The sequence below is a fragment of the Crotalus tigris genome, unplaced genomic scaffold (genome assembly GCF_016545835.1).
Source record: "Crotalus tigris isolate CLP2741 ecotype Arizona unplaced genomic scaffold, ASM1654583v1 scf7180000017944.260387, whole genome shotgun sequence".
Classification (NCBI taxonomy): Eukaryota; Metazoa; Chordata; class Lepidosauria; order Squamata; family Viperidae; genus Crotalus; species Crotalus tigris.
Window position 1 is genome coordinate 1 of NW_024096736.1, and position 144,179 is coordinate 144,179.

The 144,179-nt window shown below is 38.1% G+C and overlaps 1 protein-coding gene across 3 annotated transcripts; it reads left to right on the forward strand.

Annotated features, from left to right (window-relative positions):
• Window positions 1–60: 60 nt before the first annotated feature.
• LOC120308728 (fibrocystin-like) lies at window positions 61–93,796 on the forward strand. 3 transcript variants are annotated; one of them, XM_039345187.1, is made up of 13 exons: window positions 61–264; window positions 373–527; window positions 1,583–1,729; window positions 2,422–3,300; window positions 5,699–5,867; window positions 6,842–6,996; window positions 53,432–54,440; window positions 61,888–62,023; window positions 63,457–63,544; window positions 69,702–69,809; window positions 84,848–84,949; window positions 86,182–86,307; window positions 91,297–93,796. In XM_039345187.1, coding segments are annotated over exons 1-12 (3,036 nt in total). In that variant the 5' UTR covers window positions 61–262; the 3' UTR covers window positions 86,268–86,307; window positions 91,297–93,796. The 3 variants fall into 3 exon arrangements, with proteins under 3 accessions (XP_039201121.1, XP_039201119.1, XP_039201120.1); XM_039345185.1 differs by having other exon boundaries at window positions 62–264; window positions 84,791–84,949; XM_039345186.1 differs by lacking the exon at window positions 61–264 and having other exon boundaries at window positions 308–527; window positions 84,791–84,949.
• The last annotated feature ends 50,383 nt before the right edge of the window (window positions 93,797–144,179 follow it).

The window sequence follows — 144,179 nt, forward strand, 5'->3', positions numbered from 1 at the left end:
ACCAGATGAAGCCAGAACTCTCTGATCACATTTCTACTTGCTGATCCATCAGGAAATAGAAGGACACCCATGTCAGAGAAATGCTCCCTGATGGGTACTGTTTACCCATACATGAGTAACTCTTGGTGGTGACAGAAGACCTTGGTGCATTTGTAGAAATGTCAGCTTTTCAGGATTCTATTTCAATATCTTTTCTCCTATCCAAAGTGACAGGATCCAGGCACATTCTTCCTACCACTTACAAACTTGTCTTCATCAGTGAATGTAAGCATTTTAGTAAGCATTTTCTATTTTTCTTCATAGTATATTTGTATGCTTTAAAGGAAGTAATGTTTCATGGAAACTTCACAATATTTTTTTTGAGATTTACAGGATTATGGTGCAAGATCATTTGGACTGGCATCAGGGTGACAGTATTGTTATCAGTTCCTCTTCATATGAAGCCCATCAAGCTGAAATAATCACTTTAGAAAAAGTTAACAATCGTAGCATTAGGATCCGTGAACGTCTTCTCCATAGACATATTGGTATGCAATTTGTCTCCTTTGCTTAGATTGTATCATGAATTTTGTTTTGTACATTAAAGGCTACCCCAACATTCATTATTTCTCCTCAATAAACTTGCCATTATTCAATAGCGTTTTCTTTCTAGGGTGCCTTAACATTTTCATTGCTTTAATTAAGTAACAAAATGGGAATTACAAGTTATCCGTAAAGTAGTTAACCTTATGAAGACAATCAGCTGAAATAGAGATTTATGTCTGGAAGGGCAAGAGTTGGACTCCTGACCCAGCTACTACAAATTGACTTTAAGTTCACATGCAGAGGCTATGAATGTACAGTCTTCTACCCAACATTTTGCAGGGAAGATGCATCTGGGGTCTAAATATAGCTAATCCTCAGTGAATTATAGTAGCGCCTAGTTTAACCCAGCCATCACTGAAGTGATATAAAATCTGTTCCCATTATGTTCTTCTGGCACAATAGTTGGATAATTTTGGAAGATATTATAAGTCATGGGGAGAGATATACTATAATCAACATATATTGGACCAGCAAGTATGATCTCATCCCCATTTTGTATCTTTACCTCTCAGCTTAGTTTAAGGGCTGGTATTGCTTCTTAAGACATTTAAATGGGCAATCGGCACTTATACAATGAATGAATTGTCTCAATTATTTCTGTATTTAACTGCTGTCTCATACTACTAGAATTACAAATACTTGCAAAATTTTAGGTAGGTGCAATAAACTCTGACCTTATATTTAACATCTTTTTCTGAGATGCCATGGAACTATTTTAGGCTTGATCACAGAACAGCTAAGGTACTATGCTCCTCACTTTTGAGATATGTTTTTCTCTATATCAATGATTATTATATGAAATAAGGGGAAAATAATGTTAAAAGTGATAATAAGGTAAATGACTTTTTCCAAATGTCTGAATCTGCAATAAATTATGAAGTCCTACTGTACATAGCTTGGATATATGAACTGTTTTCAGAAGGGAAGAATTAGTAGAGATCCCATGTTTGGTTTATTATTCCACTTCTATTGTTTTCCATCATTTTGATCTCTGTAGGATATTCCCATAGATTAGAAGATGGTCAATGGATTCTCCTGGCTGCAGAGGTTGGGCTTCTGACAAGAAACATTCAGATTAAATCTGACATGGATTGCATAGGAAGACTTCTGGTGAGACCTTGGGACTATGCAAATCAAGATGCAGGTACTTGAGTATTTATAATTATTTTACACATGGTTCTCAATCCATATAGCTTAGAAAAACATAATTTAATTTTCTAGATTTCTCATGTATTTTTAAAGAAGAACATGAATTCATTTGATAGTTATCACACCAAACCTACTATTGTGGGTGAGGGTTTTTTTTTTTCTTTTCTGTTCAATAATTCCAATTCTCAGAGACTGCCTGGACAAGTCCTTGTGGTTTTCTTTACAAGGTTTTTCAGAAATAGGTTGGCATTGCCTCCTTTCATCAATTGACCCCCAAACCCCTTATGAATGTGGGAATTATAAATGATTTTTTATTTTATTAATAGTGTGATAACATAGTAATAATTACTGAGGAAAGTAAATGCAACTGAGTTTAAAACATGCTATTCGAAGTAAAAAAAAAACTATTATCCTCTATAGCAAATGTTATGTAGGCATCAATGAAAATAAAACCTGGATCATTAAGTAACCCCTTAGTTACTGTATTTGCTTTCTCTTTTTTTAAAAAAATGGAATAGTACTAGCTTAAGGATTTAGGAATTAAGAATGTCTAAAGTGGCATCAATAGAATATCTTTTACCATTGTTTTTATTTTTTAAGGCATGGAAGGTTATCTTGTTCCCCCTCCCCCCTTACCCCCCCCACTAAAGTTCTGATTCTTAAACATGTCCTTCTCCCATTTTGCAGGTGTGCTTCAACTTTCAAATGTTGAAATTTTGAACTTTGGATCTTCACAGTCTCCATCAGTTGACATTACAAATTCATCCAAATCTTTCATAATTTCCTCTAGCATTCACCACAGCTGTGGAGTTGGTATTCAAGCCATTACAAGTAATGGGCTCTTCCTACGTGATAATGTGATATTCAGTACAATTGGGCATGGTATACATTTAGAAGGCCAAAATCACACACTCATCAGAAATCTGGTTGTCTTAAGCAAACAACCAGGGACCTCAAGGTTCTGGGTGGCTGGCATCAAAACAAATACAGTAGAAGGTGCTATGCTACATAATAATAGCGTGGCTGGTACAGAACGGATAGCCTTTCATATCAAGGGTCAAGAATGTTTCTTAGCAAAAGACCTTTACAGTGGCAATGTAGCTCATTCAAGCCTTCATGGGGTTCATTTATATAAAGGAGATGGCTTTCCAAACTGCACTAAAATTACAGGCTTTTTGTCTTACAAAAACTATGACTATGGGATAATGTTTCATCTTGTAGGAAGTGTAGTAGTTGAGAAGGTGATATTGGTAGACAATGTCGTGGGACTCTTGCCAGTACTTTATGGACCATCTGCTAAGCTGTACTGTCACCAGAAAAAGCAGCACCTGAAACTAAGAAATTCTGTCTTTATGGCAACCAGCACTTCCTTTGACTGCATCAAGGACAGAATCCAGCCTCTTTCAGCCAATGAGACAAATACAGATCGAGCTCCACGTAATCCCTGGAGGGGTCGAATTGGCATGTTATGGCCATCTTTTACCTCGGACTGTAACTGGTGGCCTGATGCTCCATGGCATAAAATAAGAAACTATTCAATAGTTCTGGGAGTCACAACTCTACAAGGTTAGTACTTTAAGAGCATCTGTGGTCTAATAAATACTGAAATAATAAATACACTAATAAATCCTGGAACTACAAATGGTGCTTGGTGATTAAAATGTCATTTAAAGTATTCTTAGGAACCTCAAATATTTTATTAAAAAACTTTAGACAAGCAGATCTATTGTGGTGCTACAGTTTGTAGCTGACCAAAGCCCCAGCCTATGAATATTTTCCTAGGAATGGACTGATTTCAATGCAGCTGATCCTGATTTTGTATGCTTAATCAAAATTTAATACAGTCTTAGGTCAAAATACACGTCTTTATGTCAATTTTATTCTGTTTCAAGATACATATGTATACTTTTTCTAAAATAATCAGCACATTATTAAGACTTTTTCAATGACACCAACAAAAAAAAGAAAGAGTAGTTGTACTTGGGAGAGCAAAAACTTGTCACATAAAATATACAATTATGTAATAACAATGTTCCTCACTGTAAAATGGTTATAGAAGAAAAGACTCATTTAAATGGAAAAAAGACCCAAATAAATCTATCTATATGCTTCTGATGAAAGCGTGTGTGTGCCTCTGTGTAATTGTGTTTGTGTGTGTGTCTATCCAATCTCACAGAAAGCATGAGAATCCATGGTCATATTGTATATTCACTATATTCACTGAGTTTGTACATGTTAATCTTATCTAACATGAATAAATGGGGATGTGGTTTTGCATACTCTTCCCAAGACATATTAATATGATTATTAAGAGCCGTGATGGCACAGTGGTTAGTATGCAGTATTGCAGGCTAATTCTGCCATCTGCCAGTAGATCAATTCTGAACAGCTCAAGGAGGATTCAGCCTTCCATCCTTCCGAGGTCGGTAAAATGACCCAGATTGTTGGAGGCAATATGGTGACTATGTAAACCTCTTAAAGAGCACTGTAAAATATTGTAAAGCGGTATATAAGTCTAAGTGCTGTTGCTATTAATATGAAATATTGTTAAGAGAGCCAATTTTGCCTAGTTAAGACACCAGGCTAGAAATGAGGAGACTATGAAAGCTGGCTGGGTGACTCTGGGCCAGTCACTCTTCCCATCCTATGACATCAGACTTGGGTGTCAAGATCAGTCAATACCTGCCCCAATCAATGGATCAACACTTGACTGAACCAAAAAAATGGACCCTGCATTTGAGGAAAAACATTACGAAGAAAAAAAGTAAAAGAAAAAAATGTTAATTTTCAATCATTCACTTTAAAGTTACCTGCTTGTTTAATCATGGCAAATTGACTTATTTGGCTTGCTTAAATTATCCATAATTGTAACTAAATATAATTAAAAGTTGACATTGCTTGCTGTAGTTAACCATAATTCCTCTCTTGGCTATATAGGAAAGATAGGAAGGAAAGGAAAAATTCATGGCCTGATGCCATTCATTTTTCCTTGTTTATATCTTGTCAAAGTAGGGATAGAAATGGACTCCCTTTAGACCTTTGGAATTACAAGTCTTCAAATTATTTGACATTTGCCATGATGATATCTGGTGTTTAGAACAAAAGGAGGACACTAGGTTGGTTATTCTTGAACTAAACTATGCTTAGCATGATATCTACATGCAGCTGTGATTTTCTCCTGTCCTACTGAGAAATAGAAGAGAAATGGACACAGCTGTTTATTTTGCTGAAGATTTCCTCCTGAAAACAAAAATGAAGACATTTCGAATAATTTTAGACAGAACATTGAAGCATCGATTCAGTAAGCCCAGAGACAAAGATTTCTCCCTGGAATCAATGAGATCTTTAACTGAATCCTAAAATATTAATCCTTTATTTAAAAGGGGGAAAAAAGGTTTGCAAACCTATGTGAACAGACAACTTTTACCTCTAATTTCTACTTCTAGATAATGTTTTTTAAAAAAGTGTCAAAAAGCACTATCAACAATTAAAGCAGCTACATTATACCACAGACCATACACACTGATGCAGCTACTTCATAATTTAGAGATATTTATTTGTATCCCATCTTTATCAATTTTACAAATAACTCAAGCAAGATAAATATATCCAACATACCTTCCTCCTCCTATTTTCCCCAGAACAACAACACTGAAAGGTGGGCTGGGCTGAGAGAGAGAGAGAGGGAGAGAGGGAAAGAGGGAGAGGAGAGAGGGAGAGGGAGAGGGAGGGAGAGAGGGAGAGGGAGAGAGAGAGAGAGAGAGAGAGAGAGGGAGGGAGGGGGAGAGAGAGAGGGGGGGAGAGAGAGACTAGCCCAGATGGTTTTCATTGCTAAGGCAGGACTAGAACTCCCAGTTTCCTTCTTTCTAGACTGGTGCCTTAAACACTAGAGCAAACTGGCTCTCTGTATAAATTAGTCGAGTGCTGCCATTTTCCTACAGAGTTTTTACTTTCCCTTTATCAGATATAACCTTTGATGGTTTTAGAAAGAGTTGCTATACTGGGGACCAAGACACCTGCATCATGACAAATCCAGGACATGGAGGCATCTTGCATCTGATCACATCTGAGCAGACCAGAATGCTCCATATCAGTGAACAAAATATGTTCTACTTTCATCCGCTGCAAACGAGGTATATTTATAATCACTTATAAGTAATCCATTTTGGATCATTCTTGCTGAGATTTCCATAATAATTATGTTTGATATATTTATAATCTGTGGTACTATCACTGATCTGTTCTTCTTAGAGTTGCTTTCTCCTATTTCTTGTTTCATCTTATTTTAGCTCCAGTTAATCAGTTAAAAATGTCTAATATGGTATTCCAACACTAGAATAGAATAGAATAGAATAGAATAGAATAGAATTAGTCAAGTGTGATTAGACACAAGGAATTTGTCTCTGATGCATAAGGTCTCAGTGTATATATAAATAGCAAGTAATGGATTAAACAGTTTTCCAACAAAATATATCATTGCATTATGTCTGCCACTTGAACAAAAAATGAACGCTGAAGAATGTGTATATCTGGATACATATACTGATTCAGGAAGAAGTTTGGTGCACTGGAGATGTTCCCCATTCTAGCTCCCATCAATACTAGATAGAATCATTGCTTTATGTTCAGGCAAAGCATCTGCAATATCACCTGTAAAACATTAAAAGAGCATACATGCATCACCATCTTTTTTTAGAGAGTTTATCTTTTATTATCACTATTACAAGACACTGAGCTTGTCAGCTGGAAAGCTGACAGTTCGGGTTCAAGACCTGAGTGTCGCACAACAGGGTGAACTCCCATTACTTGTCCCAGCTTCTGCCCACCTAGGAGGTCGAAAACATGCAAATGCAAGTAGATAAATAGGTACCACAGTGTTCTGTGTGCCACTGTGTATAGTCATGCTATCCACGTAACCATGGAAGTGTCTTTGGACAACGCTGGCTCCCTGGGCTAAGAAATGGAGATGAGCACTGCCCCCTAGAGTTGGACATCTGGACAGAGGAAACCTTTACTTTTACCACTATTATGCTGTCTCCTATTTAACTGACATGTGTATCAGAAATTGGTCTGTTCCCAAGTCTCATATTTTTTTCTTTCTCGTCAGAGTAAATGAACCTAGCTCATCTGGTAATGCAATATGTGGGAACTCAAGGAAAGCTCTTTTCAAAGATTTGGATGGAAGTGCCCTAGGATTGGATTCCCCTGTATCAGTTTTCCAAAAATCAGAGTTGGATTGGGAACAAGCATGCCAGGATGCTGGTAAGTTGCCAGTCATGGGTAGACAGCAATACCAAAGGATGTTATATGCAAGAGAGAGCAACTTAGAAGGAATCGAGTGCTACTGTGGCCATTTGAAGACAATTATTCCAGAAAGATGGCAGTATGACAATAAAGAATTTAGAGTCATTGTCTCAGGGGTACAGTTTCCAATTGTATATGTCTCTCCTAGTTCCAGGGCAAGTAACTTAATTCAACATAACCTTTATATGTATTAACGGCAGCCTGGTCCACATTTATTCTTCAATAGAGCAAGGTAATTTTATTCACTTTTCACAAGCGTTTTGAAATCCCTTAATGAGAGATGCTTTCTAAACAATTGACCTAATAAGATTTTGTGTGAATCCCATAGAGAATGGTAGGCCCGCCGGCATCAAGTCCTGCTCAGACTTTTTAGAGTAAACTGCCTTTTCAAAAGAGCTATTTTGTTATACAGCCATGTGCTGAAAGTGCATGCAGTGAGACTCGGTTCCCATCCTGATTAAGACTGTGCTGCGACTCCAGATAAACTCTTTAATTACAATTAGTATCTCTGGAGCCTGCTGTTCATGATGGTGGCCATTTTGCAGAAAAGTTACTTCAGCTGGATAGGAGCTTAATGCAGGGGACTGTAATTAATCTCATTTTCCATCTTGCCCTGGAAAGCGATTAAGCACAAAGAGAACTTTAATCTTTAAACCAAATGTTTAATCTTTAAATAAAACATCTAATGTCTTCCAGGGTAAAAGGCATTTCTCTAAGGATCTGTCTTAGAGGCTGCTTAGAGGGCTGATTAATTCACTGTCTTGCACAGACGTGATCTTCCCCCCTGCTTTAGTTGACCTGATTATGAATCACAAGTCAAAAAGTCAAACACCAGGTTCCATCATCTTTAAAGGCAGGTTTATTGATCTTTATGTTCATGCACGTATCAGGTCATAAGCTTCTAGATTTGTCATTAGAAAACAACCATCTTTGCCATTTTAAGAATTTCCAGAAGAGTTTTCTAGAAAAGGACATTTATGGAATTCATTGAGAAAAGGCCCTTAGAAGGATTTGACATTGAGCTAATAATCAGTGTCATAAAACTTTTTTTTAAAAGAAGAAATTGATCATCCACCTCTGTCTTAAATATACATTTTGGGATTCTCTTTTTTTTTAATCCGCTTCTCATTTTCAAGTCCAAACCATGGACAAGAATCATATCTCCCTAATTTTAATGACCCATCATTTATAGAAGTCCTTTATAATATATCCTTTATCTGCTGCACTACTTTGTGGTGAATCCCAAAGCATTCATTCATGGAAGTTCTATTCTGAAAACAAATGAGATGCTTTATCACCATATTTTTCTTTTCTGGTATATAAGTTAACTTTTTATATTATGGTTTATTTTTATGTATCAAGCTTTAATTGGGGACATTGATTTTTATGATGTATATTATAGGATAACTCTTTGGTGAAATATTGAGATAGTGGAAAATAATACCATGCGAGGAAATTTCTGTTCCTGATAACTATTAAGCTATATTCCCTGAGTATACGTAGATACAGAAAGCATATTCTGTATCTACATAAAACAATTGCAGAGCATAAACAAGATGACACTGATGGAGATACTGAGGATAAGTACAGTTACCAGAACAATGAGGGGAAAGGCAAATCTTAAATCCGAAACAGGCAGAAAGTATGGCAAAGAGGCTCAGACAGAAATCTTCATAATCACATGAATATAAGAAGGGGAGGAGGTATAGCAGACCTATAACATTTATTTCATTATAGCCCTTCTCAATAACAATATTCTTAGTTTCCCTGTGAAGTTGATTTCTAGTGTGGTTTCCATAGTGAGGCTAAGACAGTGGTGGGATTCAAATACTTGAACAACCAGTTCTCTGCGTGGATACAGGCCTGGGCATTAAAGGCCTAGAACGGACTTCCAGAAGTGGCATCCATGCACTTCTGAAGGGCCATTCTAGGCCTGGGAGGCATCCTCTAGGCCTCTGAGGCCTAGAATGGACTTCTGGAAGCAGTCTTCATTCAGCCAGTTCTCCGAACTCAACAAAATTTAGCTACCAGTTCTACTGAACTGGTGTAAACTGGCTGAATCCCACTGGGCTAAGAGTAACTGAAGTTTTTACTGTTTTCTTGCTATCATGACTGTTTTTATGCACCTTGAGAAGTGTTAGAACAGGAAAGAGATATTAACTAGATTTACTCCCCCTACTATCATAATCAACCAACTAACCAACCAACCAATTAAATCAACATAATATAATGTAAAAAAATCAGAATAATGTTGAGGAGCAACATCCTCTAATACACAAAGGAGAAGTGAATTTATAAACAAAGGGGCCTACTGGAAAGTTAAAAACATTTTCCAGAATGCTACTGTGTTATCACGGAAAAGGCTGTTAAACACCTCTCTACACACATATAAGTAGCCCTTGAGCTATGACCACAACTGAGTCCCAAATTTGCATTGCCAAGCAAGACAATTGTTCAGTGAGTTTTGCTCCATTTTACGACCTTATTTGCCACAGTTGTTGAGTGAATCACTGCAGTTGTTAAGTTAGAAGAACAGTTGTTAAATGAATCTGGCTTCCCCACTGACTTTGCTTGTCAGAAGGTTGCAAAAGGTGATCACATGAGCCCCCCGGGACACTGCAATTTCATCAATACTTGGCAGTTGCCGAGCACCCGAATTTTGATCATGTGACCATGGGGATGCTGCAACACCCACAAGTATGAAAAATGCTCATAAGTCACTTTTTTCAGGGCCGTTGTAACTTCAAATGGTTACTAAACGGATGGTGATAAGCCAAGGAAGGGCCTTTTTATGCACTGCACAGATATTAAAAACTATATCTGTCCACTCCGAACGGACCTGAAAGAACAGGCTAGGGAAAGATTGTCATGGAGAAAATCTATCTATGTGGTTGCTATGAGTTGAAAAATCACTTAATGGCACATAATAAATTCAAAATAAGAATTTTAAAACATTGGAAGAAAAAGCAACATAAAAAGCATGCCCTTAATTTGTCACAAGGTTCACTAATTTTCAGCCACCTTCTGATTCCTTGGACTGTGAGATAATTGAGAGGTGAGAGGCATGTTTGAACAATGAAGGGAATGGATTTAGCAGAAAGAATTCCTCCCTGAAAAGTTATAACACGTGAATGGAAATAATACTTACATTCTTGACATCTGTTCTGAGAGAAACTGAATTTATAAGGTTGCATCAGAAATGAATTTTAAATATGGTGAAAAATAGAATTCAGAGGACTTTATGATTAATATATTTGACTGATGTTGTTCAAAGAACAGTACAGTAATTGTTTATACATTGAGAGATGGATGACAAGACAGCTAGACTTTATAGTTCCCAGATGAAAATTAAGTAAGTAACAAGGTCGGCCTTCTCAAGAGTGAATAAGCCTCACACTTTACAGGATTTGCATGTGAACTTGAAGAATGGCATTGCCCTAAATTTCCCTGGCATATCCATAACGAAGACAAACTGCTGAGTGTCAGTGTGCAGTACTTGACACAGAAGAAGTGCTGTGTTTTGCAACAATTAATTTTGCAGAGGAAGCAGCCTGTTTAAAGATGCCTGCAGCACTCACTAAAAGTTGTGTTGTTTTTCAAGGCCACCAGATACACAGTTGGCTAGGCTGCCTAATAAACAAAACAACAATGCAAAACCCGTTGCCTGGTGGGGCTTGCTAGAGAAGGTAAAATGAATAATGCTTACCTGCCAGGGGTGGGTGAAGATAATAATTGTTTAGCCTGCAGCAGATCTCTGTAAGGGTTAAAAATGATAGAGATATTAGGTGAAAACTGTAAAATTGTTTGGTTTGAAGCTTTCAGCAATACCCAGACTGTTATTTACCGGACTTGGTCGATTTACTTCTTAATGCAATAATGACCTGTGAAATGAAACGTGAGCTAGACAATTGTTCCTCATTGTTTCCAGTAAAACATTCTTTCATACCCCATTAAACCACCATTAATTCCCTATGAAAGAGAAGCCAGCACAAATACACTGAACCTGGTTTTCCTTTTTCTCTGTCATGAGAGTCCCTCTTTTTGCTTTGTTCCTCTAACCCTGTCATGTTTGCTGTAGGACAAATGGTGTGCTTATAGATTAAGTTTTAAACAATATACAATAAAGCCATATAAATATTGATTTAAGGCTGCTGTTGTTCAGTCAAGTTCTGCCGTATTCATCCTATGTGCTGTGTCTGAAGTCAGGGGAGTGCAGTTACTAGGAATGGAGGGGATAGATGCAAGACAGGGACTCGCAACGGGAACAGCTCATTTCATGCCTTTATTGCTTTTGAAAGACTTAAGGATAGGCAGAAAGGCTTGCTGTTAATTTAATATGAACCTCCCTATTGCACATAATTCTTTTGCCTGCTGTGCTGCAGTGTCCACATCTATTGCAATTTGAGGTGAATTCTTGAATTGGTTACCCAGAGAGAGGGAAACTCAGTCTTCAAGTTGTGCTTGTATGTTGTAAACCTCCCAAAAAGGAGAAAGGGAAAAGGAGAAATGAAGTGGATTATTATTATTTAATGATGAGAACAGGACAGAAGAGAAGTCTGTTATGTAATTATAAGTAAAACTTCTATGAGGGTATCACAGTGGCTTCATAACTGGATATCCAATTCAGCTATCCAGGTGATCACTTCTGGCGTTGCTTCGTGCAGATCTTCTAGGGAACCAAAGAATGCATGTCATGGACAATCTTGCACAAAATGTTTAATAATAATAATAATTAAATGTAAGGAACCATAGGAAGGAGAACAAGGAATCCATAGGAATGGGACACAGTAAAAAGAATGGATGAAACCATGGGGACAGAAAACATAGTTGCCTATAATGAAAAACCCGAATCCTGGGAGAAGAGAGAAATTTCTGTGTAGTGGGGTATTTAGAGGTTGGGAGTGGGTGATGGACAGAGAGAAGGAGAGAGGTTTACAAATGTTTCTGTCTAATATAACAGAGAAATCTGACAGAATGCAAGCCTTGCTTTCTGTGAAATGGGTCTTGTAGATGAAGTAGCTAGCTGTGAGAAATGGGAAAGTGAAAACAAGGTTAGTTTGGGGAGCACAGTTGCTTCAGCAGTTTCCCTACTGGTCCTCTATGTCCTGAGCAAATTATTAAAACACTTAGTTTCCCTCTTACTTGCTGTGATCTTCATGGCTTTTGGGGTACGACACTATGTATTGGTGCCTGTTTTTCTTTCTTCCTTTATTTATTATGGTCTTAGACTGGCATATGCACATAAAATCCATCACAATTCATAAATACAAAAATAACAAAGGATCCAAGAGGCAGCAAAAATGATCGGTTGCTTGATTAAATAAACAATCAAATAAACATTTGAATGCTTTTGTGAAGTTTCATGCAGAAAGCTTAAATGGATAAAGGATGTAACAAGCTTTGCCTGTGTTTTAATTGTCTTATCTTTTAGGTTTTTATGTTGTAGCTTCTTAATTTGTGAATTGCCAAGAATACTGTGATTGCAGCGGAGCACAAGTTAGGTAAATAAATGCTGTCCTGTTCATTAAAGCAATCCTTTCGGTAAAGAGAATGCAATTTTGTCACACTATCATTTTCATATATGGATTTTTTTTTCCTGCTTGGAGTCTGCCTGTACAAGCCCCTGCAGGGTTTTTTTGGCAAGGTTTTTTCAGAAGTAGCTTGCCATTGACTCCTTACTAGAGCTGAGAGAAAGTGACTGGCCCAAGGTCACCTAGTTGGCTTTGTGCCTAAAATGGGATTAAAACTCACAGTTTCCAGCTTTCTAGCCTGATGCCTTAATCTGTTCACCCAAAAATTCACCATAAATATAGATTTATGAGAGAAATAACTGGTAGCATTATATAATAATTCAAGAAAATTAGGCATGACATTTGCTAATGAACTGAGACAATTTCATAAAGGATGGAGAGGACCATCTTCCTCTCCCCTCCAGGCAGTCTTGTCCCCCTCCTTTGGGCTATTTTCTTTAATTAGGAGCAGTCTTCAGTCAGATGTTCTGCTGGTGCTTTTCCTAGTCAAGCCCTCCTTTCCTTCTCCAATTTTCCCCCTCTGGCTCAGAAGAGTCAGTCAGAATGACAAAAATAGGGACCAGAAAGAGCCTTCTAAAGGGGCTTTGCCTCAGTTTAACTGTGTAGCAATCCAGAGCATCCCATCTTTGGAGCACAAGCCAGAACTACAAATTACCAGAAGCAGACAAAGAAAATACTGGCATGAAAATAGTTGTAGAACAAAGGTGTCAAACTGGCAGCCCGCAGGCCGGATGCGTCATGCACAGGACGTGCCCATGCTCCACAAAGACAAAAAACGTCATGATACACCATGATACGTCACATTACACAATTGAGTTTGACACCCGTGTCGTAGAAGGTACATTTAGAATGCTCTGGGAGATGCACACATTTTATGGCTTTTTAATTTTTTTCCCATTTTCATTAACATTAATCTGATGTGACTGGAATAGCAGAGCAACCATGAAATATATTAGCATTTCCAGGGATCGCTTTCAAAGTCTAATCTTTTTTTATTTTTACATTTCCCCTTTCTATTTTTTGTGTATTTTCGCATATCTGTTTTACTACTAATCACAGGATCTTTCTGAGTGGTATGAACCTCTGTATGGAGCACCGAAAACTTACAATTTATTTGATAAAATTTTAAGTTAAATTTTAAAAATGTATAACAAAAAACATAAAATAGCTTCTCACCTTGCTAAGATAGTTCTTTTTACAGCATGAAAAACTACAGGTACTCCTCAACTTATAACTGGTCCCCAGGACTACTTATAACCTGAATATGAAGTTCCAATGGTCACCCCCACATGGTCATGTGATTCTATGGGATCTTGGCAATCAGCCCACATTTATAACCATTTGCAGTGTCCCCACGGTCACATGACTGGGATTTATAATATGCTTTTTTTCTTGAAAATCAGTATTTACTTCCAGGTTTGGCAAAAACACCTATCACAGTCATTGATTTCCTTAACTATCTCTTTGTTCACTTAACAATCATAGTGATTTACTGCAAAAAGGGTCATAAAATTGGGCATAGTCAACCAATTTTAACAAGCAACTTGACTTACACCCATAATTCCAGACTCAATTACTATCAAAAGTCAAGGACTACCTGTATATTCAAAGAAGCATCTGTGCTGCATGAGAATACAGTGGACAGAATAAATTTTGATTTCAGCAAAACATTAATGATATACTCTATGACATTCTGATTAGCCTGCTAATTAAATATGGGCTGGTTACTATAATAAGTGAGATTTGTTCATCAATATTTATTTGTTAAAGTAGAATGTGAGTATTGCATAAGGTGGTGCTCTGTTTTCTTCAACATTTATATTAATGATTGGATGAAAAGAAAGAGACAATGTTTATTAGATTTGCATATGACTCAAGATTGAGCACAATAGCTAATACCTAGAAGCAGCTGGCCTCCATATTGTTTGTATTATGCTAGCAAAAGAAGTTACTGCTTCAAACAGCAGTAGACAAGTGCTACATCCCCAGGTGCTAAAAAAAAAAAACAACCCACCTTTTTGAAACTTACTCTAAACATTGCCAGATTGAAAATTGATTTGATTAGACTCCTCAAATAGTTGAAAAGTGTTATATTGGTCTGTGTTCTATCTTTCCCAAGGATAGAACACAGAATCATTAACATAAATTTACAGGATGGCAAAAAAAAAAAAAAAATCTCCAACAACTTGTTAGTGAAAATGAATTACCAAAGTGAGCTCCATTTCACTAGATGTGTTTAAGGAGATCTCATGGATGCATTGATTTAAATCTCCACAATAAGTTACATTTGATGGCCTCAGCAGTTTCCTTCCAATTCTTTATTTTTATTATTCTATCTCCTTTCAGCCTTCTACCTGCCACATTCACACAAGCTCTGATATTATACTAATCTATTTCCTTTTCTTAACTGCAGAAAGTTAACTCTCTCCATTTATAAAATGATACATTAGATAGGATTACCATGTCTATCATGCTGGTTATGACCACAAGGGTTGTTCTCTTAAGTCTCTCCACAAGAGAGATTGGTTGCACCAGTAACCAAGTCATTCCTAAGTCTTATGCTACGACATTACAAACATTCACTGCATATTTGGGATACTGTGTGATATAAGTTGGGATTTTGTAGAATTTCCAGCAGACGGGTAGGAAAATGAAGTAAATGAAACTCTTTGGAAGGTTACATTAGTCTTTCCAAAAGGAATATGGAGACATTGGCTAAAGCCTGAAAAAATATACTCAAAATAGAACCAACAGTTTGCATCTGTGAATGGGATCTCATTTTCTGTTTCTGTTAATCACTACTGACCACAGTGAGCTGGAGGCTAGAAAATAAAGTGCAAGGATAAAGAAAGGGGAACTGATTTTATTGTTCTTGTCATGAGATTTTAAAGAAACATGGCATGGAAAAAATGTCAGCAAAAATCATGACCCAAATCTCTTTATAAAAGAAATGAGTTCATAAAAGGTACAAAGAACTTGGAATTGCCTGCAGGCTGTTACATATAGAGGGTGAGTTTCCTAGTAATTAAAATTCACATAAGACAGAAGTAAGCAAGTATACTGTATATTTGAAGCTTGGGAAAAGAAGCACTCAGGGAGTAGTTTCCTTTGAAGAGCATTTCTTAACAGCTTCTCCTTTCTATGAAGGTATGAAATTTGCATAGAAATGGTTTTTATATATGTTTTAATAATGAATCAATCCAATTTGGGGCCTATGTAATTTCTTAATTGTGTTTCTATCAGCCCTCTGTTCCTGAATTGTGCATTAAATTTATTTTGCTTTATGGTTAATTGGACAAAGTGTACCTTCAGCTGCTATTATGGTGCAAATCTTCCATCTTCTTCCATTTTTAGAATCAAGTCTCTTGCTTACATATAGGTAGGAACATGTTTTCAGTGATATGCACAACACTTAAATATATATTTAAAATGATGTTTGTTGTTGCTAGTTGTGAAGTCATGTCCGACCCATCATGACCCCATGGACAATGTTCCTTCAGGCCTTCCTGTCTTCTACCATCTTCTGGAGTCCATTTAAGCTCACACCTACTGCTTCAGTGATTCCATCCAGCCACCTCATTCTCTGTCGTCCCCTTCTTCTATTGCTTCTCAATCTTTCCCAGCATTAGGCTCTTCTCCAGTGTGTCCTTCCTTCTCATTAGGTGACCAAAGTACTTGAGTTTCAACTTCAGGATCTGGCCTTCTAAAGAGCAGTCAGAGTTGATTTCCTCTAGGACTGACCGGTTTGATCACCTTGCAGTCCAGGGGACTCGCAGGAGTCTTCTCCAGCACCATAGTTTGAAGGCCTCAATTCTTTTGTGCTCAGCCTTTCTTATGGTCCAACTTTCACAGCCATACATTGCAACTGGGAAAACCATGGCCTTGACTATATGTACTTTTGTTGGCAGGGTAATGTCTCTGCTTTTTAGTATGAAAATGATGTTACAAAAATGTAAGTTATTTTTCCTTTTTACTGCCCTAACAAAATCACATTGGGATCAAGTTGTTGAAAAATCTGAAAACATGAAGCAGTGTAGAAAAGGTCTGCAGTGATGGGAGGAACTATCCATCACTTTCCCTCAACCTTTAAAGGAAGCGGTGGTGAGGCCCCTCCTCAAGAAGCCTCCCCTGGACCCAGCTGATTTGAAGAACTTTCGTCCTGTCTCCAACCTCCCCTGTGTGGGGAAGGTTGTAGAGAAGGTGGTGGCGTCCCAACTCTTGCGATCCTTGGATGAAACTAATTATCTGGACCCTTTTCAATCTGGTTTCAGGCCCGGCTACAGCACTGAGACTGCTTTGGTCGCACTGACCAATGACCTCTGGCGAGCCCGGGATAGGGGTCATTCCTCTATCCTGGTGCTTCTTGACCTCTCAGCAGCTTTCGATACCATCGACCATGGTATCCTTCTGCGTCGTCTCGGAGAGGGGGTGGGTGGCACCGTATTGCGGTGGTTCTCCTCCTACCTCTCTGACAGGTCGCAGTCGGTGTTGGCGGGCGGACAGAGGTCGACCCCTAGGCGCCTCGATCATGGGGTGCCTCAGGGCTCGGTCCTGTCCCCCCTCCTTTTTAACATCTACATGAAACCGCTGGATGAGATCATTCGGCGACACGGGGTGAGGTATCATCAGTACGCGGATGATACCCAATTATATATCTCCACCCCATGTCCTTTCAGTGAAGCAGTCGACGTGATGTGCCGGTGCCTGGAAGATGTGAGGGTATGGATGGGGGTGAACAGGCTTAGACTCAACCCTGACAAGACCGAGTGGCTCTGGGTCTTGCCTCCCAAAGGTCAACTGGATGGTCCATCATTAGTCCTGGGGGGGCAAATTTACCTCCCTCAGTGCAGGCACCGCAATTTGGGTGTCCTCCTGGACTCACAGCTAAATTTGGAACAACATCTATCGGCTGTGGCCAGGGGGACCTTTGCCCAGGTTCGCCTGGTGCACCAGTTGCGGCCTTATTTGGACCAGGAGGCTTTACTCACGGTCACTCATGCCCTTGTCACCTCAAGACTGGATTACTGTAATGCGCTCTTCATGGGGCTACCCTTGAAGAGCATTTGGAGGCTGCAGTTGGTTCAGAATGCAGCCGCGAGAGCGATTGTGGGCGCGCCAAGGTACACCCACGTGTCACCTATCCTCCGCGAGCTGCCCTGGCTTCCTGTGGGTCTCCGGATGCAATTCAAGGTGTTGGTTATCACCTTTAAAGCCCTTCATGGCATAGGGCCAGGTTACTTACAGGACCACATACTGCCACACAGTTCCCAGAGACCGGTGAGGTCCCATAGATTGGGCCTCCTTCAGGTCCCGTCGGCCAGACAATGTCGGCTGGCGGGCCCTCAGGGAAGGGCCTTTTCCCCCCGAGGTTCGAACTACTCCCACCCTGCCGGCCTTTAAGAAAGCCGTTAAAACTCTCCTGTTCCGGCAGGCCTGGGGCTGATGTCCCCGGGGGGGGGCGGGATATGATCAGACTCGTGGTATGATTGTATTATTTTATTGTTTTATTGTTGATGATTGTTTTAATTTTGTACGCCGCCCTGAGTCCTTTGGGATTGGGCGGCATATAAATAAAATTAAATAAATAAATAAATAAATAAATGTATTTCATATTTCTCACAGAAACATACAGATTGAGAATTTGTGAAGATCTAAATTAGCTGGGAGAACCTAGGAAGCTTGGAATCTTTGCTGTGGAAAGATTCACTGAAAAGTAAACTAATTCTACCATATTTTGGAAAATGCCAAATATACCCAATGAAGTACATTCTAGTCTATTGTACAAACTTATGCCATGATTCATTTGGCTTGGGGAGACCTGACAATTTTTTCAAAGCACCCATCTGATTAAGCATCAATTGGTTAGCAGGAAATAATCCACATCTAAGTGCTCCTGTTGGTTTTAATTTTTGCCAATCCTCTAGCCATCCACACAGCAAAATATAGTCAGGACTGAAGGAGCGAGGCACAGTCAGGCAATTCCATCCTGACCTTACTATTGTAACCCTTAGCTTAAAAAACTACAATTTGGTATGGCAGAAGACCCCTGCTGATGAAAGTCATGCCCTTGACTATAATCAAGATAACCTATGAAAACTGAAATTTCCCTGATAGTTGTTGGTATTAACAAAGATTAAAATATCTGAAATAAAGTTTTCCATCAAATAAAGTGTGCATGTGCAGTCATCTATGTATCTATGTGCCACTTAGTGCCAGATCCAACCTTAATGGAAAACATTTTTTCCATCTTTGCTATATAAAAACTTTTGCCTTATGGTATACATTGTTTTAATTAAAATCCCATTATATTATTAATATAATATATCAATAGTTTCAATTACTGCACCCAGGAGAGCATTTTTTAATTGTCAGAGGTGAAGGAAGAGAAACTAAATTGAAATAATATATTGACCTATTTTTTTGTATAAGAAAAAAAATAAGGAGCATATATTTTAATTATTTATTTATGAAAAATTAACTAAAAAAGAAGGGATTTTGATAATTTACTCAGAATAAATTCTTTTCTTTTAGTATCCTACAATCGAACTTCAAGTGATAAAACTGATTAGTGGTAGGAACAGGACAAATGAAAGGATTTTTTTCCCAGGCAGTGAATAATGAATTTATGCAATATAGACTGCATGGTTTGATTCCTGAAAAACACTACTATTATCCAGGAAAAAACACTGTTATCCAAAGAAGGTAAATTGTTGTTGAAAGGCAATATAATGTAATTGCTAAATATTAGGAGCAAATCAGGTCTTCCTTCCTTCCTTCCTTCCTTCCTTCCTTCCTTCCTTCCTTCCTTCCTTCCTATTGGACTAACATGATTTACATTCAGGCCTAATATAACCGGACTGTTTTCATGAGTTTCAGCTTTTCTATGCCTTTTAGCAACTGTCTAGTAGACAGAGATCAATGGGTGAATCTTTGGCAAGTATTTCCCAAGGAGTCTGACATTCTGGTAGGATCATCAACCTTTGTGAAAAATGCAGTTCCATAAATCCTAGGATGTTGCTGTACATGATTTTGACATTATTCAGGTGAAAAGATCCATCATGGGAACTACAAATTCCAAGTAGCCTGATGGTCTGGTCAGAGGCTAGCATCTATATAAACTATAGGGTTATTGTTGTTTCCCCAAGACATTGTTGTGATGCTGCTAGGTAGAGACTATGAACTTGTAATGGGTTCAGTGTTTCTCAAAAGAGATAACACCCCCTTCTGAACTTTGACAGATAGACAACAACTATGACAAATGTGCCATGTTTAGAGATAGAAGGACTGCAAACACTATGTTCTATTGCTTTAATATAAAAGAAAGGGAGGGAGGTAAAAAGAAGACAATTTTAAAAGAACACATACAGAAAAATAAGGATTCTTATTTCTAGTTGAGAGTTGTATTTTGAGAAGCTTATAGAAACTTTTACAAGATTTTGATCTTAATTATAAAGAACAAATACTTTTACGTGGGAAAAAGTTTTTTGCAAGACATAACAGATAAATAAGTTTATGATTTTAACAACTGGACATTAGAAGAGGCAAAAGATTCTAGAGGGAAAAAATGGAGAAGCCTACATGTGTTAATTAACTGGGACCTACAAAACGAAGCAAAACATTATAGCTCTGAAAATATAAGGGAGACTTTTGAAAAATGGAGTCAGAAATTAGTATCCCCAATATCAACAGTATCAGTCATGATGTCTGCCTCTGAGGATACATTATGTCCAAAATACGTTATTGAAGAAATGACAGATGTGCAATGAAGGTATTAAAAGTGGATTTACAAATTACAGGCTAAAAGAATGACTTGAAAAAGGATGTCTCACTAGATATATAAAATAAACTGGCTGATGTTTTAAAAATCAAAAGAGAAATACAAATGATAAACCAAAAAAAGCAATCTGAATACTTTTTACTTACTGGATTTGCAAAATAAATGAATTCTAGCAGATGACATTTGGACTTCATATCCCTATGTTTTGGTAGCCACTTTCTCCACTTCCTTCTCTGTTATATCCTTCTGCGTATAACAGTAAGTATTGTGGCACAGAATACAGTGATAGAAGCGTCAAAGACAATGAAGTATGGCATATATGAAAAAACAATCAGAACTGTGAAACACCCAGCTATTTTTAAAATACAAGCTATAAGTGAATAAAACTAATAGCTTAAAAAGTAGCTTCTTTTTCAAAAACGTCTCAGACATATAACACCAAGATTCTGAGAGAAGGAAGGAAGCTTTGCATGCAGAGTTCCCTTCTATATCTTTATTTGGAAACTTATTTTCTCTGTTGACTTCCAAATATTACCATTTAATGAGATACACATTTCCTTCATGTATTTTGAACATATTCCAATACCAGCAAATACCAGAATTTCAAATGTTATGATAGGATAGGTTCTTTATTAGTTTGTTTTCTTTTCATTCTCTCTGTTTTGACTATGTCCTTTTTTTATTATAAATCCTTGTATTTCCAATCAAGGAGTCTGACTAATCTGAAATGCTTCCAACTGAGGTAGATAGCTATTCTTTACAAATTGTCCCCAAACTAACCCAGTGAAGCCAGCTGTTCTGAAAACAGGAAATTGAGCAAGCCAGGTTGATCAAGAATATGGGATATTTCAGATAAAATATGTTTTTAAAAAGCTTATTATACTGCAGGTTCTTATTGTACATAAAGTAGAAAAATATATCCAAAAGAAAAAAAATGATGTATACGAGAAAGGTAGTGATAATCTAAATATGGTAGAATCAAAGTCAGCTGGTTCTCTAGAGTGAAAAACATTATCTTTATTTGAATTGTTATTTTGTTGAGGAATGGACAATTAGAATAATTTTTACCTTAATTTTAAAGAATTGAGGTGTATTGAATCGAACACAAAGATGGGAAGTTTAAATGACTTTTATAGGAGTGTACCAATACCAAGACTTGAGAACATATTCTATCAACAAACAATTTTTTTGGGAAACCTGAGATACTAAGGGAGAGACAAAGTTATACATAGAGTGGAGTAAATAAAATGTTAAAAATGTCATCAAGAGATCAACGTCATATCTGGGGGAAAAGGATCAAGTACAGCTTGAGTGTATGTTTTCAGTGGGAATTAGCATTTGGGTGGACATCTTTTTCCAACTATTATCTCTGCTTATATTCTTAACTAAATTCTCTTCCTATTTTGGATATTTTATTTTTTTGTTTTATCTTCTTTGGAGATAAGTTCTACATCTGACAGGTTAATTGGTCAACATTGACTAAAACCATCAATTAAGCAATAAAACTGTGAAAATAATTAAGGTGATCTAATTTATTTTAAAGTCTGTTCTGTTCTTGCATTGTCTTTGTCTTAAATAACTTTTGTTATGATAACTTTATTTAAAATTAATCCCCACTGACAAAAGAGGGCAAACTTTATATATTAATTTGAGCAGTAATTATAGCTTATGATGATATAATAATCAATGTGATGACAGTGGAGTTTGATATTATAAACTGATTTTTCAGGATTTTTCTTGTCAGGACCATTTCATAGGTAGAAAAAGAGAGCTGGGGAAAATCAACACAGTGGACTGTTTCAAATATTCATTGGTTCCCTACATATATAGTTCCTTACAAATATGTGCTACATATTTTTTAAAAAGCAGGACTTTAAAAAAAAGTTTAATAATCCTTGTAAATTGTCATTCGAGTGAATGAGATCAATTCTAAATCTTAAGAACAACTGTACAAATGCCAGGTAAATAGAAAGGTTCATCTTTTTAGATAAGCCTCATGGTATGATGATAGTTAAAGAGAAAGAAAAGAACATTGCAAGAACTAAGTCCAAAAATGCAGTTGCAGTTGTGTCAATTGGGTAATGCTAATGACACTTTGAACTTCAGTCTGTGTTTGCTATCAAGATCAATTACTTGATGTTGTTGGTTTTAATGCTGCTGTCATTTATGATTTCTCAGGACATATGTTCAACATTGCACCTTCCTGGCCTTGGCAGTGTGCCTTTTCTGTTGCAACCCCTGCCTTATGCAACACCGTCTCCTCTGAGACCTGACAGACCCCCCCCCATCCTTTTAACCTTTTGGGGAGCACTCAAGACATGACTTTTCCCCCAAACATTGGGCTAGGGTAAAATGAAAATATTGTCTGTTGCATCAGGAAAGTGTGTTTGTGATGCAAGGTTCTTCTGTCTTTGGTTTTATTTTCTATATTTGATTTTTTTTTATGGCTGTATATACTGTTCTTATTTGCTGTAAGTCACCACTGTGATGTGTCTATGCCTAAAAAGTTCAGACTCATCTAAGCTCTGGTATTCCCTATGACACTTTATGGAGGTGAAAGTTGAATTTTTAAAAAAGCAGGATAGGAAGAATGTTGATGGTATCTGAGGAGACTCCTAAGAATACTGTGGACAGCCAAGAAAACAAACTGATGGATCATCAAACAAATCAACCCAGAAGTCTCATTTGAGGCACACATGATCAGTCTCAAATGATCCTATTTGGATACATTATGCTCTCTGGAAAAGGCTCTAATGCTGGGAAAGAAGAAAGAAAAGAAAAGAGGATGACTAGCAGCAAGGTGGATTACAGAGGAAATGAGTGCATGGTTGGGGAACTCGGAGGGCTATCTTAAGGATACATTGTCATGGAGAATATCCAGGGCTTTTTTTCTCATAGAATGCCCAGAACGGAGTTCCAGCACCTTTTTGGGATGGAACCTTGTAGGGTAGGCAAGGCGGGTTGTATGACGTGTGTGAGTTCCGACACCTTTTTTTTTTTTTTTTAGAAAAAAAGCACTGAGAATATCTATCTATGTAGTCACTAGGAGTAAAAATGACTTTATGGCACATAATCAGTGACTAATTGGCCCATCTGGCAATAGCCCTGGCATATGGGAAAAAAATCGCAGTTTGAATGTATGAAGAGTGAATAGTAAAGATTAATGACTGAAATGAAAGATAGTAAAACATGATAGAAAAAGGAAAAACAATTACAAGAGAAACTCTGAGTACTAGATGAAAAGTATTTGTAGATATATTAATCTTGCCATTGAGTAAATTAATATATATATATATATATATATATGTCTTTGGTTGTTCGGGTTTTCTCCCGCGTAAAATTGGAAGTGTCTTGGCAACGTTTCGACGAAGTCACATTCGTCATCTTCAGGCTGGTGTTTTTAGCTTCTTGCTTTGAGCAGCAATGTGTGGGTTTAGCTGTTTCTTCCTTTTAACTGCCAGTGAGGGTATGAACTGATTGGATGGGAGCTTGGCTGTGTTCTGATTGGGTGGAGGTGTGTGCTGAATGGTTAGGGGCTTGGCTGTGCTCTGATTGGCTGGGGGAGTGTTCTGTTTGGTTGTGCTCAGGTTAGTCTGAGTTGCAGAGGGGTTTAAGATTTTGGGGTTAGGGAGTCGTTTGTCAATAAGGGCAGGTTTCCAAAGGGCTGGTAGGCGGGAGGTATCATCTCGCTTGTTCATGCTGTGTGGGCGTTTTTCTATCTCGATGGCTTCTCTGATTATTCTGTTATTAAAATGTTCACTTTTGGCAATGGTTCTGGTATTTTTAAAGTCAATTTCATGTCCTGTGGCTTTAAGGTGTTGGACCAGGGAAGATGTTGGTTCCTCTTTTTTGACTGAGTTCTTATGTTCTTCAATGCGTGCACTTATTCTTCTGTTGGTTTGTCCGATGTATATGGTGGGACAAGTGGTGCATGGGATTTCGTATACTCTTGATTTTCTAATTCAATTTTATCTTTGGGGTTTCTAAGGATGGTGGATATTTTTCTGTTTGTGCAGAATGCTGTTTTGATGTTGTGTTTATGAAGGATCTTACTGATTCTGTCTGTGGTGCCTTTTATGTATGGGAGGAAGGCTTTGCCGTTTTCTTGTTCTTTGTCTTGGATTTTGGTGGGGGTTTCTTTTTTGATTAGGTTTGTAATCTTATTTCTATGGAATCCATTGGATGTTAGTACATTGGTGAGAGTGTGTAGTTCGGGTTTTAGGTGTTGTTCGTCAGCTAAGCATTTTGTTCTGGAGATGAGTGTCTTGGCTACAGAGTTGATCTGTGCTGGTTGGTGGTGTGAGAGAGCGTGCAGATAGCGGTTTGTGTTTGTTTTCTTCTGGTAGATGGTGTGTCCTAGGGAGCCATTGGATTTCTTGTAGACTAAGACATCCAGGAAGGGAAGTTGGTTGTTAGCTTCTGTTTCCATGGTGAACTGTATTTTGGGGTGTAGGCTGTTGAGTGTGTGAGGAAGTTGTCCAGTTTTTCTTTCCCATGTGGCCAGATTATGAAGGTGTCGTCTACGTATCTGAGCCAGAGTTTGGGTTTGTGATCCGATTTTTCTAGAGCTTGGGTTTCAAAGTGTTCCATGTAGAGGTTGGCAATGACAGGTGAGAGGGGTGATCCCATGGGTGCTCCTTCTGTTTGTTTGTATTTTTGTCCGTTATAGATGAAGTATGTGTTGGATAGGCAGTGGTTGGTCAGATCTAAGATGTGTTTGGGGGGGTTATATTTGTTTTGAATAGCTGTCAAGGCTTCTTTGATAGGCACTTGGGTGAAGAGGGATATGACATCGAAGCTCACTAGTAGGTCGCTGGGCTGTAAGCTTTGTTTCTTTATGATCTCTATAAACTGGAATGAGTTTTTTTACGTGTGAGGTGATGGATTCTGCATAGGGCTGTAGTTGTTTGGCGAGAAATTTGGCTAGGTTTTGTAGAGGTGAGCCTATGGAGCTGACTATAGGTCTGAGTGGGGTTCCTTCTTTGTGTATCTTGGGGAGACCATAGAGTTTAGGGCATCTGGATGATTTCTCTCTGGGAATGATTCTTTGCTGGATCTCTTCGCTAATGGGGGAGGCTTTTATTTTGGTTCTGGTGGTTTTTTCCAGGTAGGTGGTGGGATCTGTATTTAGGGGTTTGTATGTGGAGTCTTGGAGTAGGTTGGTTAATTTGGTTTGGTAGTCAGATGTGTTCATAACCACCGTGGCGTTGCCCTTGTCTGCTGGTAGGATTATTATGCTGGTGTCTTCTTTCAGGTTACGTAGTGCTGTCTGTTCCTCTTTGGGTAAGTTGCTTTTGGGTGGCTTGCTGGTGCAGAGGATGTTGGTGATTTTGAGTCTGATTTTGTTAGCGTCATCGGGGTTGATTTTGGTCAGGCTGGTTTCAACTCCACATATAATGGTTTCAGTGGGGATGTGTTTGGGAGCGACTGCAAAGTTGAATCCTTTGGAAAGGACATTGGTTTCGGCTTTGGTGAGGATCCTATCTGAGATGTTATGCACTGTTTGTTTCATGTGTGGCTGTGAGGGAGGAGGGGTTTGTTTCTGGCGTTCTTGTAGTCTTCGGAGTTTGTTGGTGTGTGTATCTGTCTTGAGGGTGGTCTGTGTTTCGGCTCTCCAGACGGCGAGTTGTTTGGATTTGTCCCAAAGTGCGGGGTGGATCTTGTTGCTGAGTTTGAGGTGGAGTGTGAGGAGATCTTTGTTAATTCGGTCTAGGAGGAATCTTTTTGTGTGAAGTTCATTTCTGATTAGTTCATACCCTCACTGGCAGTTAAAAGGAAGAAACAGCTAAAACCACACATTGCTGCTCAAAGCAAGAAGCTAAAAACACCAGCCTGAAGATGACGAATGTGACTTCGTCGAAACGTTGCCAAGACACTTCCAATTTTACGCGGGAGAAAACCCGAACAACCAAAGACCTATATACAAATACCCGCGAAAACCTCAGAAAACATATATATATGTATATATATATATATATATATATATATATATATATATATATATACGTATATATATGTATATTAATTGCATTAATATATAAATAATTATATATAATTAATTATATTATATTAATTAATAATATATTTAATATATTATCAATATATTTAATATAATATATTTAATTAATATATATTACATTATTTGTTGTTGTTGTTGTTAATTGCGAAGTCATTTCCGACCCATCGCACCCCATGGACAACGTTTCTCCAGGTCTTCCTGTCCTCTACCATTTTCTGGAGTCCATTTAAGTTCACACCTACTGCTTCATTACATTATTAACTATATATAATATAGTTAATATGTAGAAGTGGCTTGGAACAGAGTGAAAACAATTATGTTACAAAGTGCCACAAAAGTATGTGGAGTTCCACTAACTGGAAGTATATAAAAGATTGCTTGGTGAATTGATAAAATGGTAAAAGCAGTGAATGAGGAAAATGCATATAAGGAATTATATTATTGCAAAAGAATGAATATGAGAAAAATATAAGTGCATGGAGAGGAAAAAACAACTGCAAAGAATGGTTGAAGAACAAGAAGCAGTTAAGATGAAAAGACTCAAGAAATAATAGGATGATTTTGTTGATTTTTCTTCTTTAAAAAAGTTTAGAAAGTGGGTGAAGGGGGCTAAATGGCTCCAGAAAAACAAATGGTATTAAAAATAAAAATGAAAAAGTGTTTTGTAATGACACTGAAGTGGGGGACTCTTGGAAGGATATTTTAAACATTTATTTTGTAAAAATGGAAGTTCAATATATTAGAAGAAACATAAAGCTGGTATAAAGACATTGGAAAAGGCATTGTTAAGAAATATGTATAGTAAAAAAGTAAAGAATGAGTTGAAGCTGAATTATTTATGAATTCAGTACAAATGTGCATGAATTGTAGGAAAAATAACTGTTGATATTTGGTCTTACATCACAAATGAATGAAGATCAAATTGCAGAACAAATATATAAAATATGTGACTGGGCAAAAAAGAGGGGAAGACAGAACATGTACTTGGATGGAGTTGATGAGAACATCACAGTAAGATGTTTAAAGAACAAAACACATGAAGCAATAGATTGAAATGATGGAAGCAAAGATGGTTTGTAAGAATAGAAAGATATAAAAAGTTATAGTGAGTGGTGTTGGTATAAATGAGTCCAGGTATATTTCACTTTCTTTTTCTTATATTACGCCCTTAACTTCTTTGGCTTACTATTTTACTCTTTTTCTGCACTCTGCATAATGTGCCTTACCCCAAAAGGGAATAGTGTGATGGATGTATATGTATATATGCAGAAAAGGACATAAAAGAACAATCTTCTTCCTGGAGTAAAAAACAAAAAAACAAAAACAAAAAACAACTACTAAATAAAGAGGAAAAAATCTAATAAGTAAATTTAGAGAAGGGGTTAAAATAATTGGATGTCAGTCCACTTGTGTGTAATATTCCTCAATGCTTATTTAGCAGTCACTAAGTCCTATCTTATTCCCTCAAAACACTTGAAAGAGTAGTTGGAAATATAAAATAAAATATTGTCTATGTATACAGTTGCCCAGTGATTTATGTATGTTTAAATATTCAAAGACGAAAAAGACAATATTGAGTAAGCTATATTACTGCTTATTCTGAGTTATCCTCATTCTGAGCTTTGCAAATGGAACTATTCCAGAGAAAGTTGGATTCTATTAATTTTAATGCAATTAGGATTTATTACAAACAGTATCAAGTTAATATTCAGCCGTTGAGCTAAGCACCCCTCCAATCTTGCTCATACTTCAGGAGTTTAATTGTGGGCAAGATACAGATCACTAGATCAACTAAGTGGCAGCAATAGATAATATCCCAATAGCAATAGCACTTAGACTTATATACTGCTCCATAGTGCTTTACAGAAATTAGGATCAAACTCTAGGCTGTGGGCTGAATTTGTCTACAATACTGCATTCTAACCACTGCGCCAACAGGGCTCCTAATGTAGCCAAAGCATTTCATCTTTTTGTTTGCTGTGTGAGTATAACATACCCGTAAAATATATCCGAATTAAATAATTGTGTTTCCTAACTAAAAATTTCATCCATTCTGGCTGGAAGCCCTGAGTTTGCCATAGACTATACATAAATCCCTATTTATTCACCTGTTTTTTAAGTTGTAAGTTGCCCCATATATTTCTCTGCCAAGCTCCTCATGTTATCATCTGCATGGAAGGCAGGTACAACATGGTTCTTTTCATGTTGTGAGTAGCTGTACAATTGACTTTGTGCGGCTTGTGTAAGTAGATGAAAATTCAGTTCAAATGGGCTTTTTTAAAAAAGACCCTAACATTTGCAAACATCTTCATAAACAAGATGGGGAGAATACAAGTAACAGAATCTATCCCTTTTAGTCATTGCTCGGGTCTAAATTATTCATTTCTCCCTGTACCAACCATTTTTAAAAAGAACAGTTGTTAAGCTATCCTAGACCTAGTAAAATTCTAAATTTTAATGCTCAGATCTTTTCTGGAGATTAATTCAACTGTTTAGTACATTTTAAAAAAGAATATAGCTTATATTAATTATATTCATTTACATACCACATGCTCTAGACAAGCAAGTTAGTTCAAAATGGCATTTTAATTCTAAAGTTCCTCTCTCTACCTAATTTAGCTAATTACTTCAAAGCATAGAACTGTGCTTAATTGTCAAGGAATATTTCTCAAGTCATTTCAATTAACTTGAAATCAGGTTTTTGTTTGTTTCAGCTAAATGTTAAGAATGAAGATAAAGATTAATTTGGATAAGAAGTAGAAAAAAAATAAATGCTTAAATCTCTTCAAAATGTTCTGGTTTACTTGAATTACAAGTAACAAGAAATGCAGAACAAGGTATCCACCTTGGGAGTTAATCTGTAATCCTTTATTTCTTTTCTCTAGAGCAGTAGTTCTCAACCTTCCTAATGCCACGATCCCCAACCATGTGGTCGTAAGTCGAGGACTACCTGTATTTCCCTGCGGGCGGGACAGGAGGAGGCATGCACGCTCCGCCTCCTCTCCTGCAGCTGCAGCGCATGCTGGGCAGGGTGAGGGTGAATGTGGGCTGTCGCCCAGCAACCGCCTCGGCCTGGGAGTGCCGTGCATGCGTGGTGCCGCCCCCTGCGCCGGCCGAGGCATAGCTGGCAAGCGGCAGCGATGGCGCAGGCCGACCACTGGCTGGGCCACCAGCTGGCCCAGCCCAAGGGAGGTAAGCCACCCGCCGGGCCCCACGCATGCCAGCAACCCTCCCTGCGCCCGCTGCTGCTGCGCTAGCCTTATCTTGGCCACCGCACGTTCAGTGCAGTGGCAGGCAGGCCCAGGCGCTCCTGGGTGGCCATGGCATGCAGCAGTGAGGGTGCAGGCTGGCCACCAGCTGGGCCACCAGCTGGCCCAGCCCAAAGGAAGTTAAGCCACCCGCTGGGCCCCACGCACCCCAGCTACCCTCCCTGTGCCCGCCGCTGCCCCGCTAGCCTTACCTTGGCCACCGCATGTTTGTGCGAAAGCAGGCAGGCCCAGGCCCTCCCACCCCTGGCCCTTTTTTACTTACATTTAGTAGTTGCTCAGCAGGGAGGGATGGAAACGCCCAGAAAGCTCGCCTCAGCTGCAGACAACTTGCAGCAAGGTTTGCAGACTGGGACTTTTGATGGGCTCAGCAAGGCAGAGACAGCCTGGACAATTCCTATTGGCTTTTGAAAGCCAATAGAATTATACTCTATTCAAGAGAGTCTATTATATTGGCTTTCGAAAGCCAATAGAATCTATTGGCTTTCGAACGCCAATAGAATAGAGTCTCTTGAATAGAGTCTATTCTACTGGCTTTCAAAAGCCAATAGAATAAGAGGGAGTAGCACAGCTCGTGAAAAAGGGAAAAAAAATGCCGGACTGCATTGTATAAGAATTCTATGTGGAAAAACTCCAGGACTTTGGCGACCCCCGTGAAATGGTCGTTCGACCCCAAATGGGATTGCCACCCACAGGTTGAGAACCGCTGCTCTAGAGCAAGGTTCTCTCATTCCCAGATGTCAGTTATGAAAAACTGGGTGAAGTTCAAACTGACTTCCTAACAAAGCTGAGTGTCTAATACAGATCTAGGTTTGGAGCAGGATTTATAAAAATTAAAATAAAAATATAGCTAGAAGTGGTGAGACATTGGCTGAAGGCAAGGTGGCGCAGCAGTTAGAGTGCAGTACTGCAGGCCACTTTAGCTGACTGTGTTCAGTAGGTCAGCGGTTCAAATCTCACCGGCTCAAGGTTGACTCAGCCTTCCATCCTTCCGGGGTAGGTAAAATGAGGACCCAGATTGTTGGGGGCAATGTAAATATATATATACATTGCTTACTGGTGTACACCGCTTAGAGAGTGCCTGCACTTAAAGCGGTATATAAGTCTCATAAATAAATAAATTTTCAGCCCTTGTGCGACCAACCATAATATAGACAAAGTAATAGAAAGTGAAAAAGCTAAAGCGCTCTGAGATTTTAGAATTCAAACAGACAAGCAGTTGCCACATACTAAAATACCCCAGAGTTAACAATTGTCAACAAGAAAGACAAAAAAGTCTGGCTAGTGGACATGGCAGCACCTGGAGACAGCAGAGTAGAAGAGAAAGAACTGGAGAAAATCAGTAAATATAAAGACCTACAAATGGAAATAGAAAGACTGTGGTGAAAGAAAGCAAAGATAGTACCAATAGTAATAGGAGCCTTGGGTGCAAATCCCAAACATCTGGAATATCACTTCAACACCATTGGCAATGATACAGTCACCATCTGTTCAATTGTAAAAGGCAGCTTTACTTGGAACAGTTTACACTCTACAATGATACATTTAATACCATCAAACAACATCTGCCTATCCCACATGCTTGGGAAGGACTTGATAGACAGGTAAAACTGCTAAATCCAGTCTAAACTTCTGGTTTTGACCAACCATAATAATATACATTTATTATGGACACCCAGTATACTGATGATACTCAGCTTAACATCTCAACCCCCGGCTGGACTAGTGAAGCTTGCAAAGTATTGATCTAGTGTCTGGAAGCTGTTCAGAGCTGGATGGCGAGGATTAGACTTGAACTAAAACCTGGTAAGACCAAGTGACTGTGCCTGTTTGGCCCCCAAAACTGGGAAAGTTTTCGCTGTTGGTCCCATGTGGGACTGTACAATTAGGAGATCCTCTTACAGCAGGGGTAGGCAACCTCGGCTCTTTTATGACTCATGGACTTCAACTCCCAGAATTCCTGAGCCAGCATAGTTGCACACTTTCCTTTTATGCGTGGCTATTTACGTATGTCTGTATATCTGTATGAATGTACATACTGCCGATCTCACTACTGAGCAACTCTGGAAGGCTTACACCAGCATCTTTTTCTGTCAATGGTGATTGTAAAAGTATCTCTCTATAAGAAAAGTTTTCAGAATCTTTTCCAAGTCATCAGTGAAATACGTTTTAATAGGCTCTCACACACAAATCCCTGTGGGTAAGAATTTGTATCTCACTTAATATTTTATTAATTAGAATAAGTTATTCAGTATCTTTGCTGCTTTGATTTATAGATAAAAAAGGGGAAGGATAAAAAAAATCTAATAGCAACAATAGTAATAAATGCTTTTGCTTCTTTTTTCTTCTGCAACCTTTAGGATTATTCTGTTATTTCAATGACTAGTTGGATTATTTTACTGCTAGTTTATTGTATGAAATTGGCTTCCAGGACACAATTTCAAATGCTGGCAGTTGCTACCTGCAAAACACTGGAGTTTGAGATTACCAATGTGCAGATTTCCTGACATATGTATCAGTTTCCATCTTCAGCATCCGGGAGCTTGTTCTGCACCCCACTATCTGTGATGGTGGGTTGGGGATTGATGTAGAGCTTTTTATTTTTCTTCCATAAAGTTCTTAAACTTGTAAGCTTTGGATGCAATGCCAAGATTTTGAAAAATCCGATTAAAAGTTTTGCCTCATTATCTGATTACATTCTGATTTTATTTTTCTGTCAGTTTTACTGCTTTATTTATTTCTTTAATAGATTTGTGTGTCCGCCCAATTGACACACAACCCAGGGCAGCTAATAATCAATAAAATAAACACTACAATCAATCAATAAAATAAACAGCATAATTAAAAACAATTTAAAATGTTTTGACTTTGAATGTAGTGTATTTTTCTTTTTACGTTTCATTATGAACCACTTGGGAGCCTTTTTTATGAGATTGAAAAGCTGACTAATTAAAAAAAAGAATGTTTAAATAAGTGGTAGTTTGAGGGGGGGACACACACACAGGAAGCGTCTTATCCTGAATTGGCCTATTGCTGCACCTACTGTTGACATGAATTGGCAGAGGTTCCCTCAGGGCTTTTGCAGCCCTATTTTGAGAAGCTGGAGGTTGATTTTGGGACAGTCTTCATCCCAAGCAGCAGCTTGAATTGATCATTAATTTTTCAACACGCTGTGCTCAAATGCTACTCTGCTTCCTGGATGGGGAAAAAAAAAAAGGTTGGACTCTGTAACTCAGAGACCTATTACATTGGTTAACTGGGAGAAAATGAAAAGTGTGAAGGCAGCATCTCCAGATTAGAAAGGATTTCAGAGCCCCTTAAAATCACAAGGTGGTTACTGATATAAATGGGGAAGAAGGCTTCCGGGGATAATCTTCCACATGTGCTGTAATTTCTGTACAGTGGAAGAAAGCATTAAACCTCTTTTTCCTTTTACTTGATGAAGATGAACTTGTTTAGTCTTTACAAAGCTGCTGTTATCTCTTCATCCTTCCCTTCCTCCTTTTTTCCGATTTTCCTTGTTCTCATCAATACTTGATAAATATTGAAATTGCCCCAAAACTTACTTCTCTCTCTCTCTCTCTCTCTCTCTCTCTCTCTCTCTCTCTCTCTCTCTCTCTCTCTCTCATTGTTTTTCACCTCTTTAGTAACTATAGTCCTGCCACCTCTCATTATGTCAAACATTCATTACAATACATGAAGTGATCTCTCTCATTTTTTTTCTCTCTCTCCCTCCCTCTCTCTCTCACACATCTATTTGTCTTCTATCTATCTAATATTTCAATAAATACATTTGGTATTTCCCTACTATTAGGTGCTGCCTGTGACAGACAACAATAAGGGATTGATATACAAAACTTTTCCTGCATCCGAAATGAGGATATTTCCCTTTTTGGAAGCTAGATAACCATTTTGGCATGCAATGCATCCTAGAGACTGAGACTGAGACTGCATACTTTACCTATTTAGATTTATTTTTGTTTTTACTGTTGCCTGAAAAACAATTAATTATTTGATGGATGTTAGAAAATGTAGATGTGAACTTGAAGATCCAATATAGTTTTATTTATGTACTTAAAATATTTATATCTTGTCCCTTAATCAGAATGATTCATGATGTAGCTAACAACTATAACAATATAAAATAGCCACAATAAATCAGGGGAAAAAAGCAGCAACCAGTCACTTGGTGAAGGTCAAGGAGGCAGAGCCAGGGGAGTGGAGAGAGGAAGGGAAGCCTGAGGCAAGGCACTGCCTATGAAAAGTCCTCTTCCTCAAGCAGAGGCTTTGAACAATATTCTCAGGCAGGGCTGGCATGGTACCATGGTACCCAAAGGCACCATGGTATTTATGACGCCACCAGATGGTGCTAGGTGTTTCGTTTTCTTTAAATAGCTAAAGGTGTGTGAGAGAAATGTTGCAAAATCCCTATGTTCTTGCATGAGATTTCATAGATGTTGCGAGACAGATAGACAGACAGATCACACATCAACATGCAGCACATTAGATGTGAAAAGGAAGCAGTGTTTCAGATCACTTCCACAGAATAGCTGGGTCTTCTACTCATCTTTTACATCTTTAAAGCAGAGAAAAAGGTTTTAGATGGAAGAAGGAACTGGCTGTGTGCATTTTGCAATGTTGTACAAAATAGCACAATTATACCCATTGTTTTGAAAATATACTGTAATTTATCCGTTTGATAAAACTAGAAAGAGCTTCAGGAATCTTGACAACAGCTTTTTAAAATTGGAAACTTAAAAATTCATTATGTAGTGTTTCTAAAGTTCTGTCAAGGAATACTGACTGATAGTTTTACCACTGAATAGTCTAGCTGCCTTTGTACCTCATGTATATCTATACATATTTATATTAAAAAGCTCTTTATTTCAAATGAATGCTCAAGGAAACAGCAAGTCGTTCAGAAATGGTTGATAATCCAGGTCAGATATTTATAGTTTTAGATTTATTCAGCGTGGGCTGCAAAAATCCAGATAACCACTAGATGGCAGCAAAAATGTATTCTTTGCAGCATTTATCTTATGATCATCTGGCCAGGTTCTTTTTTGTCTTGGGAAGTTCATAATTATAAGCAGATATTTTTAGGGAGCTTTATAAAACCCCTCATCCTAAATAAATACACTGGAAAGGGGGAATATATGAAAAATCAAGGAATAATACATGCATACATAATGTCAACCACACACACAGCAAATCATGAAATCAACAGATTTCAGCCATTTTTTACATGGCTGAGGAAAAAGGCTTCCAGAATGCATGCTTCTTTCCACCTGATCCTTCTCGGTGCTTCTTTTCCAATGCAGTATTTTATATATTTAAATCTGAGCAAGCTAGGCAAAAGAGACATGTCAGAAAAAACCAATTAGTCGTCCACTGTTTTTTTCTTTATGAAACAGCAGTAAGCAATGAATCAGAATTTTGATCACAACTCAAATGGTGATTCTAATTGCCCTTACCATTTTCTCTACAAGTATGGAATCATTCTCTTTTTCTTTTTGCCTCCTTGTCCTATCTTTCTAATCTTCCATCTGCTGGAGGCAAGATATTTTCTGAGAACTAAATATTGTATCTCTCTACAGGCAGCTTCACAACCCTGGATGAGGGTTATGTGCTCAGTTCAGGGCCGTGTTTTAGTGTAATTTGAATGAATCCTGAGTGGCAGGCTGGCGCTCGCCTGAGGGTGGGGACATCTGCCTTATAACATTATGAGAAAGAATGAAAGGTAGCAGCTCACTCCATTATCAACCTTCTGGAAAGGGACTTGAGACATCTGATTTCTGCCTTGTTAGCCAGTATGCATTTGAAGGCCACTGGCTAGCAAATGTAGTTGTGTGGAAAGTCCATATTTATGTATTGATATCAAATCATTCAGCCATTTGTCTCAAATATATGACACTGGGCAGCTCACAGCAATTAAAAACAATGTAAAAACTACGGCCCCCAAAGTATAAAAACAATATTAAACATGTAAAAAGAGGCAATAATGCAACCATAGCCAAGATTTTAATTTCACAATAATCAACACAGCCCCTGTACTGGCTCTAACACAGGTCCCCATGCTTAAGGGCAAAACCAAGCTTTAAGGCCTTGCTGAAAACAGACGGGTTGGGGCTAATTTGATCTAAAGCTATTAAAATGAAATATAACCTGCTTGGTAGATGGGGGGGTTGGCCAAAAGCTCTGTATAAAGTGTCCATCACTTTCTGCAGGAAAGAGGAGAGGTGGGAACATGGATTAGGACCATGGCACATTACATTTTAAATACATCTTTGCACATTTGAGTGAATGCTTATTTAAGCAGCAGTTTCCCGCTCTTGTAGGAAGAACCTGTAGGATCAGGTTTAGGCAGGAATGTGGCTCCCCCCCATATGATGGTATATACATAATTCACATTGATCAAAACTGTGAATTGTCTTAGAAGGAGAGATCCTCTTGGAGCCAAGAACAACTCCTCTCCTGGATGAAAGAGAGACAGAGCAGGGACAGAAGGTGGTGAGACTGTGGTTTCTCAGGAAAAGCCTCTACACAGCTGCCTCATTACCCTGACATGGACTGGGAGTCACAAGCAAGTTAAGAGTAAGAATTAGGTTCATACTGATACTAATTGTAAATGCTTAGGAGCATCCTTATTTTCTTTACAGCTTTATTTATTTATTAAATTTATATGTTGCCCATCTCACCAATAAAACGACTCTGGATGATTTACAAAATGGTAAAAAATAAATATAAAACAGTTAACATTAATAAATCTTAAATTATGTAATATTTTAAGTTTAATATTGTTTTAAGTTTCAATCGGATAGCCAAAGCATGTTTATGAATTTTTGTTGGCATCTTAGAGACATAGACCTGACTTCTATGTACTGAAACTGGATGGCCCATGACTCTGTATAAGGTATTAATTTTCCTTGTTTACATGGAGAATTAGTGTTAATTTCAACAAAGAACAGCAAATCACTAAGCTAAGGGATGCAGTGCTATGACACCCGCGCTTAGGAATTAAATTGATTTGATAGACCACCAACTGTTCTGTGAGAAGAATTCTAAATATTTATTGCACTTTTATTCACAATTCTTTGTACTGATATGTAGCTGATTCAGACGACTGTTATTGTGAAAGGCAGGGTATAACTAATAGTAATTAATGAATTATACATAAAATAACAATCAACAGGATTCAAAGGATAAGATGTGTACCCATCAACATTTCATTGGTTTTTAGTTCCAGTTATCTTAGACTTGAAGTCTATTTGTACAAGGCATAGAAATGTATCTTTAATTCATTCTATGATTTTTGTAAGGCAATACCAAAGTGCTAGATGTTGTTGCATTACAAGTTCCATCATTTCTGAAGCATTGGCCAAACTGTTGGATGCTAATGAAAGTTAGAGTTCAGGAATACCTAAAGATCCCTCAGCTCCTATCATGTTCTAGTACTGGCAAATGTATTTATAAACTGAAGATAAAGCTGTTCAAGAGTGAACTCAGTTATATTTTTTTACTTTCCTGTAAGAATGTGTCAGATATTAGAATAAAAGATTTCTATATTGGTATCATTCTTTATTAACTTTTATCTTTCATTTGAAAACAAGAAATACACCACATTGCTGCCCACATTGTGCTATTGATTTCTAAAATTTATCCAATGGTACCTCATAATTCTGTAATAGCTGTACTGTTTAGCCATAATATTCAAGAGGAGAAGAAGAAAATTAACATTTAAGATTTCATTTTAAAACAGTTTCTGATGGTAGAGATCCAGGTCGCTTTTCTTGCATATACTATCAATTATTCCTTAGTAGTATTGTTTTGCAAGTACTCTGATTCAAAGCTTTTGAAGGTATTTTCTTAGAAAATATGGAACCTTTCCAGTGGACAAAATGCTGGCCCTTTCTTTACCAATTCCACTGCTTCCTTCTAACTTTACTAGATCTCACTGGAGGCAGAAAAAGCTTTTCATCCTGTCCTGAATCAAGATTCAAACTTGTCTTAAGGAGTGCTCTTTCTTTTGAGAAAGAAGAAGTGTTTAGCTATCTCTGCTTTCCGGCCTGATTTTTGGTGGGAATGGTATTGGAGAGGCTATTGGTGAGATGGTGAAAAATTCAAATGTAAAAGTATATACACCCAGCTTAGAGTGGCTGTTTCCAATTCACATTGTAGCTTTTGAACAAAAAAGTACACTGATACATGATATCCGCTGTTTACATATTGCTGAAAAATCCTTTCACGCTTATGATGTTTTCCTATAGCAAGCATAATGTGTAGTGCTATCTCAGGAATCTGGGTCAGTCAGAATTGAAGTTCGGGTGATTCAATTCCTAGGGCAGAAGTCAGCAGAAGCTCCAGCCTACTTTCAAACCAGGTTTTGTGCATCAAAGAAGTGTCTTGGTTCTGCCAGGAAATCAGCCCAGAGCCAGCCAGAGCCAGCTGTACATTGTGATATCTGTTATGCACTACAGAAATAGAGTATTGGAAGCTTGACTCATGTTTGCCAAGTTAGGCATGTTTTAAAAGACTTTACCTGAATGTTCAGCCAGCTCCTGATACACAATATGGTGAAAAGAATCCTACATGCAGAGCAAGCTGTTCTCTGTTGAGGTGAACACCTAGGGATTGAGGATAGGGGCAAATTTTCTCTTTATCAGAGAAATTACTGTGCATTAAATGTTTGTGTAAGGAACTACAATTTGGGATGGGTTGTTGGTGATCTCAAATGTGGAAAATTAGCAGAATCTTGAGTTTGTCTTTCTGCCCATAAAAATGTATGTTTCTTTAGCACCAATCTATTACACTTCTGACACACCAATCCCATATTTTTGCAGCGTGGGCATTCTTTCTATGATTTCCTCACTTCCCATTTTCAGATTTTGGGGTTCCCACAGAATTATGAGGTTCAGCTATTAGCAGTTTACTAGTAAAAGCACTGCTGATTGTCACTATTATTGAAAGTATCACATTACAAAGAACTGAGGTGTCAGGAAAAGGTATGCGAAGGGCCGCTGCTTCTCTGGGAGTTTTTGATTACCTGATACTTGATGCTTGACTCCAAGATTAATTTGGGAACAAAGTATCAGTGAGACAGAGAACAGAAAGTGCAGGCATTGGCATCAGTAATTCTTCATTTCAGTTTTGTTTGCTAGGATTCAACCTGCTACTATGGATAAACAAATCAAGGTACTTGGCATTGTATAAAATATTGTTAGTTTCGTTATTGTTAAATTATAAATAAGCAAGCCAAATTCCTTAGGGTATTAGTTCTGATCTTTTATGGAAAGTACTTATTTAATAAGTGATATATTTCAGAGGTTTTTTTTTAAAGAGTTTCTCTTCCTTCTGTGACAGATTTTGCTTGCTGCTTATAAATGCTGATAAAAATATACTATCATAATGCTGTATCTAGAAATATTAAATTGTTCTTTTGAAAGGTTATTTTCTCACATAGATGCCCATATAAGACCAAACATATGTCAACACTTTCTTTAAACCATTGTTCAACTTCAGCTGGAAGAAATGTTGAAAACATATAGACACAATTTGTTAGGCAATTCTGCCATTGTGTCAGAATTTCAAGGTTTTCCTTTTCACTGTTTCCCTGAGTTTATCTTTCTCTACTTGTAATTGTTGTAGGCTAATTTTTGGCACTTATAAGAAATTCTGATTGTCAAAATCCTTCGATTAGAGCTAGTAACAGAAGCGTTGCCTTTATTTTCTATTGAATCGAAATGGTTATTACTTGTTTGCAGAAAATAAGTTATATATAGATCATATGCTATTTTCTCCTTTCAAAGAAAATGAACAGAATGCCAAATGGTTTCAGTACACATACTGCTCCAGGGTTTGGAATCTGACTGCATTGCTTCTGGCTTTCACTTGCAAACAAGCAACTTTGTCTGGAAAGACAAAGTGTACATTCTTAAGTAAAATAACAAAATACAATTCATGGAGCCTTTTTTAGGTTGCCCGCAAAATTTAGCTGTGCACATGACTAATTTGTAAAACAACTTCTTGGAAATCACTGGAGGCATGTGTGTGTATATACATATACATATACACATATACTCAATGATTGTCATCCTTTTTTTTTTTGCTGCCACTATTGCCAATAAAATTAATTAAGTCTTAGACCAGTTCTTCCAACTTGATTGTGCCCAAATGTGTAGGACCTCAACATTCATAACCCCCAATTGTTTGTATCTATCAGCTTGTACAAGTCTGCTTGCCTCTCTTGAGAGCTTTGTTAAAAACATTTAACAATAGAATTAAGTCTGCGTGACATTAAACATTTTGATAGTTTATAATGTTCTGCAAAAAAAATTGTTCCATTATTAGTTGGCATAGTTGACAGTAAATAACAGTTAACCACATGGATTTTTTTTTTCTTTTTGGATGACTGGAAATTCACATGTACCTCTCCCTCACTACTCTGTAATAAAAATATCAAAATACTAAATTTAGGGGCAAGAGAGAGAGAATCTATTAGCATGAAGAGTGTCAGAGTTCACTGGATATTGCCCCCAAACCTGGATTCACACCTCAGATGTCAGAAAGTTGCCAATTGCCTATCCAATGGAGGCAAAAATAACTACTGAGGACCCGAAGAGGCAAAAGTCAAATTCTATAATCAAGAAGATATTGTGACATTTTTGAAAGTTGATTCCTGCAGGCAATTCCAAATTGATTATTCTACTAGTATAAGTTACATGTGGAATATCAATTTGAAACATGGCATATTATTAATATAATTGTTTGGTATGTTATTAAGGAATCAGGTTTTCTATGTGCAAACACCTTGCAATATTCTGTCCAACTAATGCATGAATTACAATTGTATCAGTGGTAAAGGAGATCAAGTTTTTTCTCTATTGCCTTCAACTAGGCAGTATAATGGCAGAAACGCAATCTGATCATTACTTGTGCCAAGCCTGTTCAAAATGCTATAGGGGAAAAAAAAAAGCTGTGCTTTAATTTTCATTTCATTGCAGAGGAAACTGTTTTATTCTGGTAGGGATTGAAAAGCAGCACTAAAAGATTATTGTGGGAAGGATGCAGGAATAGCAAACAAGCAATGATTAGAGATCTTAGCTGCATGTTTCCAGCTCAAAATATAACATTAGGGATTAAATCTTATACCAAGATAAGTAATTAGTAGGTTTAAAATCAGCATAAATGAAAATTCTTCAGCCCCACACAAGTTCTTTTCCAAAATCATAAAGAATATTAATAATTTATTTGAATTTCTTTAGAACTATTGTATAATTGTCAATATACTGAAACTTTGCATACCGTAGTTAAAAACATACCACTTGTGGAAATAGTAGCTTCTTCAAAAGTTGGGATTTCTTCAAGATGCATGAATCATCAGGGGGAAGGAGATGTAGAGGAATCCAGTAGAAATGGCAGCCCCACGTAATTCTACTGATCAGTTCCTGACCCTAAAGCCCAAGGCATTTAATGCATTTATTTATCTGTTAGATTTATATCTTGATTTATATCTTATCTTTTCCCTCAGGAACTCAAGGCAGCATACAGTGCTCCTTCCTCCCAGTTTTCCTAATAACACCAATCCTGTGAGGTCAGTTGGGCTGAGTGACTTGCTCAAAGTTACTAAGTGACCTGGAGTCTCCCCAGAAGGAGCCCAACTTTAACCACTAGACCACACTGGTTCTCCTCTCCTCTTTGGGTTGGTGACTTGCAGGCTAGGATCTGACCCTGTTAATCTTTCATAGACCTGCCTATTCCCCCAGGAATTTTGGGCCACGAGGTTAGTTGAGCAATTCTGGTGAAGTATTTTTTTGTTTTGGGGGATGTTGTTTTAATCAACACAGCATGCATGATATGTTGTGGTGCCCAGAATCACTGCTAGGACATGGGCAGATCTAGAATTCATAAATATATCTTGTGGGGAGTGACTAGTAGAAGAAAAGGATTCTTCTTTTCTCCCCAGCCTTTTGGACAAATAATAACCAACCCAGGCAAGAATTGTTGGCACTAGGGTGAAAGATATAAAAAGAAGGTTGTAAAGTAGTAATAGATTTACTTTCCTAATACATTGATGCCCATAAAGATGCACTCCTTTTAAAACAAAATAATGCTATGTTAAAGTTATATTTTCTGAGTTAAGCAAGACATAGGGGGAAATACGGGAGCTCAGTTGTTCGATAACCATGTATGTGTGAATGGAGTAAAAGTAAGGGGACAAGAAATAATAATTTTCTCCACCACCATAGTTTTAGAAGCATTGTGAAATGGCCCTACATTTGATTAATGACATGAATGGGTGATGTTCTGACAAAAAAAGGAACCCAGTACTTTTTATTGTTGTTGTTGTTGCACAGAAAAGTTATACGAAAGAACACAGAACTTTTGAGATACAAACTAAATGATACTGATTTCAATGTCTATCTATCTATCTATCTATCTATCTATCTATCTATCTATCTATCTATCTATCTATCTATCTATCATGCAAGGGATTCTATTGGCACAGTAGACTCTTCCTTAGGAATATTAATGGTTTGCACTCAATTTTGTTCATTTATTTGTTGTTGGCCAAACTGCATCTTAGATAGTTGTATTAGAAAGTGGTCCTGATGTTGTAAACACTAGTTTGAGACTGTCCTCCTTATATTTTGAAATCATGTTAAGAAAATATAAGTGTTAATACCATTATAAAGGTAGTCTATATTGTGTAATAACTATAAACTGTTGTTCTTTTATGAATATCTGGGGTCAGATCCAGGAACAGTGATCTTGGATCATTTGTGATTACTGGTTTACATTTTGTGGTTAAGCTTGTGGGTATTTCACATGCTTTTGTTTTTATTCATGGTGCACAAATCTATTTTAACAGAGAATGATTCTCAAATTATTAAACATAACATTTCTATTCTGGAACAATCATTTGATTTCCAGACTTTATTTTTGTAAAGGAACAGGATCATTTATTAGTGATGAGTGAACTCCCTCTAGCAAAAAAATAAATAAATAAAATCTTACTGATTTTCTTTTCTTTTCCTTTTGATGAAAAAAAACAACCTTTTTCTTTTAAACGTGCTGAAGCATTTCCTCAATCGCTTCACATCTAATCACAAGAAATGCATGCAGAACAGGCAATGTGTCTGATAGCACATCTGCACACTCTGTGGCTATTTTCACCTTCCTAAGAAAAGATACCTTATCTTTGAGAAGAATGAGATGAGTAAGCAACAATTGCTACAGGCAGAAGCTCTTTTCTGGCTCTCTTAAGTAAAGATCACCCTCATGAACATTCCTGCATGATTTTTCCCCAACGCAGTTAGGAATGCTAGGAGAGACAACATTCTCCTGCCTTGAGCATTGCTTTTAGTGGCTACACTGCCCTCGCTTCTCAAAGGTGCTTATTTGAGAAAAAATTCTGATGTAATTGGCAGGAATGGGGGGGGGGAGTGATGAATCCCATTTTACATTGGATCTGTTTAGGAAGGGATTGAATTTGACTTAAAGCTTCCAACCTGGGGAAATAGGTATTCTGGAAACCTTCAACTGTGAATTTGTTTCCCTTTCTACAGTTTATCTCTTAGAAAGAGATGGCAAAAAGGTACATTTAGAGATGAGAGCCTCAGAATCTTCTCACTTTTTTTTTTAAAAAAAGAAATCAAACAAAACCTGGTAACAATTCTCTTGCCAGTTTATTTGACTAATTCTTTCATTGCTTGTCAAAGAGCATATTTTTGTTTTGTAGTAACAAACAAACTCCTTCCTCTTCCATGTGACTAGCAAAGCTGCAGTGGTGGTGAGTACACACACTCTTGCTAACTGTTATGATGTTTGCTGTCAAATTCATTTATTTATGCAACTGCTGTGGAAGGGCCCCAGGCGGATAAGCAGCCATGCAAGATTTCAGAGTCCTGGTGTGGGGTCATGAAAGGGAAAGAAAGGAAGAGATGGGGGGTTGGGGGGGAAAGACCACTAGTTATGAGAAAGGAACTGACACAGGAAATAGTCACATATGGCACAGATTTATTGTGTCCAGGACTTCCCATTCAAATCCCATTATAGATACAGCTTAAAAGGCTGGGAGCAGCTTGGAGCACAACCCGCATTTGTTTTTAGATCTGGCATCCAATGAAATCAAAGCTCCATCCTCAAAACAGAAGTGATGTGTTTATCATGCCATGGCGAAGAAGCCAGGGCTTGGTAGTGCATTTGGAAAGAATGCAGTTTTGCATTCTGTTGTGGAAAGTAACCAATCAGAACAGATCAAAGGGCTGGAGGCAACTCTGTGTGTCTTTGGGTATGTCAAAATAAACTGGAGAGCTTTAGGTTAAATTAAAGCAGAAATAATTGAAGAGGATAATATAGAACACTAAAACTCTATGACACAGAAAAGATAAAGACTTTGGGTATTTTCAGCTCAAGATGTGGAAAAAAGTTGATTATGAGGAAACAGTGAAGGACTAATTGCATTGGAAGATGCTTTAATCAGGCTGTAGATTTATCGAAATGCATTCCTACCAAAAACCTTTCTTTGACTTATTAAAAGACAGAGAGGGAATGATTTTTGAATTACTGTATCTCCACTTGTCAGGTACGAACAACCAGAACCGACAATGAAGAGTTCAATTAGCTACTTTATTGCTCATGCCTATTTCGCAGGAATCTTCCCAGACTGACAATCTGCACCTGGGCCAGACTAGATAAGGTTGGACCCTGCTTTCCTGTGCCAACTAAAGATTCCAGACTAATTCCCCACTTGACTCCTCCCCCTGGCTTGACCAGTCTCCCCTCTGACATTGCCTTTTCATACTAAATGGCCATGCACTGTCTTTTCTCCCCCCACTAATGCACTTACGTTGCATTCATTTAACATTTACAGCTACAGTTTTACAATAACCTTGCCACATTATTTGCCTCATAAACATTTAAGTTTCTAGGCTTCTTGGTGTCTGAATACTAGTGCTGCTCCACAGAGCACCAGCAGTTACAAGAATGTGAGATTGGCTATGATGCTAGAGTCAGTGGAGAACTTAAATCCAACCTTCTTGGCTTTCCAATCAATAAAATTAAAACTGCTGCAGAGTGTCCCTTTTTCAATGATTCTTCCTTTTATCAAGGCAAATACCTATCTTTCAAAAGAAAAAATGATGAAAACATTATATTTCAGTTTCAAAACAAGAGCAGCCAACCAACATATATTAAGGACTACGTGGCTTTTATATATTGTTTTTTCAGATGTTAATTGAAAAAATTGTATGTTTTACAATTAGCTGCTTTGACTATTCACTAGGCATGGATGGAGCATGGATGGGGTTTTACAAATCGAATTAATACACATTTATTAATGTAATTGGTGTAATTACGTTATTTCAGACTACAGGTGATGTCTTCTGCAGTAAGGGGACTCCTACTTAATTTAAAATATGTTAAACCATCTCTGTTGTGTTTGGGGAACTCTCTTCTCATTCTTCTTAATGGGTTATGGAGTTTCTAATGCCAAAAAAGCACTTGACAGAAGTTGGATGAAATTGTAGATAACTCTGCAGATGGATTCTTGCTCCAGCTCACAATTCTTAGGAGAACTTTGTTTTTCTGAATATTCATTATTCTGACTCAAGTGTCTGTATATCGATTTGGTTTTCTTGTTATCAGCCATTCACCCAGTATTTAAGTACTTAATCCCAAAGCAATCAAACTATTTTATGCAATAACATAAAAACACAAGCCTACAACCATGAGAAACAAATGAATAAAATATAAAAACAAGAATAAGGATAACAAATCAAAATAAGAAATAAGAGGGAAGGGGGAAAATTAAAATAATGTCATTATAAACTTTTTAAAAAGCTCTCTGAAATAATTCAGTTTTTAACATGTTTCTAAAAAATGGAGATAGAGAGAGAGCTATTCAAATCTCCATTAGGAAGTTGTTCCAAAGTAGTGTCAGATGCCACAAAAAAGGTTCAGTCTCTTAAACATCTCAGAAATGTAGGACCATAAATAGTTTTGAAAATAATGATATTACTTTATTCCACTTTGGTCAGACCCCATCTCAAGAGTCCTGGATATCACATTTCACGAAGGATTTAAAGAAACTGGAACTGTCTCTGAAAAGAGTAATAAGAATGAGAATTTGAAAACTTGAGTAAATGTCAATCTTCAATTCCGATTCAAAGTGGAGTATCCTCTTGGGTTGTTTTTTTGAATTACTAAATATGTTCTTCACACAATGGTAGAATCAAGAAACACCTATTAATTTTTTGTTGTGGCAGAGTTTGATAAAATATGCAGGTATAAAAGATATAGGCCAATGACAGTTTCAGAAACTGAAGTTTTATGGATCCTAAGCAGTTCTTGAATTCAGAAATTAGATGTAACACATCACAAAGGATACAGATGCATATATGCTGTATTGCAGACAGTGTGTGTAAATAGTGTCATAAAATATACATCAATCACTGGCAAACATAGTCAATCAAATGCTTGCAAATGCACATGATCTATAACATTAAAATGTTAAATGCTCCTGAGCCATAAGAAAAGAAAGAAGGGGGGAAATGGGGACTCTAATAGATAATACTATAGGTAAGATCCAAAGAATCCTTTGGAATCTATAAAGGATTTCTTTGGAATCCGATAGCATGTCAAACTGCCAGGCCGGATGTGTCACACCGAAACTGTGCCCACCTCATTGCCAGCAATGGGGAAAAGTTGTGATACGTCGTGCAACATCACATGACATTGCAAGTTTCACATGCCTGTTCTATAGCTAGACTACATTATGATGAAATGGGCTGATAGATTTTAAGATCAAGAATGAGATATGGAATAAATTTCTAGTATTACTTCCTATCCAGAAAAGATTGTGATGTAAAAACTTTGTTAAAGACCCTTATTGGAAGCTATCAAAATTACTCACAAAATCCCACCTAATCTCATTTCCCTTTCTTTTATCATTTTCCATTATTGGCAATACTGGGAGAAGTTTAAATAAATAAAAGATGCCATGTGGATTTGAGAAGGGATTGAAACTTCAAGCCCAACCCACTTCTACCTGGACCAAAGGTTCCCTCATTCAGATAAACTTTAAATATCAGTAATTCTTACTTTAATCCTCCCAACTTTAACCCTTTCTTTCTTTGAAGCAACATCTTTCTCTGCACAATGACCTGGATTGTATGAATGGTGATATCATTAGTTCAGGGAATCTTAGCAAGAAGTACAACATAGAAATAAAATATGAACTGCTGAATTAAGGATGAACCCAATTTGGTTCAGTGTATGTAGTTGTGAGACTTTGAATAGAGATTCATGTGGTTAGAAAATTTATTTGGATTTATGGGACAAATATTTACCAGAATTCCTTGCTTTCTAATAATGAAAGGTCTTGCTTAACTCTGGACAAATATCCTTAGAATGTATTAAAATCCAGAGATACTTCTGTTCAGACCTAAAGCAAAGTGATGTCATTCCTGGTGACTTCATGGATATGTCTATGTAGTTATCTTACTAATAATGTGAAAATGAATTGCAATTGCTTTCTTTCTGTCTGGATGTAGGTCTTTATATATTAGGAAGATTTCTGCAACTTGGTCAGATTCTGAAATAGATTCTGAAAAATACTGCTGAAAATGAATTTTTCACATGAAATTTATTGCTTGATAAATCATATTTTGTTGTCTCTCTTGTTTGAGAGAAAGTTAATTCTTTCTACAAAATATTTAGTCATTTTTATAGTCTTTCATATTGATACACCAACTGCAGTATTTTCATATCTTAAATATCATATTCAAAATGTAATTATTCCCATTATCAGTTTGCATTGTACTTGTTTTCAAAAAGCCCTTAAAAGTATGAGTCATACTGCATTCATGTAATGTTTCTAAGCCAATTTCTTCCACATTGAGAAGGTAGAGTTGGGTTTTATCTATGTAGAACTTAACAATAAAAATAAAGTCACATTTCCATTCACTTGCACAAACTTGTTGCTGAATCCCAAATTCACTTAGCATTCATGTATTGGACAGCCTATTGAAACAAACTCTAAGCACAGATAAATGATTAATTTTACCTTTTTCATTACATTTCAAGAAACAATGATTGACAGATTCAGCCTGTGGGAAATTATTGCCATTTCACAGATGTTAAATTGAGATACAGAGAAATTGAGATTTGAATTAGGTTTTACATGCAAATGAAGAATATAGGAGAAATTTATTTGCATGAACAATTGTGTGAATTGAAAACAAAGTATCTTATGACTTGAACTGGCACATAGTTTCTGGATTCCACTACCATTCAAACTCAAACTGTTTTCCAAGCTACAGATCCACAGCAAGATCTTATTGTAATGTTTATGGACAGCAGGAAAATAAACATACAATTCTTTATATGGTTTACTATATCTGATGGCTTGCCCAGGGCAACCAAACTACAAGTGCACCTAGTGCCCCATCAATTATGTCACTACTTTTATTTTTATTTTGTACCTGAATTTATATTTGCATTAGAAATATGTGACTAGCAAATCTGGCCAGGTGGAAGTAATGCTGTATGACATTTATTTTATGTTGATAAAATACCTTTTAGAGAAACTTGATGATATCTCTTTGTTTTAGTCAAAAACGGTTGTGTTGTTTTTCACAAGTATGTATTGTGAAATCTATCAAAAACTACAATAAGGAAGAAATTAGTTGCAGGAAATGTTTGTGCCAACCTGAAGGAGAATTCATTAATGTTAATGTATTTCATTCAGTTTTAAAGATAGAACTTTAAATAGGTGACAGAAGTGACTGCATGACAGCAAAGGTCTCCATGCCTTTAAGTATCACATCTATTTTTAAGGAACATTTTAAAAACATTTTCCTTCTTTTCTAAATAAAGGACATGAGTTGTGTGGGGTGCTTTTTTCTTAAGTAGAGGACCCCCATGGCATATTTTTCTTTTCAAATGTGAAATGAGCTGGAAAATCCTCATTTCATGACAGGAAGGACAAATATTGATACAAAGTTAATATTTGTCAGAAACCCTGCAAGCAACTGGAGTATTAGAGGGAAAAAAGTAAATTAAATAAAATAACAAATTTGATGTGAAGATGTGTTTTTTTTAAAAAAATTGCAAAGATGAGAGTGCAGTATCTTAAAAGAAAAAAAAGAAAAAGAAATGAAGTGAGCAGACTTATTGTTGCTTGTCTCTTCTGTCACCCAGTATGTACAAATGTCCTGCCATGAAGTTCAGGGTTTTGTGAGTGAATAAATAAAAATACATGCTATTTTTTTAAAAAAAATCAATAAATCATATACATATATAAGTCTTCTGTCACATGTATTCACGTAGATTTAAAAATATTCACTTTTTTGATCTTATGCATTCACTTAGGATTTAAAATATCTCCCATCTCTTTGATCCCGGGTGTTCACCTTCATTTTGTTTTTTTTCAACATTTCATGGCACACATGTACACCAGTGGGTATGTGAATGTCAGTTTACCTTCCCTCCCCCCACCCTTTTTTCACATAGAAACATAACCAGTTTGATTTAATTTTAATCATTTAGAAAAAAGTTTCTGGAATTTATCAGTGTGGTTCTTCATCCCCAATGTAAATAACTTGTGTCACCTCAATCCTCAGTGGTCAATCAGTATTTATTAAGGCCTGTCCACTCTGGCCTTTTTCTCCAAGGAGAGCCGCAGGCAAATTAGATGCTGCCCCTGACACCCTGTGTCACTTATCTATTTGTGTTGATGATGAGAGTCAGCTGTGCACAGGCCTCCCTTTCCTCTTCCCTTCTAAGCCCCGCTTACGAGCACCCCTGCTTGGATTTTCATGAGGAAATAATCAGATTAGGCCTTCAGCGATGAGTTCATATGGAGTTCTCTTTTCTCCGATGTGCTACTAACTGAATAAATGTGTTTTGTGGCAAATTGTAAATGACATTATGATTACCAAGGCCAGCATGGGTTTCATTTGAAAAGTGATCAAAATTGCTGGTCACAAAAATTGTGACTGGCAGATAAGGCTGTTTAGAAGGAGGAGGGACTGGGGGCAATGCAAGAGAAAGGAACCTATCTGGATTCTAGAAACCTGCTCACAGAAGGAACAATGGAGATCCCAGCCATTTTAAAGAGAAGCTGGCTCAGAAGTGTGACATGCAAGAGACAGGTCACATGATTGGTGGTGGAGTATGGATGTGAGTGGTTGACTCAGTTGCTTTCTGGGATCAGGTAACAACAATTAACTTGAATAGTTCAAGAAGACTTCCAAGTTTTTTCAGTTCATTCCTGACAAGAACCCCTCAAACTAAAAGAGCCATCATTGGGGTGCTGGGGGGAGGGGAATGTAACACCGGCTAATTGATTTTCACAGGTCAGTCTTTTATAATTTGGTAAGTGCTGCCAGCTGTATTTTCTCTTTCTTGAGAGCTATTTTTTAATTTTATTTAGTTTTATAATGTGTACACCTGCATGGAGCACCATGCCTATGCAGAAATGTGGCAACATGTATTGCATAGGATCCAGATCAAATGGATTTAAAGTGACAGACAAAACACTTCTTTACATAAAAACGCCTCTTCCCCCCAATCCAGGATATGGTAGAATATGAAATTGCAAAGTTGGAGAATCAGATGTAAACATGACCTGGTCAAACTGGATGCTGTTGGGGCAACAACAGCAATTGATGCAGTCTTGCCCCAGCATATTTGCTTCCAGTCCCCCAGCCAGTGTTCTACCATCAACGACATCAAGAATGCTTTTATTTAAGCATATTTTGTAAGGCTTGACACATTTAATCTTCCTGCTCTATTTCCTCATCTCTTTCTCTATGGAGGAAGCAATGCAGAAATTACGCTCCTACAGAATCTGAAGTATTTTGGCCAGCAGCATTCTGGCCCTTTAGGTGTCGCATTGCTAGCTGGGTATAAATAAGGAAACCTGAAAAAGGGAATCAGTTCTGGGAACCTTGTTGCCTCATTGACCTAAGGTCATACTGGGGGCTCAAATGGTCTCTTCCACATCCAGATGAATGACCAGTGTATTGCAAAGAATGGTATAAAACTAACTCAATAATTTCAGCAGAAATCAATTGCCAAAGTGAGTAATGAATGTTGTGATCTTTAAATCCATATTTGCAAATACATTCCATATTTCAGATCTATTCAGTACACTTTCTCTGACTCAGTGAATATATAATCAATTTTCTTTCATACATATCTGAGTGATTTTCTGAAGAGCAAAAAAATGGATCTTTATGCCCTTCACCTGGCATAAAGCATTTCTCAAATGTTGCTAATTAGCATTTCTTGGTTCTATTTCAATCAGAAATTTGTGAAACACTATCATGGAATATATTTTTTGCATTTACTGTGGCTATTTTTTTTTTATGTAGGGGAACAATAACAGCCTTCTTTCAATCATTATATCTAATCTTATCATAAATGTTAAACAAGTTGCATGGCTAAGCAAATCACATTTATAAGTTAACATTTTTCCAGTTTTTATTTTTTTCTATGACTTTCTTTCAGCTTTTTAAAGTATATTTTTCTTATCCTCATTTTTTGGCAATAATAGTGCAGCTTTCCTTACTTCCCATTTCTCTGTTTGGGTAGGGAAAGATCTCTGAAACAATGACCCAACAGGTCACAGGTTGTTCCACTGTTTTTCTTCCAATTCATCTCTGATTCTTCTATTTTCCTCATTCAATAGAATGAGGTATATAACCATCACCAATTTATAGATTACTATTTTCATATATACTCATAGCAACACAGCAACTTAGCTGGTACCAATTCGTATTTCATGAACTACAGTTTAGTCCTTTCATTTGTAATTAAGCTGACAACTTCACTGTCTTGTGTGTATTCAGCAATTCTTGATGTTGTAAACCACCTGGAATCACCTGTGGATGAGTTGGATGGCCATACAAATTTATTTAATAAATAATTTCTGTTTCTTTCATTTCCCTTATTAATGTATACTCTTTATCATTTCCTCAATTGACATTCCAAGTCACAGTCTGAAAATGTCAATAACTTTTTTTACAAATACACAGTTTATAATGGTCAGTTTATAAGGTTTTTCATCAGCTAGAATACAGTAAAATGAGATTGCCAGCACTGGTTGCATTTGGCCACACATAGCATTTCCCACTAGTGAAAGGACAGTGCCACTCAATTTTGGCATATTTGGAGCAGTGATGCTACGAGCCCAACCAGATTCCAATTTTATGTCATGCTATTTTATGCAAGGTACAACATCTAATCTACCTTTCAAATAGAGGCTGCTTGAAAGGCAACATGTTGACATCTTTATCTCATCAACTAGCAGATGTATGCAGCATATGGATGCACTCTTACGTAGCATGGTTTGAAGCAAAACATCTTAAAAACTATGCTTTATGAAGTACTTTATGTATTTAAAGTTATGTACTGAAATGGAAGAATGAAGATTCTAGAGGGAGGCCTAAAGTTAATTTCTTTCACAATAACAATCTCTAGCAAAGGTACTTCTGGGAAATGTAGTGTATTCTGCTGTGCATTTGTTTTTTCCTGAGAACCAATATGCTCTAAGCCACAATTTTCTGTTGAAACTGAAGCACACTAGCTCTTTGAAATGGTAGCTTTTAAATATTTTAGAACTATCCTTAAGAATGTCTTCTTCTTTTTCTCCCCTGGGATGAGGAAAATCAGTTTCTGCCTCTGCTCCAAACACTTTGTTCACCAAACCATAGTTTAGTTACTGCTCCAATCAGAATCTTTACTTATTTATTTTCATCATTAAATATAACATTCAGATCTGGATTAACCCCTGCAGGAATATCAGCTACCAATGCTGGGTGGTGGTGGTGGGTGGTGTTGGCTTAAGTTGCATAAATGAACAAATGTGATTTGCATTTTTCAGTTTATATTGATCAGAACATAGTTATGCTTCATGTGTCAACTCTAGAAAGGAACATGGCTGCATTCATTTTTCCTACTCATTTTTGATTGCCATATAGAATGGGGGGAGGGGGTTGCCCAGGTGCTTCACTAGTTAAAATAATCTTTTGTCCCGTGGGAACCAAAGTCATCAGCTGCTCCCGAGACTAGGCTGGGCATTGCGAAAAAAGCCCGCCAAGAAGATATATTGGGGAACGTAGTTGCTTGCATAGTTTTAGGGGTGGGATTTTTTAACTTTGTATTGGGGAATTGTTATGTGTGTCTCCAAAACAATTTTGAAATTGTTTGCATTTCTCTGAATTTTGGGAGTCTTAGGTTCAACCAAATTACAGCATTCTGTGAATACAGGTTCTTTTTTGCATATGAAAAATATGTATATTAGAATACAAGGTATATTTTAGGATAAAACACAAGTGTTATGGAAAGAAAATATAGTTTTGGTACCATTGTTTGTTTTAAAAATATTGATGGAGAAATAGGTGGAATAAATGTACATCAAATTGTCTCAGATTTGATGTTCTCCCAATGAATAAGATATATTTGGCAAAGTCATATAAATTTATTTTAGTCTGATCATATTGATAATCTAGCTGACTATATATATCACAAGTTAAAATAAATGTCAACTTTTTAAAAACAAACATGCCTTTATGCTATTTTTTTCATTAGAAATAGATAAATGAATATTTTTTTGTTTTTCCTTTTCCCACCAATGTCTAGAATTTCTAACACATTTCATAGAAACTGAAATTGTGTAGAATTGCTTTTCAAACACTGTTGAGAAAAATGTTTGGTTCTAGAAGACTAATGACTAAAATTATAAGAGTTGTTAAATCTGTGCTGATAATTCTTTTTAAAAACTATTATTTAACAGGTATTTACAGGGAAGAAGGAAAATGCATTCTCAAACCTTTATCCAATGTTTACTTCTGTAAGGAAACTGATCATGCAATGGTGATTTTGGAAAGTATGGACACTGATTTTGATCACAGGAACTTCTCTCCACCTTTATTGATAACTAGTACCTTTGTGGACCCTTTCAGTAAAGCCACAACACAGGGATCTTTCTGCTCCAAAGAACGTCCTGTGATATTTTACTCTATACTGCCATCAAATAGTCTTTCAAAGATTTGCTTTGCTGGACCAGTTCCTTGGTCATTAAGACTCTATTTTAATGGGGGTCATGACATTGCCAGAACACTTTTAGCTATCTTCTATGATGAACCAAGAAGTTTTCATGTTTTTGTGAAAGAGAACCCTATCCAACCAGTCTTGTCTTTTTCCAGCCTTTTTTGGAAAAATGCCGCAACAGGAACTAATTACTTCAATTTTCAAGAGAATCTTCTGTATGTTGCTGTTCACTGGGGTGAACCTATAGAAATACATACACATAGTTCTCTTCATATTGCTTTCACCATCTCAGAAAATATGGGAGAGAAAGCTCAGGCAATGCTTATTCAACAGTTGGCAAGTTTTTTACAAATTGGGCAGGATGAAATTAGAGCGGTCTCCAGTACTTCAGGAAATGAAGACACATTAAGGATTATTGCAGACAATAGCATGAAGAGGAAATATCAGTGCCCTCCAGAGAGTTTGTGCCTATTCACTCATCATAGCACCAGCCAACAAAACACCCAGGAGAGTTTGCATCCATCCCATGTAATGCATGGCTTGAGAGTGCTGATCCTTGAAATCAGTGATCCATTACACTTCTTAAAACATAAGCTTGCTTTCTCAAATTCAAGTGTCAGATTAAACAGTTTGGCCAGTACACTTATTGATGCCCAACAAACTGGGACACTTCAGCGTATTCTCAGATTGCCAGTTGATTCTCTGGTGGTGATGGTTTCCTCAGCTTCAGTTCCAACAACAGAAAATTCTAGGTAAGACTGCTGATCGTTAAATACAGATATTTTTTAATGTGTCAAAACTAATATTAAAAACAAGCATAGGATTGTTTCCTTTCTTAGATGTAAGGCCTCTGAATAGAAAAGGGGGTTATTTCTCAGTTACCATCCATAGTAACACTGTGTAGCAGCCCTCAAATAGCTTCAGAGGAGAATTCATTTGTGAATGTAAGAATATGTAAGACATTTTACATTATATTCTTGTGTTCCAAACTTTGTTAGTTTGGGTTTGTTGTTTTTGGTTATGTATTCATTTTAAGGTTCCATATTGTTACCCTTCCCCCCAAGAACCAAGAAAGAATGTGGAGTTACTTCTGAGCATTGTTCCTCACTTATAGACAGAACCTTGCCGAGTATTTGCATAAGTATAGATATACTCTGGAAATCACAAGGGAGGAGCTGTCTTAACCCTGTTTCTTCCTACCAAACTCTCCATACTTTGCTTTCTCTTTACCCTTTGGAATGCAACTCCTCCCTCTTGGGAATCCAGACTACATCCCACCACATCTACTTACACTTCAAATTAGTAGCTGGCACAATGGAATAATATTAAAATGTATTACCCCAAATACTGAATGAAAAGGGGCAGTAATATTTAATAAAAGCATTAAAACAAAATCAAAAGCCCAAGTAAATGTAAAGAAATTTTATTGGCAGCTCGGGCATTGTTCTGATGGAATGGGGTGGGGAGTTTCATAGATATTACTAGAAAGGCTGTTTCTGAGTTGTCACCTATTTTATTTCATTTATGTCAGATTATTTATTTATTTATTTATTTATATGCCACTTTTATTATTTTTACATTTTTAAATTCATTTTATTTGTCATTCAATCGATTGCTTGCCCACCTCTCTATAATAGACTGGATAGGATTTTATTAAGATAATATAGCTAGGAAGCATTATATTGATCACTCACTTCATCACCCATTCTGTAGAAGTTCCCTACATTCAGACCCACGAGGTCAACCATTATTATTGGTCAGCTGTGCACTAGTGATATTACTAAAGGCAGGTCCTGGGACAAAGTTTTTGACACAGTAGTCTGATGAAGTGCAGCAATGCTGCCCATTCTGGTGTTTGCTCAGAATTTCACACTTCAGTAATAGGTAGGTTAGAGGTTCTGTACTGTGGAGAGCAATCTAATTATGACAAAAGAGTTAAGACAAAACTCTCCTTATGCAATGATTCATAAGGAAGAAATTAATGTACATTGTAACTATGGTTGTGACATCTCTGTGGCAGCCATGATGGAGTTCAACTGAGAAATAGAGATGATGGTTGCAGCTTATTGCCTTCTTTGTCTCAGAGTCTTGAGCAAAAGTAGTTTTCTTAAAAGTCCCACAAATATCACCCTTACCTGAAGATAAAATGGCTGGAGCAACTAATTGCACAGCTAGTTATGTTATAGACAAACTCTGCTTAATCTTATTTGAACTGAATTGGGAATTATTGGATTATTTTTATGCACTACCCGATACTCCTTTATTTATAATGCTTTTTAATCTATTCAACAACCATATCTTTTCTGATTAGATTACAGAATGGCTAAAAACATTAAATGTTAAAGTAAGAGAGTTATATTGTGGGATAATAAAATGCAATTAATAAATAGTAGAAGAGGACTAGTTTGATGTAATGATGAAAGGCATTGGAGTAGAAGTTAGGAAACCATGATTTCTAGTCCGGCTTTAGTCATAAAAGTCACCTGAGTAACTTTGGGTCAATCACTTTCACTCATTCTTAGGAAAAATGTCATTTCTACAGTCACAAAATTGCATGATGCTGTTCCTCTGGTTACCAGGAATCAGAGTTGACTCTATGGACCATATTAAAATATAGTCATTTTGATCTAATGGTAGATGAAAGTCAGGTAGGTAACTTGGAGTGAATCATTCCCTCTCAGCCCAAGAAAGAGGCAATGACAACCATTTCTGAAAATCCTGCCCCTGACTCAAGGATTTAAAAACAACAAACCCTTACACAGCATTGGAATTTAAAAGGACTTTAAACTGATTTGAAAACTATAACAATGCATGTGAGAACGTCAATGTTTTCTTTGGTTACTGAGACAACTGTGGGCATGCTTCCCTGATAATGGCTCAGCCAAGAAAGCTCTGTTCCTTGTAGCTTTTTGTCCAACTTCAATCGGTTGAGAGATCAAAAAGAAGACCTCCAAAGAAGTCCATAGACTTGGGCAGAGGCAGCACTTTTCTTTGCAATATTATTCCCTAATAAGAATATGATTTTGGATATATTTGGCAGCAGTACTATTATTAATTTAAAAGGCCTTCTTTCTGGATTACACAACATATTCTGAGCCACAGGTATTTTTTTATTTGGAGCAGATTAACTGTGAACTCCTTTTAATTCCCTTGGGTCAAACATTCTTTTTCTAAATGGTGCCAGATTTTACGGGGAGAGTTTGTAAATGGAAATTAATTCTTCTTTAAAATTCATATATTTGTTTTTATACAATTTTGCTGCATTTCTTTATGCTTTATTCATTTAAAAATTACCATATTAATTTGTGGTTTATGTCTCTTTTAAATTTTGGAACCAGAAATGCTGATATACACTTATCTTAATAAAGCCATATCAGCCTGAATCTGCTTATTAATAGATATTTCCCCATTTCATAGCTATAAAATGATCAGTATCAGCCATTAATCTATTAAACTTAACAGGAACCCAGACTCCAAAAGAGATTTTTTTTCCTGAATTCTTCTTGTAGCTTTCCAAGACACCCTCACTTTCCTGAACTGGGATCAAAATTCAGGAAAGAAGCAATACAGAAAAGAAGCAGGTCTGCCAACATTTTTTTTTTAATTAACTAGGCCCTACTGGAAACTTCTCCTTGGGATCTGCTCATATTACATATGAAGTTCTAAGTTAAACTATCATGTTCAAAATCCTCTCTTTGTGTTGTTATCATTGCTATTGTATTTATGGGACATGGGCATAAATTTAAATCTTGTGGTAGATTTCTTTTAGATGCATTGAGGCAATTGAGATAATAAAATCATTTAACAATTTTTGCATACTTATTTTGTCATTGTAATTCCGTGTACCAAAGTAATTCTACAATGGTCCAGAGTGGGTGCAGACTATAAAAAAGCACACCTCAGGGAAACATAAAATAAAATTACAGCTGAAAGAGGAATATATTCTGATATGAGAACTTTTCAATCATCTTTGATTCACTAAACTAAAAATCTATATCAGAAGTCAACATGTGTTAACATCAACATACATTAGACCTATGAGAAGAGGACCTGCATCTCTATGTGCTAATTTAGAGAAATTAGTGGAGCAACATGAAATTAAGACACAGTGGAGGGCATCAGAGCCCACATGACATTTGTCATGGCCTGCTGCCTAGCACAGCTCTTTAAAGAAAGCAATAGCTAATTGGCCGAAAGCACAGCAGGTGAAGGGTTAAATACTTTAGCTGTTGGGCAGTTGAAATTTTTTATATCTTTGCTGGAGGACCTTGTTTCTGCAGGCCATAGTCACATTATCAGCTAGAAATTGGATAAGGACAGCACAATGACAAATCCAGGTTGCTTGCAATAAGGTGCTAATCCCTTTGCTTTAATATCGAAGCAGCATGTAATGATGTTTGGACATCACTCCAGTTTACTGACGACCCCACTGGGGCTTGCAATAGAAGCGTACAACCACCTAACAAGGCGTCAGCTGACTGCCGTCGTCAAAGCAACGGACATTGCAATCTAATCTTCCTTCCATCCCTTCCAGCTCCCAATAAGGCCCAGGTTATATAAGTGGCCCATCAATGCTTGGTAACTGGAATCAATTAATGCTAATTCGCACAATGCTATGATGTATTGTGATTACTTTCATTTCAGGGAAGGGGGAAAGAAATAGCTATAATTCACCTAAAATGAGGTTGTCCATGGTACTGAGGTATTAATTGGGTGTCCATATTAAATGGGAAAGGAGCAGAGCAGTGAAGGAAAAGTGGAAGGATGAGTGACTCTCTTGGCTGCTATTGACCTATCAGAAGAAGACAGTGCCCTTTTCCTTTGCTTTTATCTATTACAGTTTTCCCTATTGCGTGTCAAGTTGATGTATTATAAAAAATTCATTTGGTGACCTTTCACCCTCTTTGCAGATTAAACAATTTCGCCAAGATGGCATCATTAAGAGGGCCTTGCATTTAATGATGATTTCTCTAAAAGGCCACGGAGATTCGATTTTAAGCTAACAGATTTATTGCACTATTATAACATATCGTAAAAAATTCTACCACCTACGGTCTAGTTTTAGGTTGGGAAATTGTTAGGAGTTTATGCGGAGTTTAAAAGCAGTATTACCTTGGGATAGGCTGCAGCAGCCAATTGGCACATTCTATCCCATGGCAGAATCCTGTTTATGTTTAATAAGTTATTGTTCCTCAGGTGCTAAATTTAAGAGGCAAAGTAGAGACCTGCCTGGATCCACTTTTTAAGACTCCAAATTACATATTTAGGCCTGTAAAACTGTCAGAGTAAACCACAGTTTTGTTAATCTGTACAACATACAATTTGAGTTAATGTTTTGAGGGAGCAAAAAAAGGGCCATCTGGTTACCATTAGCAACCACAGAATGGCTGGAAGGGACAGACCACTCTGGGGGGAGAGATAGAGGGAGGTGGAATTGTACCATGGGAACAAACTCATTTGTTCTGAAGCTCATTTGTAAACACAAGTATTGTTCTTTCCATTATCACCCAGATCTTAGTGTTTCAGAATGAGAAGATAAGGATCTAATACCAAGAAGAAGAGGAAAGGGGAGAAAAAAACAGAAAAATGATTTTAGCCAATACAAAACAGATTGACTGGCACTGTTTCCTACTAAGAAATACTCTACTAATAGAACAAAAGAAAAGAGTCTAACCAAAAACTGGACAAATTGACCAGAAATAAATAATATCTTGTAGGAATTTTCTTGCTCAGTGAATGTATCTAATAACCTATTTTTGCTAAGGTTGATTTCTTGGCTTTTTAAAAGTGAGCCTTCAAGTATGATCTGAACCAGTTACCAGATTTCAAAAGAAGATCTGAATCAAATAAGTCTACCCATATAATTTATCTCTGCCCAGAATCTCTACATAATATGGATTGTAATATATATATACACACATATATATACATTTAAAATCCAAATTAAAAAGATATGACAAGGGGAATATTAAAAACCAAATGTTCATCCGTACCCTCTTATGAATCCTACTAAAATTTTTAGGCTTCTACAGATAGGGAAGAGATTGCCTTCCAGTCCATTACTACTGAATACTACTGAATTTGGTCCTTGATCTCATTTGCCTAATCTCAAAAAAAGAAATTTCTTGGTTTCCCTAAAAGCAATTGGCTTGAGAAAGATGGCAAATCCAGTTTCCTTCCATTCAGATTCCATCATACTGATTCCAGTGTGAATTCTTAACATAAGAGGATTACATCTTAATATAGGATTAAAACAGTTTTTAAAGAGGCAGAGAAACAAGACAAACAAGATCATTGCAATACTTAACAATGAGGTTAAAGCAAATTTACAAGTGCAAGATGTATTCTGCCACCAGGGGGCACTATCATTTTCACAAGAGATGGAAGAAAAATTGGTACTTTCTGTTCAATTTATAAAGATTGGTAGTTATAGCAAAAAGGGCAACAATGCATGAAAGGGTTAGATTGGATATAAGGAACTGATCCTGCTTGCTTAGGCTAGAGGAAGTCTAAAGGATTTGGAATTGGAAGGAATGTCTTATTCTTGCCCCATGCATTTATCCTTGAAATCCTTACAGAAAATCATCCATCTATATGTATTTTAAAATGGACTATTCAATCATATATTTTTAAATTTAATATACCACATTCATTTTTTATGAGCAAACCAGGTTTGATTTATGTTACTAAAATTTAAAAAAAAGTTATGCTAGATCAGAAGTTTGATTTCAGTTAGTTTTTCCAAAATTTCTAGGATTCCCCCCCCCCACAGCATCTGTCTGTCTCATATCTATCTGTGTATTTCTCTATCTCTGTATCATTTATATTCATTCTCTATAATGAATTCATAATAGTAGAAATTATGTTTGTATAAATAAAGGAAGTATATTTGGATAGATAAAGTCATTTGGTATTAAAATCCATAATCCTACTTGTCTGCCTTTGCAAAGACAATGGGATTTCTTTCCTTCAGATAGCAGCTGCAGGTGCTGAATGCCTACGCTCAAATAACAGGGATAATAACTGCGTATGCCCTAATGATTTATAGTCCTCTATTCATAGTCCTTGGTTTTCAAATGCTTTTTTAGGTGGAGACAGGAAATAAAATGATATATTGACACTCTTATTGAAGGCTAATAGAACTGATTCATATTGAAACTATTACTTTTCTTGAACAGAACATTCTCTTTTAATATGATCCTTGCAATGGGAAAAATCTGTTAAATTACATGGCTCACTAAAATAGTTTATCGGCTTATGTATGATAAATTTCAACAGTAGTTCTAGGAACTCCTATATATAATTCTCTCCTAATATTCTGCAACCCACTTTTCTATTCTGCTGTATTATTCCTAAATAGTTATATCAGAAAGTAATGGCTGTTTAAACTAGCCATTTAAAAATGAGTTCAGTTTTATTTTGCCTCCATAGTGTAATTTGCAAGGGCAAAATCCTTGCAGAGAAAGAATGTGGTAAAAGCTTCAGAATGCAAAAGAATTCTGTTAAAGAAATTGAGTTAAACTAAAGGGAATTGGCTCTCAATAAATCCATTGTTTGTAGACATTTTAAAGCAAACACCAGGAAAACTGAATAAATATAAAGCTTTTATACTTTTAACTTTCATTTTGAGGCAATATCAAACCCCAAGTTACCACTCTGTAGCAGTGGATTAGAAGCATATATAAAAAAGGATAATGACAAGAAGAATTGGAAATGATGTGAGCCATGTGGGCCCTAAATGAAGCACATTTTTTTTTATTCAAATGCAAAAGATATTGTCAATTACTCCTGGAATATAAACTTAGTGGGGTGCCTATATACATGGTACAGCTAAAAAATAAAGAATCACAGTATTGTTAAATAAATATAGTCAACCCAACTGCTGCATGTAATGCACTTTATAAGAAGAATACTTTAGAAGTATATTCTGAGCTGAGTAATAGAAAAGGAAAAGTTTCTTCAGAGTTATACGCCACTTCTCTGTACCTTGCAAATTAAGTGGATTTGGTATTTGGCATTCTTTTAGTTCTGAGGCATGCTAACTAGATTGATATGGTTCATACATTCTTTCTCTGGGTGTTTGGTTATAATTTCAATTTTATTTATTTATTTGTAAGATTTATTAGCCATCCATCTTACCACGTGATTGTTTCTGAAATAATCAGCATTAATGATGGTTTTCTTTTCTTTTTGATGTAGAAATGAAAGTAGGCCAACTTCATGGAATTGCCTCTACGTCTGTCCTTACAGCATCTCTGTCTGGATTCAACCATCCAATGGAGTGGTCGAAAGGCCACTGCTGAGGCAACCACAAATTATTTTTCTGGACAAAAAGGTATGAAATTCCAAGACATACACTTCATACTTTAGGTTAGAAACTGATGCAGGATCTAGGGCTTCTAGATTTTTTTTAAAAAAAAAATTCTGACCTTCTTGGATATTGTTACAACTATGTTAAATTGGAATATGATGTAATCAGAGGGGAAATGAGAGAAATTCCAAATAAATCGGTCAACAGGTTCCACACAATCCCTTCATTTTTAGCCTTTTAGAAATAATATTAATTGTAGCTTGGGAATCTTGCATTTCTACTACTCTCCCCAATAGCTGCCAAAATTTGTTGTAAGTTCCCATTTCAACAACTCCATCTTTATTAAGGATTGTCAGTGTTTTATTCATGACATCACACACATGCACGTGCGCACAAACACTCACACAGAGAGAGAGAGAGAGACAGAGAGAGACAGAGAGAGGGAGAGGGAGAGAGAGAGGGAGAGGGAGAGAGAAACAGAGTATCTACATTACAAACTTCAATGTAATTTCCTTTTATTCTCTTTGCAATTGATAGCAAATTTTCTGCAAGACATTACATGAAGCTTAAAATTAGCAGACTTGTTTAGCCTTCATAGAAGGCAGAAATCCTGGAAGACACGGGCAGTGAGGCTGGATTACTTAATCTGAGATTATGAAGGTCTCTCTTCTGTAACTGCTAGTTTAGAAAATTCTCTCTGCTCCTCATTTACAGACTGTACATTTTAAACAATATCACTAATATATGCTACTTATATTAAAAGAGGTCAGTGTCAACAATGACTCTGGCAAACATTTGCCTTCAATTTACAAGAATAACTACAGGGCAGTGATAGCCGTTTCATATTTTTGCTGCCTGAAGCCATAGAAGAATGAAACAGAATGTGAAACTCAGCCCAGGGTACTATCAGATTAGCTGCAGAGATGTTTCTTGTGTAAAAGGAAAAAAGTTAGTTTGATGCCTCCAATATTACTTGACTAGTTATGCTGAATGACATGGAATTGATACACTTCATTAAAAATCACTTTTTTTTTACTCAAAAACTGTAAAACAGAGAAGAAGGTAGTGGTACAGAAAATGAAACTGAAACAGTCCTGATTCGTTTTTTCATTAAGCCTTCTTCAGTATTAATTAGAATTATTTCCAGAGCAATGTGTTTCTATTTGTTTGTCCTTTCATAATATAATACTTTAATACTACTTTCATAAACACTTAACATATGAAGGATTGTTTTATCGATTTTTTTCTATGTTCAGTTGATTAGCCCTGTAATATGATCCTTAGTAAAAGTATCAAAGATAAAATGACAAATAACAACAGATTCTTTCTTTCTTTCTTTCTTTCTTTCTTTCTTTCTTTCTTTCTTTCTTTCTTTCTTTCTTTCTTTCTTTCTTTCCTTCTTTCTTTCTTTCTTTCTTTTTTCTTCTTTCCTTCCTTCCTTCCTTCCTTCCTTCCAGGGACGGAGAATTGTGTCCTTAGGTTTCCCTTCCAAACCATGGTTTGTGACAGCTTACCTCAAAAACCACCCAGAAATTATGTTGAAAGGTTTGGATATTTTTTAAAAACACCAATAGGTTTTTATTCATTTTCATTATAGACAATACATGAGTGCAAATTCCTACTTTTCTCTGTGAAAAAAGATGTTATGTAAAGAGCAATGCATCACTGATATGAATTGAACAAAAGAATAGTAATATGAAGAAGCTTTAAAATAGCAGGAAACTCGCCAAATGCAAAATTATCAAGCAGCTACAATCAAGCACTGCAGATATAATACACACTTGTTGAACCAGAAATGGCTCCTTTTATCAACATAATCTAAATAAGGAATGCCCTGTTGGGATGCTGAGGACTATCATTGCTGAGCTTCAGATACCCAGATAACTACTGGATGGCAGCAGAGTTAGGTTTTTCTACATTCTTTGCTTTCATCTTGTGGTTACTTGGATTTATGGAGTCCAGATCTGAAAGCTTTAGGGGAGCCACCATTAAGAAAGTCTTTACAAATGTTCTCTTACCTGTGAAAGCAACATTTGTTGCAAGAGGTCTTATATTATAAGATGAGCAGATTCATGTGAGGGAAGATAACATGCAGTCAGATGTCATGCCACATAAAATGTTAAAGATAATAAGTGGCAACCTGAAGTGTACTCAGAAATGGATTGCCAGTAAGTTCAGTCTTGCAAACCCAAGAACAAGAATCACTGCTCAAACTTTGGTGTCGTATGAACAAGGTGCTTAAAACTAGCATGGACTCATAATAGATCCCTGCCACCCTACCACCCTTTATCTGTAGCTACTATTTTTATTTATTTTTTATTAATTTGTGTGCTGCCACAGTCACTAAAATAATTCCATGCAGCTTAGATTCAAGACATCACCTTTAGCCAGCTAGAGATCTCTGTAATAAATTGGCATACTTCATCAAACATCAATAAATTACAAATTTTGTCTGAATCCCATGATGGCTGTTGATCCAAAGCACATGTCAATATTACAAATGTTCTCCTGCAGTAGACTCTAAGTGAAATGTTCTTTAGCCTCTTTCATCTTGGAATTTCCAGCAACAAACAGTTTCACAAGACAAGATAGGGACCTAAGAAGTAATTTTTTTTTCTACCAAGGTTATATTGCAAATATAGAGTAGAACAGTGATCTCAGTGATTTCAGGGACAGAAAGAATTAGTGTTAAAGTCTGCCTCTCCTTCCTACTCAGGCTTAATTAAACCCTTAAGAAAAAAAAAAACACCATGCTGAACGATTTGAGGTATTTTTGTCTCTTTCAAAATGGTGGCTACTAGGTACTAAGTACATCCCAGAGTAACACCACCACCCGTGCTCGCTGAGCTATTGAAAAAACAGAATTAAATAAGCATCATCAGCAGCAACAGAGCTGCCTCCCGCTGTGCACCAATTGGAAGTTCCAAGTGGACTTTGCAGATGGGAGCCCTGATCATGCTAAATATACATTTCCCGGGCTTGTGTAGGCCAGATAGGTGGATATGTGGCTGACTGAGAATAGATAATAGAGAAAAGGAATTCAGTATGCAAATGTCTTTCAATTATCCGTTTAATGACCCCCAGTGCCCCCCTTGTGGTCTTTTAAGCAATGAATGTAATGTCCTTATTGCTGTGACTGACATTAACCTTGGCAGTTGCTCTGCTGGATTAAGCTGGCCTTGTGCCAAGGAAGCCAATGAGGTAATTGTGATTTACATGCTGGCTGATGACATCAATTGCACAGCTCGTTTCACTGGGTGGACATTTCTGTACTAGGAAAGGATGGTAAACACCAGGAGCATTTTGCCCTGGACAGGTGCTGAATTTAGATACTAACAATTTGTCGTAGCTTTCACAACCAACAAGACAATAAGATACTTTATGTGCAATCTCTTGAATAACTCAACATCATTATTTATTATACAGCAATTTTTCTTATTTTTTTCCTGAATTAAGAAACTACTTTTTATTCTTCAATCCAACTGAAAATATATTAGTTCATGAGAGAAGGAATAGAAAGAAGAAAACTAATGGAAGAAGAAGGCTCAAATAAAGGATAGTCATTGAACAGGAGTGGTGGGGGGGGGAGGATTCTTTAAAGGAAACATACATCAAATTAATGGACAATAAACTCCAGGAATAACAGAAGAGTGCTGTGCAGATGTTCGCTCTGTAATCATTTGCTGCATTTATTCCTTTGACAAATGCCCAAACCTATAACAATTATAGATTGTTGTAACTAGCATTTCAAGAAAATGATCCGCCACACATACACAGCCTGCTTCATCTGACAGCCGCCAAACTGCTTTTTGCAAAATAGTTTAGTTCCAAATTAGCTCTCTACAGCATTAAATACCAGCTTGCCAGGAGATCTTTGAGATGAATACCATATATATCCATAATATTCTGGGATTTGAAGCATATGTGCCAGAAAGCTGAGATCACCTCCTTTTGAAAGTATAGTATATTACTCTGAGGTTCATGTCAGTGTCAGAAATGGCAGTTTTAAAATCTTCCAGTGCTGCTGATGATAGGATCTTTGGGAAAAAAAATGGCATTTCTATGAATTAAGAGTGTTATGAGTAGTCAAGATTTTATAATAATAATAATAATAATAATAATAATAATAATAATAATAATAATAATAATAAAGTTGGAAGGGACCTTGGAGATCATCTAGTCCAACCCCCTGCTCAGGCAGGAAACCCTATACCATTTCGGACAAATGGCTGTCCAGTCTCTTCTTAAGAACCTCCAGTGTTGGAGCAGGTTGTTCCACTGGTTAATTGTTCTAACTGCCAGGAAGTTTCTCCTTAGTTCTAGGTTGCTTCTCTCCTTGCTTAGTTTCTTGTCCTGCCTTCAGGCGCTTTGGAAAATAGCTTGACACCCTCTTCTTTCTGGCAGCCCCTGAAATATTGGAACACTGCTATCATGTCCCCCCTCGTCCTTCTCTTCATTAAACTAGATATACCCAATTCCTGCAACCGTTCCTTATATGCTTTAGCATCCAGTCCCCTAATCATTTTTGTTGCTGTTCTTGTACTCTCTCTAGAGTCTCAACATCTTTTTTACATCGCAGTGACGAAAACTGGATGAAGTATTCCAAGTGTGGCCTTACCAAGGCATTGTAAAGTGGTATTAACACTTCGTGTGATCTTGATTCTATCCCTCTGTTAATGCAGCCTAGCACTGCATTGGCCTTTTCGGCAGCTGCAGCACACTGCTGGCTCATATTTAGGTGATTGTCCACTAGGACTCCGAGGTCCCTCTCAGTTACTACTATTGAGCAAGGTACCCCCTATACTATACCTGTGCATTTGGTTTTTCTTGCCTAAATGTAGAACCTTGCTTTTTTCACCATTGAATTTCATTTTGTTAGATAGCGCCCAGTGTTCAAGTCTGTCCAGATCCTTCTGTATCTTAAGCCTGTCTTCTGGAGTGTTGGCTATTCCTGCCAGCTTGGTGTTGTCTGCAAATTTGATGAGTTCCCCATCTATCCCCTTGTCCAAATCGTTGATATAGATATTGAAGAGCACTGGGCCCAGAACAGAGCCCTGCGGCACCCCACTACACACTTCCCTCCATGTAGATGCAGTTCCATTGAGGACCACACACTGAGTACGGCCAGTCAGCCAGCTACGGATCCATCTGGTGGTGGTGCTTTCTACCCCACATTTTTCTATCTTGTCAAGTAGTAGGTTGTGATCTACTTTATCAAATACCTTACTGAAGTCCAAGTAAATTATGTCCACAGCATTCCTCTGATCCACTAATTTTGTCACTTGGTCAAAGAATGCAATAAGATTTGTCTGGCATGATCTATTTTTGACAAACCCATGTTGACTTTTAGTAATGACTTCGTTTTTATGATATCCAAAGAATTATATGATAATTTAAGATGTGGAAATCCCAAATAAGCTTCTCAACAGAATATCATGTGTTCATAGAAATGGTTATTTCTTTTTTTTCCTCTTAAAAAAATTGCTATTTTTTTTAAAAAAGTCAGCAAAACTGAGTTTACCCCGTAGCAATGATACAAAAAAATGAAAAAAGTGATATTATGTCTAAAAATTTCATCTTATACGCCAATCTTATAACAACAATGCAGCTTTTAGCTTTTTAAAATATCTGTATCTTTAGTCTTCCTCTATGTATTGCAAAGTTTTAATTTAACAAGCCCCCATCTACATTAATGTAATGTGCTGTACAGAAGGCTGTCCTTGAAGGTCACACCTGGAAACTTCAACTGGTCTAGACTGCAGCAGATGCACAGTAATATGGGCCCCAATGTTTGCCTGAATAAACCTCTGTTGTGCAAGTTGCACTGGCTTTCACTTTCTTTCCAGGTGCAATTCAAGGTACTGGTCATCATTTAAAGTCCTATATGGCACAGAGCCAGGCTATTTGCAGGACTGCCTTTCCTTAAGGATGTCTACCAGTTTTACAGTACCATGTCAGATGGGATGGGTATGATTCTAGTCCAGTGGTTCTCAACCTTTTTAATGCCGCAACCCCCAAATGGTCGTAAGTCGAGGACTTTCCCTGCCCGGGAGCGCCACGCATGCATGGTGCCGCCCTCTGCACCAGCCGAGGCATAGCTGGAAAGCGGCAGAGACGGCGCAGGCCACCAGCTGGCCCAGCCCAAGGGAGATAAGGCACTCGCCGGGCCCCACGTGCGCCAGCAACCCTCCCTGAGCCCGCCGGCCTCCCACCTCCCACCCCTGGCCCTCTTTTACTTACATTTTTAGTAATTGCTCAGCAGGGAGGGGTGGAAACTTCCAGACAGCTCGTCTTTGCTGCAGACAACTTGCAGCACCGTTTGCAGAATGGGACTTTTGGCGGGCTCAGCAGGGCAGAGACAGCCTGGACAATTCCTATTGGCTTTTGAAAGCCAATAGAATTAGACTCTATTCAAGAGAGTCTATTCTATTGGCTTTCAAAAGCCAATAGAATAAAAGGGAGTAGCACAGCTAAGGAAAAGAGGAAAAAAATGGCAGACTGCGTTGTTTGGCGACCCCCGTGAAATGGTTGTTCGACCGCAAATGGGGTCCCGACCCACAGGTTGAGAGCCACTGGACTAGTCCCTTTTCCTAAATATTGTCATCTGTTGAGACCTATGAAACATGGCTTTTCCAGGGGAGCCCCAGCCCTATGGGACACTAGTTCCTCAAGTTTGACAACCTTCACTCTTTTAGCCTTCTGGTGTGCTGTACAATTAGCTCACAGGGTGTAATACATGTAAGTTGGGGGTTTGTAGTCACTGTGAGTTGGGGGGCACAGAGGGAGGTTCAGCCAATCTCACTGTATACATGTTATACTTTGATAATAAAGGTTCATTCATTTAAAGACCTGGCCTTTACCCCAAGAATTGAGATTGTACATTAGAACAGATCAGCACTAGGTTTTTGTTTTACAGTTTTAAAATGATTTTATATGTCTTTTAATTTTTGTTTGGGAGTCATCCAGAGATACTTAAAAAGCAGGTGGCTATATAAATGTTTTAAATAAATATTATATTTCTGTGTCAGAAGTGCTTCTGTGTCACCTAGTGCTTCTGTGGTGAAAGGATCAGCTGGAGACATCACCATTGCCCAGTTGGAGGCTCCTTTCACATCCCTGTTAATGAACTCACCAAAATGGATCCTATTCATCTATTTGTGTTGGCACACTTTTGAACTGCTAGGTGAACAGAAACTGGAGTGAATGACAGGAGCTCATCCAATCACACAGTAGCACTTGGGGTTCAAACATAGGCTTGCTGATTGTCAACCCAGCATTCTAACTATGGGAGCCATTGCCTCCCAATTTTAAATAAATAAATTGGGTCAAGAGTATCCATTAAATTCAAATGTTTGTTAAATCTAAATTTACAAGTTGGCTTTCAACATTATTTGTATTAGTTTCCATCATTTGTGCAAATTTGATCTGTTGTATCCATTAAATAGAGGTTGCTAAATTGAGATTTCACTGTAATACCCTATTGCATGGGAGAAAAGGATAGATTATCTTCATTTATTATGTTGAGTTTTTAAAAATATAATATGTTAATCAAGCTCCAATAGCCATATTTTATACTTGATTGATTTACTAAGCATATATGTTTTGTTTTTTATTTATCTTTCTTTTCCAATGTTTAAAATAGTTGTCACTATCCTACATGATGTTCAACAGGATTTAATAATCCAAGTCTGAATATTTTCAGGTAACAAAAGAGTAATGGTCCAAGATGGACAGGCTAGCTTTCAGAATTTGCTTGTGTCCAGCTCTTGCTCTGACTGCCACTTAATTTTCAAAGTTACTTCTCCTCCAGGTAAGATGCTTATAATAAACATTTTCTGAAATTAAGCAAGCAATGGATAAGATCAAAGCTTTCATATAACCTGCTCTTATGTTTTCTCAGGTATATCAAAACCATATTTGTATGTGTGTATTTTATTTATTTTTTATTGAATTTATATGTTCCAAATCTGACCATCTAGAGATATATGTATACACATACAGTATACAGTATACAGTATACAGTATACAGTGTATATATATATATATATATATATATATATATATATATATATATATATATATATGTAGGTCTTTGGTTGTTCGGGTTTTCTCCCGCGTAAAATTGGAAGTGTCTTGGCGACGTTTCGACGAAGTCCCATTCGTCATCTTCAGGCTGGTGTTTTCAGCTTCGTGCTTCGAGCAGCAATGTGTGGTCTTAGCTGTTTCTTCCTTTTAACTGCCAGTGGGGGTATGAACTGATTGGGTGGGAGCTTGGCTGTGTTCTGATTGGGTGGAGGTGTGTTCTGAATGGTTAGGGGCTTGGCTGTGCTCTGATTGGCTGGGGGAGTGTTCTGTTTGGTTGTGCTCAGGTTAGTCTGAGTTGCAGAGGGGTTTGAGATTTTGGGCTGCCTTGCTATTTTCTGGCTTCACGTTCGTGGTCGTGCTTCCTCTTCATGGAGGGTGTCAGTTTGTTTCATATATGGATTGGAGGGGTTTAAAGTGGCTAATGATGCAGCTGTGGTCTGGCTTATGGTTTGTGGTCGTGCCTCGTCATCGGTGTGGCGTTGGGTTTGTTTTTTGCGTGGATGTGTGGTGGTGACATTCTGTGTGGTTTTTGTGAGTGTGGGTCTGGTATCATTTTTTGTGTTAGGGAGTCGTTTGTCAATAAGGGCGGGTTTCCAAATGGATGGTAGGCGGGAGGTATCATCTCGCTTGTTCATGCTGTGTGGGCGTTTTTCTATCTCGATGGCTTCTCTGATTATTCTGTTATTAAAATGTTCACTTTTGGCAATGGTTCTGGTATTTTTAAAGTCAATTTCATGTCCTGTGGCTTTAAGGTGTTGAACCAGGGAAGATGTTGGTTCCTCTTTTTCGACTGAGTTCTTATGTTCTTCAATGCGTGCACTTATTCTTCTGTTGGTTTGTCCGATGTATGTGGTGGGACAAGTGGTGCATGGGATTTCGTATACTCCTTGATTTTCTAATTCAATTTTATCTTTGGGGTTTCTAAGGGTGGTGGATATTTTTCTGTTTGTGCAGAATGCTGTTTTGATGTTGTATTTATGGAGGATCTTACTGATTCTGTCTGTGGTGCCTTTTATGTATGGGAGGAGGGCTTTGCCGTTTTCTTGTTCTCTGTTTTGGATTTTAGTGGGGGTTTCTTTTTGGATTAGGTTTGTAATCTTATTTCTTTGGAATCCATTGGATGTTAGTACATTGGTGAGAGTGTGTAGTTCGGTTTTTAGGTGTTGTTCATCAGCTAAGCATTTTGTTCTGGGGATGAGTGTCTTGGCTACGGAGTTGATCTGTGCTGGGTGGTGGTGTGAGAGAGCGCTATCTGCATCTCCAGAACATTCAGTGATGGGGGTTGTATGAATGCCGGCAGAATAAAAAGAAAAAGTATGTTGGACAACGAGAGTGGATGCAGGATCCCTAGGGCGAAACCTTGTTGTAGAGAAAGTGAAAATGGCTACGATACACACCAAAGGAGTGAAGGTGGAAAGCACCTCAAAGAGTATGAGAAGAGGAACCAACTAAAGGACGAGAGGTGTATCTTGACCTGGGGAAACACGGGACGCTCCCCGGATTTACAAATATGAAAAAAGGGGGAGGTGGGTGGTAATACATATATAAGCAAAGGATGCAAGGACAAATCAATTGATTTTATAGAGGAGGCAAGGATTGGTCGGCCGGGACCTGTCACGAGGTCCAGGAGCCGAGCGCAGACGCTGTTACATTTATAAGAAGCTCTTCCATCAACCTGTTTACACCCTGACGATGATGGCAGTTTTAGGCCATCGAAAGCTTGATTTTGTTTATTAAAACTTTATTGTTTGTATTTCCTGGTGATCACTTTTTTGTCTTTTAATATGTACACACCCAGGAATCAGTCTTCTATTTTTAGCATTGTTTTGTTGTTCGGGTTTTCTCCCGTGTAAAATTGGAAGTGTCTTGGCGACGTTTCGACGAAGTCCCATTCGTCATCTTCAGGCTGGTGTTTTCAGCTTCGTGCTTCGAGCAGCAAAGCTGAAAACACCAGCCTGAAGATGACGAATGGGACTTTGTCGAAACGTCGCCAAGACACTTCCAATTTTACGCGGGAGAAAACCCGAACAACCAAAGACCTACACACACACACACACACACACACACACACACACACACACACACACACACACACACACACATATATATATATATATATATATATATATATATATATATATATATAAAAATATATATATTATAAAATTTGGATTGCTAACAAAGAATTAAGGGAGAATGGAATAGCTATTTCGAACTTTTTAGTTCTCATCAACCTTCTGAGATTCGAACCTGGGCTTTCTGCATGTTAAGCAACTGTGTTAACCTCTAGGCCACAGGCTCTTTCTCACTTTGTCAGCTGTGTCAGGGAGGGAAGAGACAGAGGGAGGAATTACCTTGAGTGCAAATATATATATTTGTCCTTAATAGTATTAAAAACATGAATCCCGGGTATACACACAATGTGAAATAAAATAAGATGATCACCAGGATAAAATCATAAAAACAAATGTTTAATTTACAAAACCAAGCTTTCGTCAGCCACACTACCGACATCATCAGCATAAAATGCTGGATCCGGGAGTCCATTTTTATGTGGCTGGCTGCCTCTGCGCTTTGATCCTAGATTGAGTTATTGGTCCGCTCATTAGCATCGGCTGTGTAGTTCTTAAAGGGGCCGTTTCTAAAGTTGTCCTCTCCTCTCCAAGTGCTGTTGTTTTCTTTGTGTGTGTGGGGGGGTGCCTAGAGATCCACTGTTCATCCGCTCCCAGTCGTCTCTCCTCACCCCCTCATTCATCTTAGTTTGCCTCTGTATTGCTGCGCTATCTAGCGTGTGTGCTTCAAGCTCTGTTCTTCTATTTGCCAGCTCTGTTGCTTTCCTTGCCCATGTGTAAACTCCTGGGGGTGGTTGTCTCATTGTTTCTGTTTCTTATCACCCCCCATTTTCTCTCTCGCTAATGGGTGAGCTCCTGTAGGTGTTAATGGGTTGCTAACTGGATGTGTCTTTGGAATGGCTCCACTGCTTGTTACCCTCATTGCCCCCTTGGTACATATATGAGAGCGCAGGAGATACTCATCCTGTTTGCGTTTTCTATTACTCACCTGTTCTCCCGTTGATTGGGGCCGTAATTCTATTGCCGAGTCATTCACGAGGCCTACCTCTGGTGCATTTCCCCCATTCTTAAGTTCTGTTGCCCCTCCCCTGCATCTATAGTCATCCGGGGGGGGTGTCCAGGTGCTTTTACCTCTCATTTGCTACCTTCCTCATTAGCAGGTGCACTCGTCTGTCTGGCCAGGTGTCATCAACGGGGTATATTGGAGCTTTTCCCTTCTCCCCGGTATGTGTGTATGCCCCTTGGGGGAAGCCATCCAGTGGTACCTGTTAATTATTCTCCTTCCCTCGTCCTGACTGGGTTAGTTGTTTGTGCTTTGGATGCCTGTGGGATATATTTCCCTCGTGTTTTTTCTCATCCTCCTTGTTCTTCCATCGATCCGGACATCAGCTTCTGTGGATAAGTTGTCTACTAGCATTGTGTCATCTCTCCTCTCCTCTTTAATGTTTGAATGGGTTGGGGACATCGTTTTACTTGTGGGGTGTATCCCCTGTTCATCGCTCTCTCTCAGGGTTGTGATCACCTCCCCTGTCAACCCCTCTTTCTGATCTTGTATGGAGTGAGTTGGTCGCCTGTGTTTCCAATTAGCACCCCATCTTTCCCATCCCCTTAGTATGTGATATGCTGGAGGGAGCTCTATGTGGCGACTGATGGAGTGTTTGTCTGACAGCCAGGCTTCTTTGAGAAGGCAGCCTCCCTTGGTGTTATCTTGGCATATGGCCACAACGTTAGTGAAGTCAAATCCATGGCCGTAGTTGGCCATGTGGGTCCATACCTGTGAATATTGCTCTCTTCTCTTAACTGCCACCTCATGCTCATGGACCCTGGTCTTAAGTCTCTTGGAGGTTTCGCCAACATAATTGCAGGGGCAATCCTTGCAATTAATTTTGTATATTACCGAGGATCTTTCTCCAGTGGGGAGTGAGTCCTTGGGGCACATGATCCTAGTGCAGAGAGTCTGGTCTGGTTTGTGGGCTACCTTCACGTTGAAGGGGGCTAGCAGTCTGTCTGTTGCTTCCTGCACCCATTAGTGAGAGAGAAAAGGGGAGTGATAAGAAACAGGAACAACGAGAAGACCAACCCCCAGGAGTTTACACATGGGCAAGGAAAGCAAAAAGGCTGGCAAATAGAAGAACAGAGATTGAAGCACACACGCTAGATAGTGCAGCAATACAGAGGCAAACTAAGATGAATAATGGGGTGGGGAGAGGTGACTGGGAATGGATGAACAGTGGATCTCCAGACACCAATACACACACAAAGAAAACAACAGCACTTGGAGAGGAGAGGGCAACTTTAAAAACGGCCCCTTTAAGAACTACACAGCTGATGTTAATGAGCGGACCAATGACCCAATCTACGGTCAAAGCACAGAGGCAGTCAGCCACATAAAAATGGACTCCCGGATCCAGCATCTTATACCCTGATGATGTCAGTAGTGTGGCCGACGAAAGCTTGGTTTTCTAGATTAAACATTTGTGTTTATGATTTTATCCTGGTGATCACCTTATTTTATTTCACATATGTGTGTGTGTGTGTCTGTGTGTCTCTGTATGTATGTATATATATATATATGTATGTATGTATGTATGTATGTGTGTATGTTTTCTGAGGTTTTCGCGGATGTTTGTATGTAGGTCTTTGGTTATTCGGGTTTTCTCCCATGTAAAATTGGAAGCGTCTTGGTGACATTTCGACGAAGTCTCATTCGTCATCTTCAGGCTGGTGCTTTCGGCTTCGTGCTTCTAGGAGAGAGAGAGAGAGAGATTTTTCGATGCACCCTGTCAGCCCAAATATGGGAAGAAATCTTATGCCTGTATCAGCACAATCTAGGGCTATTCTCAGGCAGCAGTCACTACTGTGACATCATTTTTATGTTAAATAGCTATACCAGTCTCTCTTTAACTCTTTGTTAGCAATCCAAAATAATTATATATATATATATATTGTGAGGTTTTTGCGTGTGTTTGTATGTAGGTCTTTGGTTATTCGGGTTTTCTCCCACGTAAAATTGGAAGTGTCTTGGCAACGTTTCGACGAAGTCCCCTTCGTCATCTTCAGGCTGGTGTTTTCAGCTTTGTGCTTCGAGGAGCAATGTGTGGTCTTAGCTGTTTCTTCCTTTTAACTGCCAGTGGGGGTATGAACTGATTGGGTGGGAGCTTGGCTGTGTTCTGATTGGGTGGAGGTGTGTTCTGTGGCTGTGTTCTGATTGGGTGGAGGTGTGTTCTGATTGGTTAGGGGCTTGGCTGTGCTCTGATTGGCTGGGGGCTTGGCTGTGCTCTGCTGGCTGGGGGAGTGTTTGTTTGGGGGGGAATTTGTTGTGCTCAGGTTAGTCTGAGTTGGAGGGGGGTATGAACTGATTGGGTGGGAGCGTGGCTGTGTTCTGATTGGGTGGAGGTGTGTTCTGATTGGTTAGGGGCTTGGCTGTGCTCTGATTGGCTGGGGGCTTGGCTGTGCTCTGATTGGCTGGGGGAGTGTTCTGTTTGGGTGGGGAATTTGTTGTGCTCAGGTTAGTCTGAGTTGGAGGGGGGTTTAAGATGGTGGGCTGCCTTGCTATTTTTTGGCTTCGCGTTCATGGTCATGCCTCATCTTCATGGTGGGTGTCAGTTTGCTTCATGTATGGATTGGAGGGGTTTAAAGTGGCTAATGATACAGCTGTGGTCTAGCTTCTGGTTTGTGGTCATGCCTCATCATCGGTGTGGCTTTGGGTTTGCTTTTTTATTCTGTTATTAAAATGTTCAGTTTTGGTGATATTTTTCTGTTTGTGCAGAGTGCTGTTTTTGTTTTGTTTCACAAAATCCTCCATAAACACAACATCAAAACAGCATTCTGCACAAACAGAAAAATACCCACCATCCTAAGAAACCCCAAAGATAAAATTGAGTTAGAAAATCAAGGAGTATATGAAATCCCATGCACTGCTTGTCCCAACACAAACATCAGACAAACCAACAGAAAAATAAGTGCACGCATTGAAGAACATAAGAACTCAGTCAAAAAAGAGGAACCAACATCTTCCCTGGTCGAACACCTTAAAGCCACAGGACATGAAATTGACTTTAAAATACCAGAACTATCGCCAAAACTGAACACTTTAATAACAGAATAATCAGAGAAGCTATCGAGATAGAAAAACGCCCACACAGCATGAACAAATGAGATGATACCTCCCGCTTACCAGCCATTTGGAAACCCGCCCTTATTGACAAACGACTCCCTAACACAAAAAATGACACCAGACCCATACTCACAAAAACCACACAGGATGTCACCACCACACATCCACTCAAAAAGCAAACCCAAAGCCACACCCATGATGAGGCACGACCACAAACCAGAAGCCAGACCACAGCTGTATCATTAGCCACTTTAAACCCCTCCAATCCATACATGAAGCAAACTGACACCAACCATGAAGATGAGGCACTACCACGAACGCGAAGCCAAAAAATAGCAAGGCAGCCCATCATCTTAAACCCCCCTGCAACTCAGACTAACCTGAGCACAACAAAGCCCCCACCCAAACAGAACACTCCCCCAATCAGAGCACAGCCAACCCCCCAGCCAATCAGAGCACAGCCAACCCCACAGCCAATCAGACCACAGCCAAGCCCCTAACCAATCAGAACACACCTCCATCCAATCAGAACACAGCCAAGCTCCCACCCAATCAGTTCATCCCCCCACTGGCAGTTAAAAAGAAGAAACAGCTAAGACCACACATTGCTGCTCGAAGCACGAAGCTGAAAACACCAGCCTGAAGATGACGAATGGGACTTCGTCGAAACGTCGCCAAGACACTTCCAATTTTACGCGGGAGAAAACCCGAACAACCAAAGACCTACATACAAACACCCGCGAAAACCTCAGAAAACATATATATATATATATATATATATATATACACATACATATTCAAGAATATTGGTAAAAATGCGACTCCCAGGCATAATTATGAATAAAAGAATAAAATACGATCACCTGGAGGGTTAAAATAAGAATACTTTACTAAAAATATACTTATACTAAAAAGTTGCCAAGCTTTCGCTGGGGGAACTCCCCAGCATCGTCAGGGCTCAAAGGCCATTACAATAAAGGTGGTTTAAGTAGGTTCAAGTAACGTTTGCACATGGCTCCTAGACCGTGTTACTGGCCCTGATTGGCCAGCTGATAACCAAGATGTGTCTGTAATGTTATGTTCTTTTCTTCGGATGTCCTTCCCTATCCCTCCACTATTGGTCTTTGGAGGCGTTAGTAACCTTGCATCCCCTCCTCTTCCGATAATACCAACGCCTGCCGTATCGGGGGGAGGATTCAATCTGATGTTTTCCCCATCACAAGACACAAGAAAACATCAGATTGAATCCTCCCGATACGGCAGGCGTTGGTATTATCGGAAGAGGAGGGGATGCAAGGTTACTAACGCCTCCAAAGACCAATAGTGGAGGGATAGGGAAGGGCATCCGAAGAAAAGAACATAACGTTACAGACACATCTTGGTTATCAGCTGGCCAATCAGGGCCAGTAACACGGTCTAGGAGCCATGTGCAAATGCTACTTGAACCTACTTAAACCACCTTTATTGTAATGGCCTTTTAGCCCTGACGACGCTGGGGAGTTCCCCCAGTGAAAGCTTGGCAACTTTTTAGTATAAGTATATTTTTAGTAAAGTATTCTTATTTTAACCCTCCCGGTGATCATATTTTATTCTTTTGTTCATATACATACATACATACATACATACATACATACATATATATGTGTGTGTGTGTGTGTGTGTGTGTATTGTGAATAAAATCTGATCACCAGGAAAAGTTAAAATGTTAAAAGTTTTAATATAAAACAAAAGTTTTAAGTATAAAATGTTAAAAGTTTTTAAAAATTAGCAACCTAGCTTTCGTTGGCTCCTGCCAACTTCATCAGGGCATACATAAATCAATGGGAGTAAACATTTATATGTAAGTTAACGCCTGCACTCGGCTTCTGGACCGCGTAATGGGCCCAGGTCGGCCAATCGTAGTATTAGTTGTGATCACAATCACAACTAATACTACGATTGGCCGACCTGGGCCCATTACGCGGTCTAGAAGCTGAGTGACTCATCTACTTGTATCACTCATCAACTTGTGCCTCATCAAAGTTAAAACAAGCTTCCGACTCTCCACTCATCCATATCCATGATCTAGGAGGATCCTCAATCTTATTCCAACTTGAGATGTCATCCCCAACACCAAGTCATTTCCCCCTTCTCTCTTCCTTGGGATTTTCCGTGAGTTCAGAGCCCTCACCCCCTACATTATCCTGGCATCTATCCTTACCATCGTGATGTTTATTATTACGGAGCCTCACTCTAGATATTCTGCATGTGCTCTCACTGCATGGCTCTCCCCCACGCACCATTTTCTCAGCCTTTCCAGTCTCATTACACTCCGTAACATTTGTTCTCCCCTTTTTTGCCAACTCATTGTGGGGGCTGGACTTTAAATTCTGTTGACTGATCATCGAAGTAGTTAAAATCCCCAGAGATGGTTGCTTGTATACTTTAGTGAGTGGGCTCTTCTCGCTCCTTCCCCAAGTGGGATGCGATGTGGAGTGTGATGTGGATCCTGGTGCAGTTAATACGCCATCATTCACCCCGGCTAATTGTATTGCCTTCCAAGATCGTGTAATCACTCCTTCAGTAGAAGATTTACAGTAGCTCTCCCCTTGTATGTCTGTGGGGTGTGTGGTTAAGCTGTCACTCCAGGCTCTCATTTCACTCCATGGAGGCAAGTGCATCTCCAATCGACTGATATGCAGGCTGGTTGTACCAGGGAATCCTGGTACTGGCCCGATCCCTTGCGGTGGTGGAGGTCTTTAACAGTCTTGACAGCCAGGTCTTGTGGGATAGAAGTGAAGAGGGAGATGACATCAAAAGACACCATCACCTCATCATCCTCTATCCTCAGGGTCCTAATCCTGTCAAGAAAGTCCTCAGCCGATCGAACGATGGTGCGGCTATCATCGACCAAGTGGCTAATACGATGGGCCAAGCCACTTAGCTAAGCCCGAGATCGGGGTGTTCCTAAAGGAAACAATGGGTCAAAGAGGGATACCCTCCTTGTGGACCTTAGGCAGCCCATAAAACCTAGCCATAGCAGTGTCACTGGGGCGTATCCCCATAAGGGTATGATCATCAATCCTCTTACCACGTTTCAGGGCATTGAGCACTTTGCTGACCCGGTTCTGACCTGCAATACGGCCAGAGCCAAGATGGAAGAGAAGAAATATCTCTTTCACAGTTGTAGGCTGAATGGGTATCCAGCCAGGTTTATTAAATGCCATGGTGTACTCTATAGACCCCCTAATACTCAGCAGATGGGGCATCAGCATCCCTGATGACACGTGTTACCCTTCCCTATGTCAGCAATGTCTCAGAGGCTACGGCCAGATTATTGGCACTCCACAACATGAGGGTGGCACATAAAACTCCTCCCCCAAGTGGGGTGCGATGTGGAGTGTGATGTGGATCCTGGTGCAGCTATCATTCACCCCAGCTAATTGTATTGCCTTCTGAGATCATGTAATCACTCCTTCAGTAGAAGATTTACAGTAGCTCTCCCCTTGTATGTCTGTGGGGTGTGTGGTTAAGCTGTCACTCCGGGCTCTCGTTTCACTCCATGGAGGCAAGTGCATCTCCGATCAACTGATATGCAGGCTGGTCATTACGAGGGTTCCTGGGGGGGCAGGGAAGATGCCTGATGCATCGGAAATTGGATCCTTGGAACCAGTGGGTATTTCTTTCCGTGACGATTGCGTTTCCATTGCGATATCCCAGGGGTCTCAGGTCGTCGGCTGTTGTTTGCCTGGGTATTAGTCCTTCCTGATAACGGAGTGAAGTTATCATTATTGAGTTGCTGGTGGTGAAGTGAATGGGTGCGGGCTTCCCACGCTCTTAATGTTAAGTGTGCAGGGTGCAAGTCTATGTGTCGATTGATCGACTCCTCTTGTGAAAGCCACGCTTCTTTAAGCAACCTGCCACTCTTTGTAACGTCGCTGGCAACCACAACCACACCCTCAAAATCAAATTTGTGCCCAAAGTCCATCATGTGCGTTAGGATCTGGGAGTATTGCTCTCCTCTTCTTATGGCCAACTTATGCTCCTGGACCCTTGTTTTCACCCTCTTAGAGGTCTCGCCCACATCGTTAGAGGGGCAGTCCTTACAGCTGATTTCGTACACAACCCCCAATTTCTCTGCTGTGGGGAGTGGGTTTTTAGGCCTCATGACACATGAGCATAATGTACGGTCAGGTTTATGTGCCACCCTCATGTTGTGGAGTGCCAATAATCTGGCCGTAGCCTCTGAGACATTGCTGACATAGGGAAGGGTAACACGTGTCATCAGGGATGCTGATGCCCCATCTGCTGAGTATTAGGGGGTCTATAGAGTACACCATGGCATTTAATAAACCTGGCTGGATACCCATTCAGCCTACAAATGTGAAAGAGATATTTCTTCTCTTCCATCTTGGCTCTGGCCGTATTGCAGGTCAGAACCGGGTCAGCAAAGTGCTCAATGCCCTGAAACGTGGTAAGAGGATTGATGATCATACCCTTATGGGGATACGCCCCAGTGACACTGCTATGGCTAGGTTTTATGGGCTGCCTAAGGTCCACAAGGAGGGTATCCCTCTTTGACCCATTGTTTCCTTTAGGAACACCCCGATCTCGGGCTTAGCTAAGTGGCTTGGCCCATCGTATTAGCCACTTGGTCGATGATAGCCGCACCATCGTTCGATCGGCTGAGGACTTTCTTGACAGGATTAGGACCCTGAGGATAGAGGATGATGAGGTGATGGTGTCTGTTGATGTCATCTCCCTCTTCACTTCTATCCCACAAGACCTGGCTGTCAAGACTGTTAAAGACCTCCACCACCGCAAGGGATCGGGCCAGTACCAGGATTCCCTGGTACAACCAGCCTGCATATCAGTCGATTGGAGATGCACTTGCCTCCATGGAGTGAAATGAGAGCCTGGAGTGACAGCTTAACCACACACCCCACAGACATACAAGGGGAGAGCTACTGTAAATCTTCTACTGAAGGAGTGATTACACGATCTTGGAAGGCAATACAATTAGCCGGGGTGAATGATGGCGTATTAACTGCACCAGGATCCACATCACACTCCACATCGCATCCCACTTGGGGAAGGAGCGAGAAGAGCCCACTCACTAAAGTATACAAGCAACCATCTCTGGGGATTTTAACTACTTCGATGATCAGTCAACAGAATTTACAGTCCAGCCCCCATAATGAGTTGGCAAAAAAGGGGAGAACAACTGTTACGGAGTGTAATGAGACTGGAAAGGCTGGGAAAATGGTGCGTGGGGGAAAGCCATGCAGTGAGAGCACATGCAGAATATCTAGAGTGAGTCTCCGTAATAATAAACATCACGATGTTAAGGATAGACGCCAGGATAGTATAGGGGGTGAGGGCTCTGAACTCACAGAAAATTGCAAGGAAGAGAGAAGGGGAAAACGACTTGGTGTTGGGGATGACATCTCAAGTTGGAATAAGATTGAGGATCCTCCTAGATCACGGATATGGATGAGTGGAGAGTCAGAAGCTTGTTTTAACTTTGATGAGGGACGCGTGATCCAAGTAGATGAGTCACTCAATTATGCAGCAATCACAACTAATGCTATGATTGGCTGACCTGGGCCCATTACGCGGTCCAGAAGCTGAGTGCAGGCGTTAACTTACATATAAATGTTTACTCCCATTGATTTATGTATGCCCTGATGAAGTTGGCAGGAGCCAACGAAAGCTAGGTTGCTAATTTTTTAAAACTTAACGTTTTATATTTAAAACTTTTGTTTTATATTAAAACTTTCAACATTTTAACTTTTCCTGGTGATCAGATTTTATTCACAATATGCACACACCCAGGAATCATGCTTCTATTTTTAGTATTCTTTTATATATATATATGTGTGTGTGTGTGTGTGTGTGTGTGTGTGTGTGTATATATATATATATATATATATATATATATATATATATATATATATATATTTGAGAAAATTAAAAATATGAACCCTGGGAGTATTCATGGTGAGAAATAAAATGATCACCAGGGTAATAAAACTATAAAATTTAATATTTTTATAGTTTTATTACCCTGGTGATCATTTTATTTCTCACCATATATATATATATATATATATATATGTGTGTGTGTGTGTGTGTGTGTGTGTGTGTTGTGTGTTTATATATATATATATATATATATATATATATATATATATATATATATATATAATGCGAGTCTTAGGTATATTCATGATAAAACTAAAAACATGGATCACCAAGACTAAAAATTTGTTAAAACTGAGCTTTCATCAGCACCTGCTGACATCATCAGAGTGTAAGCCAGAGTGTAAGCCAGGAATAGGAATCACGTTCTTATCATCTCTATGAACTGCTAGCTTCACAGAGACTATAAGAATGTGCTTCCCACTCCTGGCTTACATTCTGATGACATCAGCAGGTGCTGACGAAAGCTCAGTTTTAACAAATTTTTAGTCTTGGTGATCCATGTTTTTACTTTTATCATACACACACACACACACACACATATACACATACACACAAAAAATAATCTCATTAGTAATGTTTTTTTTTCAAGAAATTGTATAAACAGACATATATTTGCATTTCAGTTTACTGAAATCTTCAAATCCAAACTGGTCTGTGGGGGCAAATGAAAAAATCACTGAGCTCTGGAAAATTTATAATGAACTGATTCCATTTTAGAAACTGAATATGGAATTTTAAATTTGGTGATTATGGAAGAAAATATGATGAAAAGCTTCTGTAATGGTTACACTGATTTCTTGGTGATGGTTCTATATATATATATTTTTTGTACCTCAGCTACTGAATCTGTGTCTCATTTTTATAGTAAATGTGTTTTAATGATTTTTTTTTACTGTTGTTAGCTGCCTACAGCCATGAATTTGAGATAGGTTAATGTATAAATTGAATAATTGAATTGAACAGATGAATGAATGAATGAATGGCAGAAGTATGGAAGGTTTCTCTGTGTAGTATTGATTAATGAGTGACAATGCAATTTATATTGGTTCAACATGTTGTCAAAACATTTATCAAGAGACATAATTCATTTTACATATGAAATTCTTAGCATACCTGTCATAGGAGATCTTTTACTTTTCCTACTGACAACTACTTTGCAAAAGGAAAAGTAAAGAGCAACCTATTTTTATCTTAGTCATCGACGAGCCACCTTGTTTCTCAGAAAATAATCATAATAAGAAGAGACCAACTTTTCACCCTTGCTCCTGCCAAACAAAGAAAAACTGTGGAGAATTTTGGTGCCTACCAGAAAGATGGAATACTCTACTTATAACTGACAGTTGAAACAGGAAGCAAGAATCAGCCTCATCAAAAGTCAATTAGCCAAAGCACCATAAAATGTTACTCTTAGAATAATACAATAAGGATGACACGCAAATTCATGAAGCGTTCCATATTTTTTGGGAAGGAGCCGAGGTGGCGCAGCAGTTAGAGTGCAGTACTGCAAGCCACTTTAGCTGACTGTGTTCAGCAGGTCAGCCTTCCATCCTTCCGGGGTAGGTAAAATGAGGACCCAGATTGTTGGGGGCAATGTAAATATATATATATATATACATTGCTTACTGGTGCACACCGCTTAGAGAATGCTTGCACTTAAAGCGGTATATAAGTCTCATAAATAAATAAATAAATAAATATCAGCCCCCATCTGATACAGATGTACTTGTATATTTCTCTATATTTCCTTTCTGCTTTCTTTTCAATAGATATTTTTTCTACCATCCTTGTAAGGAAGGAAGACATGACAGTTCCTTAGTCACTTCTTTCAAAGTTACATAATAGACATCTAACTATAAAAGAGATTATAAATATATTTAAATAACCTCTGAGTCAAAATTCCAACTCCAGTAACCTCATAGATATCTCCATGAAGTTTCCTTGGCAGTGGAAATTGTTTCCTATTTCTTTCTTCTAGGATTTTTAAAATTTCCTAGTCTAGCCTATAACTCTGGGATTCACTTGTATCCTGTCAACCTATTATAGTGACCCATGCCTGATCAAAGAACAAATAATAATTTGAGCTCTCCAAAAGGCAGTCAAAATTGCCCTATAAAAGCAATAGATTCAATAAATAGGTCAAGGGTAACAATACTATCAAAGTATTAAATTAATTATTTACACCAGTAAAAATAAAATGGACAGATTGTTTGTTTCTGAATTGCATTTTTATGAAACAATATGTATTTACAGGTGCATCTAGCTTCATTTGCTGACATTTTCACTTGAAGGGATAACTGAGACTGAGAGTATGGCTGAGACTGAGACTGGAAAGGACTTTTCCCTGGGACTTTACAGGGAAGTGTAAAGGGAACTGTTGAGAAAGATAATCAAATATTAGCATGTTGATATTTATCATTGGTATTTATAGTCACTTCATTGTTTTATTGTGTGAAACAGTCTGAGACACAATTTCCTTTCTTGTGATATTTGTTTAGGCTTAAAGCATGAGTTCTTTGTTTTAATTACTTTAAGCTATATTTGTATTTTTTTCAGGTGCTGCCTTGTCTGTTGAATCAAATTCTTTTACTGTTTCCCCTGTTGCTGTATCAGAAAAAGCTGCCATCATCTTTACTGCTCTCCTGTGTTCAGTAGCCTCCATGCTTGTTTTGGGATGTGTTGTTATTTGTTGGCTCAAGAAAAGCAAGAAAAACAGTAAGTCATGAATTAGAATGATGATTATCAACCATGATTTATAGGAAAAAAGGACTTTGCAATTAGCAATAGCTGGTGAAAGAATGTTGCAGTCCCCCAGTTACAACAGGGATGTGTAAATGCTTTCTGCTGATCCACATTTGTTTTGCTTGAGCCTTCTGTGCTGGTTCTTGATGGAGTATCTTTTGGGCCACTTTTCCTATCACCAGTGGCACTGTGTTCCCGATGAGTGAGACAAATGGGAACAGGAGACAAATTAAGGAAGGGGGGAAAAAAATAGCCACTGCACATTTTTTTATGCAAAATTGACTGCTTCGTTCTTGAACCAGCACTCAAACCAGAATTAGATATTTCAAAAATTTGGCACGCAGCTATTGAAAAAATGCTTATATTAGAAGTAATAGACACATAAAATGTATGTTGGCAAAGCTAATGTACAAGAAAGGCTACGAAGAAAATAAATTCCAAGTACAAAAATTTATATGAAAAAGTGTGTATTAGAAGCAGTAAGTATGAAAAATATCCTGGAATAACATTCTTATTGACTTTTAAAAAATGACTATCTGATACAGATATAAAAAGATACTAGCCAGGATGGAAAAATGAGAAACAATAAACCTGAATTTTATTCAGTTTCACTCATCCCAGCTGTGTCAAATATGATATAATCGGTACATATTATTACGGTACATGTTGCCTTGCATTTCTTTTACTTTTCTAACAACCCAGCAGGATAGAGTAAGATAGGGAAATTTCCATGGTCTCCTCCCAAGTTTCATAGTTCAAAAAAATCCAACAATGCTTGGTCAAAGCTTCTATTAATATAATCTGGGTGTTGGAAGTACTAGTGAGCTGACTAAAAGCCATTTAAGTTGCATTATGTAGTCAAGTGTTTCAAGTAACAGTCACACTGTTTGTATTCTTCTTGAATTGCAGTTCAATTCAAGTTAAAAGAGTCTTAATATTTCAAGCTGCTGAAATGTCAGAATTCAAGCATTTATGTTTAATTTTTTTAAATTATAATGTTTATAATTATACATTTATTTGTCAATCCATTGCTCTGGAGAAACTGTTCCTGTAAAAATCAACAGTATGGACTAGAAGACCTCCAAGGTCCCTTCCAGCTCTATTCTATTCAAATGGTTCTAGATGGGCATTTTAATATAAATAAATGGTGAATTAATGAATGTTTACTGTTATTCTCATTAAGCTCTTCAAATATTTTGATGTAGGAAATAAGCTCAGACAATCTCTGAAGAATAAAAAACGCCCCCAAATAAAGGAAAATCAAGTAAATTGCAGTATCCATCAGCACTGAACTGGGAAAGAAAATGAACATTCCACTTCTATGAGAGAAGGTGAGTTTATTGAATACCAAAAAAGGCTGCATCCCACTACAAAGCATATTTTATCTGAAACATTTTAGCTATAATAATTTAGACCTCTGCCTAGAAGAGATTTAATTCTCTGAGCTGGACTTTTCTGATACAGTTCCCCCTCACCAAGTACACATACACACAAGGAGGGAGAGTATATATGTAGGCATATGTGCGTATGCATATATGTATGTACATGTACATGCCTCAATTGTAATTATTGCTTAGATGTAGATTTTAGATTTAGATTTTTTTGGGGGGGGAAGGGGGTAACTCCTGGAGAACAATTTTTGTTTTCTGTTAGTCTCTTTTGTGACAAACAGAACATAGATTTGATCCTCCAACATTTTAGTTCAGAGGATCTCAAGAGAGAGAAAGGAAATCATTCGGCAACACGGGGTGAGGTATCATCAGTACGAGGATGATACCCAATTATATATCTCCACCCTGTGTCCTTTCAGTGAAGCAGTCGACGTGATGTGCCGGTGCCTGGAAGATGTGAGGGTCTGGATGGGGGTGAACAGGCTTAGACTCAACCCTGATAAGACCGAGTGGCTTTGGGTCTTGCCTCCCAAAGGCCAACTGGATGGTCCATCTTTAGTCCTGGGGGGGGGCAAATTTACCTCCTCAGTGCAGGCACGCAACTTGGGTGTCCTCCTGGACTCACAGCTAAATCTGGAACAACATCTATCAGCTGTGGCCAGGGGGACCTTTGCACAGGTTCGACTAGTGCACCAGTTGCGGCCTTATTTGGACCGGGAGGCTTTACTCACAGTCACTCATGCCCTTGTCACCTCAAGACTGGATTACTGTAACGCGCTCTACATGGGGCTACCCTTGAAGAGCGTTTGGAGGCTGCAGTTGGTTCAGAACGCAGCCGCGAGAGCGATTGTGGGCGCGCCAAGGTACGCCCACGTGTCACCTATCCTCCGCGAGCTGCACTGGCTTCCTGTGGGTCTCCGGACGCAATTCAAGGTGTTGGTTATCACCTTCAAAGCCCTTCATGGCATAGGGCCAGGTTACCTACAGGACCGCATTCTGCCGCACAGCTCCCAGAGACTGGTGAGGTCCCATAGATTGGGCCTCCTTCAGGTCCCGTCGGCCAGACAATGTCGGCCGGCGGGCCCTCGGGGAAGGGCCTTTTCTGTGGTGGCTCCGACCTGGTGGAATCAACTTCCCCCTGAGGTTCGAACTACTCCCACCCTGCCGGCCTTTAAGAAGGCTGTTAAAACCCTCCTGTTCCGGCAGGCCTGGGGCTGATGTCCCCGGGGGGCCAGGATATGATCGGACTCGCAGTATGACTGCTTTATTTTATTGTTTTATGATTGTTTTAACTTTGTACGCCGTCCTGAGTCCTTTGGGATTGGGCGGCATATAAACACTGAAAATAAATAAATAAATAAATAAATAAATAAATAAATAAATAAATCTGAGATTTTGAAAAGGTACAGGTAGTCCTCGACTTACGACCAAAATTGAGCCCAAACTTTCTGTTGCTAAGTGAAACATTTGTTAAGTGAGCTTGCCTCATTTTATGACCTTTCTTGCCACAGTTGTTAAGTGAATCACTGTGGTTGTTAAATTAGTCAAACTATTATTAAGTGAATCTGGCTTCCCAATTGACTTTGCTTGTCAGAAGATGACAAAAAGGGATGACATGACCCCATGATACTGCAACTGTCATAAATATGATACAATTGCCAAACATCTGAATTTTGATTACATGACCATGGGGATGCTCCTACGGTTGTAAGTGTGAAAACTGGTCATAAGTCACTTCAGTGCCATTGTGACTTTGAACAGTCAGTAAGCAAGCTGTTGTGAGTCCAGGACTACCTGTAGTATTGAGCCAAATGATTCAATCATATTGCAGGCTAATTCTGCCAACTGCCAGCAGTTTGACTCTTACCGGCTCAAGGTTGACTCAGCCTTCCATCCTTCCATGGTTGGTAAAATGAGGACCCAGATTGTTGGGGCAATGTGCTGACTCTGTAAACCACTTAGAGAGGGCTACAAAGCACTGTGAAACGGTATATAAGTCTAAGTTCTATTGCTATTAAAAAACTCACTTTTGAAAAAATATTACTTGAAATAATTGATATTAAATATTGATTGGCTAGATTTTATATTATCTATATTATGAACACTTTGCTATAAATTGTTTTGATCAATCCTTTGTGAGTTTAACCATCTATCAATCTATCTATGAAAGACCATGGCAATTCTTTTGTTTAAAATGCTACTTAAGAACACAACATCTAATTGTTTTGATATATGCAAGCTTTACATTTTGTCATAACTTGCCCTTAAAGAAACTGAGAAAAATTAGGTAGACCCACATAAAACATTTTATGAAAACTGAATGGATAGCTTATTTGAGACAATTTTATATGTAAAATTTTGGGGAAAAGGAGTATCTGGAATGAAAGTAAAGGACATCCACTGGTCAGCATGAAACAACTTGTCATGGCCAACATGCTGCAGGAAAATTTGCCGTGGCAAACTCATCGCTAGCCAACTCATTGCTGGACAATTCAGATGAATTGTCCCACGGTGAATTGGACACATCGAGTTGGACTTGGCAAGTTGTCCTAGACCCCCACTAGTAAAATTGTTTTGCAGTCATTTGCAAAATAAAGGCAGATGGATTATTTGATGTTTTTTATTCTTCCTTTTATACAAGAAGTTGAGCAGATTCCTGTCTTATTGAAAAAGCAGAAAATAAGTTTAGATTGTTTTTTTTTTCACTTTTCTCTTACAATATTACTTAGTGGAATAAAGGCTTTCTCTAGAAAGAAGAGTTATTGCATTTGTTTCTGCAAAGTGAAATGGCATCTGTGGATCAGGTCATAATGTCTCCTTGCATTCTTTCAGTTATTCAGGTAATCTGGTAGATAATGAAATTTAAGTAAAAATTTAGGATTTTTAAAGCTCTATCAGTTATTTATTTACTCCATATTCATAGGAATCAATTTTTATCTGGAAATTGCAACTAGCAATTTGTACACTTCAGTCAACTAGGTTTTTTTTTTTCAAATACTTCCAACAATTCTTCATTCTTGCTTATTTAGCCATGATTTTAAACCTATTTCAAACTGCTCTCCTTGTTCATTGGGGGGGGGGGAATCTTTCAAATTTGAACCCCTGCAATTGATAGTATCTCAAAGAATGCACCTGGCAACAAATTTCTATGCTAGAGTTTGGTTTCCATTCGTGTTCTAGGGTTGGAGGCAAAGAAGGGCTAGATTGGCAGTTTGTCTATAAAAAATTAGCCTCAATTTTTTTCTCTCTAAAAATTATTGCTTGAGAAGCACAAGTATGTGTATATGCTGTAAATTGGGGAGAAGAATGATATGTTATTCTACTGAAGGTAAGACTAAGATAGAATGTAAAAAAGAATTGCAAATGCTTTTCTGGATTCAAACTTGTTGCATATGATGGAAGCAGAAAGAAGCTAGTTTTAAGTTTCATTTTCTGATTTTAATTAATATTTATTACAGAAGAGCAGAAAGAGCAAAAAAGGAAATGCTACAGTTTGTATGTTTTGATATTTGCTATACCCTTTCAAAATACAGCATTCAGCTGTATGCCTTAGGATACATATCTGCTATAAATTCATTTTTTATCTAATTTGTCTGAGATCTAAGCTTCCTGTGGAGGTCTGAGATCAAAGGATCTGATTCTTTCTGATGTTGGCTCTGACATATAATGTGTGCTGACTTAGTTCTGTCTATAAAATCACAGTAGGAGACTGTCAGAGTCCTTTTGGAACCTTTACATAGTGGACTTTTATTTCAGCTGATAAGGATGACAGGTACTACATTGATTGGAGCTCACATGTAAATAATTAATGGGAAGATTTCCCCCCCCCCCTCTCTCTCTCTGCAAAAGAAAATCCAGGTCTTTAGATTATTTTTTAAAAGAAATTGCTGGAAGATCATTTTAAAAAAAAAACCTGATATATTCAGATTTAAATAGGAGTAACAATATACTAAGCTAATGTAAAATGCATGACACAAAGCATCTAATTTTTTAAATAGCCCCTACCTTTTAAAACATTGTTGCTTTTGAAAATAGAGGGACCGTCAAAGGTAGTTATTTCTCCTTCATTTTTGCCAGCTAATTTTATTTTCCATGGAATATATTTGATGCAATATATTTTTTGGCATTTTAACTAGTGTTTAGGGATATAAAACAGAGTAAACCAGTTTAGAACTTAATATAACATAAATCATCGAAGAGATTAGATTTGCTTTGATTTAGCTACTTTCATCCAACTGCATAATGACATAGGACCAAATCCAAACATTTTCCTTTTGTTGATAAAAGATTTTAATCAGCAGGTTGGGGGAAGATATAATTTTCATCCATTTCCCCTCCTTTGACTCTGCTCACTTTCCAAATTCTCTTACAGAAGGATACTTTCTAAAGCCAGCCATACAAGAATTCACTGATTAGCCCTCCCTGTTCTACTGAAGGAAGCTTTGCACTGGCAAAGGAAGCTGCTCTTGGTTTTAAAGGGTCACCATATGTAGGCCATCATAATGAGAAAATATGTGTCCTCTTTTTTTGTTTGTTTGTTTCCTTGTTTTATTGCTGGAGTATAATCACCATTTTCAGATGATTAGATGAAAGAAAGAAAGAAAGAAAGAAAGAAAGAAAGAAAGAAAGAAAGAAAGAAAGAAAGAAAGAAAGAAAGAAGGAAAGAAAGAGGGAGGGAGGGAGGGAGGGAGGGAGGGAAGGAAGGAAGGAAGGAGGGAAGGAAGGAGGGAAGGAAGGAAGTTTAAACTGGGACAAAGTATGAAAAAGGAAGACAGCAAACACCGTCTGGTTTGTTCCCTTTCCTTTTTGGCATCTAGGCTCAATAAACAAATTTTCCATCATGTGTCAGTAGCTGTTGAGCAGGTTTTAAGAAAGCTGAGAATGTATTAATTTACTATCATCACTGACAGACAATGTTTTTTCTAACAGATATGAAACTGTGTGAAGAACTTACAGAAGAGCCATTAAAGAAGTTGCATCAAGGAGCATTGAACATCCCATTAGCAGGAACAGCAAAAGAAATCACAAAAGACCATTGGTTCCATAAAAGGGAATCAACCAGGGAATCTGTGGAGTTTCAGGAATTGCACATCAAGGAGCTTAATGAATGGAAGAAGACCAAACAGCATATCATTGACTATGTTCAGCATAAAGAAATGAAAGGAGAGCAATTCATAGACCAAAAATATAAAAGACACAAAGAGATGCCTGTGACAAGATCTGAAGAAGATGTGAGGGGAAAACAGGAAGTTACAGTATCATAATATCCAAATGTTCCTGAGTGTTTGGCTGCTTTTGGACTTTTCATTCTTAATGTAACTGCATATTTTGAGATATAGAAAATAGAGACAACCTGTTTAATTTTTAGAGTGAAATGAACAAAGACAAGAGGGCAAGCAATGTTCCTATGAACTGTTTCTAGCACAAGTCACTGGAGATGGTTTCAGTGCTGTTTTGTTATCTCATGATCACTGCCGTTCCTCTTACTGATTTTAGCCATAGTGTTATATATATTTAGCCATGGTGGTGCAGTGGTTAGCATGTAGTATTGCAAGCTAACTTTGCCAACTTTCAGCAGTTTGATCCTGACCAATTCAAGGTTGACTCAGCCTCCCATCTGTCCGAGGTTGGTAAAATGAGAAGTCCTATTGTTGGGAGCGATATGTTGCCTTTGTAAACCACTTAGAGAGGGCTGTAAAGTACTGAGAAGCAGTAAACAAATCTAAGTGCTATTGCTATTGCTATACAAGATGTAGAATGGTATGTAGAATGTAGATGTAGAATGTTTTTGCTTGCCTGGTTACTTGCTTATTTAGTTATGAGCCTTATTTCAGCAAATAATATTAAATCATTATAATCATTTAAATTATAAAATTGTTTAAACTAAATAAAATGGCTTAAAATGCTGTCATTTCCCATGGCTAAGGCAGTGACACAGAGAGACTTTTCCAGCACCATTTTCAAGAACTGTGTCAAAGTCTTATGAATAAAAGTTGATTTAGAATTTACACTGGCCTTTGGAATTAGCATCCCCAAGGTAAATTTTACTCTCTCCAAATTGTTCTCCTATAGCATGTAGTCTACCAGGACTCACAAACAAGCAGGATCTATATAGAAATGTCTCTCACCTTTAGCATTAATGGATGTAAAGAATTTCAAGTGAAGGCTTGAATCATTCCATAATTTCTGATAAATTATACCTAATGATGTAAATTTTCCATTGGATTAGCACTGCACGTATTTTATGCTATTACTGTAATTTCTAGTGAAAATCATGAGAGTAGTTCCATGTGCATATATGCATACAATTATTGTGCACATTTGCTTTACAAGTTAGTTTTTATAACTAAGACATCTTAGTTATCTACTGTTCTCTGAAATTCAATACATCCATTATTTACATTCCTCTGTAAATAAGTGTCTGATTTCTTAAATAATAACTGGATCCCAACTTTTCAAGAATGGGATCAATGTGAACCAAACAATGGGAAACAAAGATTTTTACAGAAATTGAGAGCTACAGGGTGGGAAATCCTAGCAATCTGATTGGTTGACAATGCTTAAGGAAGCTGGCTGTTTGTACGGTGGTGGGTAAGCAAGGCTTCAATTCTTTGGCTCAGGTGGGATTGCAGGGGCCCATTATTTGAAGATCAGTTTGGGGCTGATAGGATTGGGCAAAAGTCAGGGAGGAAGGATGTGCAGCATCTCTTTGGTTTCTCACCAATATTTTCTGCACCCCTTTTTTATACAAGAAAATATTGGTGGCCAAAACCATGGTAACAATTCTTTTTAGTTTGCTGTTATTAATAGTTTAGGGTTTAAATTAATTATCTCATTCTAATTTATTTCTATTTATTCCACATTTTGCCAACAGTACAAATTATGTTTAGCTAGTTCCTATCTGGAAAAAATACTAGAGAATAGCTTAACTGTGGATTGTGGCTTTTAGTTATGAATGCATTTGTTGAGAAGAATTCTGCCTCTTATCCTCTAGTCTAGTGTGACAGTGAACAGGGTTTGACCTTCTGTATGACATCCTTTTAGGTATTTGAGTAGTAATATCATATGCCTTCCATCTCAGTCTTTGCTTCCCAAAGCTAATTATTCCTAATTACTTAAATTTCTCTTTGAGTGGACTTAGATTGTATCTCTAGTCTAGATATCATTGTTAATCTTTTTCTGAACATACTGAAATTTGCCTGATGCTTTTTTCAAATGCAATGTCCAGAACTGACCAACTATCAGTTCTGATCCAAAGGGATAGACATGCACGTTAAAAAGGGACAGGACTTTGATGGTTTAAAAAGCAAAGTGACTATGGCAGATCATCCTATTCTGTGACAAGTTACAACTAGTCTGTAGACATCTTAGTAATAGTAATGTCAAAAATTTCTATGGATCTTTAAATATATTTTACCTTATTGTGTCAGTCATTCTATTAATTTCATATGATTATTTCTTATGAAGGTAACTTTTCTCCTTCAACTTCAGCCAAGAGTATTATTCTGTTCCTTTACCACAATGAAAGTCTTGAGTGAGGAAAGATTTGAAATAAGCTCATTCCAGGCTACTCTGACTTCTGAAACCTGAGCACAAAAGGAAGATGAAACACTAAGAGCAGATACATGCTTTAGGATGATGACTTTATCAAGTCTTGACTTTGGAATACTAGCAGTGGAGGACACAAGGGGTAGCTGAGGTGGTAGGGATCTTCCATACAAATTGGACTGGCCGCAATCTAGCCTAAGCCAAGAGATTGTAGTGTGGTTTATATTGGGTAAGTGTGCATAAGTGCATTTAGTACTGCTACTTAGCTGTTGTTTTTAAGGTCTTTCTTTCAGCTAGAGAAGTGCTTTATAGAAGAGATGGTGGGTCTCTGAGATAGTTGTTGGGGTTTTAAAGGCCAACACCTTAATTACATCTGATAAACAGTTGGCAGACGGTATAGATGGTTCAGTATGTGTGATTCTGGTACTTTGTTCTGGTTAACAGATTAATTTATTCACTTGCAACTTCCAGATTCTTTGTAAGAGTAACATGACACAGAACCCATTAAACTAGACAAGTTGCAATATAACTGAGGCATGGAGAGACACATCCTTTAACAATAAGGCACAAGCAATCAAAGGCCCAGAATACTTCCTACCTCTTCTCTTAGTCACCAAAAAACACAATAAGACCGATAAGCCTTTGTTCCCAAGGCCTCCCTTGAAGACTGGCTCCAGAAATTGCTAAATTTCATCCAATTAATTATCATAACTAATAACATCCATGTCATCAAACAAACACATCATTGTATTAACTCGATTAATTAATAATTCAATCCAAATCTAAAACATCTCAATTTTCTTCATTCCATTACATAATAATTTTCATACAAATAAACGTATCATTCTAAAAAATACATTCTTAATATTCTAGATTCTATTCTGACTTCCGGTTCCAGAACATGGCGACACTGATCGTGCCTGGAGACTTGTCTCCATGCCATCCGGAGTTTCCTTCGCCAGTAGACCCCCTAGAGGGTCGAAAGTCTCCCTGGAGGGGCAACCACGGAGGAGGAGGCTTGCTGGTAGATAGGGGAGGGCAGCAGCTTCCCCCGTGTCTCCAGCTATCTCCTTAGGGCTGATGGAGCAAAGATCTGCCTGCAAGATGGCCGATCACCCTGCTGCACCAGCCGAAAGTCACATTGTCATCTAAGCATTATAGACCACAGATGATCCGGGTGAGATCCCTTTTGTTCCTCTCTTCACCCCATGCTGTTTTTCCTGTAAAAGCTTGTCCTTGGAATTATTTCCCCGTCTGGAGAAAGCGGCTTTTGTAATTGTGGGAACAAAGGCATTTTATAAAAGGACAGAAAAAAATATTCATTTAAAGACTATACTTTATCTCTATCTACTTTGAGGTACAAAAAAAATGTTCTTTGTTTTTTTGGGGGGTTTTTTTTGAGCGGTATTATTTTATATTGGGAGAATATTTCCTTTTCCACTCTTTCTTTAAGAAATAGAAAAGAAAAGGAAAAAAATGTCATTTGAAACAGACTTTTTAGCTTACTGAGGACATCTACTGGTCAAAAGTTAATATTGTAATTGTTGACTATTTGGAGATGATTTTGGCCTTCAAACTATTTTTCAAGAGACAAGATAATTTGAGCCAGCTGTGAGATTTGTGGGGGTGGATACTCTTCAACTGTAGCCTCCACAAAAAAAGAAAAAAAGAAAAAAAAAGGATTGCTTTTCAACTATTGTTAAAATGGAGAAGCCTCAATCACATTTAAACTGTAAACTTATACTGGAAAAGATCTATGAGACCAAAGAAGAAATATGCACTACAATAAAAGAGTTTACTATAGAATTAAGAGCCAAAATCTCTACTATAAACCCCCAAATTGACACCTTACACCTGACTACTAATTAATCTTACACATGATTACTCTACAAAACAGATTATACAAGAAGAGGATTTAACTGAGAATAAAGAGAAATTTATCTTGCCTTATAAGCAGTCTACTTAAGGCTTTGAGGACCAGGAAAAGCAAAGATTGAGTTTTGAACTTTTGAAGCAATGAGGACTTATGGATAAGAGAAACAGAGGGCCAATGCAGAGACCAAGATGGTTTTCATCAAATCAAAGGACACTACAAGCAACAAAAAGAGACTTATCAGCTGGAAGGGAAGCTCTGCTATGGAAACCTGCTTGGCATAAGAGGAAGGCTAGAATAAGATTGAAAAATGAAATTTAAAATTTCATGCATTGGACTAAAGGCAATCTAGAACTATGGACTGATTTAAGGATTAAGATTATGAGTTAGAAGTAAAGAGATGTTTTAGACTTGGATTGAATCAATAATTAATTGAATGTTAATCAAATAAGATGACTTGTTTGTTTCATAATATGGATGTTATTAGCTATGATAACTAATTGGATGAAATTTGTATTCTGCTTAATGGATTAATATGAATTAAGGTTTGATACTATTCTGTCACCTTAAAGAGATTGATTAATTGATGGATTAGATATGTATAGGATAGATAGATAGACATGTACATTTAGATATATATAGAATAGATCAATATTTTTGCTTAAAAATGAGATATTTTCTATATAATGGATTAAAGGTGCATGACTTCTTTTCAGCTGGTAACTATCTGCAACACGAACATGTCTCTGCTACTTCTTTTTGTAGTAATATCCTCGTGATGCTGCTTTCAGACAACCTTAATTCATCCTTAGGTGTATGCATACAGTGAAAAGACATATAAAATACGATTTTATTGTGAATACAAACTTATAGTGTTCACCAACCATTAGGTCAGCAATCAGATTTGCCTGACAGCTGTTGGTTACTTTAGGTCCTCTAGATTTGGTCTCTGGGAACTGTATTGTGTTTTGGGCAGTGGGAATGTCTGGTTCTTTCAAATCAGGATTCCCCATTGTATGTATTTGTGTATATATCTATGTATGCATTTATTTTTATAAAATGTATTAGCCACCCATCTTATCATAGAGTAACTCTGGCAGCTTACAGTCATAAAATATGTCTATACATTACAATTAAAACATAAATAATTAAAATCAAACATTAAAGCCTAAGGACACATGGGGAGGGTGGAGTGGAGGAGATGGACTCTGTTGTTACTCGATCATCCACCCCAACTGGGGTCCCAAGCCGACTGGCAAAGCCACATCTTTAGGCCCTTACAAAAGGACAGGAGGATTGGGGCCAACCTCATATTTCGGGGGGGGGGGAGAGATGTTCCAGAGGGCAGGAGCAACAGCAGAGAAGGCCCTCCTCCTGGACCCCACCAGCCAGAATAATTGGGCTGATGGGACCCGCAGCATGCCTCCTCTGCTGGCACGAGTGGGACAGGCCAATCCCAGTGGGGTGATTCAGGTCTCTGAGTCAGTCAGTGGTGAGGAAGGAATTGCATTGTGACATGAGAGACTGAGGAAATTTCTCTCTCTGGTTCTTCATGGTGAAATTCTCCCTATGAGAGTAAGCTGTTGCTTGGGCTGCTTTTATAAATGCATTTGGTATGCTTCTTGACTATTGTGCAATTCATCCAAAAGAAGCCATACAATGATATGCCGTAAGGTGGGTTGTATACAGTACAACTAAAGTTATTCTACCAGTATATCTCTAAACCACACAAATGTGCTTCATTTACATGGGTTTTGCAACAAGATAACTGCTTCATTTATTTAATAAACAAATCTATATGGCTGACTCTAGGCGGCTTATAGCATTAAAATTCATGCCTTGAGAATCCCAGAGAATTTGAAACCATCACTTGATCTTTAGGTGGCTCCATTTCCCCCCCAGTCATTAGCTATTCAACAAGTTGTCTGAAATGGTAAAAGCCCTGTACATTCCTTTTTGGCATGCTCTCTAAATATTTGGATAATCCAGTTCCTTAGACCTAGAGCTCCAGTTCTTCCCCACTTTCACCCTTGTTCACATCAAAGCCAAATTCTGTATCCTGCTTTTTTTTCCTACCCATTTCATAGATCCATATACATATATTCTCCATTGTTTTTTTTTTTTTAACTCATTTTAACAAAAGCCATCCAGAGTTGTTTGCTGTGAGATGGGCAGCAAATAAATTCAATAAATAAAATAAAATCACGACAGCAACTGTGTTTTTAATATTTTTTTTTCACAGACAAGGACATTAGTCATAATACAATTTGGTCTAAATGTGCCAATAAATTTGTCATTGTGAAAATCACTGCCCATTCCTCTGCTTCACAGTAAACATAGGGATAAAGTGTTGGCAATGAAAATTACTGGAGTATTTTAAAGTTGCCATTTTATGCAGCATAATTACTAGCAAGCTATGTCGGTCAGGCATGAAAGTTGGAAAAAAGGCACAAAATACAATCACAGCTTTTCTTGTTACTAAAAAATATTCATTTTTCCCCTCCAGGATTAATTCGGGGATTATATTTTAATTTTTCAGTTACTAAACAGAAAAGTATTTCACTAGAAAAGAATGGTATTAAAGAGAAATGATTCTTCATTTGCCCTTAGGCAAAGACAGGATTTGATTTGATGTGTTACTTTGGAATCTGGATTGGTATCCAGAGATGAGAGAAGTGTTTAATATAATTTACATTTCATTTTCTCACTTGACACGAGTCTCCTGTCACTCATCAAATGAAGGGGTTTAGCAAATAACTTTTGTCAGCATGAGAGAAGAGAGGATATTCCTAGCAATTTCCCCCCTCTTGTATTATTAATATGCTGGACATACATACATATCATATTTGGTAGTAACTGACAATGGGACATTGGTGGGATCCTATCAGTAGCCAGTCTGAAGGGTATCAGTGTGACAGGTGGACTGATTTCCATCCTCTGCCTGCTTTTGACCATTAGAACTATTAAAACAAAGTCTGCAACCCTAAGTAAATTGTCACAACTGAGGAATTCTTTCACAATATAGACATTTCAAAGCAAACTCAGAAATCTCTCACCTTTTGGTTGTATAACCAGTTTTCCTGTCCACTTGCTTCAGGGCATATTTCTCCATCAATTACACATTCATTTCATATGAAATGGGGTTCCAGAACCATACGCTTATGCTTATTTATTTGTTTGTTTGTTAGATTTCTAGTCTGAGTAGCTAGAACTCAAAAGTAGCTTGCACAGAGATTTCCCTTTATTTTAACCCTCCCCCCCCCCCAAAAAAAACAATTTAAGTGTGACTGGCCCATAATCATCTGTAAGTTTCTATGGCAAAAGGCAAACTTGAACTGTTTTTTTACAGCCCTAGTCTAACAACTTTATTGTTGCCATTCATGTGGCAACCTAGAACAAGCAAGATGGCTGCAGCAGGTTTGTTGTAGAGTTGACAGTTGCACCAAATTGTCATAATACAAATATGTACACCTTGTTTGGGATGAGGGAGTGCAATGGCTCAATGGTTAAAAAAGCTTAGCTTGAACCTGAGTTCAAGACCCAAGCTCCACACAATGGGATGAGCTCCCATTACCTGCCCCAGCTCCTGCCCACCTAGCAGTTCAAAAGCATATAAATGCAAATAGATTAATAGGTACCATTTTGGTGGGAAAGTAGCAGAATTCTGTGAGTCTTTGTCATATAGGCATGCTGGCCACATGACTAGCGAAAATTTATTTGGACAACGCTGGCTCCCTCGGCGAAGAAACGGAGATGAGCGCCATGACCTAAAGTTGGACACAATTAGACAGGGAAACCTTTACCTTTTGTTTGAGATAGAGGGACTGATCCTTATTCCAGTATAGTCACTACAGATTTAAATGAATTTTATATTTCACCAGTGAGAGTCTTTCAGAGATAGGAATAGTTAATCATAGAAATATATAGTACCTGTAGGTATTTTAAGTAGGTTTATGGAAGTTTCAACAGATTCAGAATTCAGCTGTTAGAATTCCAACCAAATTTATCAAGTTGTAACTATGTTCCAAGAACTAATCTTGATTCTCAATTTATTTCCAAGCCAATTCAGTTTCTAAACAGACTAGACTCGACTAGATTAGACTAGACTAGACTAGACTAGACTAGACTAGACTAGACTAGACTAGACTAGACTAGAATAGAATAGAATAGAATAGAATAGAATAGAATAGAATAGAATAGAATAGAATAACAGAGTTGGAAGGAATCTTGGAGGTCTTCTAGTCCAACCCCCGTTCAGGCAGAAAACCCTATACCATTTCAGATAAATGGTTGTCCAATTTCTTAAAAACTTTCAGTGTTGGAGCATTCACAACTTCTGGAGACAACTCATTCCACTGATTAATTGTTCTGTCAGGAAATTGCTTTTTAGTTCTATTTGCTTCTCTTCTTGATTAGTTTCCCCCTCATCTTTTTCTTCATTAAACTAGACATACCCAATTCCAGCAACCGTTCCTTATATGTTTTGGCCTCCAATCCCCAAATCATCTTTGTTGCTCTTCTCTGCACTCTTTCTAGAGTCTCAACATTTTTTTTACATCGTGGTGACCAAAACTGGATGCAGTATTCCAAGTGTGGCCTTACCAGGCATTGTAAAGTGGTATTAACACCTCATTAACGAAGTCCAACTATCTGAAAGAGAATCTCTTATATCATCCTGCTTAACCAGTAAGAGCTTCAGAAGAAGCATTTTCTATAAAATGTAACTGGAAAAAGGGCACTTGCATCTTTAAAAGACAGTTCCAACAACTTATGTTGCCCTGTGGGAGTAAATACTAATGTTGATGCCAAATTATTACATTTTGATTTCATTATGTATTTCAGTTTTCTTAAGTTTTAGTACTTGAGATTTTAACATATTGAGTGTTGCAGGCTTGGTATTTATGCCTCATATCCAGATCATAGTGTTGTATAGATTTTTCTTAAAAAACAACAAATAGCTAAATAACTTAGGGAGCAAATTCCTACAGCATGATTTCTTGGATGCTGCTTACCCTACTTTTGAAATGTTGAGTTTGAACATGTAAAGCAGAACTGTGATTAATATCAAGATAATCTGAGGCTTCCTCCTTTTCTATAGCCATCCTCCAAAATCCACCAGTATTGCCACAGAGGTTTTATATAAAGCTTGTCTAATGCCTATGATCATTACCCCAGCCTATAACTGTAGGGTGATAAAACTATTCACACTTCACTATGATAGATGAAGAAAAAGAGAAGGAAACCACTCTATATGATCTGGTTACTTGCCAGTATAATTGCTTATTTGCTACTTTTGATCTACAAAGGAAATGTCTGTTCCTAGCAGAGCCCTTCTGCCAATAACTGTATCCGTTTCTTGGGTCTGGATCTAAACCTGGAATGTTTTCTTTAGGTGGGAAATTTGAATTCTGTCTAACGGATTGAAATGATTTAAGGTCTGATATTATTCTGTCAGTTTAAAGAGATTGATTAATTGATGGACTAGATAGGTATAGGATAGATTAATATTTTATTTTAAGTAGGGGAGATTAGTGGAAGAAGAAATAAATAAAATTCATGATAAAATTAAGGAACTAGAATATATGTGGAAGGGATACCTGAATTTATAAGGTTTGTATTTAAAGCTAACTTGATTATGGTATTCTAAATTTATAAAGCTTTAAAACAGGTTCAGGTGGAATAAATTTAAGCTAGAGCTGGATATTTTAAATATACTATGCTATTTGAAGAAAAAAAGAGAGGGAATACCTGATGTATTGATTGTACTATGTATATATGCTTTGTTCTAGGTTGTTTGATTACCCCAGCACCACAGTCTGTCCTGAGTACTTTGTTGTAAGAATTTAAAAAAAAACCAATAAAATGTGTTTCAAAAAAAAAAAGAAGTTATGCACCAACATGCTTTGTATATCATATTTGACACTAACTCTAATGTGCCCATTCCATTCTTTTGCAAATCTCCTGTTTCTTGCAGCAGTTTCAGATTTTTTTTCCCCCACTGATCTCCTGGCTGAGACATCTATTTTTTTTTTCCATTTGCATGATTACCTAGTGAAACTGCTCCAGGTTTATTTTCTTGTTCGCAAAATGGAAGCAGAGGTAGGAATGAAAACTTTGTAAAACAAGTGACTTTTTTTCTACCTGCTGGAAAATATATTCAAATCCAATGACTTAGTTTTTTTGTTCCACATTAGATTTGCTAGAAGGCTTTGAACAGTGACCATAATTACTATTTCATTCAATCCTGTTTGCATGCAGACTTTGTATTAAATTTCTTTGCAGTGAATTTGCAGTGAATTCAAATGGCATAGAAGTAGTCTTTATATAAAATCCAAGTCCTTCATCTCTTTAGGATTGTAGCAGGTTGGGTTCTATTCCTGCCAATATATACCAGCTGGCCAATAATACTGATTGTCCTTAACAAACACTTTCAAAAGTGTTGATCACCCTCAATGATCATTATGACTAGCTCACAGATCTAGAATGTCCCTTCACTGATACTGTATATACCTCATCCAGATTGCAATCTTCACTGGGTCAGTAATTGTTACAGTTGTTACAGATTTGCAAGCCAACTTCAAATGGGAAGGGAGAGGAGCAGCAGTTATGGTTGCTTAGATGAAGAAAAGTATGCAACATTATTAGGCAAGCTTTAATAAAAAAGACAGACAATGATTGGAGGCAGGAGAAGAAGAGAAATACATTGCTTCCAAGATAAAGCAATAACAACAATGAAAATTAATTATTGTGGTAGAAGACAAAAAGGTGCCAATCTAGAACATTGAACAATATGTCACCTTCAGGAATTCTGTTTGAAAGAAGTTGTCACTATGGGCTCATTAAAACTAACTTTTGGCCTTGCACAAACTGGGAATATTCCCAGTATATTGAAATATTTATTTAGAACAAGATGTAAATATATTTGATTGTTCAAATGGAAATGCATGGAAGATTTAAAGAAATCAAAACTGCAATCAAAATTCAGTACTGTATTGGTATTTGGGGAGAGACATAATGTACAGGTATTTTGAGGAAATTCTGGAATCTACCAAGACAAGTCAGCAGCAACAACGTCCTTTGTTTTAAAGAAGAAATTAGATGTTAGAAAGAAATATGGGAGTTGGTAATCTCTAGATGCAAACTCTATATGCACCTTCATTCTTGTAATAATAGAATCCAGATAGTCTGACAGAGTTACCCTCTGCCATCTGTTATATAAAGAATTAAGGTGAGGTTAACTGTTCTTCAGGGTTAGCATCTCTCCACACTAGTGGAATGGATATCAAAATAGCACACATAATTTAGCTTGAGTTTAGATTGATGCATCTTGGCTAAAACCTGATAATTTTACATTGGATGCATACTGGCCTGGAAAAAGGACTTGGAGTTCTGTTGAATGTGATCACAGTGTAAAGATGTTATGAAAAAGCAAAAATACACATTAGGCGTAATTAGGAAAGGAACTGAAAACAAAAATATTGTGGTTAAATACAGGTACTCTTTGACTTATGACCACAAATGAGCCCCAAAATTATGATGCTAAGTGAGACATTTGTTAAGTGAACTTTATGACCATTCTTGACACAATTGTTAAGTGAATTGCTGTAGTTATTATGTTAGTAACACAGTTGATAAAGGGGATCCGGCTTCCCCATTGACTTTGCTTGTCAGAAGGTTGCAAAAGATGATCACTTGACTATGGGACACTGCAACCGTCATAAATATGAATCAGTGTGAAAAAAGGTCATAAGTCATTATTTTCAGTGCCATTGTAACTTTGAACTGTCACTAAATAAACTGTTGTAAGTCGAGGATTTACTACGTGTAGTTGGATTAGGACATGGCTGACCCAGGTTCATATTTATACATGACTACTGGTATACTACTGTGTCCTAGTCCATCCTACTTCAAGGATTTGTTATTGAGGAAACAACAAGAGGCAAACAGCCATCCATCCAGGTAGAATGCTGTTCATAAACTTAGATGCTTCAAAAAAGATATTAGGAAAATTCATGATAGAGAAAGCTATAAACAGTAATAATAACCATACTTCTCTAGTTTATAAAATGTGGCAAGTCATCTGGCAAAAGGAGGATGTGTCGTCCTCTTTATTCTCATGTCCTTCATCCATTAGGCAGAGCCTTAAAATCAAATGTGCTCCATCCTTTTAGTATCATAGAGTTTTATTAAATTTAGAATTTGTTTTCAGAATAGTACTCATTCAAACTCATTCATCAACAGGTTCAATAGCCTACATTGACTTTATTTACTTTATTTCTAGATTCTGGCTATTGGATTTGATCCAGCCTGTTCAAATCTGTTATCACTGTGGTCTATACATCACATGACTTGTCATATACAGTATTTCAATAATGAAATTTGAAAAATGCATCATTTTCACTTGTACATTACTGCTAGCATATTGCTGGGAAAAATAATTTTTAATACATGTAAATCTAATTTTTTGCATCTGTTCCCCCCCCCACCTTTCCAATTGTCCATGTTCTCCTTTGCTGGTTCAGATATCTGGTAACCCTAACCATAAATGAGGGATCCTTGGTGGTCTCTGAGCTTGCTTGCAGATGTTTTATTATCCAAACTAGGTACCATCATCAGTGTTGGTAGTGGAAGTGTGCAACTGTGCAAGCAAATTTTTCCCATTTGTATGCTGTCTGGTGCATTTGATGCCCATATGTGGTATCAATATATAATAGATAGATAGATAGATAGATAGATAGATAGATAGATAGATAGATAGATAGATATGATAAACACACACACACACACACACACACACACACACAAACATATATATATATATACATATATAGGTCTTTGGTTGTTCGGGTTTTCTCCCGCGTAAAATTGGAAGTGTCTTGGCAACGTTTCGACGAAGTCCCATTCGTCATCTTCAGGCTGGTGCTTTCAGCTTTGTGGTTTGAGCAGCAATATATATATATACACACAAGAATATTGGTAAAAATGCGACTCCCGGGCATAATTATGAATAAAAGAATAAAACACGATCACCGGGAGGGTTGAAGTAAGAATACTTTACTAAAAATATACTATACTTATACTAAATAGTTGCCAAGCTTTCACTGGGGGAACTCCCCAGCATCGTCAGGGCTAAAAGGCCATTGCAATAAAGGTGGTTTAAGTAGGTTCAAGTAACGTTTGCGCACGGCTCCTAGACCGTGTTACTGGCCCTAATTGGCCAGCTGATAACCAAGATGTGTCTATAACGTTATGTTCTTTTCTTCGGATGCCCTTCCCTATCCCTCCACTGTTGGTCTTTGGAGGCGTTAGTAACATTACATCCCCTCCTCTTCCGATAATACCAACGCCTGCCATATCGGGGGGAGGATTCAATCTGATGTTTTCTTGTGTCTTATGATGAGGATAGGGTTCCACTAACTGTGGGTTAATATCCCTTCCCAATTGTATACCTCTCTCCTCCTTTGTCGTGTCAACAGCTCTTATCTGAGTATGGTATGCCTCAGCAATCATGTCTTTATTCTCCACCCCAGTCTTCCTTACATCCGTTCCCTCCCGTTGTTTGGCACTCAAACCGCTCTCATTACTCCTCCCCTTACTGATCGAGCGGGTTGTCATTCTATGCTTTCTCTCCCCTCTCCATGTGGGACACTCCTCGTTGCTATGGGCAAACGTACACTCTGAGATTGTAACATTAAGTCTTTTAGGTGTTCCGGCTCCATTGATATCGCTTCCTCCCTCCTGGGGGGGGGTGAGCCTCACATGGGGTTGTTGGGCGGTGCGTAGATCGTCCATATTGGGTGCCCCCTCCCTTTCTTTCTCCGTGCACGGGGAGTCCGCAGCCTCTATTCCAGCGTCCACATGTTGGGTGGGAGACTCTCTCGCCGCACGATCCGGCGCCGGTCACCTGGCAAGGGGGTGTTGATGGTATAGTTATTTACGTCCATATGTAGGCGTTCCCGATGGTGGGGGGATGTGGCTTCCTGTCCATAATGCCGCAAGTGTTGGTATGATTGTTTGCGGTGTAATGAGTGATAATTTGAGTCCCATTTCCGCAGTGCTTGTTGTGCTGGATGCAAGTCAATGCGACGATTAATTGAGCTGTCATTCGAGAACCAGGCCTCTTTCAGTAGCCGGCCTCCCTTTGTGGCATCTCTAGCTACGATACAGGTATTAGCAAAGTCAAATTGGTGGCCCTCCTGCACCATATGCATCCAAAGTTGTGAATGCTGCTCGCCCCGTTTTATAGCCAATTGGTGTTCATGGAGATGAGTCTTCAGGCGTTTGGCTGTTTCCCCCATATAGTTGCCTTGGCAATTTCTACAATTGATCTTATAGACAACAGATGATTTCTCCATAGGAGGTAGGGGGTCTTTTGGGCTCATGACTTTAGACCGTAGAGGGATGTATGGGAGGGATCCTCCATTATCAGAGTAATCATCCAGTTTCCCATAAAATCAGCTGCATTAAAACATCATTTAAGCGTGTTGATTCCCAGGATATGGGAATGAAGAGAGGAGACACCTCTTTCGCATATGCCGTTATAATGGTTACCCATTAAGATTCATCAGACGGCATAGCATAACAACCCATCTTCGGGCCAACCAACGTAGAGAAGAACCCTCCTTACAGGGAACACGCATCTCCCTCCCATACATTAACAATATCTCAGAGGCCACGGCCAGATTGCTGGCCCCCCATGGAATAGAGGTGGCTCACAAGCCAAATCAAACTCTACGGTCTAAAGTCATGCGCCCAAAAGACGCCCTACCTCCTATGGAGAAATCATCTGTTGTCTATAAGATCAATTGTAGGAATTGCCAAGGCAACTATGTGGGGGAAACAGCCAAATGCCTGAAGACTCATCTCCAGATTTTGGGCTGCCTTGCTATTTTTTGGCTTCGTGTTTGTGGTCGTGCCTCATCTTCATGGAGGGTGTCAGTTTGCTTCATGTATGGATTGGAGGGGTTTAAAGTGGCTAATGATGCAGCTGTGGTCTGGCTTCTGGTTTGTGGTCGTGCCTCATCATCGGTGTGGCTTTGGGTTTGCTTTTTGCATGGATGTGTGGTGGTGACATCCTGTGTGGTTTTTGTGAGTGTGGGTCTGGTATCATTTTTTGTGTTAGGAAATCGTTTGTCAATAAAGGCGGGTTTCCAAATGGCTGGTAGGCGGGAGGTATCATCTCACTTGTTCATGCTGTGTGAGCGTTTTTCTATCTCGATGGCTTCTCTGATTATTCTGTTATTAAAATGTTCACTTTTGGCAATGGTTCTGGTATTTTTAAAGTCAATTTCATGACCTTTGGCTATAAGGTGTTGGACCAGGGAAGATGTTGGTTCCTCTTTTTTGACTGAGTTCTTATATTCTTCAATGTGTGCACTGCCACGCATCTTAAACCCCCCTGCAACTCAGACTAACCTGAGCACAACCAAACAGAACACTCCCCCAGCCAATCAGAGCACAGCCAACCCCACAGCCAATCAGAGCACAGCCAAGCCCCTAACCAATCAGAACACACCTCCACCCAATCAGAACACAGCCAAGCTCCCACCCAATCAGTTCATACCCCCACTGGCAGTTAAAAGGAAGAAACAGCTAAGACCACACATTGCTGCTCGAAGCACGAAGCTGAAAACATCAGCCTGAAGATGACGAATGGGACTTCGTCGAAACGTCGCCAAGACACTTCCAATTTTACGTGGGAGAAAACATATATATATATATGATTTGACATATAGTTCACATTCAGCTTCTGCTCAAGTTTATAATAATTATGACACAAAAATAATTGATTCTATTAATTCATAACCATATAGAGTTTTTCTTTAAGAGCAAACATCTGTGTAGTGACTCCAGAACAAAATGGTTGGGAAACATAATGGTAATGCAAGTCAAATAAATGATAAAGCACAATTGAACCTAAAATGGGGGTGGGTGGTGTTATGTATTGAGGTTTATTACTTAAAAACTGTTGGAAATGGTCAAAGTGCTGCACCTGATTTAGCTCCAGATTGACTGTCTACATGTTAATTAGCTTGTCTTTAAGCGGGAAATATGGCTTCAGTTCTATTGGCTGCCACCTAGTGGTGAGTTGTATAAATACTGGTTAAGCAGCAGTTAGTGCTGCTTCTGTTGTTAACTGAATAAAGAGTTTTTGTTTGCACCATTCGCCTCTTCAATGCCTCACCAAACTGAAAACATAACAGTGGCGATGAAGGTGGGATGTGCTACGAAGATCGAAAGAGCCAGTAGTCACTAGGGGTAAGACCAGGCCTCAGCGCCCTGGTAGGAACTATGTTCTCCCCTCTGCCTCCAGCAAACAATGCTGGAGGTCAACACCCTGAGGAACATGTCCCCAGGACTAACAACAGAAGCCTTCGCAGCACAAGGCATTGAGAGTTCGGAAACAACTCACCATGGCCAAGGTCGGAAAACTGTGGGAGTTCGATGTGTTGCATCGCGAGAAGTGGAGCTCTTACATTTTGCGTTGAGAACTATCTGAGAGCTAACCAAGTTAGCAAAAACAGCTTAAAGTCCGCAACGCTGCTGTGCGTGTGTGGCCAGGCGACGTTTGATATTGCCGAAAACCTGGTCGCACCAGCCACTCTTGAATTGGTTGCCTATGCCGAGCTCAAGAAAATGCTCAAAGAACATTTTGAGCTGAAGCTCTCAGTCATTGTCTGGAGATATGCCTTCAAACAGAAGGAGCAACAGCCAGGCGAGAATGCCGCTGAGTTCATAGCTGCCCTACAACAGGCATCCCAGCTCTGCAATTTCAAAGACCTCGAAGAGAGACTGAGATATCGTTTAGTTTATAGGTTGAGGAACAGGGATCTTCAGCAGAAGTTGTTCACGAAAGAGTCCTTGTCATTCCAAGATGCTCTAAAGGAGATTATGGCCGAAGAAGCCACAGGGGAAGCTATAAAAGCCTTATGGCTCTCCAAGAACACTCCCTGCCCAGAAGCCATCCACCATGAGGATGCGGAAAGAGGTAAGGCCTCCGACATGGACAATGAAATCGATCTGCTGCAGAAGCCATCAGCAAGGGTTCAGCGGCCACTTGATAAGGAAGTTCCCTTCACTTGATATATGGGCTGTGGAGGCCAACACAGATGCTCGGAGTGCAGGTTCCACACAACAATGTGCTGGGAGTTTGGCAAACAAGGCTACATCACCACTGTCTGTAAAGGTCGTCAGAGGAACTGTCCACAAGAAGAATTTCTCAGGAATGGTACCGGGGTCCCAGGGCAACACAGAGTTGGTTTTTGTGCTAGCAGAAGGAGCGTGTTTAGAACAGTGCCCATCGTCCATGAAGAAGTAGCTGAGACTCAAAGTCAAACTTCATGGAGTCCCATGCAACATGGAACTAGACATGGGGTCAGCCCTGTCTATAATTTCCCAAGGAACTTTTAACCACATTTGCAGTCGCAGCGGCAAATGAGTCAAACTCAAGCCATCGAATCAACTGTTAACTGGTATTCAAAACTCCCGCATAGCGGTTAAAGAGGAAGCCACTCTCAAAGTACAGTTCAAAGAATTTGAGGGTCCCATGGATGTCATTGTAGTTGAAGCACAAGCTTCACAGGGCTAGATTGGTTTGATGCATTGGGCAGCCACGTGACCGGCATACACAAAATGCAAGCAGCGGACCTGTCGTTAGTTTGCCAAGAGTTTGCTGATGTGTTCAGCCATGACTTAGGGAAGTACAAGCGTCCTCCAATTACCCTCCACCTTGATCCTACTGTAATCCCTGTAAGGATCAAGCCTCGTAGAGTGCCTTTTGCCCTCAAACCCAAAATTGAATACAGAGCTTGACAAGCTGTTGCAACAAGGTGTGTTAGAGCCAGTAGACAGCAGTAGATGAGAAACCCCCATAGTTACGCCACTTAAGGCCAACAGGGAGGTCCACATATGCGTGCATTATAAGTGCACTATTAATAGAGCGCTTCAACAACATTCTTATCCGGTGTCTGTAGTCAGCCATATTCTGGCATCACTACAGGGAGGTCGCATATTCATCAAATTGGATTTGGCTCAAGCCTACCAGCAACTGCCTGTGGATGATGCCATGGCAGAAGTTCAAACTATAGTTACTCACAGGGGCTCTTTCAAGGTTAAGTACCTACAATTCGGGGTCAGTGTCACCCCAGGGCTTTTCCAGGGCATGATGGAGCACACACTCAAGGGTATTCCAGGCACGTGCCCGTATATCGATGATGTCCTTATAACTGGCGAATCAGTAGAGAAATTGGCAGAACGGCTCAGGCCTGTACTTTAGTGTTTCCATGAAGCAGGCCTGAAACTAAAAAGGGAGAAATGCAAAATTGGGGTAGCTTTGACTGAATTCCTTGGTTTCTGCATTGATACCGAAGGCATTCACCCTGCTGAATCCAAGCTCAAAGCAATTCAGCAGGCCCCTAGTCCAAAATCAAAGGGGGAGCTTCAAGCCTTTTTAGGACTACTCAATTTTTATCATGCCTTCCTACCACACAAGGCCACAGTGGTAGAGCCATTATACTGGCTCTTGGACAAACGTGCATAGTGGAAATGGACCAGTGTCCATGAGAGCAGCTTTTCAGAAGTCAAATCACTGCTGTCTTCAAACTCATTATTGACACTTTTTAATGAAAAGCTGCCTGTCTGCATTGCTTGTGATGCTTCCCCATATGGGATGGGGGCTGTGCTGACTCCTTTAACAGCTGATGGAAGACAAATTCCAATAGCCTATTATTCAAGGACTCTGTCCTCGGCAGAGCATAACTATGCCCAAATAGATAAAGAGGCACTGGCCATTGTGGCCGATATTAAGAAATTTCATGACTATCTGTATGGTTGCCCATTTACAGTCTTTATGGATCACAAGCCACTTCTGGGTCTGTTCACGATGGACAAACAAACACCTCAGATTCTATCTCCTAGGATGCAGAGGTGGTCCATTTTTCTCTCGGCTTATAATTACAGTCTGATTCACAAACTGGGCAGGGAAATGGGCTACACGGATGGCCTTAGCAGGCTGCCCCTGCTGCAATTAGACCCAGATCCACCCCGGCTGCTCGCATCCTGGCTATTCAGGATTTGCTGGAGTCTCCCCTTAATGCAAGGGACATGGCTGCCAAAACAGCTTTGGACAAGACACTGAGCTGAGTGTTAAATTGAGTGTTCACAGGATGGCCGGACGTGAGTCCAGGGCCTACTTTTCAGAGCTTTTCTAGGAGGAAGGATGAGGTATCAGTTCACAAAGCCTGCATTTTGTGGGGAAGTCGGGTCATAGTCCCGCACTCTTTAAGGCCCAGGGTACTAGAGTCTCTGCATGAGGGACATCTGGGAATAGTCTGGATGAAGGCACTCGCAAGAAGCTACCTCTGGTGGCTAGGGTTAGATAAAGATATAGAGGCTCAAGTACACAACTGCTAAATTTGCCAGCAATCCCAGCCAGAAATGTCACAAGCACCTGTCCATCAATGGGAAACCACTCAAGTCCCATGGTCAAGAATCCACATCGATTTTGCAGGCCCCTTTCAGGGACAGCTGTTCCTTATTATGATGGACAGTCACTTTAAGTGATTAGAGGTCGCACCTGTTCCAACTATGACTACTGCCAGGACCATCCAAGAACTGTGCATGATCTTTGCCACACATGGGTTACCCGACGTGATAGCCTCAGACAATGGGGCTCAATTTACTGCTTCAGAATTCCAGTCTTTTTTGAGTGCTAATATGATCAGGCATGCCACATCAGCCCCATTTCACCCAGCCTCAAACGGCCAAGCAGAGCGCCTGGTCCGGATGACCAAAGAGTTTTTTAAAAAGATCGTAACCAGCAACTTCAAGCATAGGCTAGCCAATTTTTTACTTTGTCAACGCACGATTCCCTGTACTTCCATGGGCAGAAGCCCAGCAGAACTCAGATGGGGCCGTCGCTTAATAACTAAGCTGGATTGTCTGCATCCAGATAGAGTTGCATCAGAATCTGCATAGCCAATGCCACTGAGGAGATTGCAAGTTTGCAACCCGGTTTGGGCTCGGAACTATGGACAAGGGGTGGTAGCTGTGGTTGGTAAGGTGTCAGGGCTGCTTTTTTATGAAGTGGTCCTGGAAGACACTTACGTGCTACGAAGGCACATCGACCACTGCACAGGAGACTAGCGAACCAGCTGCTGGCTCATGATGCTCACAAAAGCCAAATCCAGGAGGAGCTCGACTACAGCCATGCATCAGAGTCTTCAAGCGAGGATGAGACTCCCAGGGAAGGGACACTAGCGGACAGCAAGTTGGCACCGAACACAGAGACTGCACCCACTGAGCAATCCCAACAGTCAGCTCCTATTTCCAGAAACTGTTCCACCTATGGACACTGGCTCGGGTCTACCAGGACAGACCAGCCACTGATACTCAGGTCTACATGTTGCAAATGGGTCCCAAAGCCCCAGCCTGGCAGGCAAGCTAGTAAACCAGGGGCCTACACCGGTGCTGAGGTGCTCGGAACAGTCAAGAAGGCCAGCAAAATATTTACAGGACTATGTTCAATAATTGTCATTATGAACTACTCTAGGGGGAAGGGGTGTTATGTATTGAGGTTTATTACTTGAAAACTGTTGGAAACGGTCAAAGTGCTGCACCTGCTTGAGCTTCAGACTGACTGTCTACATGTTAATTAGCTTGTCTTTAAGCGGGAAATATTGCTTCAATTCTATTGGCTGCCGCCTAGTGGTGAGCTGTATAAATACTGGTTAAGCAGCAGTTAGTGCTGCTTCTGTTATTAACTGAATAAAGAGTTGTTGTTTGCACCATTCTCCTCTTCAATGCTTCACCGAACTGAAAACATAACAGGTAGCATATGAAAAGTTCATGCTGGAAGACATCAGGCTTCTTTCAGCTTAAGGCTTTGGAAGAAATGAAATGTTAAATATTGTCCCCTTGGTGTGCAAATCCAAATACACTAAAGATCTTATCTCTAGCAGTCCCTGGAGAGTAAAAGCAGATTGCATTTAGCCATCCACTCAGAATATTTGGATCTTTGTTTAACTAAAAGGGACTACACAGCAGACTTGCCAAGCTGTGTTGATGATGTAAATGCAGCACATCTTTGGGATACAGGACACCAGGAAGGTGGTTAGTTTTGTCTTTTATCCTTTCTGGCTGATGGCCCCATCATCTTTTCTCAAAAATAAACATCATCATGGTAGGCTCAAAGGAAGATATTATTTCAAACTCCAGACAGAAGAATGTGTTCTCTCCATTCCCTTTGCTGGAAAGGCAGTCTCACTGGAGAGTCCACATTAACATTCTGCTGGCATTGCCTGAGCACCGTAATAAACACACGCATCAGCTAGGCCCAATATTAGTGATGGTACTGGGAAACTATCCTTCCTTTTCTCTGCCTGAAGGCAGCTGTGATCCCCAGCTTGTCCTATCTGTCAGTCTATTTGATCTCCAAATGAATTGCTTTTGATAACAGCTATATAAATGCAGAACTGTTCCGCTGGGCCTTCTTAAATGAGAGTCCTCTCTTTCATCTCCTAGTCATTTCAAAAAAGCAGATAGACTTGTTAGAGATTTTTAATGCAATGATTTATGTTTTATCTTGCCTGGTTTGAGGCAGCATTTATTTAGCACTAAATTCTTCCCAAGCCTATATATGAGAATAAAAGCTTGAGCACAATATTGAAAATTCATAATATTACATATTCTATATATTTATGTCCTATTCATATGCATACCCACTATGTACAGCATACCCATACACTGAGAGAAAATGAGATAATTATCTAAACAGTGAGCTTCATGGTGGGTGTAAATATGCATACAAAAATGAAGTGAAGAAAAAGAGTGCCTGAATATGTGAGTATTAATAACAAATTAGATTTTTTTTTAATTTGGAGTTTTGCACTTTAATAACCGTAGCTTTTGTTTCTACCTTCTTCTTCAACAGTAATATTTATGCAAAAAAAGAAAACAAGAAAAAAAAAAGAAAACAAGAAAAATTTTCAATTCACTAAAATGATAATATCTATCTAAAGTAGATTTATAATATCTTAAAATCATTCCTGGGAACCCCAATTTTCAAACAGATAGATGCTCACGTTTCCATGTATTTTTATACTTTTAAATTTATAGTTCAATCTTTGTTGATATCTATCACCTCGGGCATCTTAATGCTTAGGTGGAATGCCCATCTATTTTAAATAAATAAATAATATGGATTACTTTAAACATAGACTTTTGTAAACAGAGCTTCCATTTATCCAAATGCTCAATTGCCTGTAGATTCTGGATATCTCCCAGGCAATTTTTACAAATGAGGCTGTATTGCCTTTGAAAAGGAAGGAGAAGAAGGAAAAAGATTTCCTTTAGGTTTCATGAAAACAAATTTCTTGCAGACTTGAATTAGCATATTTGTGCTGCTTATCTGAAAAAAAGATCAATTATGCTGAATAAAATCCCAAGGTAACCAAAGCTGTTTGGAAAGTTTGTAATGGATTGCTCATGAAACTGGGCCCATCTTTTTTAGGGTATTTGTTAAATATGTTAAAGGAGGCCACATTAAGAAGAAAAGGAATTACAATGATCTTGGGAATGCAAATAGGAAGCAGAGGCCTAAGATGGAGGATACAAACTATCCAAACCTTCAGGAACATATTTATAAGTCATTGAACAAGACTTGCTATGTTGACTGATTTATAAATTCTACTTAATGGGAAGCAGCACAGTTTGATCAAATACCTATTAGAATCTATTAGATATACACACTGGGGCAAGATAATCGATAAATAAGCACCTAGAAGTTACTACTCATGTAATCAAATACCTCTCTCTTCATTGAACCATATTATCATCTGATGTGTTTGTGCTCACCATTAAGTAGAAGATGTCACCTGCAACCTGCAGCGAATTCTAGGCAAATGGATATGAGTAGATATTGTGGGAAGAATCCAGAGAAAGAAATATTTTGGGAAATAATAAAAAAACAGAATATATTTCCCCAAAGGATTTTAAAGGCAGAAACCACCACCCCCCAAGTCTCTCTGCCCCAAACAGAAACCAGGTCTGCAGAAATGAAGATGTGATAATCTTGTTAGAAAGATTGGAGCCAGAAATTAGAAAGAAAGATCTCTAGAATTAACAATCCTCACACCAAAAAGATCCAACACTCATCAGCCCCAGCCCCAGGGAAGCAGGATATGACCTTTGGGACATAATAGAATTAACCCACTACCATCAGAATGCCAGAAAGGCACACTCAGACTCAGGTCAAAGTTCATGCCACAGGAACAACTCCAAACAAAAGCCCAAGAAGGTATAAAAACCCATTATTGCTACATATGGTCATTTTTTCTAGAGCCATCTTTCTGTCTAGCTCTCCTCTTCAATAAACTACAACCTTCTTTCTAAAGCAGTCTCCATTTTGATTATTCCCAGCTTGGACTGGACCCTGATGAAGATTTTTCTTCCAACAATGTGGCACCTCAGATGGGACTCCAAGGTAATCTCTCCAATGGACTGAGATTGGTAAGCCCCATCTTTCTGGCGACAGACTCCTTGTGTCTATGGATGGGTTTCTCAGGCCCTACCCATGTGGAGTGAGGATAGTAAAGGGAGTTTTGAGTTTGAGCTCAAGGGCTGCTTTGGAAAGAAGGCAAGTACCCTTTTCCCAATCACATTTGGATTTTTCTGTCTTTGGCCTTTCCTAACTGCAGATAGGATCTGTTCAAATGACAGACCCTGGAAAGCATGGGGGTTTGGCCAGAGTGCAGAACCTTTTGTTAGGGAAAAGGGAGAGACTGTGTGAGATGGAACGGAAAAGTGAATGAGAGAAGCAGATTTGGGCAATCAGCTGGTAAGGCCCTGTAAGCAAAGCCCGGGTCTGGGAAGGAAGTGCTAATGTTTGCTGCTTGGTAAAAGGCAAGCAGATCCTCCCAGACTCCTCTGAGTCCAAAATAGTAAAAGTAGAAGTGTGCACACAGGAAAAGTTTTGAATAAAAGTGTAGTTGTAAGTAGTTGTGAAAAGCTGGTGGAAGGAGGTGCCCATACCTGCTGGTTGGGGACAGCAGCTTCTCTCAGACCTCTTTTTCATCTGCAGACTGAAGATGGTGCCCATTAAAGGAGGATCCCTTACTTTGCATTGGAACCAGAATCCTCACGGACACTTTTTAGTCTGAAAACTGATAGGCAGTGCGGTAGGGATTTTGCTGGGAGGGAGACCTGGCTAGCACCCATTGAACCCACATCCAAAGGGAAACATGAGAAGCTGAAGCCAAAGAAGGTATAAAAGCCCACTCACTACTATATGTGGTCAGTTTTTCTAGAGCCATCTTTCTGTCTGGCTCTCCTCTTCAATAAACTACAACCTTCTTTCTAAAGCAGTCTCCATTTTTATTATTCCCAGCTTGGACTGGACTCTGATGAAGATTTTTCTTTCAACAGTATTAACAAATTCAATGAATATTATCAGGGGCAAGATGTACTATGATGGGGCAACGTCCAAGTTGTTTCAGGAAGTATCTGTGGAATTATTTAATGTTATCCCCATAATTTGTGAAGTAGATTGGGTTTGCTAATAATGCCCATTCAGTGTATATCTTCTCAAAACCTTCACAAATGTCTTCTGGCTATGGGAACTGGGTGGTTTCAGAAATGAGGCAAAGCAAAGCTCCATAAAACTTTAATGAAGGAAAAAACTGCTCTGAAGCTTTGTACTACTCATTAGGATACTTAAAACCACACAACATTTCATCTTCTCATAGCATTTGTAAATTAATACAGTTTGCTAAAGTTTTATAAAGATAGAGTAGAGAAGATTGAGAGTGGAGGAAAACTCAGCATCCACAATGCACTATATCATAATGAAATGTTTTCGTTTCTACTGCGGAATTTTCTCAGTTTTGTTTTGAGTTCCTCCCTCACTTTTACTCATATTACTTGTCTCACACTTTGGAAAATAAGAGAAAGATTGGGAGACACAGGAAAAGAAAGTGAAGGGAAGCCTTATTATCAAAGTGCAAGTCTGTTAGATGTAGCCCATTGTTTCAAGCAGGAATAATAATAGGACCAAATACAGAAATTACTTATATAGGACATCTTAATAGAGAAAGGAAAATACCTCACAAAACAGATAGAACAGAATCATTTAAAGAGTAAATAGTATTAAAATAGACTTACAAAATGAATATCCTTATAATGTTACCTTGTTACTTCTGAATAAAGTTGTTCTCCCACCCATCCCATCCCAATCAACATAGATATTTTTGTTATAGCTTTGTTATGCAAGAAGGAACATAATAAGAAATGAAAAATGGGCCCACATCTCTCCATCATCTCAATTCAACCTCCATATCATAAGGAAGCTGGATTTCTATATTACATTTTTCCCTTAATATGTTGGGCTTTGAGGTGTCACAAGGGACAATGAAATTACCAGAGAAGCTGCAACTAGGTTTTTCAACTGTTTCTTTGATGTTTGGAGGTGTGGGTTAAAGCAAAAGAAATGTGGGTTAGACTGAATACAACAAAGGCTTCACGTAGTCATTCAACTTTTTCTCCATTAACACCACTGCAAATCATTTTCCCTTTGAATTTCTGTGATAAAATGTGTGAAGTTATAAAAGGCCATTCAAATGGCTCTGAGGATTTATATGCATTAGCCACAAGATTTTTATTTCTGGCCATTGATAAATATAGGTAAAAAGCATTTGCAAGAACTTAAAGCTGGCATTATCCTTCACACAATTAACAACTGGCATGGCAGGATGAAGGGAGTCCAAGGTTGTTCCTGCCTTCTATACTCGTCTTCACATTTTCTGAAGGAGTTTTGTCAGACCTTTTTCCAGCTAAAAAGTATCAGCTTTCAGGAGCTGAAGCTCACTTTTTCAGATTATATAAACTATAATATTGTAGGTGATGAAATAAGCTGCAGCTCACAAAAACTAATGCCTTTTGATAAAATGTGTGGTTTGGAAAAGATTCTATCAGATTCCTCATAATTTTTTACTCCATAGACTATTATGGCAGTCCTCCTACAACCTCTCCTAAATGTTTGGGAAGATATTTGTAGCAAGGAACAAAATGCAAAAGGCTCCTGCCATGACAGAGAATCCTAAGTGATGGAGTTCAGACGGGTAGAGCTAATTTCTCACTGCCCTCAAAGAGGTGGATGGTAGCCAGGAGTGGTGGAGCCCTGCCTTTGCCTCCAAGTAGGAAGGAGAACAATTTTCCTTAGCTTTCTAGGTAAGAAAAAGTCTTCTAAGAAGCTAATTGAGCATCCAGCCACCCTTTCCACTTTATCTGTATTTCCTGTGGCCCATTTATTCATATGTCTCTCTGTCAATTTTGGGTGGGCAGTAAGGTGAGGAGAGGAGGAGATGTGACAGGCTCCTCTGTTCTCAATGTATAGTATCACTTATTAAAATCCTGTTGTCCTGACTATTGTCACTGCCATTGAAGCCTCGTTTATTTCCTTGAAAATCTGATTTGTTTCATTTTATTACTGTGTTTGCAAAGTAACTGATATCAGATTGGGTGGGAAAGAGCTGCTATTTACCAGCAGGCACTGATGGCTCCGTCTTTGTCTGCAGGCTCGGTTTTGAGGCCTAGTCTGCCCTGGGGCTGCAGTAAGAATAAGATTACTGGCAATAACTGCTTCAACTGCTTTGAATAACAGACACAACTCAGAGAGCATAAAATTAGCATAAACACAGCATCAGTGTGTTCCCTCAGCAGATTTGAGGCAGGCAGGATATGGAAAATTGACTGAAATGGGGTTAGACAATGCAAAAATCTGCAGTGTAGGAAATATGGGAATAAAGAAGGAGGGGTGTATTTTCATATTGCAGTGGGGGAAAACACAGGCTTAATGATGAAGATATTCAGAATGAGAAAAATGAAAGAGGTACTCTCTGCAGCTCCCCCCCCCCCAAGAAGACTGGCATAGGATCCTTCACCAAATAATTTACTGTGCCATATTGTTTTCTTCCTGAGGGTAAAATAAGAGTAATAACAACAGTAAACAAAGATGCTGCTCAGTGCTGAAATGGATTTCTCTCTTAATCCAAAGAGGAGGTTCGAGGTTTGCTCATGAACACTAAGAACAGCAATTCTTACAGCAATTCTATCATCTTCAATTTATAAAATACTAAAATAAGAATTGTTCCTGACAGATCCAATAAAAAAGAACATTAATTAAGGATGTCTGTGTGTCACATATCCTAAACAGAAGCTATAATTTTGCCATTTGAATGATGGTTCCATTACCTGCAGGATGGAAACACCAGAACTAGAAGAGCCTAAGTTTTCATAATATCATCAGTAATCAGACACTGATGCTCAAATGACCTGGGAACAGTGTATTGAGAAGGAAGATAAAGTTGGCAAAACTAGGAGAGGTCAAAATCACCCAAACATGGGACAATAGCTATTCAAAGTCTTCATATTGGGCTCCAGAATTTTACCTGGTTTTCTACAATTACAGTTGATTTTATATTCATTCACTTGCTTGTTTGCTTGTTTATTTTTAATGTTTGGACTATGCCAGTAGACTATGCCATTTTTTTTTCATCTGTGGATTTTAATTCATATTGGAATAAAGTACATAGATTGCTGTGCTCATTTTGTCCCCTTCAAATTCAGATGAATTAGCTTATACATTTTATGTTAGTCTTATATAATTAGATAACATTTGCAATATATCCATGTTCAAGAAATACTTTAGATATATTCCATTTTTGCTGAATACTTTATTTTTTATTAATTTTCCTCACCAAAGTTAGCTTTTGTAGGAAATTGTGTTTGTATTTTGAAAGGAAAGGAAAAATCTGATGCAACTGAATCTAATCTTGGAAATCACATTTAAGTTCTGGATAATTCTCCTGAAATCATACTATATTCTGTTTTTCCCTCTATGAATACAGTCTTGCAGTCTTGTTTCATTCATTAATGCATTTATAATCCCTGAAAGTAATACAATTGCACAATTTTTAAAATCGAATGCATGCAAAGATAGCTTACAAGTTTTAATGAAAGAGAAACAAAATGGATTCTTCTGAAAAATTGTACTTGTTCCTTCTTTTCTACTTCTTTTTACCTCCTTCTTTCCCAATCCTAATGCTATTGCTACTTACTGCTGACTTAATAAGAGACAAAAGCCTGCTCATAATCTTCATTCAATAAATCCATAGCAGTTAGTACGTATCTCCCTGAGTTTGAGAAGGTTTTCTTTTTTCTGAAAAGAAGGCCCATAGTTCCACACTCCAAAGTTAACAACTAATGGCATATATTGGATTGCTGCTGAATATTCCCTAAAGCCTTCTTGGTTTTTATTAGTTTTTGCAAAGGCTATGTAGATATCCACATGCTTCTTGGCATTGAGCAATATTCACATGAGGAACTCAAAATATCTGAATCCTTGTAGTATCACATCAGTGTCTAATTTATCACAGAAATTAGTGACACTTTAGTGTATGTTTTGTTTTATATCTTTTGAGTGGATAATAAGATTTTTGCATGTCCTGAGAGAATTACCTATTCAGTTTATAGAGATCAAATGATTTACCCTGGTAATTAATACTTAATTTGTTTGCATAATGGGATTATTTTGTAATTATCACTGTAATTATATATTCAAATAATGAGAGAGAACATTGCTTTGTTCTCTTAAATAATATTTATTGTACTTTTATTTGCCATTGTTTACAATATATTGCTTGTCAAGTACTTGAGAGAACTGTTATTCTATAAAGAAGACTTTAATAACTGAATCAAGAAAACAATTAATTTCAAAACAAGACCATTTACACTACAAGGTGTGTCCTTTGATATCAGATGACAAACTGTAAGTGAAATTTTAAGCAAAATCTGTTTTGCAGTTGAGATTTCCTAACACAAAAGAACAGTATTTTGGAGAGACTGGTGCAATATATGTGATATCTATTATTGATGAGAACTTATAGTAAAAAAAAAAAAAAAACTAGCCGATCACTTTGAAGAAACTGATTTTGTTCTGTTTAGAAATGTACTGCACCTCCTCTGTTTGGCTTACTTTGATTACTACACTTATGTTATTCTAATATTTATTGTAATGTTTAGTTTTGATACTACATTGTCACACTTTGATACCATCATTGTGTTTTTTCTGATTGTGGCTATGTGGTTTGTGTTTCATTGTTTTCAGAGGGCATTGTGATATTGTGTTATTATAATTTTGTAGTTATTTATTTTTTGTTGTGTTGGTTTTTAATATTGGGTTTTTAATATAAATGCATATAAATGTTTAGAAGTTATACACAAGCCTTTCAATAAATGATAGCATGTTTCATTGTCAATATCTGTAGACAATCTAGATCAATTTGCAATTTGATAATGACATCAATTTGCAAACAATTGTAACCATAAATTTATGCTCTACTTATAACTAAAGATAAACTATGAATAGTTTATAGGGAACATTGCACGTTGCCTCTTCATAAACCCACTAGAAGAGTTGTGATATCTTATAATAAGAGTGAAAGCATTCATCTATTTTCTAATTTGATGTCTTCTTCTGTTTGTGCAAGATTTCTATGAACCATAGCTTATGTTTAATTTATCACAATTGTATTATAGATATGGAAGGTCCATTGACATATCATTTTTTCTGTCTTTTCCTTCAGAGAATGGGATACTGGCCGCTTCCATATCCTATCACTGTTTCCATAGGCCACAGGAATGTATTTTATTACCAGAAGCACGTCTACTTGATTTTGCAATGATGTCAGTACAAAAGACTACATTCTTCATGATCCATACTGTGAAAATTCCAAATGTTTCCAAGTTTCAGTAAATTAATTAGCTTATTAAACAAATAAAATATCTTCAAAACCAGACAAAACAAACCAAGCACAGGCTTTAAACAGCTGGTCCTCCCTATAAATACGAGGAATGGTGGACATGATTTAAAGGCAATAACAAGAACATCTCGGTATGTTGAATTCTTTCCTATTAACATAATTATTTTATTTTTAGCTAGAGTTTTAAAAATCATTTATAAGACTACTGATTGAGCTGTAACATGTTGTATTAAGCAATGTATTAAACCTCTCCAAAATGTTGGCAAGAAGACAACATGGTTATGTTCATGGACTCACCAGCTGAATTAGACATAAAGATTTGTCTAAATCTTTCAGCTATTACTTGAGAAAGCAATATTCATCAGAACATGGACTAATACAATAAGGTTTAAAAACCCATCAGAATTATCCTTTACTTGAACCTGGCCTTTGCTGAAAATGGAAAGGGTCATTTGATTATTATAGGATTAGTAATAATTGCAAATTACATCTAGGGGTTAAAGTAAGCCAAGACTACAATAAAATAATGAATGCCTGAAATAAATAAATGTTGAGTCCTGTAACAATGAAAACTAGAGTTTTCTAGGAAAAGCAACAAATTGTATAATTTAAAATACAATGAAAGGTAAATTATTTTGATAAAAGTAAAGGCAGAAAATACAGTTAAACGTCTCACACATCATCTTCTGAATGAGTTTTTAAACCTTATTGTATTAGTGCACGCTCTGATGAATGCTGCTTTCTTAAGTAGGAGAATGAATTCCCACAGAAACAAAAATCTGGTGGCCTTTCATCAGGCAATATTACCCTACTAGAATTCTATACTCAAAGTACTTGTGAGCAAAGGATAAAGAATTCTGATGGGTAGAGAAACTGATGGCCGACCCAATTAATAGGATACATTTCCCAATCAGAAGTTGAAGTGTATCCATTCTGTGCTTGGCTTTACACCTTGGGTGGGAGAGAATAACCACTTCAGGAAAATACAGGTATTTGTAGGCCTGGTTGTCAGGGAAATTTTGTCTCTAAGAACGGTTGAAGTGTATCCAACACTTGTTTTTGCAATTAATACTTTACTATACTTCCTACTTTGTTTCATAGTCTGATTACTAGAGCTACTCCTTGATATGGATCTGTATATATATGTCGCTGGATCAATTCACTGCAGGATTTGGACCTTTTACCATACCAATTCACTGCAGATTGATAGTGTAAGTGCAGTGCTGATAGTAAGCTGGGTTTTTTTTAAACTTCCCAGTCTAGAGATAAGACTTTGGTCCAAGGTCATATACTTTCTGTGCCTAAGGGAGGACAAGAACCTGGTCCACCCACTCCTAGACCATCACCTTAGTCAGTATACCATGTTGACTTTATGTATGTCCATATGCTCTCTCTCTCTCTCTCTCTCTCTCTCTCTCTCTCACACACACACACACACACACACACACACACACACACACACACACACGATACTTGCTACATGATACTTCTGAGGCCTCCTTTGGCAGTTCAAGTATGCACTTAAAGCTTATTGCACAAACAAAAAAACCTCTTATGCAGTGGTGGAATTCAAATGTGTGAACAACTGGTTCTCTGTGTGGATGCCGCTTCTGGAAGTCCATTTTGGGCCTGGAAACCAAAAAATTAGCTACTGGTTCTGCCGAAGTGTGCAAACTGGCAGAATTCCTCCACTGCTTTTATGGCTACTAAAAATGCTGGAGGAGTTTTTAAGAGCAACCTGGAAGCACTCTGATGCAGGGATCCACAATGTTAAGTGTCCAATTGAAATGAAGCAAAGCTGCCTCGCACAAGCTTTATATAATATTTACCATATTATTAATTACTTAATAGCAAATTATATTTCAAATCTATATAATAACATGCTGCTATTGGCACATAAGTAAAACAAATTCGTGAGCTTGAACATCTGTTTATCCTTTGAAACTAAACTGCAACATTCTAGATGTAAACTGGCAATCCTTCTATAGCACTGATTGTTTTCTTTTTCTGTATGTCCTGTCTATTCTGAAAGAGATTATATTCTTCCCTTCACTAGAGGCAGGCAGGCAGGCAGGAAGATTTCAAGGCCACTAGAGAGTTAAATTTCAAGCTTGAAAAAAGATTTAATCTTAACTAATAACAATAGTAACATTTACTTCCTTCTGTCCAGATAAGCTGTCCAGGCCATGTTGAAATTCCCAAAAGAGATGCCAGTAAAGTACATAAAAGATGGGAGTAAGATTGGCTTCCTCTCCTAAAAAGGTGCATCTTGTAGGACAAGAGGTGATTCAGGCAGTTTCCCCAGCATGGGGGGATGCCTGCAGCTTGACTCCTTGGCCTAGCATGCTCTTTGGATAAATATATAATTGCGGTCAGTTGAGCAACTCTTCCTGGAGCTAGATTTCTTAAAGAAATAACCAAATGAACTGCTAAAGACTATTGTGATAAAGGCATAAAAGAGACCTTGATTCCAGCAATATATTTCTGCCACAGAACTGTGTTATTTTTTTTTTTTTGTTATTTTTTTACTTTATGGAGTCTCCCCCTACTTTGACTGGAGGATGTGGGACTTTCAGCTGAACTTAATCCTTCAAAATGCATACGTCTGAATCTATTTCTGAAAATATTTCATTCCCCATGAAACTCTCCTCCTTCCGGCACCTTTTTTCATTTATGGTGGACATGTAGAGAAGCACAGGTGTACTGGCGTATGGTCTGGGAATGGGCAATAGAAATGACTAGGCAAAACATTCAATATAAACCGGAGGCATTACTATTAGGAATACTAGAGAAAAATGTAAATAAAGAGGACACATATTTAATTACTCATATGGTCACAGCAGCAAGGATACTATTTGCTCAAAAGTGGAAAGCAATGGAAGTACTGAGTGGGGAAGCATTAATAAAGAAAATTATGTATTGCACAGAACTAGATAGGATAACTAAAAGATTAAAAAATCAGGAAGAAACAGAATTTTATCGAATATGGAATAAATTTTATAGATGGAGGGAAGAAAATGGAGGCCACAGTAAAGAAATAAACTGAAATAGAGACTAGAAATGTATAGTTGTATATAGGTATATCATATGTAATTAATGTACAATATGGACTGAGATGTCTGTCAAAGACGATTTACCATGTTCAATGTTATTAATCCTTTTTTTCTTTGTACTTAATAAAAAATATTTTTTTAAAAAAGAAACTCTCCTCCTTCCCAAGTGTTTTCATGGAGATTCTTAATTTTGATCCTATTCCACCTACACTGCTGGAGAAAAGAAAAATAAAAACTTAATCCAGCAATAGTATTTTGTGGGTCTGCATGTGTTACTCTCAAGCTTCCTTTCGTTTTGTGATGAATTCTTTTTAGAATGTTCTGTGACCATATTTTTATGCCTTTGGAGCTTCTCCAGCCTACTTTATTTCCTAATGTAATGAAATTTTGCCAAATCCTTGACTAGCTGGATTCATTCTGTCTAAACATCTAACACAGAGGAAAAGAATCCTATGGAGACCTGGGGAAAAGTTTAGAGAAGAGCAACTAAGATGATCAAAGGTCTGGAGATTAAAACATATGAAGAACGGTTGCAGGACTTGGGTTTGGTTAGTCTAAAGAAAAGAAGAAATAGGAGAGACATGATAGCAGTATTCCAGTATTTGAGGGGCTGCCACAAAGAATGGGGGTCAATCTATTCTCCAAAGCACCAAAGGGCAGGAGAAGAAACAATGGTTGGAAACTGATCAAAAAGAGAAGCAACCTGGAATTAAGGAGAAACTTCCTGATAGAATAGAATAGAATAGAATAGAATAGAATAGAATAGAATAGAATAGAATAGAATAGAATAGAATAGAAGAGTTGGAAGGGACCTTGGAGGTCTTTTAGTCCAGCCCCCTGCTCGAGCAAGAGAACCTATACCATCTCAGACAAGTGACTGTCTAGCCTCTTTTTAAAAATATCCAGTGATGGAGTGTCCACAATTTCCGGGGGCAAGCTATTCCACTGGTTAATTGTCCTCACTGTCAGGAAGTTTCTCCTTAATTCCAGGTTGCCTCTCTCTTTGATCAGTTTCTAACCATTGTTTCTTCTCCTGCCCTTCCCCTGTGCTCCAGGATTTTTGAAAGATGTGGTACAGTGGTTCTGAGATAACATCTGCCAGCTTCTTCAGAACTCTGGGATGTAATCTGTCAGGCCCCGGTGATTTATGTTTGTCAAGGTCAGATAGGTGTTCTCTTATCATTTTCTTGCTTACTTTAATTTTTGTTTCTAATTTGTCTTTTGCAGTGGTTTTTTTTTTTTTGGTATGTTGGGCTATGGTTTCTTTTTGTGTGAAGACTGATGTAATGTATGAGTTAAGCAGCTCTGCTTTCTCCGTTGCCTGTTATTTCCTTGCCATCTTCTCTCTTTAGCTTCCTTGACTTTTTTCTTGTTAGTGGTATTGGAAGAAACGTTTTTTTTATTATCCATGATTTCTGTTGCAAGTCTTTGTTCGTTCTGAGCCTTTGCTTTCCTGATATCATCTTTACATGTTCTGGCTGTCTGCTGATAGCCTTAGTTATGTGCCCCTCTTTCCATTTTTTGTTTTTGACCTTTTTGTCTTTCAGTTTGTCAGAGAGATCTTTGTGCAGCCATGCTGGTTTCTTCTTGAATTTCTTGTTTTTATTTTTCAGTGGTATTGTGCTGGTCTGGTCTTTTATGATCACATTTTTCAGAGTTTCCCACACTTCTTGGGTTGTTTTCCACTTTAGGATTTTCATCCATGGGATCTTTCCTAGGTTCTCTCTGAGTTTGTTAAAATCAGCTCTTTTGAAGTTCAAGACACTGGTTGGATTGTTTTCTGTTGCTAGTGTTTGTGTTATATTAAATTCCAGTATGACATGGTCACTTTCGCCCAGGGTTCCAGCAACTTCAACTCCTCTATCACTTCTTCTCTATTAGTTAGAATTAAGTCCAGTATGGCTTTATGTCTAGTTCCCTCCTCCAACTTTTGGATGACAAAGTTGTTGGCTAGGTTGGTTAGGAATCTGTTTGATCTCCCACTCGCTGTAGAGTTTGTCTCCCAGTTGATATCTGGATAGTTGAAATCTCCCATTATTATTGTGCTATGCTTCCTACATGGTGTTTTTCAAGAAGTAAGTGGACTTTCTTGTTTTTCTTTGAAGACATTTTGCTTCTCATCCAGGAAACTTCTTTAGCTCTGACTGGATAGTGGGGAATAGAAGGATTCATATACCTTGCAGCCAGCTGATCATTTTTGCAAGGAATATAAAGTTGCCTCTTGAAAAAGCACCTTTGGGACAGCCATGATCTAGCTGACTGAGAATCTCCACAGACATCAGGATACCTATTATATAGTAGGAAAGTGTTAAGAGTTTTTCTGAAGGGCCTCTGACTTTCTGCAGCCCATATCTGACAACTCTAATATTCATGTTCTTCTTAAAGAAAATTACATGCTTTTATTACAATTACCAAGATCCACATTTTTATTAATAACAGAATATTTTAAATCAAAGCATTGGAATGTTCAAATGCCTCTTTTTTTCAGGAAATTATTTGTTTTGATGTTTTTGGGTTGCGGCAATAAAATTGGCAAGGTTTTAGGATTTTAATGCTGAGTATTAATAATGTATTAAGAACATCAATACACAGTGGTAACAGTAGTCTTAACAACTGTTGTAAATAAGGAACTAATAATGATCATTACAGGCAACTGGTCTGAAGAGCATTATGAACTCAAGAAAGCACTGAACTCAATAAAAGTAAATGGGAAGACTAGCAGGTGGTTTATATTATGGGCTTTGGACTAGGAGACACATATCCTTACTCCTAAGGATGAACAATGAATAAAGAAATAAGAAAGCTAAGAGGAAGGACCTGTGCCCTTCTTGCTCTTACTTATGTTGCTGCATTTTAAGAGGTCAAAGTATACACAGATCTGATTACTGACATGAATGTTTGCTACTATTGCTATATTTCTCTTTTCAGCAAGTTCTGCAGCTGTAAGATATACTGTACCAGCTGAATCCTTGATTATCCTTTCAAATGTTGGGGTTTTTTAAAGCTGTTTTTTTTTTTTAAAAAAAGAACAACAGCCCTATTTGTCTTTTCATGTGAATTTACATAACTTGTGATATGTGTTTTCGAGGAGCTTTTTTGGAGTGCATTTTGAGCCTTGCTTTTTTGCAATGATTCTGGGAATATTTCTGAATGATCCATTTACACAGCTTCATTACTCCTGAGATTTATGTCCCTAATCTGACAACACATCTAGAAGAGTATTTCAGGATCTACAAAAAAGGGTTATTTCTGAACTGATAAATAGTTAAGCTATTGAACATGTGAAGGATTACAATTCTTCAGCTTCATGTTAATGAACATTACCATCTATTTGACTGGGGAACAGGATGGACAAAAACAGATAATATAACATGATGAGAAACAATGATAATCGTCAGTATTGCAAAATCTGCATATTGTTCATGTGTCATGAAGGTTGCAGAATTTTGCAGAAACAACTATTTGCAGGTTAAGGTGAGTTGCCCTGAATATGAGAAAGATAGCCTTCTGCAAAAAAAGAAGAAGAAAAGAAAAGAACATCTCAGCGTTATAAAAGAAAGTGGAACAGCATGAAAAATGGATGCCAGAAACTTTTATTTCATCTTTTACGTACATTATATACTACTGAAAGTAATGAAAATATTCATCCCATCTCTATGGAATGTTGTAATGTTATCTGATGATTTCTAATTAGTGAGGTCTTCCAGTCCAGGCATAGCATTATCAAGAGGAGGAGAAGTGGGTTTTTTTTTAATTTTTTAAAATTATATTAACTTTTGAGATGGTGGAGAAAGCATTAAAAATAGATTAACAAGACAGGTATTTATATTGCTCAGAAATATATACATATTTGCTCAGAAACATATACATATACTGCCTCTAACATGCAAAGAAGAATCTATCTACATATTGCATAAAAATACACATATGGACAAAGAACATGAATTACTGACTAGATTTCACTTGAAATCACTACTTGTGAAATAGGATTTTTCTGAAAAGAGTCAGAAGTCTCTCTCTCTCTCTCTCTCTCTCTCTCTCTCTCTCTCTCTCTCTCTCTCTGTGTGTGTGTGTGTGTGTGTGTGTGTGTGTTTCATGTCAAGTTCTGGGCTGGCCTGACTAGTGAAGCACCTGCACGCATTCTTCAGAGCAATTCCCAGAATTAAAATGGAATAGTAATGGACTGTAAAAAAAAGCTCTGCCTCTAATTTCAAACTTAATCCATTTTTATTAAAAAATGGGTTCCATTTCAGCTGAGATCAATTCCTATCTAATATCAAGAGGCAAAGATTATAAAACTCTACTAGGAGATTTTATGTTAATACAGTAAACTGTTTCCTCTCCTGATGAAATGCAAAACGTACTTGTCTTCAATATTAGCACCTGCTAAGATTTAATAGATTTGCACATCAGCATTTGGGATTACTGAGCTGCTTCCTCAAGACTACAGTAAAATTTATTATCAGTATTAAAAATAAGATCTTTGCATTTTACTCCTGAAGTGCATTTTAAAAAGTTAAGCTGGAGTACCACTTACTAGCTGCTACTTTAGAGACCAAATTTTATCCTTTGTCTGCTCTCTGGCTTCTACATTTCTGTCCTAGTTTGTCTTCCATTCCTGGTGCTAATGAAATCTAAACTAGGAAAAAAGAGCCAAAGAAAATAGGGACTTTGAAAGAATGGTAGAACTGACTTCAGCACATCCTCTTAGCAGCTGAAGGCTTGCATTAACTCATCCCCCCCCCCTCAAAAAAAAAAAAAAAGATTGGTGAGTCTGTTGCAATCAGTTCCATTTCTTTATCTTTGTATATATTTCAGTTGAATACTTTGGGAAGAACTGAGTTTCTAGAAGGCTGACTTATTTTCTTTGGTTACTGTCAATTCAACAAAGGAAAGGCAATTTACGTGTTGAATTAAATCAGTTTTTAATATTTCTGAACTTGGGCATTGTTCTTTGGAAATGGGAGGCAAAATTTTGTAAACCGGCCAGACTCTAAAAATCGTGGTCAATGTAGGCCATGTTCATTCAACTGATTTGAATTTGTGGTCCTCATTGGATTGCATTGGATTGATGTCCTCTTTAGCTTTACTGAGTCAATAGAAATACTGGTTACCAGTTTCTCATGTAATTCTTCACTGTATCAACAAAATGGCTCCCATTCTTAGCTTGTATTTAAGGAAAATGGTTGAAAACCAAGTTAATCAAATCACTTTAATGGAAGCAGTAGCTATATCTCAGGGCCATGTGGTATTTGGCTTATCTGCCCAAAGGGGAGACTTTCAGATTGTGTTCATCTGAAAGATTGCTGCAGAATTTCTACTCCTGTAATCCTATGTTAATTGGAAGTAACTCAGTTTGATTAATGCTGTTGGGCTGCTTGGATTTGCCTGACAAGTGACCACATTGAAAACTAAGTATAACAGTTTTTACTTTCCTTACATATGTATAAATACATGGCTAATGCCAGAAGAGACTTTTATTTTCTCTGGTTCCACGTTTGCTGGTTCACCATGTTTCACCACCATATGGCTGGCTTTTTTTCTGAGTCCAGATAAGTGTTGAAACCCCAGTGAGCCTCAGGCTTTGCACAAGGATTAAGAGAATCTCTGGTAATAGCAAGTGCTGTGTTAAAATCCTTACCTGATGTGAATTCGATCAAAGCTACACTTTCACTTCACTGCTGCCACCAACAGGAGAGTTCATAAAAATGAGCACTTTTCTTATCTTCTGTAATGATAAAAAAAAAAAAAATAAGTGAGTTGGAGAAATCACTGAAATATTAATTGAGGTGCTTGTTTTAGGGGTGCAAAATATCTACTTTTATATACCCTTACTTTGCAGCATCAGGAGATTCCTCTCCCCATATCTGCAATTTATTCCTGGTTATTTTGATTGACTGGCTGATAGGCAGACAGAGAGCTATGACAGAGAAATAGACTGTGCAAAAGTTTGAGAGGACAGTTAGCTTCTAAGAAGGAAGTGAAGTAGTGCAAATTCTGAATCATGCAAAAGAACATGAGACAGCTGATCTAGGAAATTTGGGGTAAAGAGAAATGTCCCATTTCCATGGCACAAAGCTCTTAATCAGGATAAACCCAAGCAACCTCATGTTGGTTAAAGCAATATTATTATTAGTGTAATACAATACATTACTCTGATAGTGTGGTCTTGAGAATGTAGCAGCCAGCTGGAAAACCTTTTTAGAAACTTCATTCAGAAAAGGCTGTGACAAGCACATGCACCTGTATGGGAATGTATACATTGCAGAGTGTAATATGAAAAACATGTGTATAAATTTGGGTAGGCATGTACTGTGCAAGGTTTTTTTTTTTTTTTTTTTGCATCAGCTCCTCAATGCTCGTCAGTTGATTGGTTACAAACATCTTCTTTCCTTTATTGAGCATTTGGAAACAACTACTAACCTCTTTCCTTTGCTTCTCAAATTAACTCGTTCAGCTTTTTCTTTTTCATCAGAGACATATTTCACCAGCTGCTTCCAATAATGATATGAATGTTAAGGTTTTCTTCAGTACTGAGCAGTTCCCTCCAGGCCACCAAACACCAAGAGCATGTTCTGACAACATAGATTGAAATGCAGCATACTCCAGAGATGTTTCTTCCCCCCCCCCTCGATTATAGACTATAGATGCAGTTTCCAAACTGGGACACCCTGATATGAATTTTACAACACTACTATATTATGTTTTCCCTTTTTTGCTGCTGTTTATTTCATTAAGTTTTTAATTTCATAATTTATTATAAGGCACTTTATTGGAAATAATGGTGGTGATTAAGCAGGAATTGTACAACAGAGAGTCCTTTGATTCAATAAGACAACTCAAACACTTCAAGTCTTTTATGCAGCATTTTATGAGTCATGTGCATTCTCCCTGTGTTCTTTTTGTTGCCCCAAATCTTCTGTCTGGTACTACTTATATTCATCTTTCTACAGATGTAACATGCATTTTCAGACAATTACATAAGAAATAATAAGAGGGTTTCTTCCATTCTTTCAACCTGTTATCAATCTATAGAAGGAAAACTCACTGGAAACTCTTTCAAAACAGAAATTAATTCTGAGCAAATTCTTAGGAGTTAACTGTAATATTCACCAGCTTAATTGGTTATGTGATGGCCAATGAGTTTGACTGATTGTCCTGATTTTCATTATATAATCTTATTTCTGGAAATCCATACACTTGCTGGTTTCCCACACTTCAGTTTAATTCCAACAACTTATATTATGGGGAATGTCTTCTGGTGGATTTTGTCAATAGTGGTGTTCCTTTACTAAAAGGGGGTTCTATTTCTGAGAACTTGTTAGAAAATTTCTCCAACCAATTTGCAATCATCTATTGATTTTTTTTGCTCACAAATTTAGCAGAGAACTTCCAAAGGTCTTTTGTGGCAATTTCTAATTCATCTCATCTAGTTAATGTCATGAAAAATTACAATATACAAAATAAAAGCAACAGAAGTATAAAATCTGTGTGCCGTTTTGGCATCTCCTTCCCAACTCCTCACATTCACATACATGATGATACACAGGTGTGGAGGGTTAGGCACTCACTTTATTTTTCTCATTCTGTCTCTTGTCTTCTATGAACCATTGTTGCTTTGAAATATTAATAGCAATTAACTCTTCTATCCTTATTTGCCACTGCATATTTACTTAATTTCTATTTACCCTCAATTCATTTCCTTCAACATGATAGTTTTGTCCCATGCACTGGGACCTCTTCTACTAAACTTTTTCACTGTAACAGATTAAAATTATTAAATATTTATAAGACTATGGTAAATGTAATGGGATGTACTACTTCAGATAATGGAAATTATGCATAGTTCATTCACTGCAAAAAGAAAAAAGTAAGTCCATTGACTATTTTTTTTGTTTAGCCATTGTATGTATTTGATGAAATAGGCTATAGTTCACAAAAGCTTTTGCCTTTAATGTATTAGTCTAAGAAGATGCTATTATACTTTTTCTGGTATCGCATGGACTGACATTCTTTTCATGCCTAGAGAAGTGAAGAACATGTCAGTTCTTTCCTTGGCATTTTTCTCCACGGGTCCTCAACTGCACTGGAGAAACTCCATCAATGGAGGAAGTTTCTTTCTATTCATAATCACCTTTTCTGTATTGAGGTTATTTCAAGAAAAAGTTACTACTCCCCCTGGAAATAAGTAGTTCATTTATGGGTTTGCACAATACCCGAAGAGAACCAAAGCTCAGAGCTTTGACTAATACACGTTTATCCTGCTTGTATGACTACTACAGAATTAAGAAAGACATTGGACATTGCAGTGTGGAGATCAAGGCTTCTAGCACAATGTATTGGGTGTGCATAGGCTCATGCCATGTTATTCCACTGTTTGCCAGTGTCAAATCTCCTGTTTCAGCCAATGTGGGGCTCAGGGCTTCTGTTTTCTGTCAGTGCTTCAGTGCAGTGACATATCTTCTCCTCTGATTAGATTAATGCTGGCAAAGCCAGTATGAAAAACCCACACAGATTACCACTGTCACCCGCAGTAATTACATTTATTCATTTCCACTTACCTGAGCTTTTACAAGCTAAGCAAGGGCCCAAATAAGCAATAAACACAGAAGCAAGAAATTAAAATGCTGCTCTGTTTGCTGTGAAAACAATCAAACCATCATCTTTCTTTAGGCAGCTCATTCATCATCCGGGAGGGCTGAGCTGTGATGATATGCAGGAATGGAAATCTAATGTTATTACATGTAAATTCACTAACATGAAATTACTGGCTCTGATGTGATTTCACTAATAAATTAGTTCATTTCCACCTTTTCGCAAGAGACTTTAGGGACTGTGGAGAATTATACATCTGTCTTGTAATCTCCCTCGACTTATTCCCAGCAAAATTGGTGATTCTGGTTCTGTTTTCCCTTTATCCTCCACATCTGCTTGTTTCTGCTCTTCTGTTAACAAGAGGCAGCCATCAGAACTGCAAGGTTTGTTAGAATGGACTGAAGTCCTCTCCAATGTGCTTTTCTGCAGCCATCTGTAACTGTCATCATTTGTTAAGTAACAATAGATCCATCTGTTAATGCTCACACTTCCCTGGCAATCAACAAACAGCCCCCCTCCCCCACACACAACCTATGGGAAGGAAAATGTGTATATAGACAAATTTGTTACCAGGTCTGATAAAAGTAGCCCAGCTAATGATATCTGAAGCTTGAACCTGCCACTTTGCACAGGCCAATCCTATCCATAGAACAATTCTTCTGCTCTTTGAAAATGGCCTTGGGTGGATTTTTAATTGTTTCTGTTATTGCTAAACAGGGTTGATGGAAGCTTAAATCAGAAGAATATGTAAAGCATGTACAATTTGTTGGAATATATGTGAATATATTTCATACATAGAATAAACTGAATATTTATTGAATGAATGAGGGAACTTTATCTCTAAGTGATAAAGTTTTCCAAATGTATATTAGGACAATGTCTTTCTTGACTAATTTAAAGGTATGGTGATGATGCGTACTTTGAAAGGTGTGCAAGAAAAGAACCAAGCTCAGAGAGCACCAAAGAGCCCACAGTTCAATCCTGAGCTACAAATATTCTCTTCTACCAGAATTTTTTAGTATTTGGCAAGCTGTAATCCTCCTCTTTGAGCTTAAATGGACTCCAGAAGATGGTAGAGGACAGGAAAACCTGGAGGAACATTGTCCATGGGGTTGCGATGGGTCGGACATGACTTCACAACTAACAACAGCAATCCTCCTCCTCCTCCTCCCTATACACTGCATTGCCCTTGACTAAAAGGTTTGTGACTTTGTCATAGTATTATCCTGAAATAAGTTGCGGTTTGAGAAGGGTTAAGGAGAACCCTTGAGAGATGTATTATATGCCACTGTATTTATTTTGCTTTATTCTTATTATAAATCCAGAATTTTCTCCTTTGCTGACTAGTTATATCAAATGTTTGAAGCAACACTAGAGCAGAACAAGTATCTAGTGACACTAGGGCTGTTGTTTTCTGTTAGAACAGACATGTCAAACTTGCGATGTCACGTGTTGTCGTGAGACGTATCAGAACTTTTTCCCCATTGCCGGCACTGGGGTGGGTGCAGTTTTGTCGTGACGCATCTGGCCCGTGGGCCGGCAGTTTGACACCCCTGTGTTAGAATATTTGGAGGCTTTGCTTATAGAGCAAATAAAGCATGGTTGGCCTTCTCTTTTCAAGATCTATTAGGAATGTTTCTTACAGTTCAGTCTAGGCAAGAGACTCTTTCTTTTATTAATCAGTCAGCCTTATCCAGTATTCAGAATCACTCCATGTGGGTAAATAGGAAATAACATATGAAACCAAGTAAACACCCTATTGGTTTGTTTAATAACATGACACTACCTTGCTGAACAACTGTATTTTATATGTAGTTATTGATTGTATTTTATAATGCTCATTAGGTATCTAAATTGCTGCTAAGTAATGGTAGGCACTGGAGGTTTAACAGCTCTTTCTGATTCTTGGGTGACAAGTTGCCAACAGTCTTTGCCAAAAAAGGGCAATGATGGATCCCCATTGGGGCAGCAGTAAATTAGGTTATAGCCTCCTTGATGAAACAATGGAGGAAGGAAAATTAACTATCAATAAAAATCTATAATGCCACTCTGATTATTCCCAGTCAATTATATCAATTAGAGATCAAACAGTGAATCCCTGCAGGATTTTAAATAGGACTAAGCAGGGGCCAAAGGAGGCCAAATTGTGTTACAAAATGCAACACCCTGGGCAGCTGCAGGAGATAATCATTGCTGTCACTGACAAAGGGGATGCTTTATTAGAAAGCTGGATATTGCCCGCAGGCAGGCAGGCTGGCTTCTGGCAAAGAGGACAAAAGCTCAGCGGTGAGAAAGAGGCTGACTCCATCCTGGGGAGGAGAAAAGAAAGAAAAAGCCCCTTGATTGGTTCTTGCTGATGTCTGCCCCTTGCCATCTCTTTGTCATTCAAAAGAGATCAGACTGAATGCTATTCTTCATCTACCTCTAAGACATGGGTTCTCTATCTGGGGGGGGGGGAATCAATATAGAACAAAGTGGTTCCCCCGGCTGCATGTGCATTCACCTACATCAGTGAATTTTAAATGTAGTTTTTATTTTGTTTTATTTTTGAGCTATCTGATCTAATTAATTAATTTTAAGCCTTCCCCTTCCACCCCCAAAAGGCATGTATCTTAATCCAATTCAAACCATCCTAAGGGAAGGGCAGTTACTTGTATTAAAACACCTGAAACAAAGTGGTGCTGTGGGCCCTTTAAACTAAGATTGAGTTGCAGCTAAGGTCCTGCCCTAGATAATACAAACTTCTAAAAAAAACCTCTGATATTGTCATGATTATTATGTTAGCTTTCTGCCATCAAATAATTACTAATTAAAGATGGCTTATTCATCACGAGGAACACTGTTAGATTATCTTTTTATTTGGGCCCAGCAAGGTTGTGTAACTTTTACCTTGTTTCAAGTTTAAACCCAGTGGAGTTGGAAAGGCACTCCCTAGGGCAGTAATAGCTCAGATTCTAAATAGTTCCCAATGCCAAAGATCCCAGTCGTCCACGCAAACTGCCAGGATAGAAGTGACAAATGGGAGGAAGGCTATGATAACTTCATAAATCCTATACCACCTGCCCTGATCTTGTTCACTAAAATAATTAAAGACAGGATGACTTAGAGGATTTTGAAGTACATGTGGGAGATATTAGGAGAACAAATGCAAAACTTCAGATGATCACTAGGTGATATCACTTTGCTGCCAACTAGTAGTCATTTGGATTTTTGTAATCCAGATCCTATAACTCTAAAAATGAGAACTCTAAAAACTTCCCTTCGTTTTGATATGGGATCCAATTTTAAAAAGACTGTCCTTGTCCCACTTTTATCCCATCCCATGATCTTATTCAATCAGGTCTTGGCTCTGGGACTACTTATCCTTCTTGGCCACCCCTTCTACTCTGGCAGCAGCTCTTCAGAGTTTCAGATGAGGGCTGGACCTTGGAAACTTCCTCATTTAACAGGTATTGTATGAGCTACAGTTCCTCTCCTAAAAATAACCAAGAAAATGCTTTCAGAGGGACTGTTTCTAGCATTACTTATCCGAAGGCATTTAATTACTCCTGCCTTAATATATTTGGGGGTAGGAGAAAAGCGAGTAAACAAACATGGGACACTAAGAAATAGAAGTGCTTCTAGTTCAAAACTGTTGACTTGATTACTAGTTTTGGCTTTCCAAGACTTACCGAGAAATCAGAGATTTAACTTGGAACTCCTTATCCATAAAGCAGATTATCATTCTGAGCTCTTCTATATTGGCAGATTAATCAGATACATTAATGCCTGTTATTTACCTTATGGGAAACCTTGAAGCATTTGAGTGATTTAATATCCATTAAAATATACGGAACAATTTGAATGGGTTTTTAAAATGCATTTATTTATTTCATTATATTTATTATGGTTGCCCATTCCATAGACAGTATACCATAACTAATTATGTTTGTGATTAAAATGCTGGACTGGCCTGGTTTCAGGAAGATCCAGGTTCAAGTTCACTCTGTAAACTTTGGTCCCTCCCACCCTCTTCATAGGACTGTTGTTGGGGGGAGGAAATGGGAGGGATACAGTACAGACCTCTTAAACCTCCTTGAAGACGTAGGGTAAAATATAGCAAACAAACATAATGACATAAAAATCTTATTTTATAGTGAATTCCATGCATTAAATAAGTGAATTCCATTCATTAAGCATGTAATTATTATATTTTATATCACCCAAATACATAGTTTTATTGATGTATTATACTAAACAAAATTAGTACCATGTTCACCATCATTTTGTCCATTTAATTTGGTATCTTATTACTTTTATATCTTTAATCCATACATTCCAAAATAGCTTCCAATGATTAAAAAATAACCAATTTTTATTTCAGTTTTCCACAGACACATACTTTTCTCATTAAACTTTTCAAGCTCTCCGAAATCTAAATGATAATGTATGCAAGTTCCCTAATTACTACTGAATTTAAATTTTAGTATTAAAAATAGGGGACATCATTAATGAAACATTAGGACTAATTATCTTCCTTAAATTATCCTAATTTTCAAATAAGGCTACTACACCCAAATTATTTTCTTCACAAATAATAGGTTTTTGAACAAATTGTAGCCAAAGAAATAAAAACTAATTGGAATTTTAAAACTTGCCCCAGTTGAAACAAAGGGCAGGTATTTCAACTGAAGAGAGAGAAGAAAAAAAAACAACCCAGCATTCTCTGCTACATCAAAATGGAGAGATTAAAGGATTCAAATGTAGTTCCAGCAGAACTACCTTTGTGATTTCATATTTATTTGAGTTGCTGGCCTGAAAGCCTCCATCTGAGACTGAATGTCTGAAGATATTCTAATATCTTTTTCTGTTTGGTCTTTCTTTTGCAGCAATCCTGTCTGATCTTCAGACATGAGTTTAGGATTAGTATTATACAAATGTCTCCAGAAATGCAGGGAAAAATATAGCAAACAGAAATGGGGCAGAGACAATCAAGGCCTATAGAAACATCTGCACATATTTTGTGTTTGCTGTATTTTTAACATGCAGCCATTGTGTATATAAGTGCTTGAGCTGATAGATTATATGTGTGTACGTGGAAAAGCCCATATCTTGCTGTTCTGTCTTCATGTTATAAATCTCCTTCCTTGGCTTCTTCCATCTCTTCTCAACAGGTTTTGTGAAAAGATTAATGGAAAATACTCAGAAATAACTGATGATTAAAAAAAAAAAGTTTCTGAGCTAACTCTCCCCAAAACAGCCCTAGGGTTGAGATTTCCTGATGTATAAAGTTTAGCCCACTTGTCTTTCCCTCTTAAATGGATTCCCATTGCAATTTGATTAAAGGATCCTTTCTGAGCACAGAAAGATTGGCATTAAACAAGAAAAAGTACTTATGAAAGAACAAGAGAAAGAAACCAAAAGGGTGGGGGGAGAAGAGGAGAAACTAATTTAATATTTGATGAAATAGAACATGAGCTTCCAGAGGATGCTCCAAGTTTAGGAGTGGTTTTTTTTCTTCATTGCCATCCTTTGCTCTCTCTTATTAAAGGCTGGAGCAATTTAGAAATTGAGACAGTGCTTCCCGCTTAATAGTGTAGCTGTTAATCTTCTTGCCACTCAGTTCTGAGAATTGAACCCAAGATGGAGGGAGAAAGAAGAAGAATTGCTCCTCCTGTCACCAGCTGTGGGTGGGGATGAACTGCCCTGAGGGGACTGAGCTGAGGCGGGAGAAAAAAAAATATCCACCACGGAGGAAAGGTAATAACCAAACTCTGTGGCTGCCTAACATGCCCTATATATGAAACAATCAAGGAAGACAGCAAAGGAAACCCCACTCACCTCAGAGGCAGAGGAGTTTACTGTAATAGGTCCTGGCTAAGACAACTGTTTTTAAGCTAACTCCTCTTCCACATATCTCCCTCCCATTAATTTCTACTAAGGAGAAGCAAATCAGAGCAGAGGACTAGCAGAATGCGATAAGAGAGTGCTGGGGTCTTCAGTTGCTCGTATGTTTGGTTTATGTCAGTGCACTGATCTGAGTTTTTGTTGTGCCCTCATCAATGGCAGGTATTAAATCTCAAAATAAGGGGTGGAAATTTTCCCCTCCCACTGGAGAAAAACCCTCCCCATCTAATATAAGATATCCCATTTATCATTCTTCCCTTCCCAATTGTTTCTGCTTTGTTTTCAAAAAAGACAAGGCAGCACAACTCAGTTCAGCTCATATAGTTAAAAAAAACTGATAAAGGAGAATATTTGTAGCTCAGGACTGGTGCTCTCTGAGCTTGGTTCTTGCAGATTTTCATCCACCAAACTAGGTAACATCATCAGTGCATACTCAGTGGTGATGTTATCTAGTTTTGGATAATGAAACCTCTTCAAGAAAACAACTAAGCTCAGAGAGCACCAAGGACCCCCTCAATTAAAGAACTATAGCAATGTAACAGAGGGAGCATTTTCTATAGCTGGGCATGCTTCAGAAATTGTTTGGGAGAAGTAAATTGGATCTTATATAAACCTGGGCACAGCACATCTGTGCTACTAAACCAGCTAGATATTTTTTAAAAAATGCTTGTACCAGTTTGAAAAAAGAAATGTGAATACTATATGAGAAGCTCAGCCCAGTTACTAGGGATTAAGTAAGACGGGTTTCTAATGGGGGGGGGGCAATCTTGTCCCATCCTAAAGTTTTGAACTTTAATTCCCATCAGCATCTACTAACATGGATCATGGAAAGGAAATGTGGGAATGATAGTCCCAAATATCTGCAGGGAGTGAGATTATGGATTTCTAATAGATCAGCCCCACAAATAACATATGACATCCCTAAAACCCATGAAGACATTTATAGTAGAAACTGTGCTTAAACCTATGACTGTTGTAACAGATTCAACTTTTTAGACCTGCTTGTTAAGAGTTTGGGGTATTCTACTCCTGAACATCAAAAGGTTTATGGTTGGACAAAGGCTATACAGTAGTTGACTTCAAACTCAACTATCATAACTCTTCTGGCATCAGAATACAAGGAGGTGATGTTTTTGTATCTCTTTACTGCCCTCTGGTGATCATCCAGAGGTTTGCAGCCCAGATAAGGTAGATCAATCCAAATTAAGAATAGTGGTTTATAGATTTAAAAGTATTTGTTAGTTGGTTGGATCATTATTTCCAAGATCAAAGTCCTGGCATCTTCCCTAGGGTTGTCATGCCACATTTAAGCATCATTGCACAAGGTGCAGGCTGTTTGTTGTTGTTTAATTTCAAGGCCTAATGATAAAACCCTGCTTCCAGTCCATACCCTTTGGGAACTGAGATGCAGCTATCACCCAGAGATCCTAGGCAGCCGAGTAATGTTAAAAGGACTCCCTCCTTCCCTAGCCAGGCTCGCTGCGAAATGTTATTAGCATTAGGTAATGATCTGTAAATGTGTCAGAACTATGCCACCTAGTGACATCAACACCAGTTTCCTTTGGTGAAGTCACATTGATTGCACAACAGCAAGCCACAATACAATTAATGCTAATTTGGTTTCTTGGTGGATAACTGCTGCACAGCACTTTGAGCATATCAGGAAGACTCCTAGAAGAGTTTCATGCTCTAGCTTTTTGATGGTTATTTATATTCTTTTTGTTTTTTTCTCTTAGTCCCCTGCACTAACAGTGTTTGCTATAATATGGATTAAAGCATATTAATATGTATTGAAGCTTATTAATATTAATGTGGGTGAATACACATTTTTTTCAAACTGTGATGTTCAGGCAAAAAAGATCAACCTATTTCTGTAAATGTTTGAAATGAAAGTAAGCCCATTTTTTGAAACTTTATCTTTTAGCATTTAAAAAAAGACCATCTGGGCTATATTCCTAACATTTCAAAGCACCTGAAGGCAGGACAAGAAGCAACGGGTGGAAACTAATCAAGGAGAGAAGCAACCTAGAACTAAGGACAGTGAGAACAATTAATCAGTGGAACAACCTGCCTCCAGAAGCAGTAAATGCTCCAACACTGGAAGTTTTTAAGAAGAGACTGGACAGCCACTTGTCTGAAATGGTGTAGGGTTTCCTGCCCAAGCAGGGGGTTGGACTAGATGACCTCCAAGGTCTCTTCCAACTTTACTACTATTATTATTATTTAGAGCTATGTTTTAGAGGAGAGAAAGACCATTAATTGAATTAACTAAAAATTACATAATCAGTCATCTTTTCAAGTGTGTTATCTATCCAGAAAAAGAATAAGTAATTTTGTAAAAAAATCATATTATATTAGTGACATAATAAACATGAGAAAAAGGGGGAAAACTATATTTAAAGAACTGAAAAGTATACAGATATACCAGAATAATAGGAGAGGGATCTGAACCAGGAACATAATAAGCAAATTCTTTATACTTTCATTGGGTGTGCATTTGCTAGTTCATTGCATTTATAGTCTGCTTTATAAGTTGTAAAAACAATATACATCACTTTTAATTTTCTCCCATCAGTTGGGTTGAGAGAAAAGGACTATTTAAGTCACCCAGTGATCCAGTCTGGTCCATGGTGAAGATTTAATACAGCTGTGGCTCTGTAGTTCAAGTCTAACACTTAAAATTAATGAATTAATCTATCATTAGGGACAAAAAGTGGCAGAATATAATTTTGGACTTCAAGCAGAATGTTATGGGAAAAGCAGAAATACAGTACATTCCTGGAAAAAATGAATTAATTACTGAAAAAAGAACAACCTCCTCTCTGTATTTCTTGATCCAAAGTTCCAAAACAGAGAAAAAAATATGCCAAACATAATTTAGCAAAGGAGATAGAAAAAAGTAGAGTTATTCCAACACTTTCTACTACTCCTTCATTCTAAGTGTAAATTTTGAAGCATCACTGTTTTTTTTTTAATAAAGACAGATTTTGAATTGGTCTACATGTACAATCATATTTAACATGATAGAAGGTGTTGAAGCCACAGGAACCTTGGGAGGTAGTGATCATGCAATACTGGAATTCAACATTATGGAAGCACAAGCAATAGAACACAGTCAAATTAGAGTCTTGGACTTCAAGAGAGCTAATTTCAATAAACTTAGAGAGGGCTTGGGAAGGACTCCATGGATGAGAATCCTCAAGGGGAAAACAACTCAAGAAGCTTTGAAAAGCGAGATAATAAAAGTCCAGTCTAGCAAAATACCAACAAAGAGGAAAAATAACAGCTCTCAAAAGAAACCAGCATGGCTGCATAAAGAACTCTGATAAATTGAAAGGTAAAAAGGACAAGTATAGAAAGTAGAAAGAGAGGCACATAACTAAGTCAGAATATCAGCAAATAGCCTGAGCCTGCAAAGATAAAGTGAGGAAAGCTAAGGCTCATAATGAACTAAGGCTTGCGACCAAAGTCAAAAATAACAAAAAAAAGCTTCTTTCAACATGTAAAAAACAAGAAAAAAGTGAAGGAAATGATTGGTCCATTAGTGGGTGAAAGTGGCAAGAAGATGACAAGCAATAGGGAGAAAGCAGAACTATTTAACTCATTTTTTTCCATCTGTCTTTACACAAAGGGAAAAAACAGACCAACCTATCAAAAATAGTGCCATAAAAACAGAATAGAAACACAAGTTAAGATAGGCAAGAAAATGGTAAGTGAGCACCTGTCCAGCCTAGATAAGTTCAAATCACCAGGACCAGATGGATTACACCCCAAGGTTCTCAAGGAACTGGCAGATGTGATCTCAGAACCACTGAACTATATTTTTCAAAGATCTTGGAGCACTGGGGAACTACCAGAGGACTGGAAAAGATCTGATGTAGTTCCCATCTTCAAAAAAGGGGAAAAAAATGGATCCAGGAAATTACAGACCTATCAGCTTGACCTCAATACCTGGGAAGATTCTGGAAAAGATAAACAACAAATCAGCAAACACCTAGAGGCAAACAAAATCATTACTAAAAGCCAACATGGGTTTGTCAAAAACAGATCATGCCAGACAAACCTTATTGCATTCTTTGACCAAGTGACAAAATTAGTGGATCAGAGGAATTCTGTGGATATAATTTACTTGGACTTCAGTAAAGCATTTGATAAAGTAGATAACAACCTATTACTTGATAAGATAGAAAAATGTGGATTAGGCAGCATCACCACCAGATGGATTAGTAGCTGGCTGACCAGCCGTACTCAGCGTGTGTGTCAACGCTGCAAATATTGTATATTCTTGCTTTTGACAATATGCAGAACTGTCTAGTATTTATGGGATTAATACAGAGCAGAAGGGGGGTGGGGGCAAAGCCAGGGGAAAGAAAGAGGAAGGAAACCTTTGACCTTCACACTAATTGGATAATGTGATATATGACAGCTAATTTAGGGAGGGAACATGCTGATAATTTAACTGCTCAGAGGAAAAGAACTTAGATCTTAGCATAAAGCCTCCGTTGTGCCTGTGCCGACATTTTGTAACAATAAAAGACTTTTAGGAAAATCAATGCCTGGAAGTTCTTTGAAGTGTTTCATTAGCCGGAACCATAACAGTGTGGTCCTCAATAGAACTGCATCTACATGGAGGGAAATGTGTACTGGGGTGCCCCAGTGCTCTGTTCTGGGCCCAGTGCTCTTCAATATCTTCATCAACGATTTGGACAAGGGGATAGATGGGGAATATCAAATTTGTGGATGACACCAAGCTGGCAGGAATATCCAACACTCCAGAAGACATGCTTAAGATACAGGAGGATCTGGACAGACTTGAACACTGGGTGCTACCTAATAAAATGAAATTCAGTTGTGAAAAAAATAAGGGTCTACATTTAGGCAAGAAAAACTAAATGTATAGGTATAGTATAGGGGGTACCTTGCTCAATAGTAGTAACTGTGAGAGGGATCTCGGAGTCCTAGCTGGGCTGCATTACCAGAGAGATAGAATCAAGATCACATGAAGTATTAATACCACTTTATAATGCCTTGGTAAGGCCACAC

Excerpts from the sequence above, each read along its gene's own strand:
- LOC120308728 (XM_039345185.1), top strand. Across the intron at positions 63,545-69,701 it reads CCCAGAAATTATGTTGAAAG|GTAACAAAAGAGTAATGGTC; the intron begins GTTTGGATATTT and ends GAATATTTTCAG. Across the intron at positions 69,810-84,790 it reads CAAAGTTACTTCTCCTCCAG|GTGCTGCCTTGTCTGTTGAA; the intron begins GTAAGATGCTTA and ends TATTTTTTTCAG.